We start from the raw sequence: 144179 nt of genomic DNA, 5'->3' as shown, positions 1-144179 counted from the left end.
GCTAAAATGTGTACAAGCTCTGAATTCTCACCGATAGTCTTCCTCTCACTGCTGAATCTCCTGCTGCCGACTGTACCTGCCAAGATGATGGTTGTCTTCAAATACTCTCAGAGCTAAATAAGAAAAAAAATGGTTTCAAGTTGTTCTTGTAAATATGGTATATTGGGAAACTGCTTCAGCCTCATTACAAACTTTGTTTTACACCTTCAATGGTTTGAACAAGATTTAAGATGGAGCACAGTTTCCCAAACCTTTTCCATCTTTGAAGCGGTGCACCTTGCTATCGGTGATCCAGCGGTAGATGGGAAAGCCGTAGATGTCTCCTTCAGGGGATTTCACTTCCACCTTGGCACAGAACCAACTGTCCTCCGGGAACAGTGGGAGAGACTTTGTCTAACTCTATCAGCACAAGATTTCCAAGGGAAGTGGAGCAGGACACCTTAAACTTTGATACCTAAAGAAATCTCATAGAAGTTTGTGCTGAGCTTACTTTGGTGCTTACATGCTGTTGCTGTAAGTCACAGATAGTGTTCCCTTTACTTCCCCCCAAATAAGTAAAGTTTATTTATATAGTGCTTTTAACAGACATAACAGTCACAAAGTGCTAGACAAAAATTAAGACACCATGTTAAAAACCACAGATAAACCCCCCCCCCCCAAAAAAAAACCCAAAAAACAAAACAGCAAGCCTAGGGGCCGCAGACTGAAAAGCTCTGTCCCCCCCATAGTCTTGATACTTGTACGGGAGTCAACAGCACTGTGTGTAACAGGAAGTTGTGACAAATAGTCTGGATGATTTTGAAAAAAGAATTTCATGTGTATATAATGTCATACAGGAAACCTGAGAAACGTTTAATCATGAAGATGCATATTTCAGACTTACGGCTCCTCTGACGAAGGATGAAGCCCCTTTCAAGCCCATGAGCCACTTGCGATCACTCTCCCCATCTGTGCCCACCAGCTTAATGAAGACATTGTTAAGAGTAGTGGAATTAAGGCAATCACCAGTGAGCACGGTCACTTCATACTGCACCATTTTTCCTCTTGAATGTGGTCAAATCCTGGTGGGAAGAAGTTATGATCATACTTAGTACTGATTTGGAAATGTAAACATTTACAATTGTGGCATCACAATGAAAAGGACAACGGAAAAGAAATTTAAGAGATTATGTTGAACTTCTTTTTTTTTTTTTCACCCATAGTTTCTGACTGAAATCCAGTGAAAAGATCGCTTACCTTTATTAATGACAAGAAGAAGTTCATCAGAATAACTGCTCTGTATCGCCTCCACAACTTCTCTTTTTATTTATTTAGTGGGATAGCCCCCTGGGTCAACACACCTGAATCAAATGATTAGTTCATTACCAGGCCTCTGGAGAACTTCAAGAAATGTTGAGGAGGTAATTTAGCCATTTAAATCAGCTGTGATGGATCAAGGACACATTTAAAACCTGCAGGTCATTGGCTCTTAAGGCCTGGAGTTGGCCACCCCTGGTGTGTAATAAAAAATATTTTCTATTATTAAGTTATAACTAGAATACATATAATTAGGGATGGGAATAGAATAGTTCAGTTTGCTTAAATCAGTTGATTTGTGCAGGAGAACAAAAATAGTGGCACAGTCTGATATAGGATAAGATCAGTGTTGGGAAGGTTACTTTTAAAATGTATTCCACTACAGATTACAGAATACATGCCCCAAAATGTATTCTGTAACGTATTCCGTTACGTTACTCAATGAGAGTAACGTATTCTGAATACTTTGGATTACTTAATATATTATCATGCTGTTTACAACTACATGAATGTACTATTGCTGTGATTTATTACTGTTACTGAAGGTCCGCGGCTCCGAACCGTAGTAAAGGGACCTCTGGCTAATACGGTGGGTTCTGTGTCGGGCTCGTAGCTGAAAACTAGCTTTACTTTGTTGTCTGGGTCAACTTTGCTAGCGAGAGACAGAGAGAGGCGTTGAAAGGCTGTCCAACGGAACTTATTGTTTCGGAGGAAAACACGAACACGGTGTACAGTCGAGTCTTAATAGCTTACTTACAACTGGGCTCGTCAGGCTCTCTTCTTGGCTGCAGTGGTTATTATTATATTTACATGCTTCCAGCTCCCGTTTTTGCTCGATGACAGCTCGTACTTTTCCTTTTTCTCCCTCCCTCGCTCACAGACACATAACGTGTATGGCAGTCCATTCTCTCTGCAGCACGAACTACACTGCCTATGATGCTACATTCTTTAGAGCTATACCTGTAGCATTCTGCCTGTTAGCTTAGCACAACAACAACAAAAAGGCCTCTCTCACCCAGGAAACACGCAGAGAGAGCGTCACCCTGTAACCATGGCAACCGTAACGCTGCCGCCTGGAACAACAGAACGTAGCTGTCAAACAAAACCCAAACAGTCCTGACCCGCCACAATATGAAACAGGGAAGTACCGCCGTGTAATCCATTTATTTCAACAAAGTAACTGTATTCTAAATACCACCTTTTTAAACGGTAACTGTAACTGAATACAGTTACTCATATTTTGTATTTTAAATACGTAACGGCGGTACATGTATTCCGTTACTCCCCAACACTGGATAAGATATAAGATATAGACTTTTGTTTGTATTTATTTTTATGCTGCTAATGTCACGGCGAGTGAGATGAGCCGTGTGGAAAATAAAGGAGGATCCAAACGCAGGCACTTGTACAGGTGTGAGGGTGGTTTATTAAACACAAAAAAAGGAAATGGACAAACGGAGCAAAGCCTAAACTAAACTGGGAACAAACTGACTATAGAACACGAACCTAGACATGAACTAGAAAAATTTGCATTTCCTGCGAAAATGCTGTGTGGATGCCTTAACGCCGAAGATGTCTGCTGAAAAAAGCTGAAAAAGTTGAAAAGGCTGAAAATTTTGCTCAAAAGAGTTGAATGAGCAGAATTTCTACAGAAAAGATGGAAAGAAGCAGAAAATTGCGCTGATAAGAGGTGAATGAGCAGAATTTCTGCTGACAACAGGTGAAAAGGCTGAATATTTTGCAGAAGAGGTGAATAAGCAGAATTTGTGCTGAAAAGAGGTCTTTGCTGAAAACAGCTGAAAAAGCTGGGATTTGTGCAGAAAAGTGGTGAAAAAATTTAAAATTCTGCTGAAAAGAGATGAATCAGCAGAATTTGTGCTCAAATGAGTTTTTTCTGAAAACAGTTGAGATTTGTGCTGATAAGAGGTGAAAAGGCTGAAAATTTTGCTGAAAAGAGTTGACTGAGCAGAATTTCTGCTGAAAAGAGGTGAAAAGGCTGAATATTTTGCAGAAGAGGTGAATAAGCAGAATTTGGGCTGAAAAGAGGTGAAAATTCTGCTGAAAAGAGTTCAATACGCAGAATTTCTGCTGAAAAGAGTTCAATCAGCAGAATTTCTGCTGAAAAGAGGTAAAGAAGCAGAAAGTTGCGCTGAAAAGAGTTCAATCAGCAGAATTTCTGCTGAAAAGAGTTCAATCAGCAGAATTCTGCTGAAAAGAGGTTTTTGCTGAAAAGAGCTGAAAAAGCTGGGAATTGTGCTCAAAAGTGGTGAAAAAAATGTAAAATTCTGCTGAAAAGAGTTGAATGAGCAGAATTTCTGCTGAAAAGAGGTAAAGAAGCAGAAAGTTGCGCTGAAAACAGATGAATCAGCAGAATTTCTGCTGAAAAGAGTTTATTCTGAAAACAGCTGAGATTTGTGCTGATAAGAGGTAAAAAGGCTGAAAATTTTGCTGAAAAGAGTTCAATCAGCAGAATTTCTGCTGAAAAGAGTTCAATCAGCAGAATTTCTGCTGAAAAGAGTTCAATCAGCAGAATTCTGCTGAAAAGAGGTTTTTGCTGAAAACAGCTGAAAAAGCTGGGATTTGTGCTGAAAAGTGGTGAAAAAATTTAAAATTCTGCTGAAAAGAGTTCAATCAGCAGAAAGTTGCGCTGAAAAGAGATGAATCAGCAGAATTTCTGCTCAAAAGAGTTTTTTCTGAAAACAGCTGAGATTCGTGCTGATAGGAGGTAAAAATGCTGAACCAATCAGAGGTACTTCTTCTGTCTGCTTTATCAGGCTGTGTACTTGTATGTATTTCTGCCATGGAGCGTTAACAAGAATCTGAGGTCCATATTAGGAAAGCTGCCAAAATCATAAAACTTTGCAGAATTGTAATAAATGATCAATATGAATTACTGGTCTGTGACAGTGTATTAATTTGTAGTGAAAAAAACATGTGGATTAGGTGGAATTGAACACACGACCTTTGGGCTTCAAACCCGTGTCATTACCAACTGCGCCACTGGCAAAGAGAGCGGGCGCCTGGAAAACAGGCTGATGAGCAGTCAGAATTAGATCGCGGTAAGAGGCGAAAAACGCCGTTTTTTGGAGTTACAAAACGTCGTGTAACTCAAAAACTAGGTGGACTAGAAACATAATTCTTACACTGGGTGAATCAGCGGACTTTGGTGAACTTTGACTGCGATTTACATAGCTCTTTGTACTTCCGTCGCGGAGATATGACGAGAGAAGAAACGGCTTCATTTTCGGAGTTTGAAAACTGAGAGGAGGACAGATTTCTACCCCTCAAACAAACGTAATTTATGGCTCAACGGTAAGATGACTGTAAAAACTGCTTCGACCGTGAGTGTCAGCAGTGTCTGAAGATGAATTGGCACAAGCCTCATGTCTTAACTTTGCTTCGTTAAGGAGATATGACGATTTGAAAATGCCTTCAGTTTCAGTATTTCAGCTCTGAGTTTCACAACCTCCCCATAGACTTTGAATGGGGAGTTTTTAGACTTCGTGTCACTTCGAGGCAAATTGTGAAAAAACCATAACTCGCACGATAATTATAGTGACACTGTCTTAAAGCCAGCAAAAATATCTACGTTTTGATGTATAATTTGTGGGGGATGAGTGGAAATTGAGCGAGTAGCAAGAAGTTGTTCAGACATGAAGAGAAAATTCAGAACGCACCAGTGCTCATTCTGAGTTAATTGCATAGCAACCATAGCAACGCATGTATTTTCTGAAAAATCACAAATCTGCAACTGAAAACTTAAAGAGGCATTAAATGAAAACGGTAACAGATATGAAAAAGCTGAATCACACAGGAATAGCCCAATCATTTGAGAACGTTTTAAAGTTTGAATGGAGTTTCTACGTGAAAGTATGAGCATGTAGTTAAGTTTCAAAAACAAGCAAGTTTTAGCAGAATTGTGGAAGTTTCCCATTCATTTCAATGGGACAAATTAAAGGAAAAAAGCTTAATATTTTAAAAAGTATAATAGTAATAAACAGCAAAAGTCATAGCCGGAAAGAGCAGAAAGAGCAGAACAGTTTAGAGTTTCAACTGAGAAAATCGGCTGAAAACTGAGGGAGTAGTTAAGGGCCAAAAAACGTACGGAAGCAACTAGAATAATAAAGAATAAAGAGAAACAGGAACTCAATAGTGTGGATGCCCTATGAGGGCATCCACACAATGAGAGCGGGCGGAAACAGATGATGGTAGACTGCAGGGAAACACACAGATGAAGCACGGTGGAAACACAGACGGACCAGCAACTACAATGACAGAGGACACGACTTAAATACACACAGAGAAACACGGGAATTACACACAGGTGGTGGACACAGCTGGGAATAATCAACAAGACGAGACAGAGGGAAAACTGAACACACTCACATGAGACTCAAACCTTCACAATAAAACAGGAAATGAGAACACTACAGGAAGACGCAGACCTGACACTGAGAGACAGACGGAGAATGACACATGGAACCTGAACTAAACTAAACGTGAGATACAACCGAGAACAAATCCTTAACATGAATAAACAGAAACAGAATTCTAATAATAATAATAAACCTCATAGTGCCCAAAACCACGACAATTATCCAAAAATAAACTACCAATCCAAAACTCAAAATACTGGGTCGAAACTGACCCAGAACCGTGACAGCTAATACAAGTTCGGCTCTTTGTAACCATCCACACAGACAGCATGCTAATGTTAAGCTAGCCAGGAACCCAACGTGATGTTAAAGCTGAGAGAGGGATGACCCACAGCCCAGCGGCCAGACCCTGAACTTTAAGGGGTAACTCACTGATTGGTAGTCAGGCTGCAGCCTCTGTTTCTATCTGTTCATGTTTCCACAGTAGAATCACTGTGAACACAGCTTCGTAGTCTCTTTGTGCTGGTTTTCATCTTTGCTTTGTCCTGTTAGCTTTGCGTTCATACCAAAATACTAAGGCATACGTCCTCATTAGGATAGGGATTCATGCTAGTGTGTGAGACTGTAGCCTTTATTATGTTATATGGTTTATTATGTTTAATGGTAATTACGACACAATGCATTTCAGGTCATTTCATTTATGTCAACAAGAAAAAGGCTGTAACATTTTAGGAGTTATATAATAATCAGTTGAAAACACAAAGTTTACATATATATATATATATATATATATATATATATATATATATATATATATATATTCAAAGCATTTGACATTTGATTTGACCAGTCTGATGAGTCTTTCTGCTGTGGGTAAACATGAAAGCATGGACCCATCCTGCTTTGAATCAACAATTTCAGCTGCTGGTTGTGTAACAGTATGGGATATATTTATGGAGAGAAATAAGCCTCAAAGTCATTGCAAATGCATATGATATGATCCACAAGGATAAACCAAGATTTATAATTTTGGACAGTGATTTGTTTGTGACTTTTGAGGAATCACAAATGCGTGCTCCAATCCACACACAAATACGAAGCAATTTGGCCACACGTAAAACTATTCTACAAATGTGTATGAATGCCAGGCGTCATGTCTGGAGAAAACCAATGACCCTAAACACTCAGCCAAGATGACAAAGGAGTGGCTTCAAAACCACTCTGTTAATGTTCTTGATTGGCCCAGACAGAGGCCAGACTTGAACCTGATTGGACATCTCTGGGGAGATCTGAAAATGAACGTGCACTGACACTCACAGCGTGGGCGGTTCTGCAAAGAAGAATGGGAGAAACTGCCCACAAATAGGTGGGCAAACTTGGGGCATAATACTCAAAAAGAGATGAGTCACTAAAGCAGTGTTTCCCAACCACCGTGTCTTGGCACATAGGTTTCACCTGATTGGTACTCTAAGCAACCAGCCTGAGTAATGGGCAGAACAATTACGTTCTCTTCCACTAGAAGGCATTACAACTTCTTGCTCCAATTAAATGTGTTGCCAACTGCCAGTAAAACAGAAGAAGAAAATACATAGTGATGCCACAATGAAGCACGTAATAGCAATAGATTAATATTTGAAAACAGAAAGTAGTCAATCTGACCTGGGACCTGGAGAAAATTCTGATCCATATTAAGGCCCTAGCATGAATAGTGGTCAGAAGAAAGCAAAAATGTTATATTAGGGATAAACTGAGCCAATTCCACTATATCTGGTGCATAGGGGAAAATTGTCAATATGCTTTTTGTGACAATTTTGTTTAGTGGTGTGCCGCGTGATTTCTCTAATGTGAAATATGTGCAGTGGCTCCAAAAGGTTGGGAAACACTGCACTAAAGCATAGAAAAAAAATGTTTCCATGAATGGGTGTGAATGGGTGAATGAGACGTGTTGTTTAAAGCGCTTTGAGGGTTCAGGCAGAGCAGAAAAGCACTATATAAAAACTAGTCCATCTACCATTTAGATGGAGTGTATATTATAAATTACAGCTAATTTATAGCAATTTGAATTAACTATATACAACAAAACTAGAATTTAATGATTCTACAAAGAAATGTAGAAAGCGCACGTTAGCTAAAATACAGCAGCAGCTTCAGATAGAGTTTACGATGTTAGTATTATACCAGACACCAAATAGCTGTTCCAAAAAAATAAATCAACAAAAAAAACCTTTATTGTGTTAAGGCATAAAAGCATAAAACAGTGCTTATTTTTGGTGATTAAAACAAAGGTCAAGGACTAATTCAATAATAGAATTACAATGCTTGTTGATTTGGGAGTAAAGCAATACATTTTTAACGAATAAAACAGATCTGTGTGGGAGAAACACAACAAAACATTAAAATAATGAAAATATAAGCAATGAAATTTGGTAAAGTTTTAGTAAGACTGGCTCAGAGCAGACACTCTCATAGAGTGATGAAAATGTTACCCAGACATATTTCAACAGGTAAGTAAAAATCGCAAATCAGCATAAAATGATCAGAAGCAGTAAGTTCATTGCGCCATTTCATCAGTAAAACTCAGAACTTACATTTCTTTCCCTGCTTTCGCTAGAAAAGCTAAATTTGTCTTCTTATCTTCTAATATTCAAATGGCCACACTGTTTTCTACCACTGCTGGATCCATGTAGGTGTATGGCACGTTTAAGTTCTTGTTTCTGGCTTTGATGACTCCACTCAAAATTTCAAGCTCCGTCTGAAAATCCTTTATTATCTTGTGAGGAATCTCCTCAGTGAAATGGTCCTCTGGGTACTGGCCAAGAGGGACCTAATGAGAACAGTGATACATTTAGTTTTTCTTCAACAACATTCAAATTCTTGTCAAAATAAGTCAATATTCTTGCATGCATATGTAATTTTTTTCACAAAAATTTACTGTAAACATAATTTCTGACATTCTTAATGAAATCTTTGCTCCTTACAAAGTCACTGGACTGCTTGCTGAGGAGCCACACGGTGGCCATGCCCTGAACTGTTACGTTGACATCAGGGAAGGTCGCCAACATCGTGGCCTCGCTTGTTGTCCCCTTTGTGGTCGGTGGTGGGAGTTGCAGGGAGATGGGAGTGTTGGGCATCCAGCCAGCATAGTCAAACTGTATTTAATGAATAAGTAAAGGATAACTGATTTACTAAGATTAAAAAGCATAGTTTTTAATTCTGTCTTTGTTTTTTAATATTGTTGTTACCTTCCTGCTGTTGTATGGTATTATTCATACAATTATTTACACTTTCCCTTTGCATGACATTTTATTGTGGGAGAAATGTTTCATCAGCTACAACTTGTCAGTAACATGACTGACTATAAAAAGAGCGTCTTAGGGAGGCATGTGACGTTTTTTATGTTCTATTGTCAGTGTTGGGGAGTAACGGAATACATGTACCGCCGTTACGTATTTAAAATACAAAATATGAGTAACTGTATTCCGTTACAGGTACCGTTTAAAAAGGTGGTATTTAGAATACAGTTACTTTGTTGAAATAAATGGATTACACGGCGGTACTTTACTGTTTCATATTGTGGCGGTCAGGACTGTTTGGGTTTTGTTTGACAGCTACGTTCTGTTGTTCCAGGCGACAGCGTTACGGTTGCCATGGTTACAGGGTGACGCTCTCTCTCTGCGTGTTTCCTGGGTGAGAGAGGCCTTGTTGTTGTTGTTGTGCTAAGCTAATAGGCAGAATGCTACAGGTATAGCTCTAAAGAATGTAGCATCATAGGCAGTGTAGTCCGTGCTGCAGGGAGAATGGACTGCCATACACGTTATGTGTCTGTGAGCGAGGGAGGGAGAAAAAGGAAAAGTACGAGCTGTCATCGAGCAGAAACGGGAGCTGGAAGCATGTAAATATAATAATAACCACTGCAGCCAAGAAGAGTGCCTGACGAGCCCAGCTGTAAGTAAGCTATTAAGACTCGACTGTACACCGTGTTCGTGTTTTCCTCCAAAAACAATAAGTTCTGTTGGAGCAGCCTTTCAACGTCTCTCTCTGTCTCTGCTAGCAAAGTTGACCCAGACAACAAAGTAAAGCTAGTTTTCAGCTACGAGCCGACACAGAACCCACCGTATTAGCCAGAGGTCCCTTTACTACGGTTCGGAGCCGCGGACCTTCAGTAACAGTAATAAATCACAGCAATAGTACATTCATGTAGTTGTAAACAGCATGATAATATATTAAGTAATCCAAAGTATTCAGAATACGTTACTCTCATTGAGTAACGTAACGGAATACGTTACAGAATACATTTTGGGGCATGTATTCTGTATTCTGTAATGGAATACATTTTAAAAGTAACCTTCCCAACACTGTCTATTGTGAATAAAATTAGGGTTTTTGAGATTTGCAGATCATTACATTGATCGTGTTTTTATTGACATTGTAAACTGTGCCATTTTTTCAGAATTGGGATAATATAAGGACTCACCTGTCCACAGTTCACAGCTGCATGCTGGGCTGAGCAGGTGTAGATCACCATGGTGACAAACTTGATCAACTCAGTCACACTGGTAAATTTCTGAGGAATTCCTGAAATAACAGCATCACTTAAATTCATTTAGGTTTAGGTCAGGTTAGGTTTAGGTTGCAATATATAGTATGGAGAAATCACCACTATCATCATAATAATTGAAGATAGTTATTGAAACCCACCTGTTTCTGCTTGAGAAAGGAACCCGTGTTCAAAAATGTCCAAAATCCACTTCTGAAGTTCAGAGTCCTCCTGGACCTCACGGTCACTCTTGTAGTAGTAGCCAAGCATTGCCTGCACAAACCTTTGAGAAATGGGAATACACTGTGTAAAACATGATTTTATTATTTGTACACAAACTGCTCCAGGATTATTTAAATAATAAAAATTGTATTTGCCCTAATTCTTTTGTTTCAAAAACTACATAAAAATAAATGGCACAAAGTACCTTGTCCTGATTAAAAATAGGGAGGTTACAGGTTCACGATCAACACACCAAGTGTTTATAATTTAACTTAGTGAAGGTAGGCTTCTGTAAGTAGCAGACACATCTCTTAGTTTAGAGGCGATACTAACGCATTTTAGTTTCAACAGAAATCTAAATGTTGTTTAATAAGATCATTGTTGGCCAATGAAGGTTAAAAAACAGACTAACCGAAGAAACTGATGCAAGGAAAATGTTGGCAAAGACTAGAAGAAGAGGTGTTATGCAAGCCACACTCAGATGTGACGTCCACAAAAGAAAGCTTTTGCAATAAAACAAAGAAATCTAGTTAAGAAAGGTACATAGAAAAGGTGTAACATATCTCTGTCTTTTTCTGTCCACATTGGAGATTTGAAATAATATTAATGACAATGATAACAAATAGGTTAGCCAGCTCAAAGACATCTCTTAATTCAATTCCTTCACCAATGAAGACCATAAATACAAAAAACAAAAAGCAAACAGACAATGAGACCACCATGTGGTTTACATGCTGTGCAAAGAAATTGTCATTGTTGTCTTTTGCAAAGGAAAGTTTGTTATTACTGTGTGCTCAAATATATGACTTTACAGGAGGCTTTTATTTATTGATTTTCATATTTTAACCAGCCAATACTGTGGAGAAAGACCAGTTCAGTTTTTTATGTTGATTTAAGATAGGATGACCCATTATTTACAAACTCTGAATTGTTGCAGCTTGATGGCATCATTTGGAGAAAATCAAAATCAAAAGAAAAGAAAGTGTGGTACCTGTGGATGATATCCCAAACCTTTAGTCCATCATCCCTGTAGTAGAAGTTTGGCACAGCCTCCACGCCACGTTCAGCAATGTCATCAGGTATGCAGAGGGAGCTGTAGGTTAATGAGGACACTGACCTCTGCAGGATGGTAAACATGCCCTCTCCACCTGATGATGCAAACTAGAGAATGGGTAGCTCACAGTTAGAGACAAATGTTGTACATGACACTGAAAACAAATCAATTGTTAAGGTAAAGGTCTAGTGAGTGAGTATGGTGTTATTTTTGTGCCTCTACTCTGAGCGCACGTTACAAAAAGAGAAAAAAAAATCAAGTGTTGTTGCATTTTGAGAAGAAAAATATTTTGATTGCAGAAAAGTTTAATTTGAGTGAACAAAATAATTGCTGCGTGCAAGAAATGTATTTCAGTGTTTGCTATTATCCATTTACACACACAATAACAGCCACTCTCGCTTGGTTGTTGGCATTTGCTCTTGCTCAGATCTCTGCTCTGTGTGCTGACGGACATCTGTAGACCTGCTCTCAGTGCAGAGATGTTGAGAGCACGCTCAACTCTCTGTACACTGTTATAAATGTGCCACAAAACCAACCAATCACAGACTTGGATGCAAAAATTCTGATTGGCTGTTTTGGTCTCCAATCAGCTCGCTAGCTACAGCATTCCGAAAACACTGTCCAAAGTGTAGCTAAATCCAATAGAGTGGTTTGGTTTAAACTAGATTAAAACCAACAATGGACTTAAATTTTTTTTTTTTTTTTATATTTATATTTTAAAATAAAATAACATACTTATCACACGTACTGCATGCAGCAGTTAATTTTGTTTGGGCAAATTAAACTTTTCTTCGCTCAAAGTAATTTTCTCCTTAAAATGCAACATTTGCTCTTGCGGAAACAGTTTTTACGTCATAAGTGTGCTGGTCTTACTGCATACCTGAGTGAAATTGCCAGTGTCAGAAATGAGAAGACGCCGAGCTAAGAAGTTGATCTGCAGAGTGTAGCGCGTGTGAGGATTGAGGAGCTGCGGGAAAGAGGGAACTGTGTTAGTGACATGATTGGGGCAACACTTCATTTTATTGTCCACAACCAGCCGTTATGGACGAATGCTTTCCACACCACTGAAATAATGGCATAAAACAAACTGAAGTTTCAGCAAACGTCAGTTACCTTGTACAGAGGATGCACCATGGGCACGTTGCGCAGCAGTGACACTGCAAAAACCTCAGCCAGCAAGTGCGTGCGCAGAAGGTGAACATTGAGCTGATGCTCATTGAAATCTGCACTTCTTACAAAAATCTTGGCGATCAACCAGTCGTACTCAGAATCAGTAGGAAGAAAGATTGGATTGTCATCTGATGGAGTCTGCTTCAGCTACAGAAGGACAGGGCAGAGCAGTCATTTGATACAGATGATCAAGTATACTCCTATAATCAATTAATAGTTTGATACTCTGCTGATCTCCTTATGGGGAATTTCCACTGAATCCCTTCTAACAGAGCATTTCTTCTGAACAGATTTACATGATGCTTTTAATTAGTTTTTACTGATGCTATCTCTCTCTGCTCAGTAAATATGTGGCATATGTTGCATCTGTGTGAGTGTATTGTACAGAATTAACTGTGAAGGCTGTTTGTTATTTTGGCGCCATAAAAGAAACTGACTTGATTTATGTACGTGTCAGACTCTGCATTCAGCAACCTGGATACTGCTATGGGATGAACTTTCACAAGGCTAAGGCTCAGCAAAAACACTTCACAGCTGGTGTTCAGATATGGTACTAGCTATGGTTGCAAATAGAATATCCTTTTATTTTGATTTTACAATGACGTTGTACATGAACAATTGCTTTACACATTAACAGGTGTGCTATCTCTACTGATAAGCTGATGAATACACAAACTTAAACCTTAGTGTCTGAATTACCTGAATGGCAATCGGCATTAGCTTATCATGAGGATCTTTGTGGAGCAGGACGAGAGGTGCCATCAAGTACTGCTTCTTCCCATTGATGGTGTTTGCTTTCACGCCATCCAGACGCTTGTAGTCACACAGGAATATGTTCCCTTTCTGTTTGAAAGTTCAGGATATTGCAACAGTGTGGATATAACATTTAGTCAGTGACTGTGCAAGTACAATTATTTGACAAAAAAAATCAATTTATTATAAAGAATTCAGATGATCACCTTCATTTCATCTGCCAGGCTGCAACGGCCATGGGGAAAGACCATGTCATCAGTGACAGGGAAGTTACTGGGCAGGGCTGTACAAAGCTGAATCAACATGGGGTTGACACCATTTAGAAACTGGTAGCCAAAGAAAGCATCCTCTTTCCAGTGTTCCTGAACATATTCTGTGAGAAAGAAACATTTAACTTATTATTTTTGAAACTGTGAGCTACTAAATTCTGCTAAATTTCTGAATTAATGCCAGAAGTTCAGGGTCTGAGAGTCTTCATTACGTGAACTGTAAAAGAAAAGTCAGATTTCTCTTGTAAGAATATATATGGTTTACAGAACAGGCTGCCCAATATTCAGCTTATTATTGCATAGAGTGCATACTGTATAAGGACTCCAATATGCTATGATGTTAGTACAGCACCTGATATTTCAGTCTTTTTGCAGCAAAACACTCGATTGATGCTGTCAATATTATCCCACTTCTCCTTACGGTTATCCAGTCCCTTCAGCTTTAGCTCAGTCAGTCTGAAACAGAAGAGCACATTTATTTAACTTCATTGTGATACTTAATATACTTTTGATAAGTAAAGAGAAAAATATGGTAAATGGTAAATGGCCTGTACTTGTTTAGCACTTTACTAGTCCCTAAGGACCCCAAAGCGCTTTTGACTATACACAATCATCCACCCATTCACACACTGGTGATGGCAAGCTACTGTGTAGCCACAACCGCCCTGGGGCGCAGTGACAGAGGCGTAAAGAGTAAAGAGAAAAATATGTATAACAGAACTTCACCCTGTGGAAGCAGTGTAGAGAAACTCTTTAGTTTTGGTGAAGGAGAACTGAACCTCATACGGGAGTGAAAATGGGCTTTCTGCCTTCATGGAGTGAGGTATTTTCTCTGCATATGCATCCCAGCTGATGAAACAAAGAAACAGCGATGATGAGGAAGTTAATTACAGTATGACATGATATACTTTTTATCTGCAACATATGCAATAGTTTAATTTCTTTTAATTAATCCCAGCAGACAAAGAATATGCTGCAATGCTTAATTTTAAGGTTAAATATCATTAGTATTAGGATATTCAGCTATAAGTGGACAGCATTTGTATTCCAGTTTCAGGGGCCGTAAAGCTAAAATGTGTATAAGCTCTGAATTCTCACCGATAGTCTTCCTCTCGCTGATGAATCTCCTGCTGCCGACTGTACCTGCCAAGATGATGGTTGTCTTCAAATACTCTCAGCGCTATAAAAAAAAAGAAAAGAAAGAAAGAAAGAAAGAAAGAAAGAAAGAAAGAAAGAAAAATGGTTTCTTGTGAATGTGGTATATTGGAAAACTGCTTTAGTCTAATTACAAGATTTTTGTTGTCCTCACTGGTTTGTAACTACAGAACAAGATTTAAGATGAGCACAGTTTCCCAAACCTTTTCCATCTCTGAAGCGGTGCACCTTGCTATCAGCAATCCAGCGGTAGATGGGAAAGATGTAGATGTCTCCTTCAGGGGATTTCACTTCCACCTTGGCACAAAACCAAGCGTCCTCCGGGAACAGTGGGAGAGACTGTTTGTCTATCTCTATCAGCACAAGATTTCCAAGGGAAGTGGGGCAGGACACCTTAAACTTTGATACCTAAAGAATGACATAGCAGTTTGTGCTGAGCTGTAATACTCCAGCATACAATTCCTCTTATAATTTACTGTGCTCCATGAAGTGAACCGTTTGCTTTGACCATCTTCATGGTGATTATTTCCCCCCAAAATTATTTCATTTGTGTATCATCTCATACAAGAAAAAGAAACATTTAATCATGAAGATGCATATTTCAGACTTACGGCTCCTATAACGAAGGATGAAGCCCCTTTCAAGCCCATGAGCCACGTGCGATCACTCTCCCCATCTGTGCCCACCAGCTTAATGTAGACATTGTTAAGAGTAGTGGAATTAAGGCGATCGCCAGTGAATACGGTCACTATATACTGCACCATTTTTCCTCTTGAATGTGGTCAGATCTTAGTGGAGAAGTTCATTGGAATAACTACTCTGTCAGAAGTTGCCCCCACAATCGTCTCTTTTTATTAACACATTTTAGTGGGAGTGTCCAGGCAATTGCATCAGGTAGGTGTTGTGTTGAAATGTTGGACATGTGTGATCAACTGCTGTAACCTGAGAAACCACAGGAATTTGAGCTGATGATGAAATAACGAGGCTTTATTTTATTCAAGAGAAATTGCAGCCACTGTGAAATGTAGAAGTACGCAACTATTTGCTAAATACACATACCAAAAAAGTTTTGTAAAATTTTAAGTCAATATTTGGTATGACCCTTCTCTTAGATAGGCTTCCTTGTAATTTTTTTCAAGTAGCCTTCAGGGATAATCAAAATATAACAGAGCCCCCATTGTGTTTTACAGATGGCTGTAACACTCACTGCTGTACCTCTCCTGACCTTCCTAAATACATTGATGATTTGAACCATCATTTTTTTAAATTGAATTTTCAATTTGGATTCATCTCTATATGTGACCTGTTTTCACTGATGTTCTTTCCCATTCTTGTGTAATTTGGCCTACCTCAGCCTTTTCTCCCTGTTTTGCTTCCTTAAGAATGACTTGACAGTCACACTTTCACTGAGACTGTTATGGTTCAACGTGGGGACTCAAGCGCAGGACTCCAGAATCAGCTGTACACAAGAATTTATTTACAGAATCCACCAGGTGTTTATACAGGAAGTGCAGGGCAGTGCTATATACAACAAAGTGAGGGATGGGGCTCCAGGGAAATCCAAAGGGGTAGTCACTCGTTCTCCAATTCTTCACACTCACGACCGCAGTTCCACTCTCCACACTCAACACAATAATTCACACAGGGAAGGTATTCAGGAGGTCTGTAGACGAGGAAACGAGAATTAATTACAACGTTCATGCTGCTGACGTCGACTGAGAAAATTGTCAGGCGGTGGAAGGAATACTTTGAGGACCTCCTTAATCCCACTGACACGTCTTCCGAGGAGGAAGCAGAGTCTGGGGATGAGGGGAATGACCCGCCAATTTCCGGGGGCGAGGTCACTGAGGCAGTTAAACAACTCCTTGGTGGCAGAGCCCCTGGTGTTGATGAGGTCCGCCCCGAGTTCCTGAAGGCTCTGGACGTTGTAGGGCTGTCCTGGTTGACACGCCTCTACAATGTTGCGTGGAGATCAGGGGCAGTACCCCTGGACTGGCAGACCGGGGTGGTGGTCCCCATCTTTAAGAAGGGAGACCGGAGGGTGTGTTCCAACTACAGGGGGATCACACTCCTCAGTCTCCCTGGGAAAGTCTATGCCAGGGTGCTGGAAAGGAGAGTTCATCTGCTAATCGAACCTCAGATACAGGAGGAACTATGCGGTTTTTGTCCTGGTTGCAGAACACTGGACCAGGTCTTTATCCTCTCAAGGATACTTGAGGGTGCATGTATGGGAATATGTGGACTTGGAGAAGGCATTCGACTGTGTCCCTCGGGGTGTCCTGTGGGAGGTTTTGCGGGAGTATGGGGTGTCTGACCTATTGCTACGGGCCATTCGATCCCTATACAACCGTTGCAAGAGCTTGGTTCGCATTGCCGGCAATAAGTCGGACTCGTTCCCGGTGGGTGATGGGCTCCACCAGGGCTGCCCTTTGTCACCGATTCTGTTCATAATTTTTATGGACAGGATTTCTAGGCGCAGCCAAGTGGCAGAGGGCTTTCGCTTTGGTGGCCTCAGAATCTCATCTCTGCTTTTTGCGGATGATGTGGTTCTGTTGGCTTCATCGGGTGAGGGCCTCCAGCTCGCACTGGAACGGTTCGCAGCCGAGTGTGAAGCAGCGGGAATGAGGATCAGCAACTCCAAATCTGAGGCCATGGTTCTCAAGGGTGGAGTGCCCACTCTGGGTCGGGGATGAGTTCCTGCCCCAAGTGGAGGAGTTCAAGTATCTCGGGGTCTTGTTTGCGAGTGATGGGAGAAGGGAGCCGGAGATCGACAGATGGATTGGGGTTGCGGCTGCAGTAATGCGGACGCTGCACCGGTCCGTCATGGTGAAGAAGGAGCTGAGTGTAAAAGTGAAGCTCTCAATTTACCGGTCGATCTACATCCCTACCCTCACCTATGGCCACGAGCTGTGGGTAGTGACCGAAAGAACGAGATTGGGGCTCAGAGTAGAGCCGCTGCTGCTCCACATTGAAAGGAGCCAGCTGAGGTGGTTCGGGCATCTGACAAGGATGCCTCCTGGGCGCCTCCTGGGTGAGGTGTTCCAGGCATGTCCCACCAGGAGGAGGCCCCGGGGCAGACCCAGGACACGCTGGAGAGATTATATCTCTCGGCTGGCCTGGGAACGCCTTGGTGTTCCCCCAGATAAGCTGGAGGAGGTGGCTGGGGAGAGGGAGGTCTGGGCCTCTCTGCTTAGGCTGCTGCCCCCGCGACCCGGCCCCGGATAAAGCGGATGAAGATGGATGGACGTTCATAATAGACTCTTGACTTAACTGAGCTGTAGCTTTGACTCTCTCTGACGCATGGTAGACAACGATCCAAAGAAGACCAGCAGACTCCTGCTGGCTCAAATGCCAATCGCCTTGATGGGCATCACGCCCTTCCGTGGGTGTGGGACGAAGGCGTGAAGCCACAACGAGTTCCGTCCCGGCGACAGAGAGGAGGAGAGAGAGAGAGCAAGAGAGAGAAAAAGGTAGAAATAGCCAATCAGCATCCTGCTGATCCCCCAGGCCGTGAGAGAGACCATTTATGATGAAGTTTTGATAAGCTGGATCAGCTGAAGGGCCAGATGCATGTTTCAGGTCCAGTGTCAGGTCTTTGTTGAATTTATTTATATATGTTATACATATATGTTAAAGGATGACTTTCAGATGTTGATCTGCTGTAGATAGTTTCTTAGGCCTGCTACATTCTTTTGTCTTCCACTTGTTCAATTACCTCAATTTTTTGGAGGATACACTGCATCCTATATGCCAGGTTTTTGGCTAAGAGCTAAGGCATTTTCTATAAATTCAGTGAAAGATATTGGAATAAATTATATTTTAAAGGAGGCTACCAGTCATAAAATGTAAAGACAAAGTTAAAAGTTAAAATACCCTCTTTGCTAAGCGGTGTGTATTTAAATGACCACGGCTGACCCAACGACATGAAGATGCTTTCAAGTATCTTTATTCTTTTATTTACCGATTGCTGTCACGTTACATACACAGCTTGCAGCTGAACTTTAATACAACAACAACAAACAGCAGGCAGAGCAGATTTTAAGCTGGCGAGGCGTGACTGTGATGCAGCGCAGGTGCGTCCGCCTTCCCTGCTGCGGCACCACCGACCACGCCCGCTACAGTGTAGATACAACACTGGTTCATCCTTTGAGTTAGGTGACTTTTTATGCTTGAATGATTCTCAGGTCACTGTTCACAGGCACCTACATGTTCAGTGAGGTGCCTAGATCCTCCACTTTTAAATGTCTCACAGCGCAATGCTTAGCATATTTTGGTTCCTGCAACTGGTCCGTCAGTTATTGTCTCCCCCGAAACACTTCTCTTGTGCTTTTGGAAATCAGTTTTTTCCATTTCTATTTTATGTTTTTCCCATCTCCGTTGTGTTTTGTGTGCTTTTGCAGCGGTTTTCTTATTGCTGGTGTTTTCTTTAGTTGCAGTCCGTTTGGCCTCTCAGGGCCACCGTAACCACCAGTGTAATGTGCCTCTACATAGAATTGTATCCTTGTTGGACTGTTTATAGGAAAATAAAAATCTGTTATTTTTGTTAATGAGCCAGAATAATAACTAAACAATGGCTCTTCTGTGAGCATGGTCATGAAATCAAAGTGGGTAGTGGTAAATACAGTTAAGTTGTTTTGCCTCCGTTAATAATTATATTAGAAAAAAAAAAAGTTTAAATGGTGTGGTGATGTTTGTTCACTGATTTCAGAAGTTTGGTGGGCTTCAAGTTGTTGGTCAATCTATGGGGGATACAAAAGTGGAAAACGTATTCATGTGCAGCAAACTGGAATGAAGGGCGGAGTTTCCTTACACGAGAAAAAATATGTTTGCACAATCATCAGTCATCACTCACTTTGCTGTAATGTGTGCAGCACAATAGTTTTTGTGTTAAATATCAGTAGAGTTAAAGAGAAAAGGATTTTAAATGTGTCTGCAAGTGCATAATCCTCTGGTAAAACCAAAACGTTCCTACTAATACTTATCACTCTAGTTTTCTGTAGTAACTATTGGCACATACTCAGTTAAAAGGCACTTCAGTGCAGTAACAGCACTAAATTGGTTCATCAACCACCCTGAGACAACCTAAACATTAGACCAAAGGATTAAAAATACACTGATTCGGGTACCACTTCCTGCTACAGTGTAAGGTTACAGTGAAAAGGTGTTTGTTTGATTGTGGCTTTCACTGAATTTGTGTTTTAGAAGGTGAAACTAAGTGTGAGAATAGGATTACAAAAACTGCCTCTGCTAGTCATGCAGAACAGGTATGAAGTGAATCGTATTCACGAAATTGTTATTCTGTCAATTCCAGTAAAATGTTATAAATTAGGATCAAATCAATAGCAAGAGCAGACTCGTTTTAAAGTATGAAGTATAAAGTAATTTCATGACCTGCATGATTCAACGGTCTTAGAGATTTCTGATGTGTAGAACTGGTTAGAGTGTTACGTCTCTGACATTAAATCCACAAATCTAAACAGCTCATTTTAAAATCGCCTAATTAATTTTTTTCATTGATTTTGTCTCATGTTTAATTGCCAGCAAACTTATATGATAACAATAACAAAAAATCATTATGCTTTAATATTTGCCTTAAGATTAAAGCACACAATGATTATAATGCAAAGCACAAGAGTCACGAAGCCACCGTTTTTTCAAACTATAACAATGTGGTGATTATGTCGACCATTAAAGGGTTTAATGTATATTTATATAGATACACTACACTCTGAATCCTTCCAACATCATAACAGAATTCTGATGCCCCCTTTAAAAAAAGGAAGAAAAAAAGGCAGGATTGTCTCCTTAGTTAACAAGAAATATTATATTTCACTTTCCAACATTTGGAAGGGGGGCATCTTTTCTAAATTGGGATTTTGCCTGAAGTGCTATCCCTGCTGAGTTTATAAATGCCAGCTTGGCTAATTTATTCCAAGACGAGCACAAAAAACAGTTTATAATGATCAGTGTAGTTCTCTGTTGTGCTTTGCTAAAGTGAGCAAAGTTACTTTTGTACACTAAAATATAAGATGCTCATTTATATAAAATATAATCTTCTAATATTCTAAATGTGCCAATGAAGTGTTTATTACACTGTGCAACAGAATAACAACTTAAAATAGCTTCCATTAGTTGCAGAAAAAAAAAACTAAACTAGTTTACCTAAACTTTAGTTTACCTAAAATAAAGTTTCCCTAAACTTTAGGTAAACTAAACTATGGATCAGAATGTCAGGAATGTAGTAGGTTGACTGTAGCTCAGGAGCCAGAGCAGCCAGTATTGTTGGGTAGGATACTGAACAATAAGTTGCTTTTTAATGCATTCATCAGAGTGTGAAGGTGTGAGAATGCTAGCTAGAAACCACTTATGGTGGCTGTAGCTCAGGAGGTAGAGCAGGTTCTGGCTCCCCCAGTCTGCATGTTGGGCAAGATACTAACCCTAAGTTGCTCTCTGATACATCCAGGAGTATGAATGAGTAGTAGTTAGTTAGTGAGAACTTAAAAGCACAGAAGAAAGTGTTTGTGTGATTGGGTGAATGCTGTGTAAAGCGCTCTGAGTGCTTTGAGTACAAAAGCGCTATATAAGAATCAATCCATTTACCACTTACCATTTACTTAGGCGAAGAAAGAAAGTGCTTGTATGAATCTGAGTGACTAGATGAATGAGGTATGCTCTAAAGTGCTATGAGTGCTCAAATTGAGTAACAAAGTGCCATGTAAGAACCAGTCCATTAGTCATTTACCAATGTGTGAAGGGCAGAAAGTAACAAATTTTGTCACTCGTTAGCTGGATTGCAAAAACAAATGAGAATTAAAATCCACTTAGAAGTTGAGGAGGCCTGCAAGCAGTCAAGGACAAATTAAGTTCATTCAGCACTAAATGTGTGATTAGGTGAGTTCAGGAGTATTATGACTACATGGTCAGCAGCAACCTCGAATAAAATCAATAAAATTGGTATCATAAAAATATCTCTCTTTTTTGCAAGAGCAACACCACTACCGGGCTGTGCCCAACATAGACAGCAAAATCTATAATAGTGACAGCCATTGAAATGTTATGCTTCTGAGTTATTCAGATTCTACATACTGCGCATAGTGAGGTGCTGAACAAACAGTACAATACACGGTAATAGTCACGTTCAAGTACACAAACCCGCTGTCCTGTTTGGAATCTGAACACTGTGCGACATGGGGAAGTTCCAGATGTCTCCTGCAGGGACCGCACATTTCAGGGAAATTTCTGCTTTCCAGAAGAGATATGGCAGCGTAAAATGTTGCATCCTACAAACAGACAGAGGAAGTGAGAGTCTCCACATACTGTTGAAACTTCAGCACAGTTACAAATTGCAAATACTCTTCTGTTAGAATGAAGACAATTTCCTTCCCCCCAAAGTGGTGCTTCAGGTTTAGATTTTTCTGCACGTATCACAGACCACAAGTGAACAGAGCAATTTTAGTCTCTTATTTAGCAAAACAGATCTTGCATATATTACACAGAACTCAGAGGGCATCTATTCATTTATGCATTGATTAATGAATACCTTTATTCATTATTAAATGAATAAAGGTATTAATTTAATAATAAATATCATTCAAAAACCTTATTCTGAGAAAAGATATAACAGATTTTAAGAACAAAACAAGAAATTAAGAATTTAGTCCCAAGATTCTTATTTTTTTTTAAACATTTTATTATTATAACTGCTTCTCCCCCCTATATCCTTTATAAGGATAGCATAACACAAGTAGGTAAACTACTGTATACACTGACCAGCCACTTTGTTGTGTGCAACTGTTCAGCTTCTCTTTAACATAAATATTTAAAAAAACAAAACAACAACATTTGGCAACAACTCAAAAGCAACCTGCAACCTGAAGTTCAAACCAAGCATTAGAAAGGGGAAGAAAGCTGATTTAAACTTTAGACTTGGTCTAAAGGTTGTTGGTTGTTGGTGCCAGGCAGAGTATTAGAAATCAGAGGGAAAATGCCATCAGAAGTCAGCCAGCAGTGCTGGTTTGACACCAGATCCCGGCCAGACCTGTCTGCTATGTGGGCAGTAGGATAATGTTTCATATCACAAAACTCACTTCATCTCAAACAGGTTTTTTGAGATGACAATGAGCTGTACTTAAATGGTCACAGTCATCAGATCTCAACCCAGTAGATAAGCTTTGATTCACATCATGGATGTGTAGCTGACAAATCTGCAGCAACTGAAGAATATTTCTAACACCTTGTTCTAGCTTTGTACTAGCAAGGTGTACCTAATAATGTGCCCAGTGAGTGTAAAGTAAATTGATATTATCACATTCTGAATTGAGATGACTGTTGTTGGGATTTGGTGCTATATAAATTGAACTGAATTGAATATAATCACATTTTTGCCACTGAGATGGTATCTACACAAAATACAGTGGCCTATGTAAACATCACTCTATTTTGCAGTGTTAAATAAATATGCTACACATGTCAACAGTATAAGCAGGCTAATGTGGATAATGCAGACCCATCTTGTTAATTTCTGTGAGCCATGTGTGTTTAATCTGTGCCATGCATTAAATGATGGTTTAGAGAACTGATAATTTAGAATATGATGATAAACTACAATCGCAAAAGATTTCTGCAAAGAAACCAAGTGCACATTGGTGGCCGAGATGAAATAGCAGTCTCAGACGAAGTTTAGGGTGTTCATGTTGTCTAACTCACCAAAAAGCTGTTTGTGTTTAGCTCAAGAAAATTGAAACATTAAAATAATGAAAATATAAACAATGAAATGCAGTAAATGTTTTCTAAAAAAAAAATACATCATGATCAGGAGATCAACTGTTTCAGAACAGACACCCCAAAAATCAAACATTTTTCATTTCAAATCAGAAGATGATTCAAGATTGTAACGCAAAAAAAAAAAAATCACATTTTAACACAGATGAAAAAAATTTACAGTTTAGTATATAGTGATTATAAGTAGTGAGTTCTTTGTTCTATTTCATCAGTAAAAGTCAGAACGTAGAGGTCTTTCCTTGCTGTTGTTTGAAGAGGGAACTGAATTTTGTCTCACAGCTGAGTCTTCTAATATTCAAATGGCCACACTGTTTTCTAACTCTGCCGGATCCATGTAGGTGTATGGCACTTCTAAACGCTTGTTTCTGGCTTTAATAACTAAACTTAAATCTTCAAGCTCCATCTGAAAATCCTTTAGTATTTTGCGAGGAATTTCCTCAATGAAGTGCTCCTCCGGGTACTGGCCAAGAGGGACCTGATGAGAACAATGATACATTTAAGTTTTCTTCAACAAAATTCAATTTAAAAAAATCTTTGCTTTTAATCAAAATAGGCTCTTGGAATTATTGTATACAGTTGTAATGTGTTTACAAAAATTAAATTCAGACATAATTCCTGTCATTTTTAATGAAATCTTTGCTGCTTACAAAGTCACTGGACTGCTTGCTGAGCAGCCACACGGTGGCCATGCCCTGAACTGTTACATTGACGTCAGGGAAGGTGGCCAGCATCGTGGCCTCGCTTGTCGTCCCCTTTGTGGTCGGTGGCGGGAGTTGCAGGGAGATGGGAGTGTTGGGCATCCAGCCACCATAGTCATACTGCATTTGATCAAGAAGGTAAAAGATAACTGATTAAAAAGTAAAATGATGGTGTAATAATGGCGTTTAATGTATAATTCCTTCTTTGTTTTTTTTTATATTGGTGATGCTTCCCTGTAGTTTTATGGTACTATTTATATAATTATTCACATTTTCTCTTTGCATGACCAGTTTAGTTTAACTTCACTGATTTTGGGAGAAATGCCTCAACAACTGCAGCTTGTCAGTACCATGACTGGGTATAAACAGAGTGTGTTAGAGAGCCAGAGTTTCTCAGATGTAAATATACATAAATACAGGTTTGGTTTTAGAGCAACACATGCTCCCATCCAGATGACATCTTTTTCAGAGAAGGACTTACATATTTCAGCAAGACAGTGCTGAATCCCATATTGCATCTATCACATCATAGCTTCATTATGGAAGAGTCCGGATGCTGAACTTGCCTTGTTGCAGACTAGACCATTCACCAGTTGAAAACATTTGATACATCATGAAATGAAGAACAGGATAAAGACCCAGGACTGTAGAGCAGCTAGAATCCTAAATGAGATGGATCATCATTGCTCTCCCAAAGGTCTCCTAGGTTCTCAGATGTTCATGCACTGTTAGCAAAACTGTGTTTATACAAGGACTCACCTGTCCAGAGTTCACAGCTGCATGCTGGGCTGAGCAAGTGAAGATCACCATGGTGACAAACTTGACCAACTCAGTCACACAAGTAAATGTCTGAGGAATTCCTGTTGAGCAGAAACCCCCCCAGCATCAATTGCATTGAGGTGAACAAACAAAGATTGGATTTATGTTTGGATTATAATCATATATACTAAGGATCAATCAACTTTATCATAATAAGAACTGAACATTTCTTTGAAGCCAACCTGTTTCTCCTTGAGAAAAGAAACCATGTTCAAAAATGTCCAAAATCCACTTCTGAAGTTCAGAGTCCTGCTGGACCTCACTGTCACTCTTGTAGTAGTAGCCGAGCATTCCCTGCACAAACCTTTAAGAAATTGGATGAAATATGCTTTCATTATTTATTTCATTCATTTTACTTAGGGATGGTAGATATCTGTAAGTATTAGACACACATTTCATTTTAAGAGAAGTACTAACACCTTCTGAGAAACTTTAATTAAAAAAATTGAACAATGTTTAACATTAGTCTATACTTAATATACTAATCTCTCATCTGAATGTTTACGGGAACCACAGAACTTCTGTGGTACTTGCTTAGCTTGATCACTCAACCATCCTAGGCGGCGCCTCCTATTTTGACCTCGGGACTTCCAGGCCATACTCCGCACCGGCCACTTGATTATGGCGCTCCATGCCCCTGCCTGCTAGCATCTTGCAGTCTGCTCTTATGTGCTGGATTGTCTCAGGGGCATTTTTACATAGCATGCAACTGGGGTCTTGCATGATGTGATAGACTCCAGCCTCTATGGAGCTTGTTCCTGTGCTGCCAAGATTAGTGTCTCTTTGTTGTCTTTCACTCCAGCTTTGTCCAGTCACTGATAGGATTTCTGGATGTCAGCCACTTCCTCTATCTGCCGGTGGTACATTCCACCGGCAAATAGAGGAATGCCCCACAGGAAGTGGTGGGGCATTCCTCAGCCAGCTTCTTCAGCCAGTAGGCTCCTCTTCATACTGGAGACCCTTTCTTGAATGGCTCTGTTCACGGAGGTTGCTGTGGTCTGCTCTTAGATCCACTAGCCACTGAGCATTGATGCTATGGGTTGGGTCCTTCTCCCATATGCTCTTCCACTATTGCTCTGTTTCCAGCCTTGGTGCTGCTGTTCTCATATTGTTCCCCTGCCATTAAGAGTACACCATGGCTGGTTCTGTGGAGAACAGCTGGTTTATTCTCCTGCTTTCTATCTCTTTGGTGTACCTCTTCAAGTTTGCCAAGGCTGTGAGTCTTTGCTTGGCCGTAGCACCTTTTTCATTGCACCTTTCTGCAGCTCCGATAGTTGGCTAACCTCCCTACGTGCTACCCTTATCTTGGCCACTGCTCCTTGTGGCTGTTGAACTTCTCACTGATCACCGTTGCCGTGGTGTAGATCAGCTGGTTAGTCTCAGTCTTGTCCATAGTGCAGCATTCACATCATCTAGTATAGGGGTGTCAAACTCCAGGCCTCGAGGGCAGGTGTCCTACAGGTTTTAGATATCATGCATGTGAATTGAATGATTAGTTCATAACCAGACCTCTGGAGAACTTCAACACATTTTGAGGAGGTAATTTATCCATTTAAATCAGCTGTGATGGATCAAGGACACATATAAAACCTGCAGGGGCTTGGAGTTCGACACCCCTGATCTAGTAGATCTTCTGAGGGTACTTCACATAGTCTTAGTAACCTGCCATGAAGGATCCAGGTTTCCAGCTTTGCCATGATCTTATCTCTCAGGTCAGTTCCTCTCGCGCTCAAGGATCCTTCTTCCATCGTATCTGGGGCCCCCACCCAATCTCAGGTGGAGGTGATGATATCTCCCCCTTGACTTGTCATCCTGGCTTCCCCTTGCCGTAGCATTTGTGTTGTACCTCGTCAATCTCTAGCTGTCTGAGCAGTTCCATCTTCTGAATGTTGGAAAACATTCCCCAAGTTGTTTCGCCATCAATCTGGATGCTGGGTATCGAAGATTCCATAGGTCCCTCATCCTAGTCACGTAACCTTTCCACTGGGGTTACTTGCTTAGTAGCATTCCAACAGCGCCTGTTTTCATCTCTTTCTTGTGTGTTAATTTTGTGTTCATTTTTTCAATTAACTTTTATTGGGAAACCAAATTGAAAAAAGAATTTCCCGGTCTTGGGCCAACTCCCAGAATCCAGGAGGAGGCCCAGGGGCAGACCCAGGACACGCTGGAGAGATTATATCTCTTGGCTGGCCTGGGAACACCTTGGTGTTCCCCCAGACAAGCTGGAGGAGGTAGCTGGGGAGAGGGAGGTCTGGGCTTCTCTGCTTAGGTTGCTGCCCCCGCGACCCGGCCCCCGATAAGCGGAAGAAGATGGATGGATGGATGGAAAACAGAATTGTAAAATGACATAAATAAAATAAAAATAATAAACTAACAAATAATAAAATATTATTGTTATAACAGAACTGCAGCAGCTTGGTGGCGTCATTAAGAGGGCAAAACTACCATACCTGTGGATGATATCCCAAACCTTTAGTCCATCATCCCTGTAGTAGAAGTTTGGCACAGCCTCCACGCCACGTTCAGCAATGTCATCTGTTATACAGAGGGAGCTGTAGGTCATTGAGGACACTGACCTCTTCAGGATTGTAAACATGCCCTCTCCACCTGATGAAGCAAACTAGAGAATGGGTAGCTCACAGTTAGAGACAAATGTTGTACATGACACTGAAAAAGAAACAGTTATTTAGGTAAAGATCTGGTGAGTGTGCTGTTCTTTGCGTACCTGAGTGAAATTGCCAGTGTCAGAAATGAGAAGGCGTCGAGCTAAGAAGTTGATCTGCAGAGTGTAGCGTGTGTGAGGTTTGAGGAGCTGAGGGAAAGAGGGAACTCTGTTAGTGCTAGATTGGGGCAAAACTTTGGCATTTATTATGCTGAGGTACGCTGTTGCACAATCAAATGTCCTTTGTGGACACATTGATAAACTCAAATGTTTTCAATGTTATTTAAAATTATTTACAAACCAAAACACTGAGTTTCAGCAAACATCAGTTACCTTGTACAGAGGATGCACCATGGGCACGTTGCGCAGCAGTGACACTGCAAAAACCTCGGCCAGCAAATGTGTGCGCAGCAGGTGAGCATTGAGCTGATGGTGATTGAAATCTGCACTTCTTACAAAAATCTTGGCTATCAACCAGTCGTACTCAGAATCAGTAGGAAGAAAGATTGGATTGTCATCTGATGGAGTCTGCTTCAGCTATACAAGGACAGGGACAAGTGATAAGTCAAATTATTAGTTATTTTTAATATCTGTCTTTCTCCTACAGCATGTCTTTTGTCCTTCTCCCTCTCCCCTCACTCCCAACTGGTCGTGGCAGGTGGCTTCTGACAGAGGTTTCTTCCAGTTAAAAAGGGAGTTTTTCCTTTCCAATGTTGCCAAAGTGCTTGCTCACAAAGAATTGCCTGATTGTTGGGATTTTCCTCTCATATTTACCCTAGAAAATATATATATTTTGCTATGTAAATAAAGCTAATCTGAACTAAATTACCTGAATAGCAATCGGCATTAGTTTATTGTCAGGAGCTTTGTGGAGCAGGACGAGAGGAGCCATCAAGTACTGCTTCTTCCCATTGATGGTGTTTGCTTTTACTCCATCCAGAAGCTTGTAGTCACACAGGAATATGTTCCCTTTCTGTTTGAAAGTTCAGGTTATTTCAGCAGTGTGTATATTCAGTGAATGTGTAAGTGCATTTATTGCAATGACCAAGTAGCTGATTTAAGAAACATTTCTTTCTCCTTTTTTTGTGTCTTTCTACAGTCACCTTCATTTCATCTGCAAGGTTGCAACGACTGCGGGGAAAGACCATGTCATCAGTGACAGGGAAGTTACTGGGCAGGGTTGTACAACACTGGATCAAAATGGGGTTGACACCATTTAGAAACTGGTAGCCAAAGAAAGCATCCTCTTTCCAGTGTTCCTGAACATATTCTGCAAAAGAAAAAGAAAAAGAAAAAAAGCATTTAACAACATGTTCCTTTTTTAAACTAGCCTACAAATTTTGCTCCATTTCTAACTTTGTGTGAAATGTATAAAAAGTCATAAGCTCTCTCTGGTGAGCTTTATTAGATATTGAAACCATATTCTATTTGTTAGATCACCTGTCATAAGATAAAATGAGACTTTATATTCTCAGTTTTAAACATCAATCAATAGCTATAAACATATATAATATTTATGTTTTTCCAGAACAGGCTGTCTAATGTTCTTATTATTCAGGAAAATCGACCCTGTATACTTATATAGTAACACTTCAAAGGTAACAGTTAAGTACATATTATTATACATATTATTATGCACACAGTATAAGTACTCGATACTCCAACTATGATGTTAATTACCTGATATGTCAGTCTTTTTGCAGCAAAACACTCGATTGATGCTGTCAATATTATCCCACTTCTCCTTACGGTTATCCAGTCCCTTCAGCTTCAGCTCAGTCAGTCTGAAACAGAAGAGCACATTCATCTTATTTCTTTATTATATTTAACATAGTTATAGTTTTGATAGGTAAAGAGAGAAAAAAGAACTTCACCCTGTGGAAGCAGTGTAGACAAACTCTGTAGTTTTGGTGAAGGAGAACTGAACCTCAGATGGCAGAAAAATTGGGTTTTGTGCCTTCATGGAGTGAGGTATTCCCTCTGCAGATGCATCCCAGCTGAGAAAAAAAATTGCAGTTTCAATTCACAAAACATGATATATGGATAATATAGTTTGCAATGCATTTTTAAATTAATCTCAGCAGACAAACTATATATTGTAATGCTTCATTTTAAGGATAAATATCATTAGTATTAGGATATTCAGCTATAACTGGAGAGCATTTGTATTCCAGTTTCAGGGGCTGTAAAGCTAAAATGTGTATAAGCTCTGAATTCTCACCGATAGTCTTCCTCTCGCTGCTGAATCTCCTGCTGCCGACTGTACCTGCCAAGATGATGGTTGTCTTCAAAGACTCTCAGAGCTAAATAAGAAAAAAATGGTTTCAAGTTGTTCTTGTAAATATGGTATATTGGGAAACTGCTTCAGCCTCATTACAAACTTTGTTTTAAACCTTCAATGGTTTGAACAAGATTTAAGATGAGCACAGTTTCCCAAACCTTTTCCATCTTTGAAGCGGTGCACCTTGCTATCAGCAATCCAGCGGTAGACAGGAAAGATGTAGATGTCTCCTTCAGGGGATTTCACTTCCACCTTGGCACAAAACCAATCATCTTCTGGGAACAGTGGGAGAGACTGTTTGTCTAACTCTATCAGCACAAGCTTTCCAAGGGAAGTGGAGCAGGACACCTTAAACTTTGATACCTAAAGAAATGACATAGCAATTTCCGCTGAGCTTCGACACTCAAGCATACAATTCCTCTTATAATTTACTGTGGTCTATGAAGTGAACTGTTTGCTTTGACCATCTTCATGGTGATAGATTTCAACTTTACATAAACCACAGTTAATAATTCCCTTATTTCCCTAAAAGTTTGCATGTACAATATCATATAGGGAACTGTTGGGTTCAATATTGAGGAGGGGTAAAGGAGGTAATCAACTTTCAAAATAACAACACTGATCTGGCCGGCATCTCCACGGCAGATGCTTCTTGTCAACCTTCTGACTTTCACTTCTCGTCTGGAACACCAGACCCACATCCTGCAAGAAACTGTTCCTCTTTTTGCAGAGACAATTTTGCAGTTGCAAGCAAACATGACTAACCTCTCACCTATAAATTAGTCTATCTACTGTGTGTGTGTGAGTGGGTGTCAGCATGAAATGCACTCAGTTTCACCTCACCAGCTGAACCTTGTAACCTTTTCCACCAGACAGAAGGCCAGCACGTACACATTTAAGATTATAACAAGCATTCAAAAGCATTTAAGATTATTGATTTAACTCAACAGTTTAACGTGGTTATAACTGCACCTGTAATAAAGGCTAATTGGGTACCAATATGTTTAAACATCTGAATACAATATCAATACTGCAGATTGTATTATTAATGCAATGGTAATGATGATGATTATTAACAATAGCAGCAAAATATTTCTCTAATCCCCACAGAACCTGAAAAAATCATGGAGATGGTCATCCCAGACTTACAGCTCCTATGACGAAGGATGAAGTCCCTTTCAAGCCCATGAGCCACTTGCGATCACTCTCCCCATCTGTGCCCACCAGCTTAATGTAGACATTGTTAAGAGTAGTGGAATTAAGGCGATCGCCAGTGAATACGGTCACTTTATACTGCACCATTTTTCAAATCCTGGTAGGGGGAGAATTATAATCACTCTTAGCACTAATTTGGAAATGTAAGCAGTTAAAATTGTGACATCACAATTAAAAGAATTTAAAGACATTATCTAAATGCCTTTTTTGACCCACAATTTCTGACTGAAATCCTGTGAAAACCTCTCTTACCTTTGTCAATGAGACGAGGAAGTTTCTTAGAATAACTGTTCTGTCAGAACTTGCCCCTACAATTTCTCTTTTTATTTACTCGGTTTAGTGGGAGTGTCCAGTCAGTTGCATCAATCAGGTATTGTGATGAAATGCCAAATAAGGTTACCCAAATAATAAAATCTGAAAGAAGTGTTATCTTATTCATGTTAATTATTAGCTCTGCCAGTGTTGACTATAAACTGCACCACTCTTTTTATTGAGCTGTCAAAGCCCTTGACACTGCTGATTTGTCATTTTCCTAGAAGTTATTGGAACTAGGCCTTTCAGATGAAGGCTGGTTTACTAATTACCTTCCTGACTACAAGCAGTGTGCAGTTTAACGGTCTCTCTTTGAGTTTTTAAAATGTCACTAATGGAGTGATCTGTCTTACATTATTTGATATTAATGTTAAGGGTGTGGGACAAAAGCTAAATATATTTTATAATTTATATGTAGATGACACAATTATTTTTGTGCTCCTACCACCAACATGGTTTTCCAACAATTACAATTAGCTTTTGATGAGCTCGGGCTCATTTTAAATGGAAAAAGGTTATGGTGTTTCAAGTACACAGAGTATGGGCAGTATTTCCCTCTATTGTACCTTTTCAAGGTTTTTCTATTGAAACTCATAAAAATACTCTTTACTCCTCCTTGACAATGGTGATATAGTTTGCATGAATAACCCTGCTCCTTCTCTCTATCTCTTGGACTCTCTTTATCATGGGGCATTTAGGATCTAGAAGTGGCTGTAAACCTTTAAGACACCGCTGTACTTTACAATCTCTAGCTGATTTGTCTTCATTGGAATCACAAAGGATGTTCCCTCACTCTATATGACTATTCACTGGGATTGTATCTATAAATATATGGCTGACTTATACCATTTTATCTTTAAATCTATTTCTGGTTTATACAGTTCTTGTCAGATTACATATTCAGTTATAGTCTGTGGTCTCAAGATTTTTTTACACTCACAATTCCATCAGTTCATACAGAAGGATTCGCAGCTCTTTCACTTGATTTTGTTTGCAGAGTTTAAAAGATGTGTAAGTGATTTTGTGAATTCCTCAATGGGAACTTGTTCTTGATTTTAATATAATTCTTAAACGGACAGTTTTCGCTATTTGATTCTGTTGTTCTGATTCTGATGTTTCTTTTTTATTGCTTCTACTTTATTGCTTGAATTTTATTATGCCTATGTGAAAAAGGTTTCACTAGTAAACAAACAATGAGTGTTAATAGGATTACCTGTTTGAATACAGGTTAAAAATATATTTAGGTCAGTGGTGATTTCTTGCACATGACGATGAGTATGAAAATTATCATAGTTATCAGATTCAGCTATGCGAGGTAAAGACTGAGGACCCAAGTGCAGGATGGGGTAATTGAAGGTTGAACTTAAAATCCTGCAAATATTCCATGAAAAAAAAAAAAACAGCACAACTAGTGGGATGAGTTAACCAAGGGTAATACACAAGGTAATGAGTCAAGAGGATTCATGCTGGAAACCCACTGGAGACTGGTCTGTGTAAGTTCTCAGTCATCTGGGTCATGATAGTCTAAGGAGCTTGGAAAGAAAGTAACTTTAAGTTTCTCGAATGAAGGATAAAAGTCTCAGCTACCTCCTCCAGTGCAAGAATTTCTGTGTCTGACCTCATAATACACGAAAAGAAGGCTGTCAATCCCCTGAGCAAAGACCAAAACATCACCATATTACCAACAGATAAGGCAAGGTGCACTTTTGTTCTTATTATACCAAGATTACTACACTCCTCAGTGACAATAATACCCATGAAGCCTTAAGGAGAGATCCCACAAGCAACTACAAAAAGAAAGTCGTCAGTTGGGTCAGTTGTCCACTCTACATATCACCGTCTGTACCCTGGGGATACTATACCCTGTATATTTTGACTTCCATCATATCAAAAACTTTACTGTGTTCACCAAAAAGGTCCCAAAACGTACACTGGATTCAAATAAAATCATAGTGTTCTTTGACGTGGCTTCCCTTTTCACTTGTATCCCTAGAACTGAGGTATTGTCAGAAAAGCAGCACAGCTCCTTAAAAAACAGAAACAGCTTTACCCCCGATCAGATTTGCACGCTGTTAGATTTCTGCCTTACCACCATCTATTTTTAATTAAACAAGTTTTTCCAAAGACAAAAATATGGAAGCGCAGTGGGCTACACAATGTCACCCTTTACATCGAAGAAGTGGAAAGTAAAGCTCTTGGCTCTTTCAAATGGACAGCACCTTGCCACTGGGTCAGATACTTGGATGACATCTTATCTTTGGCCTTTGAACTTCTGCAGAGATCCACCATATTATCGACACTAACTCTTTCGCAATTTCAAATACCTTGTTTTTGAAAACATTTTTGAAAGTTATATCTAACTTTACATAAAAATGCCTCAGCCAATGCCTCAGGTATTGGTTTTTTTTGTACAACTATTTAAAACTTTTTACAGAATAATCAGCTATCATGCATTCAATACAATTCAATTCTACTTATTTAGAACCACATCACAACAGCAGTTGCATCGAGGCACTTTATATTGTAAGGAAAAGACCCCAAAATAATACAGATAATACATTTGCCTTATCATTGTCTCTTCTCTGCAGAGGAATCCTGTGTGCTCTGAATGAGTTACAAACTGTTTTCCCCTGGAGCTCAGGATCTGTAGCTCACAATTCCCATTGTTGGCATTATTGAATTTTGCTTCAGTCTATATAAATGCAGTGTCAGTGCACCAGTGCTGCATATTGAGTCCACCCAAAAAAACTATGACAGACTGATTGTTGTGATGAGTTCCGGTGTATTTGGTTTCACTTAATTCATTTAGCTTACTCATCAGTTGAAAGAAATAAGTACAGCATGGAAAAGTCTTCGAAACATTCAGTGTCATTATTCACAACTCTGTGTTGAGGTCTTTTAGTAAAGCTAAAATAAAAAGTAGACATGAAATATTTGAATGTCTTGAAGTAAAATGACACTTATAATAAATGCACTTAGGTTTGGCCTTTTTGTTCAGGTTTGATCTATAAATGAGTTTGAAGCTTTGGTACATATGTCTGAGGCTGGGATGTCTACATGACTGATTCAACTGACTGAACTTCAACTGACAATGACTGAACTAAAACTAGTTTTTCAATAAAAAAAAAACTTAAAGAAGAAATCTGGAAACTAACTGAATCCAATACAATTTTATTTATAAAGCACTTTAAAATACCCAGCACAGGACCAAAGTGCCGTACAGAAAATAAGTTAAAAACAATAGGATAACAGAAAACAGCAAAAATAAATAAATAAAACACATAATACATAAAACTTAAAATAGCCCTATTACAAAACAAAACAAGATAAAACAGCATAGAATGAACTAAAAACAACTAAAATAAAACTAAAAAATAAAAACCAACATCTCACATGGTGTCAAAGGGTAAAGAAGTGGGTTTTCAGGAGTGACTTAAAAACAGGTAAAGAACTGGCCTGTCTAATCTCTAAAGCACAGGTGTCGGACTCCAGGCCTCGAGGGCTGGTGTCCTGCAGGTTTTAGATGTGTCCTTGATCCAACACAGCTGATTTAAATGGCTAAATTACCTCCTCAACATGTCTTGAAGTTCTCCAGAGGCCTGGTAATGAACTGATCACTTGATTCAGGTGTGTTGACCCAGGGTGAGATCTAAAACCTGCAGGACACCGGCCCTCAAGGCCTGGAGTTTGACACCCCTGCTCTAAAGGAAGCTCATTCCACAGTTTGGGAGCTGCCACAGCAAAAGCACGATCTCCTCTAAGTTTACGCCCAGTCCTGGGTATCTTCAGGAGCAGCTGATTAGCTGACCTGAGAGAGCGGGTGGGTGTATAACGCTGTAGCAGCTCAGAGAGGTAAGATGGGGCTAGGCCATTGAGGGCTTTAAAAGCAAATAAAAGAATTTTAAAATGAATCCTAAAAGAAATGGGCAGCCAGTGAAGTGAAGCTAAAATAAGGGAAATGTGCTCAAACTTTAGAGTGCCAGTTAAAAGACGAGCTGCGGCATTTTGCACCCTCTGTAGATGGGTAATATATGATGTGCTGAACCCTATATAAAGTGCATTAAAGTAATCCAGCCGAGTGGTTAGGTTTATCTGAAGCTAAACCAAAGTGATTTTTTTTAATAAAAATTAATAAACTGAACTAATAATAAACTTATGACCCAGTATTGTAGGCCTCTTGTTGTTAAAAGGGAGTTTTTCCTTCCTATCATCACCAAGTGCTTACTCACAGGGGATCTTTTCAATATTGTAGGTCTTTACAACTGCTGTGAATTTGTGCTATATAAATAAAGCTCAGGTGAACTGAATTAGGTAAACAGCAATCAGCATTAGTTTATCATCAGGAGCTCTGTGGTGTACTATTTGTGGAACAAATACTGCTTCTTGTAATTGGTGGTTTGCTTTAGTCACACAGGAATGTGCTCCCTTTCTGTCTGGAAGTTCAGAATATTGCAACAGTGTAGATACAACATTGGCTCAGTGAATGTGTACGTTATTGCTAAGATCAAGTACTTGATACAAGAAAATGTTCTTTCTACTTTTTTACAAGTGTGAGACGATCGCTTTCATTTAATTTGCCAGGCTGCAGAATTTAAAACATTATATATACATAATATACTCTGCAATGTCTTGAATTATAATTAGTTAACCCTAATCCAGCCAACAATTATTGTAATGTTTCATTTAAACCTTAAGTATACATAATATTAGCAGATTCAGCTGTAGCTGGTGGGCATTTGCATGTTAGTTTCAGGGGCCATAAAGCTAAAATGTGTGCGTGCTCTGAGCTCTCTTCCTGTTGCTGCTTAAGCTCCTGCTGTACCTGACTGAACCTGCCTAGATGACGGATGTCTTCAAAGAGTCTCAGAGCAAAAAAGAAAATAAGGTTCTTGCAAATACGGTATACTTGGAACTTGCATTAACCTCCTTTTTACAATGCTCCAGGAGGGGTAAAAAGGAGGCCACATGATTGATTGAATGAATGAATTGCATGTATGACCCTATTCATTCTCTCTATCAGTTGGACTCTGCTCATCACAGAGCTTTAAAATTTATAACTCACAGTAAACCTTTAAGACACTGCTGTACTTTATATTCTCTAGCTGACTTGTCTTCACTAGAACTACACAGGATGGTTCACTGGTATTTTATCTATAAAAATATGGTTTACTCACCTCTTATCAGATTACATGTTTAGTCATGCCGTGGCCTCAAGACTTCATGACATTCATTGTAAACAGTTCGTACAGAGTTTAGAAAGAGGTCTTTCCCCTTACCCTGCAGAAGGATTTACAGCTCTTTTAACTGATTTTTGTAAATATTATGCAATTTTCATTATTTTACCCTTTCTATTTTATTGCTGTAGTTATGCTAAAACATCTCTCCTGTAAATGAAACATTGAGTCTTAAGTCTCATGGCTGCCGTGGCAGTTGTGTGGCATTGAAGGGAAAAGGACCCAAAAGCAGGCACTGACGTAGATGCGATGAGTGAGCTTTATTTATATGATGTGATAATACAGACAGAAACAGAGGTGGCGAGGATAGAAACTAAGATAAATCTAAACTAGGAAAACTACACAAACTTGAAACCATGACTCGCAGAATGATATGCAGGATGACACACAGAGGTAAAGCAGAGTGGAACATGGGAAGATGCATGGAGGTAATACAGAGTGACTCAGGGAGTCAAACACAAAACACTGGGTCACTCCCAGGACCTTGACAGAAACCCGGGTGGGCGGTGGGGGGCCCAAGACTTAAAACAAAATCAGAGCTCACAAAAACAGTTCAAACACAGTTCAGGGGGTCGGCCTGGGGGCCGATGACTAAATAGCTCATAACAGAGCAGGTCTGGAGGCCAGCTGTGCGGAAGGCAGCGGCAACCTGTATAAATACTTTTTTTTTAATTCAGCAATTTAGCCTGGTGGTGGTGTAACATTTTGGGCCCAACTTAGTACCAACTGAGCCTTGTAGCCACAAGTTACTTGAATATTGTTTCTGGCTATGTCGTTTCCTTTACAACTGCAGTGCACCTATCTTTTGATGGCTGCCTTCAGCAGATACAACAAAGAGGGTTTTTTTTGTTTTTTTATATGACAATGACTTCACAGTATGAAAATGGTCACAGTTATCAGATTCAGCTATGATGAAAATGGTGAAAGATTGAGAACCCAAATGTAGGACAGGGTAGATGAAGGTTGAGCATTTTTTCCAGGAAAAGAGCTGACGGTCCAGACACTGGTTGCCAAAATAAAACAGGAAGGAGAAAATCACTGGTGGAGACTTGACCCATAAATCTAGGAAAAAAATATAATATACAAGACTAAGGACTGAGAACATAACTAACGCACTAAGTTAGCACTAAGGGAACGTGAATATAAAAACAAGAAAAACCAAGAATTAGAGATTTACTAGATATTTACTAAAAAAAGTCCAAACTCAACATCGCTGAATAACATAACAAGAAGCATAACTATTGTCACCAGTGAATGTGGGAGTGAATGTGAGTGCGAATGGTTGTCTGTCTCTGTGTGTTAGCCCTGCGACAGACTGGCAACCCATGCAGGGTGTACCCCGCCTCTCGCCCTTTGACAGCTGGGATAGGCTCCAGCGCCCCCCGCGACCCTAAAAAAAAGGATAAGCGGAAGCGAATGGATGGATGGTGTTAAATGATGCTCTGTATAATGCAAAGTCATATTATAGTAATGAGAGCTGACAAGATACCATACAAACCCCCCCCCCCCCCCCCCCCCCCCCAAAAAAAAAAAAAACCAGAAAATAATTTCTACAACGGAAACCAGAAGTGTAGGATGGCCAACATTAAACAACAGCCACTGTAGAGCAGGAAAAGATTAACATAGGATTTACAGGATGTGAGAAATGAGTAAGAAAAAACTGTGTCTGTAATGCTATGAATTCCATCTGTGGTCATACACCCACACTGTCACAAAAACCCGAAGGAAATCCAAATACAGTGAGAGGTCTTCACAGAAACAGAGCTTAGCTCCAAAAAATAAACTAACAACTAGAGGGCAGAGCACAATCTAATGATGGCTGAGTATTTACTTTAGCCTTAAGAAGCCAGCTTGATGACCAGATGAGCTCACCCTAACAGGTGAGTTAATTAGTAGAGCTTTGGCAGGTGAGCATTTTACAGGGAGACAGACAAACACAGATTGATCAACTCTGAGGTAAACAGAACATGCCCTCAAACATACACATGCATTTAAGACAAAAGAGAGACATATTTCTTAAATTAAATAAATGTCTGTATGGGAGAAATGCAGTGGTTCTCTCAAATTTTTTTAAGCTAAAAAAAAATTAAAAATAAAAACAATAAAATTTGGTAAATGTTTTCAAACACTGGCTCAGAGGCTGAGACTTCTTTAAGACAGACTTTAGCAAAAATAAATCACTAAAAAGGGTCATGATTTGTTCACAATAATATCGGTTTTCTTTGACATGTTTTTGAAAGGATGGGACAGTTTATTGAAAATCAGAAGAGGTTTTAAGTTTCTAATCTACAGCACATCACAGCAGATGGATAAAATTCACAAAGCAGCATACAATAATTAGAAGCGTTAAGTTCTATTTCTGCTATTTCATCAGTAAAAGTCAGAACTTTCTTTGGCTGCTTTTATTTGAAGAGGGAACTGAATTTTATCTCACAGCTGAGTCTTCTAATATTCAAATGGCCACACTGTTTTCTACCTCTGCTGGATCCATGTAGGTGTATGGCACTTCTAAACGCTTGTTTCTGGCTTTAATGAATAAACTCAAATCTTCAAGCTCCGTCTGAAAATTCTTTAATATCTTGCAGGGAATCTCCTCAGTGAAATGGTCCTCTGGGTACTGGCCAAGGGGAACCTGATGAGAACAATGATACATTCAGTTTTTCTTCAACAGCATTCAAATTATTTATAAAATTTGCCCCTAAAAATTATTGCATACATATGTATTTTTTTTCACAAAACTTGAATTTAAACATAATTTCTGTCATTCTTAATGAAATCTTTGCTCCTTACAAAGTCACTGGACTAAGAAGGTGGAAGGTGGAAGGTGGCCAACATCGTGGCCTCGCTTGTCATCCCCTTTGTGGTCGGTGGTGGGAGTTGCAGGGAGATGGGAGTGTTGGGCATCTAGCCACCATAGTCATACTGCATTTAATCAAGAAGTAAAGGATAACTGATTAATAAGAGCAATAATCATGGTGTTTCATCTATCCGAAGATCATGGCTTCATAATGCAGGCCTTTCAACAGTTGAAAACACATTTGATGCATCATGAAATGAAACACTAACACAGTAGACCCAGGACTGTTTAGCAGCTAGAATCATATATCAGACAAGAATGGGACACTCCTCTCTCAGATCTCCTCAGTTCCCAGATGTTTATGGACTGTTGGTAAAAGAAGAGCGGATGCTACAGTGTGTCAGAGTTGTGCACAAAGCCCTGTCCTAGCTTTTTAAAATATATTTTTCTGCCATCAAATACAAAATGAGACATTATTTTTCTTGTAAGGTTACACTTTCTCAGTTTAAACATTTCATATGTTTACTATGTTCTATTGTAAATACATGAAGATTCTGATTTTATTTACATTTTAAATAATTAGGTTGAATTAGGTTTATATACCTGTCCACTGTTCACAGCTGCATGCTGGGCTGAGCAGGTGAAGATCACCATGGTGACAAACTTGACCAACGCAGTCACACAGGTAAATCTCTGAGGAATTCCTGTTAAACACAGAAAAATAACTGTGTCACTTAAATATATTTAGGCGAACAAACAAAAGTTACTTATTTTTGCAGTATAATCATAAATGGATAAATTTGCCATTATCATCATCATCGTAAATATTGAAATATTGTTTAAAGCCCACCTGTTTCTGCTTGAGAAAGGAATCCGTGTTCAAAAATGTCCAAAATCCACTTCTGAAGTTCAGAGTCCTCCTGGACCTCACGGTCACTCTTGTAGTAGTAGCCGAGCATTCCCTGCACAAACCTTTGAGAAATGGGAATACACTGAGTAAAATATATTTTCGATTCTTCAATACCCAACATCCACAATGACGGCGAAACAACTAGCAGCTCAGTGTTCCAACATTTGAAAGAAGGGACTGCTCTCACAGCTAGAGATTGACGAGGTACAACATAAACGCTACGGCAAGGAGGAGTCAGGATGCCAGGTCAGGGGGGAGATATCATTACTCCCACCCGAGATTGGGTACCAAGCCCCAAGTGCGATAGGAGAAGGATCGTTGAGTGCGAGAGGAACTGACCTGAAAGATAGGATCATGGCCAAGCTTGAAACCTGGATCCCCCGTAGCCGGTTACCAAGATTACGTGAAGTACCCTCAGAAGGTCTGCTCGATGCAGCACTATGGATGATACCTACAGCCACGCTTACAGAGACTAACAAGCTGATCTACAATACGGCAGCAGTGATCAGTGAGATGCTTGTCTATAAGTTGAACAGCCAAAAGGAGCAGTACCCTCCATGGAGAAGGAGGCTAGAGGGCAAGATCAAAGTAGCACGGAGGGAGGTTAGCCAACTAACGGAGTTGCAGAAAGGTGCGACAAAGAAGGTGCATAAAAAATACAGCAAGCTGTCCATACCTGAGGCCTTGGAAACTGCCAAGCAAAGACTCACAGCCTTGGCCAGCCGCTTGAGGAGGTACACCAGAGAGATAGAAGGCAGGAAAATAAACCAGCCACAGAACCAGCAAAGGTGTACTCTCAGTGGCAAGGGAACAATAAGAGAACAGCACCACCAAGGCTGGACACGGAGCAATACTGGAAGAGCATATGGGAGAAGGACGCAACCCATAACGGCAATGCTCAGTGGCTAGTGGATCTGAGGGCAGACCATAGCAACCTCCGTGAACAGGGTCCAGTAACCATCACGGTGGCAGACATCCAAGCAAGGGTCTCTAGTATGAAGAGTTGGACAGCACCAGGTCCTGACATGGTTCACACCTACTGGCTGAAGAAGCTGACTGCACTCCACGAGCGTCTGGCAGCACAAATGAACCAGCTGCTAGTTGACGAGAGACACCCGGAATGGCTAACCAAAGGTCGGACATTCCTGATCCCCAAGGACCCCAAGTAGGGACCGGTCCCCTCCAACTACCGACTAATAACCTGCCTCAGTACTACATGGAAGCTCCTATCAGGCATCATATCGGCTAAGATGAGCAAGCACATGGGTCAATACATGAGCGGGGCACAGAAAGGGATTGGCAAGAATACCAGAGGCGCAAAACACCAGCTACTGGTAGACCAACATGAGAACAGTCAGCCGAGACTGCAAGACCAGACTGACCAACCTGTGCACTGCCTGGATTGATTACAAGAAGGCCTATGACTCAATGCCCCACACCTGGATCCTGGAATGCCTAGAATTGTACAAGATCAACAGGACCCTAAGAGCCTTCATCAGGAACTCAATGGGGATGTGGCGTACAACACTAGAGGCCAACTCCAAGCCCATAGCACAAATCACCATCAAGTGCGGGATCTACCAAGGAGATGCTCTGTCCCCACTACTATTCTGCATAGGCCTGAACCCCCTCAGTGAGATCATTAACAAGACTGGGTACGGATACCGACTATGGAACAGAGCAGTTGTCAGCCACCTCCTGTACATGGATGACATCTAGCTGTATGCCAAGAGTGATTGAGACATCGATTCACTGATCCACACTACCAGGATATACAGCAATGACATCGGGATGTCATTCGGGCTGGAGAAGTGTAGTCGGATGATAACAAAGAGAGGGAAGGTAGTCAGAACTGAGGGGATCGAGCTACCAGAAGGAAACATTGCAGACATAGAGGACAGTTACAAGTACCTGGGGATCCCGCAGGCGAATGGGAACCACGAAGAGGCAGCTAGGAAAGCTGCAACCACCAAGTACCTGCAGAGGGTCAGGCAAGTCCTGAGGAGTCAGCTCAACGGTAAGAACAAGATCTGGGCTATCAACACCTACGCCCTGCTTGTGATCAGGTACCCAGCTGGTATAATAAGTTGGCCAAAGGAGGAGATAGAAGCCACTGACATAAAGACAAGAAAGCTCCTTACTATGCATGGAGGGTTTCACCCCAAGTCCAGCACCCTGAGGCTGTACGCTAAGCGGAAGGAAGGGGCCGGGGACTGGTGAGTGTCAGCACCACAGTCCAGGATGAGACAACGAACATCCAAGAATACATCACGAAGATGGTCCCAACTGACTGAGTGCTCAGTGACTACCTCAGGCAGCAGAAACCCAAGAAAGAGGAGGGAGATGAGGAACCATCATAGAAGGACAGGCCCCTGCACGGTATGTACCACCGGCAGATAGAGGAGGTGGCTGATATCCGGAAATCCTACCAGTGGCTGGACAAAGCTGGACTGAAAGATAGCACAGAGGCACTAATCATGGCAGCACAAGAACAAGCTCTGAGTACAAGATCCATAGAGGCTGAGGTCTATCACACCAGGCAAGACCCCAGGTGCAGGCTGTGTAAAGATGCCCCAGAGACAATCCAGCACATAACAGCAGGGTGCAAGATGCTAGCAGGCAGGGCATACATGGAACGCCATAACCAAGTGGCCGGCATAGTATACAGGAACATCTGTGACGAATATGGCCTGGAAGTTCCGAGGTCAAAATGGGAGACGCACCCAAGAGTGGTGGAGAATGACCGAGCTAAGATCCTGTGGGACTTCCAGATACAGACGGACAAAATGGTGGTGGCTAACAAACCGGACATAGTGGTGGTAGACAAACAGAAGAAGACGGCCGTAGTGATCGATGTAGCGGTTCCGAATGACAGGAACATCAGAAAGAAGGAACACGAGAAGCTGGAGAAATACCAAGGGCTCAGAGAAGAGCTCGAGAGGATGTGGAGGGTGAAGGTAACGGTGGTCCCTGTGGTAATCGGAGCACTAGGTGCGGTGACTCCCAAGCTAGGCGAGTGGCTCCAGCAGATCCTGGGAACAACATCGAAAATCTCTGTCCAGAAGAGCGCAGTCCTGGGAACAGCTAAGATACTGCGCAGGACCCTCAAGCTCCCAGGCCTCTGGTAGAGGACCCGAGCTAAAACTAAACCAAAAAATAGGCATGCAAAACATTTTGATGAACTCACATAGAATAAACATGAAAGAAAAAATCTATTTAGGCTTAGTATTTTTCTTTTATTGATCTGATTTGATGAATACAATAGTTTGAGAAGGCACTGGTGCATTTTGGTGCATTGATGCTGGGATGCTTACATTACTGCGATTCAGCTGCTTTCAATACTGAAATAAAAATCTAAAACTAGTTCCTGAACAAAAAAAACTGAAAGGAGCAATTTGGAAACAAAAAGAAGTTACACCAAACTGAAAAGAAATTTTTAGATTAAAGTAACTAAAATAAAAGTAACATGTAAAATTTTGACCCAGTATCATAGGTAAAGTAACAGATGCATTTGCATTATTTACAAACTTTGAATTGCAGCAGCTTGATGGAAAAAAAAGAAAAATATATTAATGATACCTGTGGATGATATCCCAAACCTTTAGGCCATCATCCCTGTAGAAGAAGTTTGGCACATCCTCTAGGCCACGTTCAGCAATGTCATCTGGCATACAGACGGAGCTGTAGGTTAATGAGCACACTGACCTCTGCAGGATCGTAAACATGCCCTCTCCACCTGACCCTGCAAACTACACAATAAGCAGCTCCTGGTTAGAGACAAATGTTAAACATGAAATAAAAAAACAAAAAGCAAAACATTCTTTAAGTAAAGGTCTAGTGAATGTGCTGTTCTTTGCGTACCTGAGTGAAAGCGCCAGTGTCAGAAATGAGAAGGCGTCGAGCTAAGAAGTTGATCTGCAGAGTGTAGCGTGTGTGAGGTTTGAGGAGCTGAGGGAAAGAGGGAACTCTGTTAATGACATGATTGGGGCAAAACTTTAGTATTTATTATGCTGAGGTACGCTGTTGAACAATCAGTGGTCCTCTGTGGACACATTGATAAGAGACTCATATGCTTTCAACATTATTTAAATTCAAATTTAAATTCAAATTTTATTCATCACACACATAATCATACAAATTACAACATGTAGTGAAATACTTATTGCTGTGCAATGCCCAACCATTAAAGTACAATAAAGAAATTTACAAATTTTACAGATTTTAAATTCTAAAATTTACAGTTAAAAAAAAAAGAATGTTTAAATAACAATTTAATAATGAAATTATAGGAAGAGTTCAAGTAAACAGTGCGAGCGGTGACATGATTTATGAGAGAAAACTGAGTTTCAGCAAACGTCAGTTACCTTGTACAGAGGATGCACCATGGGCACGTTGCGCAGCAGTGACACTGCAAAAACCTCGGCCAGAAAATGTGTGCGCAGCAGGTGGGCGTGGAGCTGATGGTGATTGAAATCTGCACTTCTCACAAAAGTCTTGGCGATCAACCAGTCGTACTCAGAATCAGTAGGAAGAAAGATTGGATTGTCATCTGATGGAGTCTGCTTCAGCTACAGAAGGACAGGGCAGAGTAGGCCATATTAGCGTGTTTTGAGTTGTATTATCTCTGTCTGCTACGTAAATATGACACCTACTGCTTGGCTGTTGTGACTTTTGGGGTTTATAAAATAAACCTATTTGATATATTCATATGTCAGACTCTGGTCTCAGCAATGTGGGTTAAACTTTTCCACAAGGTTATGACTCAGGAAGGGGAAAAAATTAGGTTGCACAGTAACCTACACAGTAGTGTAATCATCAATTAATAATCAATTATGTAATTATTTGAATTACAAAAGTTAAGGTTGAAAGAACAAAAACATCAAATGAACATGTGTCTTTAATTCTCCCTGCACTCATGCTACAATTTCCCTCCCTGTGTGGGAGGAGTAAAATGTTGGAGCGGTACAGCGACACAGCTTTTGAGGAGTGGCGATATGGATCAGGGGCGTAATTTCCAGGGGGGTTATGATCCCCCCAGTAATCAGACCAAACCAATATAAACCCCCCCCCCCCTCAGTAATATTATGAATTATCTTGCATAAATAGGCTGTTGATTTTCTTTATTCATTTCAGGTATTACCAGCAAAATAGTTGCATGTCTATCCAGGACAGAAACAACCGTGTTAATTATTATGAATTACCTGAATAGCAATCGGCATTAGCTTATCATGAGGATCTTTGTGGAGCAGGACGAGAGGAGCCATCAAGTACTGCTTCTTCCCATTGATGGTGTTTGTTTTCACCCCTTCCAGATGCTTGTAGTCACACAGGAATATATTCCCTTTCTGTTTGAAAGTTCAGGTTATTGCATCAGTGTGGATATAACATTTAGTCAGTGACTGTACAAGTACAATTATTTGACAAAACATCAAGTCAATCTAAGTGCAGTGGTAGAGTACACAGTAAAACGAGATAACGTTCTTTCAAGACCACAGTGCTACATAAAACATACAACAGACAATCAACACAGGACCACATAAAGTACAAGTTAGCAAAAATTGCCAACCCCCCCCAAAAAAAACAAAACAAAACAAAGAAAGAGCAGGCACAAGACAGTGCAGACACAACAGTGCAGTAAAAAGTGCAACAATGACAGTGGGTTGTGGAAAAACGTGCATTTATTATAAAGAATTCAGATGATCACCTTCATTTCATCTCTTAGGCTGCACTGGCCATGGGGAAAGACCATGTCATCAGTGACAGGGAAGTTACTGGGCAGGGTTGTACAACACTGGATCAAAATGGGGTTGACACCATTTAGAAACTGGTAGCCAAAGAAAGCATCCTCTTTCCAGTGTTCCTGAACATATTCTGTTTAAAAGAAACATTATTTATCTTCACGATTTACAGTTAATCATTCAGTAAAATCTACCTGTCTCAGGAGGGGAAAGCGGTGCTCTACCTGCACTGTGTATAGTGCTGGCGGAGCGCTGCTGACGTCGACTGAGAAAATTGTCAGGCGGTGGAAGGAATACTTCGAGGACCTCCTTAATCCCACTGACGCGTCTTCCAAGGAGGAAGCAGAGTCTGGGGATGAGGGGAATGACCCGCCAATTTCTGGGGGCGAGGTCACTGAGGCAGTTAAACAACTCCTTGGTGGCAGAGCCCCTGGTGTTGATGAGGTCCGCCCCGAGTTCCTGAAGGCTCTGGACGTTGTAGGGCTGTCCTGGCTGACACGCCTCTGCAATGTTGCGTGGAGATCAGGGGCAGTACCCGTGGATTGGCAGACCGGGGTGGTGGTCCCCATCTTTAAGAAGGGGGACCGGAGGGTGTGTTCCAACTACAGGGGGATCACACTCCTCAGCCTCCCTGGGAAAGTCTATGCCAGGGTGCTGGAAAGGAGAGTTCGTCTGCTAGTTGAACCTCAGATACAGGAGGAACTATGCGGTTTTTGTCCTGGTTGCAGAACACTGGACCAGCTCTTTATCCTCTCAAGGATACTTGAGGGTGCATGGGAGTTTGCCCAACCAGTCTACATGTGTTTTGTGGACTTGGAGAAGGCATTCGACCGTGTCCCTCGGGGTGTCCTGTGGGAGGTGTTGCGGGAGTATGGGGTGTCTGGCCCATTGCTACGGGCCATTCGATCCCTATACAACCGTTGCAAGAGCTTGGTTTGCATTGCCGGCAATAAGTCGGACTCGTTTCCGGTGGGTGATGGGCTCCGCCAGGGCTGCCCTTTGTCACCGGTTCTGTTCATAATTTTTATGGACAGGATTTCTAGGCGCAGCCAAGTGGCGGAGGGCTTTCGCTTTGGTGGCCTCAGGATCTCATCTCTGATCTTTGCGGATGATGTGGTTCTGTTGGCTTCATCGGGTGAGGGCCTCCAGCTCGCACTGGAGCGGTTCGCAGCCGAGTGTGACGCAGCGGGAATGAGGATCAGCACCTCCAAATCTGAGGCCATGGTTCTCAGCCGGAAAAGGGTGGAGTGCCCACTCCGGGTCGGGGATGAGGTCCTGCCCCAAGTGGAGGAGTTCAAGTATCTCGGGGTCTTGTTCGCGAGTGATGGGAGAAGGGAGCCGGAGATCGACAGATGGATTGGTGCTGCAGTTGCAGTGATGCAGACGCTGCACCGGTCCGTCGTGGTGAAGAGGGAGCTGAGTGTAAAAGCGAAGCTCTCAATTTACCGGTCGATCTACGTCCCTACCCTCACCTATGGCCACGAGCTGTGGGTAGTGACCGAAAGGACGAGATCGCGGATACAAGCGGCGGAAATGAGCTTCCTCCGAAGGGTGGCTGGCATCTCCCTTAGAGATAGGGTGAGAAGTTCGGCCATCCGGGAGGGGCTCAGAGTAGAGCCGCTGCTGCTCCACATCGAAAGGAGCCAGTTGAGGTGGTTTGGGCATCTGGTAAGGATGCCCCCTGGGCGCCTCCTGGGTGAGGTGTTCCAGGCATGTCCCACCGGGAGGAGGCCCCGGGGCAGACCCAGGACACGCTGGAGAGATTATATCTCTCGGCTGGCCTGGGAACGCCTTGGTGTTCCCCCGGATGAGCTGGAGGAGGTGGCTGGGGAGAGGGAGGTCTGGGCCTCTTTGCTTAGGCTGCTGCCCCCGCGACCCGGCCCCGGATAAAGCGGATGAAGATGGATGGATGGATAAAATCTACCTGGTATAGTGGTATAGGGAAAATTTTAGGGTAAGAGTTAATTACACATTACTATGCTATGATGTTAGTACAGCACCTGATATTTCAGTCTTTTTGCAGCAAAACACTCGATTGATGCTGTCAATATTATCCCACTTCTTCTTACAGTTATCCAGTCCCTTCAGCTTCAGCTCAGTCAGTCTGAAACACATTCATCTTACTTCATTATGATACTTAATATACTTTTGATAAGTAAAGAGAAAAATATGTATAACAGAACTTCACCCTGTGGAAGCAGTGTAGACAAACTCTATAGTTTTGGTGAAGGAGAACTGAACCTCATACGGGAGTGAAAATGGGCTTTCTGCCTTCATGGAGTGAGGTATTTTCTCTGCATATGCATCCCAGCTGATGAAACAAAGAAACAGCAGAGTGACGAGGAAGTTAATTACAGTATGACATGATATACTTTTTATCTGCAACATATGTAATAGATTAATTTATTTTCATTAATGCCAGCAGAAAAAGAAGATGCTGCAATGCTTAATTTAATGCTTAAATATATTTAAGCTTTAGGTTTAGTATTAGGATTTTCAGCTATAACTGGAGAGCACTTGTATTCCAGTTTCAGGGGCCGTAAAGCTAAAATGTGTATAAGCTCTGAATTCTCACTGATAGTCTTCCTCTCGCTGATGAATCTCCTGCTGCCGACTGTACCTGCCAAGATGATGGTTGTCTTCAAATACTCTCAGAGCTAAATAAGAAAAAATGGTTTCAAGTTGTTCTTGTAAATATGGTATATTGGGAAACTGCTTCAGCCTCATTACAAACTTTGTTTTACATCTTCAATGGTTTGAACAAGATTTAAGATGAGCACAGTTTCCCAAACCTTTTCCATCTCTGAAGCGGTGCACCTTGCTATCGGTGATCCAGCGGTAGACGGGAAAGATGTAGATGTCTCCTTCAGGGGATTTCACTTCCACCTTGGCACAAAACCAAGCGTCCCCTGGGAACAGTGGGAGCGACTGTTTGTCTAACTCTATCAGCACAAGCTTTCCAAGGGAAGTGGAGCAGGACACCTTAAACTTTGATACCTAAAGAATGACATAGCAATTTGCGCTGAGCTGTAATACTCCAGCATACAATTCCTCTTATAATTTATTGTGGTCCATGAAGTGAACTGTTTGCTTTGACCATCTTCATGGTGATAGATTCCCCTTATTTCCACAAAAATTATTTCATTTGTGTATCATCTTATATAGAAAACCTGAAAAACATAATCATGAAGATGCATATATCAGACTTACAGCTCCTCTGACGAAGGATGAAGCCCCTTTCCAGCCCATGAGCCACGTGCGATCACTCTCCCCATCTGTGCCCACCAGCTTAATGAAGACATTGTTAAGAGTAGTGGAATTAAGACAATTTCCAGTGAATACAGTCACTTTATACTGCACCATTTTCCCTCTTGAATGTGGTCAAATCCTGGTAGGGGGAGAATTATAATTATTCTTAGCACTGATTTGGAAATGTAAACATTTAAAATTATTGCATTACAGTGAAAAGGACAATGCAAACAATTATTTTAACTCATTATGCTAAATGACCCATAATTTCTGATTGAAATCCTGTAAAAACATGTCTTACCTTGAGATGAAGAATTTAGGTTAGAGAAACTACTCTGTCAGAAGTTGCCCCCAAAATTTTTATTTTTACTCACACAAATCAGTGGGAGTGTCCAGTCAGTTGCATCAATCATGTGTTGAGATGGAATTCTAGATAAAGTTGCGCAAATAATGACGTCTATCCTATTCAGGATAAATCAGACACTGATAACTGTTGTGTGTTTTTTGGCCAGTCACTTCGGTTTTTGTCCTCCAGTTTCCTGAAGGGCTTTTGGAAACACCTCACACCATGCTGATATCTGCCAAATGTTTTGCTAATTTGAAAATACATTTGTTGGTATTAAATACTATTTTCTGTCTGTAAAACTTTGAGTTAGGTGCCTTTTTCAGTTTTAAATGGCTTAACAAACAAAAAACATTCTTCTGAAATTTATCAGGTACAAGAATTGCACTGAAAATGAGTGAAAAACCAGCCAATGGCCAAAGAAAAAACTTTAAAATAACCTTCAGAAAGCACAGAGAACTATTGCTCATCACTTAAAAACATTAGAAGTCTTGCTGTTTGGTTGCAAAATACAAATAAATAAGGGGTGGCTCAAGGCTTTTGCACAGCACGGGTCAAATGAACGTAGAAAAATATGATGAAAATTCATTAATAAGTAACTGCAAAACTGTTGTGTGTGTCTTTTTATTGTTTCTCACACAAACACAGTGATCACAGGGAGCTGAATTATTAGTGTAAACTACTACACTACATACAGTAGCAGCTGCTCTAAAAAAGCACATTTTGATAAAGGCTGGTTTAGGGCGCCAGCACATTTATAAGCACATTTTTTCAGTCTGTGTAATGCACTACTACATGGGATCATTACCTTGTTAGTCAGTTATTCTTGTTTAATAAGCCAGAACAATAACCACATAATGGCTCTGTGAGCATGATCATGAAACCAAAATGAATAAAAAAAGCAGATCATTTCAATGCAGTTAGTCATTTTGCAACAATTAACAATTAGATTATATAAAAAAGTCCAAATGCAATGGTAATGCTTGTTCACAGATTTCCTTTTTTACTTCAGTGTCAGCTCAAAGTACTATTTACAATCTTTTCATTTTCCCTTTATTTTAAAGTCAAGCTAAGGCAGAGGCTCAGATCTGCGGTGAAGGGACCGTCAGGAGCCCGGTGGGCTTCAGCTTGTTGATCCCTCCGTCCAGGATACAAACACGTGGAAAACTCATCTTCACTAGATGTGCAGCAAACTGCAGAAAAAAGGAGAAAGTTCCCATCAAAAACTGTGAATACTAAACACTTCAGATTTATTGGTTTTGTTCAGCTTTTTCTGTCTGCTGTATTACTAATAGGACTTAAGTAGTTCTAGTTTCTCTGTAGTTATAAAAGGCTGTACTGTAAGATACTCCAATGTAAAATTTGTTTAACAATCTCTCTGAGACAAGCTCAGCATAAATTTACACATCAAACTGCGGGATTACGCCTTAACATACAAATGCACTAATTCGGTACATTTTTAAGTTTAAGAATTAAACATTTTTTATTTCTCTGTGACTTCTCATTGAACCTTTGTTGTGTCAGTTACATGGTGAAACCAAGGAGGGGAATATGATTGCAAAACCTCTTCCTCTGCTACTCATGCAATTATATAAAAAAAAAACCTGATACCCGCTGAACTGGGGTTGATCTTATTCTAACCAAATTATTAACCACAGTAAAATAGTAAAGAAATTAAATTTTGATAATTTCATTTCATGACTTAGGTGATTCAAAGGCCTTATGGATTTCTTATGTCTAGGATTGACTGGAGTAGCGTGTCTCTGACATTAAATCCACAAATTCTTCAAAAACAGCTTCTTAAAACCCCTTAATTAAAACTTCCAGGTGATCCTGTCACATGAATAATTGTCAAATTATATATATGATGATAATGACAAAAAAAATCATTATGTTTGATACTTGGCTTGAAATGAAAGAACATGATTATCACCATGCAAAACACGACAGGGATAAAGCCACAGCCACATGACTGTATACTGATTATGTGGACCATTAAAAGGTTAAACGCAGCAAAGTTCTGATGCTTCCCTTTAATAAAGAAAATGCAGGATTGTCTTCTCAGTTAATAAGAACTATTTCTTTTTCACTTTCTAACATATGGAAGGGGGACATCTTTTCTAAATTGGGATTTTGCCTGAAGCACTATCCCTGCAGAGTTTATAAATGCCAGCTTGGCTAATTTATTCCAAGAAGAGCACGAAAGGAGAATGTACGATGATCAGTGTAGTTCTCTCTCGTGTTATGCTGAAGTGAGCAAATTTATTTTTGTTCACTGAAATATCAGATGGTGATTTATGTAAAATATAATCTGCTAATGTTCAAAATGTTCCAATGAACTATTTATTACATTGTATGCCAGACCGATAATTTCAGTGTGGCTTTATATAACAGATGGCTGAATTTTACAAGACAGAGGCCTGGATTTAAAGATTATTGCCATCACAAAATATTTAATATCGACAAGACTAAGTATAAATTTTTAGTAGTCATGAAACAGAAGATTGATTGTTTTATCTTATTAAATATATGCTCAAATAAATGCTCCTATGAACAAAAACAAGTTGTCAAAATGCTCGCTTCAGTTCCAGAAAGCAGTTTTTAAAAAACTAAAAACTGGACCATAATGTTAGCGATGTAGCTCATCTCAGTTCCGATCCATCACAATTCACAGGTTATTGCAATGTGTGAAGGACAGGAAGAAATTGATAAATGCTGTAATTGGTTACCTTTATTGCACAAACTAATGAGAAATTAGATCCACTTAGAAGTCAAGGAGGGTCAAAAACAGTTAAGGACAAATTAATTTCATTCACCACTAAATTAAAGTTTAAGTTCAGGACTTTTTCTGACTCCTGGTGATCGACATTTTCATGGCCATGAAAACCATGAATATACAGCGGGGAAAATAAGTATTTGACACATCAGCATTTCCAGCAGTAAGGGGATTTCCAAGTGGACTATTGACACAACATTCCCACCAGATGTTGCCATCAAGCCAAACATTGAAGTCATACACACAAATCAGAACATTTAAGTATACAAGTTAAACCATAATAAATAAAGTGAAATGACACAGGGAATAAGTATTGAACACACTTTATTTAATACTTTGTAGAAAAGCCTTTGTTGGTGATTACAGCTTCTAGACGCCTCTTGTATGGATAGACCAGTCGCCTGCATTGCTCAGGAGTGATTCTGGCCCATTCCTCCACACAAACGGTCTTTAAATCGTGGAGGTTCCTTGGGCCTCTTCTATGAACCTTAATCTTCAGTTCTCTCCATAGATTCTCTATGGGATTTAGGTCAGGTGATTGACTGGGCCATTCAAGCAACTTGATTTTCTTTCTTTGGAACCACTTCATTGTTTCCTTGGCCTTGTGTTTGGGATCATTGTCTTGCTGGAATGTCCACCCTCTTTTCATTTTTAGCTTCCTGGTAGATGGCAGCAGATTCTTATCCAGAATGTCCCGGTACATCGCTCCATTCATCCTGCCTTCAATGATATGAAGTCTGCCAGTACCCCTTGCTGAAAAGCAGCCCCAAACCATGATGCTTCCACCCCCAAACTTAACTGTTGGTATGGTGTTCTTGGGGTGGTGAGCAGTGCCATTTCTCCTCCAAACATGGTGTGTAGAATGACTGCCAAAAAGTTCTATTTTGCTTTCATCTGACCATACTATAGTCTCCCAATAATCCACAGGCTTCTCCAAATGCTGTTGCGCAAATTTTAACCGAGCCTTGACATGCTTTTTGTTCAGCAATGGAGTCTTGCGTGGTGAGCGTGCATGGATGCCATGGCGGGTCAGTGCATTGCTTATAGTTTTCTTTGACACAACAGTACCTGCTGATGCAAGGTCTTCCTGAAGTTCTGTCCGAGTGGTTCTTGGCTCTTGGAGTACTCTCCTGATTATTCTGTGGACTCCTCGGACAGGGATCTTGCGTGGAGCACCTGATCGTGGCTGGTTTATGGTGAACTGATGCTCTTTCCATTTCCGGATAATGGCCCCCACAGTGCTCACAGGAACATTCAGCATTCTGGAAATGCGCCTATAACCATTCCCATCACAATGCTTTTCAACGATGAGATTACGCAGATCTTGTGAGAGTTCTTTGCCTTTACCCATCATGAAGTCTTTCCTGTGTGCCTTCTGGGTAATGAGGGGCCTTTATGGGCCATCAATTAGGACTACAGCAGCTGATTCCAGTTAGTACTGATAGGGGACTGGGTTTCTCCATCAATACTGACAGATTTCAGGTGATCTCCTGGCTTTCTATGTCATTTTGCCCCTTGTTATCTTCATGTATTCAATACTTATTCCCTGTGTCATTTCACTTTATTTATTATGGTTTAACTTGTATACTTAAATGTTCTGATTTGTGTGTATGACTTCAATGTTTGGCTTGATGGCAACATCTGGTGGGAATGTTGTGTCAATAGTCCACTTGGAAATCCCCTTACTGCTGGAAATGCTGATGTGTCAAATACTTAGTGCTGTAGTTAGTTACTTTTTTTGTTTGTTTGTTTATTTGTTTGTTTTTGTTGCAAGGACAAGACCGTTATTAGTCTATCCCCATTATAACCTAACAGTTATACATAAGGACCTATACACTTTTACCTCAAAATGTCTTAAATGAGTAGTTAGAAAACCGCTAACTGATCATCTGCAGAGGAACGATTTATTTGAAGAGTTTCAGTCGGGATCCAGAGCTCATCACAGTATAGAAACAGCTTTAGTGAAAGTTACAAATGATTATCTTATAGTCTCTGACAGTGGACTCATCTCTGTGGTTTTTCTACTAGACCTCAGTGCAGCATTCGATACTGTTGACTGTAATATTTTATTACAGCAATTAGAGCACGCTGTAGATATCAAAGGTACTGTGCTGCAGTGGTTTGAATCCATCTATCCATTCTCTTTTGTTTATCCTTATCTGGGTCACGGAGGGCTGGAGCCTATCCCAGCTAGGTTAGGGTGAGACGTGGAGTGCACCTTGGACAGGTTCTGAGTCTGTCACAAGGGCTAATACACAGGGACAGACCAACCATTTGCAGTCACATTTACACCTGCAGTTGTTTGCATATTTGTCACACTTACATGACATTGAAATAAAATTGAAATATTATTGAAAATACTCTCTGGACCAACGAGACAAAAGTTAAACTTTTTGGATGTTTTTTTGGATGGACCAGTTCTGTTTACATTTTACCTGCTTCCCCTAGGCCAGGGGTCAGCAACATGCGGCTCTTTAGTCTTTATTTTGTGGCTCCGGGTGGTTTGGGAAATTTAGAAGTATTTAGCTGAAGTGTATTTTATTTGTGTTTAGTTCTTTTTTTAACTTGTAGTTCTAAATTGGAAGATTATTGTGATTTTGAAATATAAAAATAAAATTAAAACTTATAATTTTTTCATCGCTCAAAATAAGCGTCACACTCGCGGAAGCCGGTGTACCCGCCGAAACGCTGTGCATTTATCGAGACTTTCGACCCCAGGTAGGCCAATTATGGATCTTTGGATCCACATTATGTCGGCAGCTGTTCTCCACCGTGAACTATGTTAAAAACAAACACCGCTCACGCCTCACAGATGACAGCTTACAGTCCTGCGTGAAGATGAAAGCCCCGTTTTGCAGATGCTGTGCGCAGAGGTTCGGGACCATAAGTCTTATTGTAAACATATCACGACAGACCCGACGATGTTTGCATGAACATGCTTTTCAGCATCTTGTTGCTGTACGCATACAGCCGGCTGTAGCTTTTCAGCTCACAGCCCGACAACACAACAGCAGAGAGAGCACAGACTTTAAGGCGGCGAGGCGTGATTGCGGGTGCCGCTCAGGTGCGTCCGACTCCCCTGCAGCGGTGCTGCAGACCAGGCCCCGCCACACACATTAACCAGGTAAAATACATATTTAGGCAGAATTTTGCAAATATCTTTTTCTTTTTTTAGCAGCATAGTGCTTTTTTTCCAATTACTTTTTAAAAGTCAGGTCAAGGCTCCAAAAGGCCAAAGGCGATATAAGGGTGGCGACACAACAGTTTTTGTTTGCTACATGGATCATTTTAGTTCAGCTTTCCTTTTGTTATATTTCTTTAAGAGTTCAAAATGTGTTAATTACATAAATAAAATGTAATTTTCTCTGTAGCACTTCATGAATTTCATAAGCAACACACCTTAGTTGCTCTGTGGATTCTTTTAAAAAGCAGTTAAAAACTTTTCTGTTCAAACAAGCCTTTTGTTGATCTACGTATTTTATATTCTTTACATTATTTACATTTGATCTTTTACATTGTGTATAATGTCTATTGATTGTATTGTTTATTTTAATATTTGTGTACAGCGCTTTGTGACTGCCTATCTGTGAAAAGTGCTTAATAAATAAACTTTACTTACTTTAGTTGTTCACACAAAGCATAAAGGTAAAAAAACAATATATGCAGTGTTATCTTCATTTTAGATTTCAAAAAGTATTTGCGGCTCCCAATGTTTTCTTTTGCGTGGAAACCGGGTCCAAGTGGCTCTTTGGGTGTTAAAGGTTGCAGACCCTTGCCCTAGGCGGTACCATTAGAAGGCATAGCATACATGTTCACTGCTATGCAGATCATACCCAGTGTTATCTTTCTATAAAGCCAGACACACACACACACAGATAAAGACCTGGATGACCTCTAATTTTCTGCTTCTAAATTGAGATAAAACAGACATGATTGTACTCAGCCCCCAAAATCTTAGATATATGGTGTTTAACCAAATACTTACTCTGGATGATATTACCTTGGCCACTGTGAGGAATCTTAGAGGTGTTTTTGACCAAGATCAGACTCCATCTTATCTTAAAGAACTCATAATAACATATCATACCAATAGAGCTCTTCGTAGTATGAGAGGCAGAGCCTACAGCTTTCAGGCCCATCTTCTGTGGAACCAGCTCCCAACTTGGATTCGGGAGTCAGATGTCCTCTCTAGGACTCTCTCTATAGTTAGGGCTGGATCAGATGACCTTCCTTAGTTACACTGCATTAGGCTTAGGCTGCTGGGGCTTCCCATGATGCAATCTTTCTCTCATCCCTTTTCACTTGCCATGTGTTATTCACCACTCTGCATTTAATTATGAGTTATTATTTATCTCTGGCTCTCTTCCACAGCATGTCTTCTGTCTTGTCTCCCTCCCCTCACCTCAAACCAGTCACGGTAGATGGCTGCCCCTCCCTGAGCCTGGTTTTGCTGGAGGTTTCTTTCTGTTAAAAGTATTATTGTAGGCTCTTTACCTTACAATATTAAGCGCTTTGAGGTGACTGTTGTTGTGATTTGGCACTGTACAAATAAAATTGAATTGAATAACCAGAAAAGTCAATAGTGATTTCAGCCCTTGAAACATTATGCTTCTGTGTTAATTCATATTTTCTTCATGTAAAAATACTGCACATACTGAGGTGCTGCACACATATGACTGCTTTCTCACCATAGCTGCACTCTTCATGTTGTGGCTGATCACAACAATGACACGCCCTCTATAGCTCTGGAGGCCTCCTGCAGCGGGACACTGCACCACCTCATTTTCCGGACCAAAAGTCGTGTTGAAGGGAATGTTGATGCTTCCAGAAATGTGGCCTCTGTTGAAGCTGGAGGCAGAGGAGTTAAGAAATAATGGCGAAGAAGCAAGGCCAAAAATGTGTTTGTGTGTAGTGTGTGTGCTTGTGTGTCATTTCATGGGAGTCGTTGTATTACTGAAAAACAGCAGATACACCAGTACATAACAATATTGTGTAAGTTCAGTGAGTGGTGCTTGTTATAATTCTGATCAGGCTGACTTTTAGTACAAATCATATGTAAGACAAACTTTAATGCAGAGGTGTGGAAAAGCGAAGAGGATGTGAAGAATAGAAAGGGCGAAAAATGAGAGAAATCAAAAAAGAAACGTAATAATAAGGATATAAAAAGAAGAAGAAAAAACAGAGGAAAGGTCCCTCAGTGAGAGTCTTTGGCAAAGTGATATTGAACAACCCCAGATTGATATACTGAATAACTTCTTGAAAACTAGAGAACGACCTATTTCTGAGTGCATTAGCTTTGTTGCAATACGTTACTACGTTTACCAATACCAGGACTGTCTAATGCTTAACACACTTCTTTTTGCAACTACAAAAACACACAAAAAGGGTTTGCCAAAGACCATAACAGAGGTGAAAAAGGTTTGCCAAATCCTGTAAAGTGGCCTAATCCCTTTTGACCATGTGAGCTGGGCTGTGGAGCCTATCAGTATGCTCCAGAGAAGATATTTTGTCACAGAAACTGCCATTTCAAAATCTCTAATCTTGCTACTAATCCTTATTGATTAATGGCTCTTTAACCCCTTAGCCAATCAGCCATTCCACTGATGAGCTGAACTTTTGAGCCTCACTCTTTCTGGTGCTTTGAATTTTCTGTGTTTAAGGATTTCTGTGTCTATTGTACTGCATCCTGTAATAGCAAAATGAATGCCTTTATGCAATTCTGTAATTATATTCAGAGCAAAAAAAACCAAAACAAAAACCAAAACAAAAAATAGAAAAGAGGGTACTGATTGTGACAAGCTTCATTTTTAATCTGCTGGGGATGTTTTATATAGACAACTGCGTGCATTTATGCACATCAAGGCCATGGATACGGCTGTTGTTCTGGGAAAAGGCTGCATCTCTAAAACGTCAACTTTTCATAAAAGAAACAACCCAGGTTTCAGCTTTCTCTTTCCTTTAGCCCAGTGGGTCTGTAAAATGATTATAGCTTAAGAAGGAAGAGAATTTTACAACATTAACCAGGGTAAACAATCTACTGTGCAAAATACCTAAAATATCTTCTGCTGCTCCCCTTAGGGCACAGCAGATCATCTGCCTCCATTGTACCCTATCCCTTCTAAAATTTTTTGTCAGACTTCTCTGTGGTCTTCCTCTTTCCGTGTTGCCTGACAGCTCAAAATTCCACATCCTTTGTCCACTGTATTCACTACCCTCCTCCGTGTAAACCATTCTTCACCCTCTTCATACCTAGCCTCACTCCCTCCTTACTAATCCCTCTGCACTTCCTGTGCTTCATCTGTCCTCCTCTCTCTGTAATGTTCTTTATTCATGAGCTCCCTAAAGTACTCCTTCAATCTTATCAATACACCTACTTCACTTGATAACAAATTTCCATCTCTATCCTTAATCATTCTAGCTGCTGCACATCCTTTCAAGAAAAAAAAAAATCAAATCTACTACTTAAGTAAGAATTTCAGGGAACATGAATGTCAGTAGGTCATCCAGCTCACAATCCATCATAGTTCCGAGGTTATTGCTCCTCAAGGCTGCTAACAAGGCTTTGACTACAATTCAGGCGAAGACTTAACGGGTGATCACTGCATGTGAGTTTAACTTAATTATGATCAACAGTATAGGAGGAGTAGTGATTGTCGTGAAATGGTAATAATTGAGAGAGGCCTTGCCATGGCATAAACCCATCAGTCCTTAGGCCAGATGAGCTAATAAAGTGGAAATGATCATGTAGCCAAAAGGCCAGATGAATGCATTTTACTTAAACTAAACACTGCTGCTTTAATAGCTCGTCACTTCTGGATATGGTGGGGCAGTTTGGAGGAATTTCAGGGGGCCAGCTGAATGTTGCAGAGCCTGGATGAACTGCAACTGATTGGGACCAAGCTGTTTTAATCTCTTTGCCTGTGGTTTCATTAAAAAAAAGGAAAAGCAAAGCACTGCCGCCACATAAATAGGTAACCAAAATATCCAAGGCACTGAACAGAGAAACACAAAATGTTTCTTTATGTCACAAATTCAAAGTCTTTTGCATATCACTCACATAGGAAGTGAATCTTACATTTATCAACATGGCACAGAAAGCAGGTCACTGTTCGAGGTATTAAATAATTTGAAATTACACCCTGTGTAAATTCAAAGATGCTGTCACACTGGGCTCTGCCAAACCCTCCGCCTCCCCCTCAACATCACATTCTGGGTCAGGCTGAACTATCATGACTCCTGGATTTGCACTTGCTTTCTTTTCTTCCCCTGTGTATTGTGCTGAGTGTCTTCATCATTGTAGAGAAGCACAGACAGGTGTGATGAAAACCGCCCTTACCAGCTGCACCTTATGTCATCATGCCTTTGAAAATACCTGGCATCTCTGGCACTCTACCAGATCGCAGACCCTGCTAACTCTCAGTGTTTTTACATTTCCAAGACAACCCCATCTCCAGTCACCCAAGCTTCCTGCACACCCTCTCCCACGGCTCTTCAGCTGCCAGCGGGAAACATTCTCCAATCACCTTGCCACTCTCCGTTGCCAATAAACCAACTTTTGCTTTTAATTTCCATCAGCTTATTTGTGGTTTCTTTTGAGTTTATTTATTCAGTGTGTGGTGTTAAACAGACGCATGAATCAGAGCTTTTGCAGGAGTCAGCCATGAACTAAAGTACTTGAAATCTGCCTTTACTAGAACCAGTGTGGTATACGTTTGACACTGAAAAACAGCAGTGGAATATTTACATGTTAAAACTGTTGAGAGACAGCACCGACTGATTTCCCAGCTGCACAAAAATGGTAAGGATACTCTTCCGCAGTGCGGATATCGACTGCAACAATTTTGGGCTTGCCAGTTTTGTTCCTTTTGGAGGACCCGGACAATGACAACTCACAAAGGTCAATTAAGTCCTCCGCTGAGATTCTGGGAGATACTTCTGCTTTCAGGTCAACCAGTGACAGAGGCTCCCGAGACTATAAGAAGAGATGAGATAAAGAGAGAGAAAACAGCAGTATATGCGGTCAGAGAATTTATGGAATAACGATTTTGCAAAAGTTATTGTAATGAAATAACACAAGAGAAAGAAAAACAATTGTGTCAAGTTGGATATTTATTTAAATCGCACCAACAAGCTTTCATTAAATAAATCCCCTCTCGATTAGTGCTTAATGTCTTCCTATAAAATGAGCCCAAACTACCATTATGAATTTCCATATAAACTATATTACAGCGCCACAGATGAGCAGCAGTAGTGGCCAGAACCTGGTCCTTTGCCAGTTTCTACCTGAACTGCCAAATAGGTTCATTAAAGCACCCAGCCTGAGGCATGACTGCAGGAGGCTGAACTCTGCTCTGCAACAGTGACCAAATGTTATACAATTCCCAGAATCCCTGAAATACATTTTAAGTATAAAGTGGGGAAAACCGAGGGTGCCAAGAGTTTTGACCAACTCCTTTAAAAAGACTAACAAACAAAAATATTGTCTTGATGATGAGAGTTCATTTGTAGTCTGCTACTTCTGTTCACTGATATGCAAATTAAACTGAGGACAAATACTAACCGCATTATCTAGGAATTTCAGCACACTGTGCAGGATAAAAAGAGCCGACTGCAGGACCAGTAGGTTAAATGCCAAAGTGCTGCCAACCATGAAATAAAATGCTTGAAAGCAGCTCACTAAAACTGGTCAGAAGAACAATCTATGGCCCACCCCAGAGTAATAACTCAGGGCTGCAGACCACGGGTGTTCTGTTAGCTCAGAAGCGATTTAAAAGATTTTGTTATTCTCCTGTTTTTTTCTTTGTAAAAGGACTATGCAAAGATTTTTGCGGTTTACTTACTGCTGTTAAATTACAGCGTTATTATTTAAACAGTGAATATTAACTAATTGTTTCTGCTTAACATCCTAAGAACTTGCAATTTAAAAGTATGTGTGCTACAGTTGAATAATTTCTATTTTATGCTCATTTACATAGTAATCATTACCACTTTTACTTCACAGAGACAAAGAAATGGTCCACCACAGATTGTAGAATTAAATATGAGATTTACCCCCCCCCCCCCCCCCCCCCTTGAAAGTTTCTGTCAAACATTTCCCCAAGTGCTTTTTTAACGAGGAAGGAATTTTTAACATAGCAATTATAAACATACAAGTTTTCTTTAGAAAGCATAAATGATTTCTATACGCACATAATAACAGATTTATTTCAGAAAAAAAAATCCCTTGGTCAATTTTAGCCCCCTGAAAAACTGACCACTGACCAAAGCATAAACCACTGTTGTTCAATAATGGGCTAACTTTGAAATGGTCAAAAACTTATAAAATTAAGTGAAAACTGAGTGTTATCTTTGAATTTGCACACAGTATAAAAACCTCAACAGAAGAAATCAGTTTAGATTTGAGAAAAATAATTGTTGATGCTCACAAAGCAGGAGATGGATATGCATAGTTATCACAGCGCTTTCAAGTGTCAAGAACTGGAGTCAGAGCTGTCATCAAGAAATTCAAAGAAAGCCACACAGTACAGAACACGCCTGGCAGAGGTAGGAAGTGAAAGATTTCAAATACTTTGGAAAAAGGAAACTAGTGAGAGATGTGTCTAAAGACCCTAGAACAACTGCCAAGACAGCAGTGAGTGACTCAGCCAAGTATTGTAGTCTTAAAGACGACAATCACTAGAATACAGCATAGGATTGGACTGCCAGGTTGCAGACCAAAAAAACCCATCCATATCTGGAAAGCTTCAGAAAGAGAAAGCTTCAGGTCAGAATGGTCAAGTAAGCTAAAGACAGCCTGAAAAAAGATACTGGAAGTGCGCCCTTTGGTCAGATGAGAGGAAACTAGAGGAAACTCTTAGGCCGCAGAGATGTTGCTTATATTTGGAGAAAGAAGGGAGAGGCATACAACCCAAACAACACCGTCCCCACAGTGAAACATGGTGGTGGGAGTATTATGCCGTGGGAATGTGTCAATACGTTTGGAACTGGGATTCTCATCAAGGTGGAAGGAATCATGGATAAAGGAGGTTATGTGAAGATTTGGAAAGAAAATGTTAAGGAGTCAGCAGCAAAACCGGGTCTGGGATTCCCCTTTGCCTTCTAAAATGATGGCGACCCAAAACAAATGTCCCTCCTGGTAAAGAACTACCTCCAGATAACAAAAGTGACTAACATGTCTGTACAAAGCCTGACTTGAATCCCCCTGAAAATATGTGGGGTCAAAGCCATAAAACCATCACATTTTGTTTATTTCTTTACTTTCCTAGGCTATTTTGGATTTTAGCTAATTTTGCTTTGATTTTAGCTTCTAACTTTTGATGGAACGACATCAGTTTATTAATTTAGTATTTCTGCTTCTATTTCAGCAAATGATTTGGATTCAGGAATATGCAAAACAAACAAAAAATGTATCTGTTCTAGCATCTGTCAGTTGATATGTATGTATATCAATCAGTCAGACAGGAATATGGACGACTGCCTGACAACTACTGGTTGCTAGGGAAAAACAAGTATTCCTTCTGTTGAATCAACCTGCTGTGAGTGGTCGTTCGAAGGTACTGGGAGTCACTGTGAAATCAATTGTTAGGCCACAGCAACCAACTGGTTTCTAGACCTATGTGACTGAGTCTTTGAGACAAAACAGTGAGCTGCCACAAAGTAAATAATTTATTATATAAAGCAAATTAGTAATCAGTAAAACATCCTCAGAAATTCTGCCCAGTGAATTATAACAAGGTGTAAACATTTTGGCTCTACAGTCTCATTGTGGGGTGTAACAGGAGACATTCAAAGCTTTTCTACTTCAACTTTTTAATATTTCTGATACAAGTGGACTGTTTTTGTTCTTAATAAATATCCATAGTTTGATTATTTCAATAAGGTACCTGATTTCAAATATAATAAAGGCTAGTGTAACAATACCTATTTGTTTGGAGTTTTCAAAAGGTGCATACTCACTGTGTTGCATCAACACATGATGAGGACTGGGAAAGTGGGAGAGGCTTGGGGAGATGTGCATTGTTTTCAAGAAATAACTTTGTTCTGCTCTTTTAAATTATCTAACAAGAGCCTGACAGCTGCAATTCGAAGAAACATACAATAAGAGAGTCTCAGCAGGTAGGAATCTACATACTAATGAAATCTCGCACCATTTTGATTTGCTGCAACGAAAACATGACTAACACTCTGGATTAAAAAACAAAAAAACTTTCAATCTTATATCCACCAACAAAAAATAATGTACAGACAAAAAATGCCATGGCAGTGAATGCTATAGTAATAGGTAAATATTTTTACCAAATAAATAATGCATTCTGTGTGAATTGCTGTATTGAAATGTATACAAAAGTACTGTGGCAGACAACCTCAAGAATTTTACCTTCAAAGGGTTGTTGTGACCTAACAAGCCATCCAAATTCTGATCCATGTTATTGCAGTTATAGTTATTGCAGTATAGTAACATGTTATAGAAACTCTATTATTAGATGCACAGCTTCAACAACGGCCACACTGATTGAATATATATATTCATATTTTCCCCTGATAATTTAATTACCAAATACCCCCAAGCCAGGTACATTTTCCATGCCTACCACAAAACACAGTCAATCTTAGTCAATACGATGCAAGGAAATGATATACAAACAGCCACACAATGGGACTCGATCAAAATCTCTAAGTGATAGTGACAGCATGTCCCAACTAAGCAGAGTTCACCCAGTACCTGAATTTGAGGTTTTAGCTCGGCAGAGATGAGATCTGCAATGACTCATGGTGGTAGTGCTACGATCAAGTTTAAAAGTCCTCTTGGCTGGCAGCAAAATGATCGTAAGGATGTGGAAGGTTGGAGTCAAGTATGCTACTCTTGACAGTAAACAATGACTGAACACACCTGCTCAGTATAACAACCTGTGCAGACTGAGCTTACAGAAATAATAATTTCAGCACAAATCTTATACATCTTTGACTTTACTGGTTTATATCGTTGTAAAGAAAATAGAGCAGTGCGGTGACCAAAGAAAATACTGAATTATTCTAATTAAACTAAAAAAAGAATGAAGAAAGCAAAAGTAAGATTAGTCTAATCTGTGTAAACCACTGTAAACAATAACTGAAGTAACTATCGATTGCTACATTTACCACCCCCCCCCAAAAAAAAGTGTAAAGTGAACATTGTATGTACAGGGTGGGCCATTTATATGGATACACCGTAATAAAATGGGAATGGTTGGTGATATTAAAGTCCTGTTTGTAGCACATTAGTATATGTGAGGGGGCAAACTCCTCAAGATGTAGCCATTTAGAAGTCGGCCATCTTGGATACAACTTTTGTTTTTTTCAATAGGAAGAGGGCCATGTGACACATCAAATTTATTGGTAATGTCACAAGAAAAACAATGGTGTGCTTGGTTTCAACGTAACTTTATTCTTTCATGAGTTATTTACAAGTTTCTCTTCGTTCACAGCCATTGACATCTCGAAGAGGTTAACACGTGAGTAGCAGATCGAAATTGTGTTGATATCTGGTGAATGCAGTAACCGGGTCATTGCAGCAGATTTCAATGCAAGACACCCTACGAGACCACCCATTTCTCATGCTACAGTTAGCAAACTGCTTGCTAAGTTTCATGAAACTGGTTGAGTGTTGGATTTGCCAAAATGTGGACGCAAGAAAACTGTCACTAAAGAAGAAACGTCAGTGGCTGTCCTAGCTTCATTCAGCAAGAGCCCACAAGATAGCACTCGCCACATGTCACTGGAGAGTGGCGTTAGTCGAACATCCCTTCGGCGGATATTAGCTACTCACAAATGGCACCCTTACAAACTCCAGCTACTGCAGCATCTCAATGAGGATGACCCAGATCGGCACACAGAATTTGCAGAATGGGCAAAACAAAAATTGGAACAGGACCCTCAGTTCACGCAGAAGATTTTGTTCAGTGATAAGGCAAACTTTTATGTGAATGGTGAAGTTAACAAACAAAACCACCGCTATTGGTCTTACACTAACCCACATTGGATGGATCCCTCGAACACTGTTGGAACAACAAAAGTGATGGTTTGGTGTGGTATATGGGGTACAATGATAGTGGGTCCTTTCTTCATCAATGGAAACCTCAAGGCCACTGGATATGTGAAATTGCTACATGATGATGTGTTTCCCTCTTTATGCACTGAAGCTGGCACGTTCCCTGAGTTTTTCCAGCAAGATGGTGCACCACCACCAGGTGCGCCAGGTCCAAGCATTCCTAGATGAGCAGTTTCCTGGAAAGTGAATTGGTCGTCGTGGGCCAGTTGAATGGCCCCCAAGGTCTCCCGATCTGACCCCCTTAGACTTTTATCTTTGGGGTCATCTGAAGGCAATTGTCTATGGTGTGAAGATATGAGATGTGCAGCACCTGAAACTACGGATACTGGATGCCTGTGCTGGCATTTCTCCTGCCATGTTGCTATCAGTGTGTGAAGAGTGGGAGAAGAGGGTTGCATTGACAATCTAACACAATGGGCAGCACATTGAACACATTTTATAAGTGGTCAGAAACTTGCAAATAACTCATGAAAGAATAAAGCTACGTTGAAACCAAGCACACCATTGTTTTTCTTGTGACATTACCAATAAGTTTGATGTGTCACATGGCCCTCTTCCTATTGAAAAAACAAAGTTGTATCCAAGATGGCCGACTTCTAAATGGCCACCATGGTCACCACCCATCTTGAGGAGTTTTCCCCCTCACATATACTAATGTGCCACAAACAGGACTTTAATATCACCAACCATTCCCATTTTATTATGGTGTATCCATATAAATGGCCCACCCTGTGTGTATATATATCTATATCTATATATAAATATATATACATACACATACACACACGTGCAATGCATATGAACTAATGACTCACAAAATATAGTGTTGTTCTTTATCATAGTGTATCAATAAGTGCAATATTCATAGTGTAGGCTGCAAAAGTATGTGCATTTTGCTATTCACAAAAAGCGTCTGCTCATGTAAATCAGATCTCAGGACAAAAAACTGGTGAATTTGCATAAAGCTGGAAATTTTTTTGACAGTCACCTCAAAGAGGTCAGGTATTTGTCAGTGTAGAGTTTAACAAATTCTCCTAATGGAAATGATTGAGTGCTGTGCCAGGCAGCCAATGCCCACCTAAGGTGACCCAAAGGCACCGGCAGAATGCTAAATCAGAGGGGGAAAGGAAGAAAAATGAAAATGCGAGAAACAAAAACAAAAAAAAACCCCAACAAAAATCAGAACAAAACAAAACCAGAGAGTAACAGCTAAAGGCTAAAATGAATGAATCTTTGGAGCTGGTTAAAATCTCTGTTCATGAAGTTATTGAACTGGCATGTTGCCCATGACTTTAGAAAGACTGGCACACTCTAAAAACAAACAACACTGCATGCCTAAGGTTACCAAAGAGCACCTTGGCAGCTCACACACACAGCAGGACTGAGAAAATATTTTGTAGATAAGGTTGAAAGTTGAAAACACAGCACCACATAAATGATGTAAACGTGTCAATGTATACCAAAATGATAACATCATCCCAGAGGTAAGGGAGAAAGGACTTTGGGTTGTTTTTGCTACCTCTGGTTATGGAGGGGTTGCCAATAGATGGCAGGAGGGAATAAACTGTGCCTTTTGGAGATGTTGTGGAATGACCTTAAGTCAGCCATTCACACCAGAGAGTGTGGCTGAGCTGAGGCAGTTTGGCAAGGAAAAGTGGTCCAAAATTCCCCCTGAATGTTGGACATGTCTGATCTGCTTTTGCCTGTTTGAGGTTACTGCTGCCTGGCCAGTTTCAGTTGCAAGTCGTCACCTATACTCCCCACAAGCACTGTGAATGTTTGATAAGGAGCTTAAGCAGACTGTGTTTGTCTCTACTTCTAAGGTCAAAATCTGATGACACTGTATGAGCAGGTCCTGCAGGAAATCAGGTGTAATGGTCATGCATATATCATTTACAAAGTGCAGTAGATGCACATATGTTGATATGCACACACACACACACACGCACACACACACACACACACACACACACACACACACACACACACACACACACACACACACACACACACACACACACACACACACACACACACACACACACACACACACACACACAGACAGTTTGCTTCTTTTCCAATGTAGACACTAACTACACTGCCTACGTTTTTGGATAATGAAACACTTTTGTAGTATTCCCTCTGCACACCACCATCAAATCAAACAATCAAGATGTGATTCAAGTGGATACTTTTGAGGATTTTAACTGTTTATGAATTACAGTCAGAACTATAATTGGACAAAGTAATATTATTTTAAGTATTACATTTTTTATTATTTAGACAGAAATCCTTTTCAGGCTACAATCTCCCTGCTTCTGTGTTTCCTCCCTTGAGATTCTCTGCTAGGTCTTTACTGTGGCTACCTTCAGTTTCTCAGTAACTGAAAAGGATGCTCTGCTAGGCTGAGATCAGATGACTGACTTGGGTATTTCTTTGCTTTGAGAAAGTTTCTTTTGTAGTTTCCTCTGCAGTATTCTTTCGGTGTAGCATTTGTCCAAATCTGAGCAATACAGCTTCAGAATTTATCCTGATTTATACATTTATAAACTATCCCTTAATACTGCCTACTCCATGTCTGACAGATTTCTTCATTTGTTTTTCTCCTTCATACTTTTCCTATCATTCTGCTGATGTTGATCTTGGTTTCATCTGTTAAAATATATTTTTCTTTTCAGGCTATTTTGTTCAGCAAAGTTTAATCTGACCTTCTTATTCTTGACTGTAACCAGTGGTTTGCAACTTGATGTCAACCCTCTGTATATTCAATCAAATTTTATACAGCGCCAAATCACATATTGTAAGGTGGACCCTACAATAGTACATATAGAGAAAAACCCAACAATCATATGACCCCCTATGAGCAAGCACCTTGGCGACAGTAGGAAGGAAAAACTCCCTTTTAACAGGAAGAAACCTCCGGCAGAACCAGGCTCAGGGAGGGGCGGCCATCTGATGTAACTGGTTCGGGGGAGAGAAGGAAGACGGGACAATATAGAGTGCAGATGTTAGTGTTATGTTTAACTCCTCAACTGTTTTCTTAACTTAGATGTTGGGAAGTTGTTATTCTTAATCATGGAAATAATTCTGCCATCATGCACTTTAGTGATGTTTTGTGGTCTTTCAGTGGTTTTGATGTCTCTCTCTAGTGTATTCATTTTTTTTAATAATGGCCCACATTTTTCATTTGATCACTCTTAAAGTTTTTGCTATCTCTCTGATAGGTCTATTTGAGGTTTTCAGCCTAATAATGGTTTTCTTTACTTTTATCAACATCTCTTTGGATCTCAGATTATAAGTTCCAGTGAAAAGGAATCAAATGCAAGGTCAGCATGTGGAATCAACAATCTTTAATCTGCTTAATTTGTAATGAAATGCTAAGGGAAGATGCCTCACCTGCTATGACCATGAAACTGCTTGCCAGTCAACTTTCCAATAATATTTGAGCATCTACAATCAATCAATCAATCAATCAATCAATCAATCAATCAATCAAGGCTTTATTCGCCACCTGCAGGTTGCCCCTAAATGGGGTCTATGCACAAAAATGACTGTAATCCCTAAACAGTTAATCCAGAACGTTTGTTAAATCCCTTAAATTCAAGCTGAAAGTCTTGCTGACAGCTGAAAATTCACTGCCCTGGTGTACAGAGGCAAGATTACAAAAGAGCAAAACTGTCTAAAAACATAATAAACAAAAAGTACAGAAAAAGAGTAGTGAAAGGACAGGGTCTGCTTTTAAGGAATGATTTTTAAAGATTAGTCACTGGATTAAAATGCCCTTTAAGCATAGGCTTTATAATTCAGAGAAGATTGCAGACCTGTAGCTATGACAACCCAACAATGCCAAATTCTCCTGTGCACGTCACAATGAGCGCCCAAATTGCTGTGTATCGTAACAAGACATTTTCTGTTCTTCAAAGAGGGTTGGAGTTTACTTTAGAAAATGTGGTTTGGTCTTCGATAATAATCCCCCCCCCAAAAAAAAAATTAAAAATGGAAGCGACTGAATGAAACCTCAGCCTGACAATACTGATGTATATCCAGACATACAGACATACAATACAGTGGCAGAAATAGAAATTAATATGGAGCCCGTCTTTGGTTTGGGCTGATGAACAACCACACTGTGAGTTAAATGTCACAGTGAGCAATGTGAGGCATCCAAGAATGGCTTAATGACACTGGCATTTCACTGGCCTGGCAGTGATGAGCCTAAACCTGAGCCACAGGAAAGCAGACACAAATCTTTAGCACTGGATTTTCATGCTCATCTATCCTCTAACAGTTATGGTACAAGGCTAGAGAAAACAAACAAACAAGGAAACGCCCACGCTCACCCGACCCTCGCACCGCCGCTTAATACTCACTTCAGAACAGCAGCGTTGTACATCTTGGAGAAAGCTTGATGACAAGGTCAGTGAGTGCCTTGACTGAACATGATTATTACTGTGCGGAGATGCTCACATATCAACCGACAGTCTGTGGTGTTTGAGCATAATTTCTAAAAGAGAATGTCATTTCATCTGCAAAGTCTGCACTCAGACAAAGAAAAGACAGGCATAATTGAGGTCATGATCTGAGAAAAACGCTGACAACAAATACCCAACAGAGCAGACACACATATACACAGAAGATTTTAAAACGGAAACTTTCCAGCTCCTCACGTAATTCCTGTGTGAATTTTGGCGACACAGCAGTTCCCATCATTACTATTGCGCTATTTGTGCTGACACATCTAGACGTGCACTTTAACAACTGACCCAACCAGGCATAATGCATTATGACCACCTGCCTAACAACTACCAACTTAGTTTATGTGCTAATGCTGCAGCACTGAAGGTCAAAATTTAGACATAACATAATTTGTCAACAACTGATTGCAACATTCACATTTCTAATTGTTTCATAATCTAAACTTTAAAAAAATCCTTAAAGTTGTTAAGTGCACAGCAAATTTTTCCCATGACAGAGGTTGGACTTTTGTGTCTGCAGTGACATTCACTGTATTAATGAAACTTATGCATAAGTCCAATAATAATAACAACAACAATAATAATAATAATAATAATAATAATAATAATAATAATAATAATAATAATAATAATAATAATAATAATAATAATAATAATAATAGAAATGTAATTTTTCTCAGCTTGAGAAGTTGAAAAGTATGTGTCAACAGTGGCCCAGTTAGAAAGTAACCTCAGGAAACTGTGTGAGAAGAGAAGTAGAGCTTGTATTCCCCTATTCAGTCACTCAGACCAAGCTGACTGGACAGCAGCTGTCGAGTGAGATGGATGTCTGTTCACTATGAGGGCTGAGAAACTGCTGACAGAGCCTCCTGCTGTCTTACTAAAAAAAAAAAGGAGGGCAAAAGAGAAAATCATATTTGGAACTGCAGGTTACAACCAGGAAACCGCCGAACTGACTGCATGCATCATTTTTATTACATTTTAAGAGTTTTACTTTGGATTTGGAACATTAAAAGAGATTTGGGCTTGAATTTCCCTCCATTTAGACTGTAAACTTGGTTTGGCATGTACTCAAAGTGTTAGCAGTCCCTTCATTTATGAGAGTGACATTTCAACACAATGCACTCACGCCTGAATGTTTTTAGAGCAAGAGGTGGGGTACGAGTAGATGCGGTCACAGATCAATGCCACCACCCATACAAATGAGCCTGGAGCTGAATGAGAAAGATTAGAGCAATCACTTGGGCACATAGCAGATAGGGCTGACAAGAGTGTTTGTGAGCTTTCTGGACATGATGCATTCAGGTGTGAAAGGCAAACAGGATTGCTCCACAAATACTAAACAAAGACAAAAGACCCACGTGAAACACAGGATCACATCAATAAACACTCGTCAGAAAAGCATCAACACTTTTTACGGTGAATTGTTTGAATACATGACTGGTATACGCTCACTGGCCACTTTGTTAGGAACACGGTACTAGTACCAAGTTGGATTCTCTTTTGCCTTCAGAACATGATGGAGCCATCCTTGGATGTTGTTTACACCATATTCTGACCCTACCACCCTAATGTGGCAGCAGAAATTGGCAAAATGTTGCCTAATCCGCTGAGTCAATTTTTTAATTTATCATTTATTTATTTTGGTGAACATGTGTGAATTTTAGCCTTAGCTTCCTGTTCTGACAGGAATTGCACTCGATGTGGTCTTCTGCTACTGTAACCCATCTGTTTCAAGGTTTGATGTGATTTGTTGTATTTTCAGAGATGCTCTTCTGGTTGTAACAAGTGCTTATTTGCATTATCAGCTGGAAGTAGTCTGCCTATTTTCCTCTGGCCTCTAGCTGATAGTAGGCAAGGCATTTTTGCCCAGAGAACTGCTGCTAGCTGGATATTTTTCTCTTTCTCAGAACAGCCTGTCTGGCTTCAACAACTATGCCATGCTTAAAATCACTTAAGCCACTTTTCTTCCCCATTCTGATCTTCATTTTGAACTCCAGCAGGTTGACCTTGTCTGCATGTCTAAATGCACTGTTGCTGTCATGTGATTGACTAATTAGAAACTTCTATTAACAAGCAATCAGACAACTGTAATAAAATATTAAAGTGCATATGTTTCATGTTAATTATCCATACCTGTGTTTTCCTATATCCAAGAAGAAAAATAACATATAGCACATGCTCCTGGGTAAAGTGAAAGAGTTTAGTTTAAGCCTAATATTGTGTTGGTCTCCCCTTTGCTTCCCAAACAACCTTGGTTCATCGAGGGATGGACTACATTAGACCCCTGAAGGTGTGTAGTGGTATCTGGCACTAAGATGTTAGCAACAGAACTTTTAAGTCGTGTTGCGAGTCGGGACCTCCATGGATCAGAGTTGTTTGTCCAGCACATTTCTCAGATTCTAGATTGCGGTTTCACCACTGTTCCTTCCTTGGAACACTTTTGATAGACCACTGCAAACTGGTAAGACCCCAAAACAGCCACAGTTTTGAAGATGCACCAGTAGTCTAACCATCCCAGTTTGGCCCTTTTCCAGTTTGGTCGAATCCTTCCGTTTGCCTTTTTTCCTGCTTCTAACACATCAATTTTTGACAAAATCTTTACCTACTACCTAATATATTCCACTCACAAAGAGGTGCCATAATGCAGAGATAATCAGTGTTGTTCACTTCACCCATCAATGGTCATGTTTTGCCCAATAAGTGAATACTGCAAGACAGTTTGTAACAACATTTTAAAAGGAATCCTATAAATAAGCTGTTGTGAATCATGCATCAAAATGTATTCATAACTTTGGGAGAATCTGGATATCAAAGATTGGGTTGTCATGAACTCTTTCTGATCTTAAAATAATTCCAGAGGGCCTTCCAGTTGATATGAATAATCCCACCAAAGGCAAGAGCTCCAACTTCATGTCCAAGGTGTAGAGGCAAAAAAGCATGGACATGACTGAGAGGTTCAGGCTCAGTGTCAAACTGCTCTACTGCCATTTGAGTCACTGTAGCCAAAATGTTACTATTTGTCAGTGCTGGTAAGATAAGTTCATGTCGGGAACCAAGTTGCTTAAAATGATGTGCAAAAGAAAACCTGCATCCTATGATTGTCTCACAATAAAGCAAAACGAAAGAACAACAAAATAAAGAAAAAAAAACAACAGCTGAAAAGAATAAAGAAATATACCAATTATTTAATCATAGTCTGGGAAATAGAAAAATTTAAACATTATTATAATGTTTTTTATATTTCACAGGATAACCTTTACATTAATGTCACAGAGTGGACAGTAATGATTAAAAAAGGATGGTGCTCTGGTCTGCAACTTAAACACAACATGGGCTACAAAGTATGCCAGTGTGTGGGTGAGTGTGGGGGGACCAATTTCCCCAACTCTTGTTAAAAGGTCAGCTGGAGTCATTTTGCTTCTCTATTATCACATCCTGATTAGTTAAGACAACTGATGTTGAGTAAGTGAGTCAGTTTAGTTTCTCATGCAATGTGGAAGTAGCAAGAATCATAGAAACATAGAAAAGTCACACAACTCACAGCCTAATTACACTGCAGATAAAAGTACAAGTCATACACTGATTTTGACCTATTACTACAAAAATAATATTACTCAATATATTACTGAAGCAGATTGTTAGTCTGTATTTTCTTATATAATTACATTTACATAATTTTTACCATGAGACATTTTCTGTATTATTAGTATTTTATTACAAAATTAACTTAACAAGGCAGCAAATGAGCAGACACAGGGGATGTGATTAATTTAATTAATTAGTACATGCCCTTTGTTTTGCCTGTTCATGCTGTTGGCAGACTGGTGTACTTTATCACACTGAAAACAGTATAAAAATAGGAGCATGAGATGTTTTTTGTATGCTAAAAATTTAGCATTTTAGCCCATTGCTGGGTCGTTGCTGGGTATGCATAATACAACTTTTGTGTATATAAATGAAATGTTACTATATCATGGCTGGATGATTCCTTGAGGCAGCGGTTCCCAAACTTTTTTTGCGAAGCCCCCCTTTGTTTTACAAGAAAAATGTTTGCGCCCCCCGGGCACGCGTGCGCCCGCGTGCACGCACAAACACATCCTCCAACCACACACACCCATATTTTGCTCCATTGTGGTTTATTTCCCACGTCAAACATTTAGTAAACAATTAAGCAAATACAAGTAATCAGCAATAAATTAGAGGTAGTAATAAAATAAACTAGGCCTACTAACTAATTTGCGCTACTTCCATAACTACACGGGTATTTTTGAAAACGCAGCTGTTTTGTCCACACGTAAACGGCGTTTGGACTCACCGAAAATGGAGATTTTTTGCGTTTACGTGTGGACAAGGAATACAGAGTTTGTCACGCAACGTCAAAGGTATGTGCCTTTTCTCACGTCACGCTGTGCGCCACATTATTGTTTACATGAGATGAATTGCAGAATGGCAGATAGAGACAAAATACTGTTAATCTGACTATCCTCAGTTTTTACACGCTTACATATACACACGCAGTTACTCTCCCTATATTTAGAAAGGCAGAGGCATCACGGTGTTATTATTTTATGTGCAGTTGTTTTTTTCCTGTGTAATAATATTCAACATTGCTATCAATACACTTTTCAAAAAAAGCCTCTCTGTGCAAAATGGGTTTAAAAACATAAACAACTGTGGGATACTGTTTGTCTGTGATTTAGACAGGGGGAACAAATCGTGGCAGAAACGGCCTGATGTCATTTGTATCCCACTGTAACTTTACTGTATAAAGAGCTAACATCTCCAAAATGTCAGGAGTAGTTAGTCGTTACAACACACACTTTGGGAAGCTCTGCCTTAAGGTATTGTAGGTACATCAAGGCTAAAAACATTTAAGTTAGTCAATTGCTAGGCAGTTGCTAGGAAGCTTTAAATTTAGACCTTTTTTTCCCCTTGCAATTTATGTGTATGAGAGTAAAACTCACCAGGTCTGTTTTGGGCATGTCCTGGTAGTCAGACGAGAAGTATGTTGACGTTTTCACAAAGCCATTGTCGCCCACAACCTTTGGAGGCTGAGCATGTTGTCGGTATGTTGCGCTCTTTGGGGTCCAGCAGAACAGGCCGATGGACTCACGGACACAGCGCTCAATGTCAATTTCTGCACACCACAAATAACAGGAGACAAACAATATTTAAAAAAATGTATGTGCATGAGGCCCTCCCAGTCAAAGAGTAATATACTTTTGAACAACAGAGTACTCTTCATATATTTTCTGATGGATTTTGTATAAGAAAAATCATATATTCTTTATGCTCACCCAGCTAGCCAAAAAATTGCTGATGTATACATGCAGCCTAATCATGATCAATGCATTTTTTCTTTTTTACAGTATTTAGCTACTAAGCTGCTCTGTCAGGCTCTAGGACACACTCAACATGGTGTCGCGATGCTAACATAAATAACACGTATCATAGTAAATTATTCATTATTTTACTCTAATGTTGTCCTGCCCTTCGGAAAAAGGTTCAGATCCATCAGGTGCAAAACCAATAAACTAAAGAACAGCTTCTACCTAATGCCTGTCAGAACCATTAATGCAAATTAAGAGCGTGAACAGACTTTATTCTGTTGTTGCTATTGACTCTGTTGCTGCCATTCCCTGTGAAATATTTTGGTCCTTCCTTTTTCTGTGCAATATTTATTATTATAGAATCAGTATATTTGACACTATTGGAAATTCTGTGTAGTTCTGCAGGTCTTAAACTGGGTAACTGGCAAAAAACTTTTAGAATATAAAATAGCACTGCTAAATAAAAGCTTTACTATACTCAGCCTGAGAAAACATGAATGTTTGTAGTACTTGCCTTATTAATAGTAGTAATTTAAGCATTACATGTAAAACAAATCAAAGAACTGCTAATTTCTGCATTCTAAGTTAACACCAACATCTTATTTAAGCAAACTGTTTAACTCCTTTGTAAGAATATGAATGAATTATTTAAAAAAAATAGGTGGTTCTTTCTCTCAACTCACATATAAAGCCTGAGAGATTATGTAAATGTAGTGTGGGAGGTTTGGTCAAAGAAGTGAGCAGTTTGACCTTGGCATTTTGCTGCCATTAATAGTCTTAAGTAGTCATCCAGCAGCGCCAGTGGCTCCTTCAGATAATAACTGCCCATCGTTTAGCAGCCGCCTCTCATCTGAGCTCTTGTCTAGCAAAATTTCTACTCTTCCTCCCGATGCCTCTGTACTATTATAAACCCTTTCTGCTTCTTGTGGTGAAAATAGAGAGGATTAGGGAACAGGGAGTCACTGGATTAGCCAAGGATTTGGATAAATTAGGAATTCTTTCCCTTGCAATCTCTTACACTGACAGCCTCTCTTTTTCACCCCGCTTTTCTGTGGCTAATAAGCAAGACTGGCTAATGAGCACTCCTTGGTATGACCTGCACCTGGCCAAGGCTCAAGTGAAACTATATACAAGATATATCTTTTCCCCTCATCTGTCCCGCCGCAGTGTCAAGGTTAGGGGGTTGTTAGCTCTCATGGGCTAGCACCTCAGAAACTCAGTTACAAGGTCCATTCTGGTGAAAAAAAAATGCTCGAGGTCTGAGATTCCTCACCGACAGGCTTGCAGGCAGTTCTGGGAAATGCATTTTCCCTCCCTAGAGCTATGAATGCTGCATGCAATCACTCCTGCTACTAAAAGAGGCAGAAATGAAGAAGAGGAGATTGATAGCTGCTTTAACAAGCCCTGGGCTCAGCTGGGGCATTTTCACACAGCCAATTTTGTTAAGAAGTCAATTTTTCTTTTTTGTCAGATGAAATTACATTTACGTAATTATGTATAGGTGTTGATTGTGGCTGTGACTTGTTGCCACAAATGGAAGAGTAGCATGATTAGTTAAGAGCAACTCAACGGCCTTTTGGAATTGGACGATAGCTAATGTAAGATGGAACTTACAAGCATGAAGATGAGAGACCAGTCATTTCAAATAAGTATAGAGCATTTGTTTCAACCCATTATGTTGTAATGAACACACTATGAAATTTAAAAAAAAATTATCCTTCAGTGACCTGTACATAATAAAATCAAATAGAAAGGCTTGTGACAAACCCTTTTTGAGTAGTGCACTACTTTAACTGTAATCCATGATGACATTGCAGTTATTCTAGCTACTGTGGGTCATCTGTGGGAAGCTGCAACTTACTGAGGACGTTGTTTACATTTTAGTTTAAGCACACTCCTTTAATCACAACACACTCCCCCATGGCAGTGGTCTCCTAAAAAAAGAATAGCATTCTCCAACACTCCTCGTGAATGAAGGTAAAAAAAAACAGCCCAAGGTGTTGACCTGGTCTTTACAATCTCCAGATCCAGATACCATGAAGGATCAAGGTGACATTCAAATGGATGACAGGACCCAAGGTTTCCCAGCAAAACATTCCCCAAAGCATCACACTGCTTCTGATGCGTTGCCTTCTTGCCATGATGAATCCCAGTGCATCCCAGGTAGTCCCCAAGTAAGCAATGCACACACACTCAGCCGTCCAACTTGATGCCTTCGCTCTCCACGTTCACCAATGATTCATAGCCACCTATGACCCTGTCGCTAGTTCACCACTGTTCCTTTCTCGGATCACTTTTGATAGATGGTGACCCAGTCAACTAGCCATCACAATTAGGCCCTTGCAAAACTCGCTCAAATCCTTGTACTTGCCCATTTCTCCTGTTTCTAACACATCAAAATGTTCACTTGCTCGTTAATATCAGTAACCAATATCTCAGTATATAATTTAAACTGAGATATTGGTTGACTGTATCTGTGAATCCTGCATCAAAACTTATTCATAATGTTTGCAGAATACAGTGGGGCGATCGTGGCTCAAGAGTTGGCAGTTTGTCTTCTAACCTTCTAATCGGAAGGTTGCCGGTTCGAGCCCCGTTGTGTCCTTGGGCCCCCTGACCACTGGTGGTGGTCAGAGGGCCTGGTGGTGCCAGTGTCCGGCAGCCTTGCCTCTGTCAGTCAAGTCAGGCTACACTTGACACACAGAAATATTGACACAAAAGAAAAGCAGTGAAAGACAGTGGCTCAGATATTGCTGATTGGTCACTTCATTAGGTACATTCAACTGTTTATTAATGCAACTATCAAATTAGCCAATTACAGTGCACCAACTCAATTTCATCATGTAGACATGGTCGAGCTGACCTGCAGAAGTTCAAAGTGAGCATCAGAATAGGGAACAAAGGTGGTTTAAGTCACTTCAAATGTAGCATTGTTGTTGTTCCTAGACGTGCTGGTCTGAGTATTTCAGAAACTGCCGGTCTGCTGCATTTTCCCACACAATCATCTCTAGTGTTTACAGAACATAGTCCAAAAAATAAAAAAGATATCCAGTGAGCAGCAGTTCTCTGGCTTTATGGTACCAGAGGTCAGATGAAAATGGGCAGACAACTTCCATCTGGGAAGGCAAAAATAACTCTACCTGCCACCTGAGTGGTGTTGATGATCATGTTCATCCCTTAAAGACCACAGTCTAACCAACTTCTGATGGCTGCTCCCAGAAGGATACTATGCCATGTCACAAAGCCCAAATCATCTCAAACTGGTTTCTTGATCATGACAATGAGTTCACTGTACTCAAATGACCTCCACTGTCACCAGATCTCAGTCCAATAGAGCACCTTTGGGATGTGGTGGAACGGGAGGTTCACGTTATGGATGTGCAGCTGATAAATCTGCAGCAACTGTGTGATCCTTTCACGTCAATATGCACCAAAATCTACAAGGAATGTTTACAACTGCTTGTTGAATCTATGTCATGAAGATTTAGGGCAGTTTTGAATTTGAAAAATGGAGTCCAACTACCAAAGTGTACCGATAAATATAGCCAATGCATGTTCACATGAACTACAATGCAGCATATTCTTTAATGTTTTTTTGTTTATGTTTTAAATATACTATAATCTATGTTTTCTGAGAAGTCACAGCCTTCAAAATGATCCAGCTAGTTAATTATATAAGTGGGGCAATTCTTTTATTTTTATTTTAAATCTGACTTATTTTTACAGCATGAAGTTTTTATACAAACCGACTAGCTGCCCACAGCCTGTCAGTCTGTGGCCTGCTAATTGCATACTGGTACCAGTTGGAACAAAATTATATAACAGCATTATTTTTTTTATTTTTGGTTCTAAAATTAAATAAGTAGCATTGGTAACTCACATAGAAACTTATCCATGCTGAAAGTACGTCTAGGAAACTTAATTTTCAGCAGGATTCCTCATCCATAAATACAGATGTACATCCATTAACATACTTTACTTACTATCCAGTACCACCTTTTCATTTTTTTTATACTATTTTAAATAGCTCCACATCAGGCGATTGGCCTCATCCTAAAATGAAAATGAAAATGTAATTTGTAACATGGCAAATTTGTCCTAGAGACATTGTTTTTTCCATCCTCTACATCTCCTTCTACTAACGTTCAAGGTGTCTGTCTGTGCTGTGTTTCCATAAGCAGTTTCAGTAAGTCATGGTTGTTTTTCTCAGAGCTAAACATCTATAAGTAGAGCTCATCAGTTCTGTGCCCATCTCGGCGCATTGAAGCAAATGCTAATGTCCCGTGAAGGCAAATGCCTCTGCATCATCAGTAGACACACGGTTCCCCCTTCAGCTGGGGAGCCTCTCTGGTCCATTGTGAATCAATGATGTCTCCAAACAGGACAGAGTTTTATAGATTACCCGAGGATACGAGACTAATAAAATGGGAATCACAGAATCCGATTAATTGCAAACAAATGGGAAGCTGAGATGAATGTCTCGCTCCTAGTCTAAATGTTGCACAGCAGGTCACCTACTTCACATGTTATGTTATACTCTGATATATACCGACTCAGTTAAATCATTCACAACACTTAAAAGAAAACTATTCAGGGTCCTTTATCCCTTTGTCTTTTTTTAATCTGGAGACTCAAACAGGCGTTTTGTGGAGATAAGTCTGTATTTGCATGTATGAAGATGACTTACAATACACACCACATGATTTAACTGACATCATGAATACTTGAAAACATGACAGATTTTTCTTTGAATCTAGACCTCCCTTCTTTGTTGGAAAATTTGCAACTACAGACTTCCTGTGTCATGCGTAATAGGCTTGTCACTGAGAATTAATGTCTCTACTCCTATTTACTACCAAGAAAGAGGAAAAGAGAGGAGTGTGTCTGAACCATTTAAGGGCTACTGTCTTGCAATATTATCTTGACTGTTAATTTTTATTCTGGTAGCTGCGTATTTGAACAGAAAGGCAGAAGACTTTTTTTTTTAAATTTCACAACTAAATGTCAAGTCTGCTTATAAATCTCTCCAATGTTCATCCAACTCACTGAAACTCAGAATAAGTCATATGTGTAATGTAAGCTCTCTGGATTCACAGTCATAGTCACGACCACTAAGTACAGGCTTCCATCATGCACAAGCTAAAATTAACAAAATGAACAGAAATCAGCGAAGTGGAGATTACACGAATGCTGCAAAGTAGCTTTCAGTAAACTGCATGATGGTTCAGCCTGAAGTTATTTAAATTAATCTAATATCTAAGAGAGTTTAAACATATGCAGTAAAATGTGTAATATTCCATATTGCATCCAAACGGTTCTGTAATTTATCTTTCCGTGTGTGCTGCAGAAGCTGGACAGACTATTTGTCTTCTCTTATAATGTCCAGCCAGCAGCATGGTATATATTTTCTGCCTCCATACATGCAGCTCCTGTAGTTACAAAAATGTGACGCATGTGGACTCTGCTCTGAAACAAATGAATGTGAGCTTCAGTTGTATGAGGACATCAATTCTGCACGCCTGATGGCAGAATGGAGCAGGTGCGGTACACAAATCACAGGATGTCTACCATAACTCACTATGTGTGCGTGTGCGTGCGTGTGTGTGCGTGTGCGCTTTCATGAACATGAACATGGTGAGGGAAAGCACACACTGACCTTCAAAACCATATTTTTTTCATCAATTGCTGAGAAGCAGTATTAAAAAGAACTTCAAACATAACACTAAGTCTTTGTTTCTTCTCATGTTCTCTGCATTTCCCTCTATGTCATTTACTATATTTTACACGTTCATAAAATGTTTGATTTAAATGCTCACATCTATAAATCACTTGTTATTGTATTTCTGAAGTAAAAACTAAAACCTTCTTTGATGTTGTGATGATTTATCATAACAATTATTTAGCTGCAGTTTTCATTCTTACAAAATAGGAAGCTCAATGTGTCCTGCGCTGTGTCATCACTTGCTGTCAGAGCTGATAGCAGTCAACTTTTCAACCTGCTAACACACTCTAAACCAGGGAATAGACCTTCACATATTCTGCACTATGATTCATAAATGTTAAGAATTCAGCTTTTGTTGCTCAAGAGACTAAATTTTGAATTTTTGTAGCTTCCTCTGAAATGATACTGCAGTCTTTGTACAAATACTTAGCTTGCAGGAGCCTAAAATGCTGGACTTGCTTTGAATTAAATGCTAACATGCTAAGGCATTTTGGTACACTACTGTGGCTATTTAGGCCTGACACTTCTGCTTTTAAAGACACACTGTACACAGGTCAGCAGACCAGATGCTTTTACTTGTTCCAAAGATGCACAGCAAATTAAGAGGTAAAAGAGTTTTTGCAGCTGTGAAACGACTTGCTTTTGCACATCAGGCAAGCTCCTTCACTTCTGTCTTTAAATCTCGCTTACAAACACCCTTCTATTTCTTGCCTTTCGACTCACTGTGAGATGCTGACTGTGACTTTATTTCACTTTTTATGTACGCCTTTATTGTTAACGTCTACAGTTCTTATATGTCCCCGTGTCTTTTTACTGTCTGGTCTGTATTTGTCTTTTATGTTGTGTTTTGGGTTTTGTTTTTTTTAGTCAGTCCTGCTGTTGTTTACTTTGAGTGCTTTTTAAATAAGGTGGTGTGGTATGGTAAAATATAAAGATGTGATTGCTGGCTTTTGCACTGGACTGCACTAACATTTGATAACCTCCCCCTAAAAGCACAGACAAGTTTAATGGGGATTTTTCACAAATGAGAGGTTTGAAGCTTTAAAGCAGTGAAATTTTAACCTGATAGTGGGGTTAGTAGAGACGAAGCACCAAAGTCAGAAGGATTCATCATGTTGAAATATCACAGTCTTGACCATTACGGTGGACTGACAGACCCACAATGGCATCTCAAAAGCCACACTACTGTGGGGCTAAAGAAAGAACAATAAATCCCTTGAAGATAGACCCATGCTGTCTTAGAGGTGATAAATATTGTGCTGAAGTGTGCAGAACTTAGGAGTCTGTCTTTGTAAGGTATATAAAACTATTGTGAGTAGGGACCAGATTGTGGCTCGAAGCTTAAGTAAACAAGTCCTGTTTGAGGTCATGCAGCAGCCTAGATTTCAGTCCTAATATAGTTTAGAGTGAGTGCCAGATACTACACTGTAACTACCTAGGTATACACAGGCTGCGCTAATGGGGCTGGCAGTGATATACAGAAACAAGCTGGCAGGAGAAACAACTCCAAGGAAATCTTGCCAGAGAAGCTGACTGCAGCTCTAGGCCAACATATTTTACCTTTATAAGGAGAACTGGATCTCCTTTTGCCTTCTGCCTCAATCACATGAATCTCCTGGACTCGGGCAGTAAAACAATGACGTATTGCAACCACTAAAGTTTGTAGAAGATGGGGCTCAGTTTACAGTCAGCTCCAGTGTCCCTTTTGGACAAATTGTTCCTGTCTCTATTGTTTGCTTTTTTTTTAAATCCCAAAGTCATTTTGCCTTTCAGCAAGAAAAAAAGGGGGCTAAGCACCATTTGGAAATATAGTTTTAAAGGAAATTGTTTGAGCTATCCCCCAGGTGAAACCTATATTCTGAAGACATGCATTAAGAATGCCGCTTGCTGACTTTATGTCACCGATACTTTGCTAAGTAATCGCTTTGTGAAAGTGAAAAGGAGCAGTAAAGTAGATGCATAATCAGAGACACTGTTAGGACTCGTCACTGTACGGCAACATGCAGTCAACGGAAACAGCAAAATCCCAAATGCACTCTGTCACTGTCTGCCCATAACACATTTATAACTCTGACCTGGAGTGAGTCTGTGAAAAGAATTTAATGAATACATTTAACCAACACGGTTAATAAGTATGCATATCCATTAAGCCTGTATGAACAGAACAAACCCGCTGAATTCCTCCCTGATTTGTTGGCCCTCCTCCTGTTTCGTACAAGACAGGAGTCGGAATTGCTTCTTTTGTCTGTAAAACACTGAAATCTGCAGGGATTAACAATGATACTGCAAAGTTAAAAGACTAAGTATTTGCCATCCCAACTTTTCAATATTTCCTCCTACTACGTCTCATTCTTGCTGCTGCACTGACAATGGTGCTTAGGTGGTGTAATGAGGTATTAACCAATTTGAAATGTCTGTCCACGTGCAGGTGTATGCATTCATTTTATAATTCTTTTGCCTTTTGTTCTTTTTTTTGCATTTCAGTAAATATGTCTGTCTCTTTGCATTCTCAAAGAAGGAAGGGGCCTCAGGCAACATGCTACTCTCACATCGCTATCGCTGACTTTATTTGTTTGTATCTACCTGGAATTTTGCAAGTGCTCATTTAATGATATCATACAAGAGATGCTAAGACAGAAAGAGTTTAAACTCTGAATGAAGACGATGTGAATGATGAAGAAGCAAACAGGCTGCGAGCAGACTAATTCCAGGGCGCAGCGATTGACTGTTCAGTAGATGCAGAGCAGAGCGCGGCAGCGCCAGGAGCACATCAAGCAGCGAGTATGTGTGTATAAGAGTGCAGAGCTGTCTGCTTTGAGGATATCATTAACTCAGACACATGAGCGCACATAAGTACTCTGAGAAACGGAACACTGCCTCCTAGAAATGCACGCTGCTTTAAGATGTAAACACTTCGAGTGAGATTTTAAAAAAGGCAGAAAAAAAGTATTTTTGTTTGACTTTTCTTTGCTTACATGAGAGATTTTAAAGCTTTTAGGAAACTCTCATATATACTGTTTGGCTGTAGGTAATTAAGTAACACTTGTATGGAACATAATTGTAAAGAGGGAATAGGGAAAGTCTGTGTAAATACACTGATGTACATACCAGATGACATTCTTACCTGGCAGGTCAGAGAAGAGCAGGATGCATTCATTGAAGCCATTAGCCAATAGGCGGTCCCTGAGTTGCTGCAATATAGCTACGCCAATACAGAATGGGAATGAGGAGTTACCCAGGAGCAACGTGTCCCACAAGTGGAAGATCTTGTGCAGTGGAAAAACATCTGTATTGTGGGTACATAAAAAAAAAAAAAAAAACACAACAAAGACAAGATTTTACAAAGTAAGTGAATATGAGAGTGCCCGAAGAGAAACATGCCTCTAAAGATGCTCAATGGGATCCTGCAAATGGGACAATGCCATGCAGCATGCACACAGTGAGAAATAGATAATCAGTTTGTGTATAATGAGGATAATTTGCATGTGCACAGTGCGTTTACTTAACATGGCTTTATGGGTTTAAAACGGGGAGCTCACTAAACAAAACTGTGCACTGTCAATGCTGCCTGGAGGGATATTTGATGTGGGGGAGGCAGCTGGGAAAATGTTTCGAGGTGGGTGTTGTTGTGGAAAAATGACAGGAAGAACATCAGGGGGCTGAGGAGCTTTAGAGCAAGAAACCTGCACAGGTTATTCCAAGCCAAATAAAACCACATCCTGATAATACGTCTCAGAGCAGTTATTATTTCAGTCACATTACTCTCAGTGTTTTAAAATTTAAGGTTTCCCTTCTGTATAGTGTAGCCCGGATGGGAATTTGGGAGTAGATACTCATAATTCCCATGGACTTAAACGCCACAGTAACATAAGGTGTTCACAGTTAAGTTTATGTGATGTAATTGTACTCTGAATGTAATTTGCCCTGTAATATGTCACAAGGTAAATACAGGTAATTAGAACAATGAAACTGTTATGTTAATCATAAAGTATTATTTTATGGTATGTAATTCTGAAGAGAGTTAAAGTATTGTTCAGAATTCTAATTTTCTGGAGGCCCGTGAAGGTAGCAGAGAACGGGACCTGTGATCGGGTACAATGGAGGAGGAGAGGAGAACGGCATGGAGAGATGCACGAGGTTAGCTGAACAGATGTGAGAGACTCGGCTAGTTTACTGAGGTTAACTAGCACAAGAGAGTGCGTGTTGCAACAGAGTGCGGGCGAAGTGACTTTTTGTTTCAACGGTCGCACCGCCGTGAAAAGAACTGTGTTTCTAGCTACGTACAGCCGAGGCTAAAGGCTAGCCCGGACTGCTTGGCTGCGCCACGGAGGCAGCCGCTATGGACTGTCGGAGAGCTGGACAGTGACTGGCTAACGCGCTGTAGCAGAGACTGCATCGGGTCCGCAGGGAGAGCGGACAGTGGATTTATTTTGGACTGGTGAACAGCAACCTACCGAGCAACTGAACTGTAAGTTGGACTTTTGTGCTCTTACTGGGGAGAAGAGGATTTTTCTCCATCGTCCGCTGTGAGCAGCGAACAGGCCTGCAACAAGTGTGAATGTGAGTGCGTGTGGGGCCCATGTGTGAATATTGTGTATCTAGTGGAGTTATATAGCATATTTTTGAGTGTATATTAGTGAGTCACTTACCAAGAGGTGATAACATAATTTGTGTTGTTTAACATAATGTCAAATGTTTCATTTGTTTATGAAGCTGGATATCATTTGAATTGAGTTAAGAAAAGGGTGTGTTGTACATTACTTTTGCCAGCCCTTACATTCAGTAAATGTTTGGTTTGTGTTAAAGAGTTGTCTGGGGTTGATTCTTTTACTACTGGTTAAGTCTAACTTGCAGGCAAAGGTTTACTGATAGTTTCCCTGATTCCTGTCTATACCAGAACCATTTGTGGTATCTAGGCTGTAACGAACCTAACACCCCGCCTAGGGGGTCCAAACTGAGGTAAGTGGATTTAGACTCAGTATCACGGGTGGGGTGCTACATAAAATGGAGGCACCGCTGGGATAAAGACTGGTAGTAATTAGTATTAACTTGTGACCCAGACAACCCTTAAAGAGAGAGTGATTTGAAGTTATAGTAAATTACAGCAGAGCAAAATCAGTTTGTGTTTGGTATTGTGTTACACTATACACATACAGTAAGATTCACACACACCCAGCACCAAGAAATGGCTCAGTTACGGCACTGGTGTAAAGGAGAAGGCCTTAACCCTTCGCATGCCATACTACTTAGAGATGTTCCCGAGGACACAGAGATTGAAGTCATAGAAAGAACTCTGCAATCCATTAAAGTTCTTGGACGTGTGAAGGTTAGAGGACGTATGTATGATCCTCAGAGCAAGTGTTTGACCGTACTGTGTGAATGCAGAGAAAAGGTAAACACTAAAGCCATTCCTCTGGACATTCTAGCTGATGGCAGCAATTCACCCTGGAGAATCATCGGCCACTTAGAGGAGGAGGATGGTTCAGATGACCAGCTGGGTGCAGATGACTGGCAGGCATCTCAAACTGATTTGGGACCTGCCGCCACACTGCAGGCCTCCACTCCTGAAGCAATCATCAGAGCTGTTGGAGACCTTCTGCAAAACACCTCTAAGCCTGCCAGTGACAATAGCAGCTACAGGAGGTTGCGCACCTTCTCAGGGGTTGTTCCCACACCCCCAGGAGAGGAGCAGTTGGAGAACTGGATACTACAGGCTCGACTGATGATAGAGGAATATGATCGGCCTGACAGAGAGAAGAAAATCAGGATAATGGAAGGTGTAAAGGGTCCTGCGTTGGAGATTTTACAGGCTGTACGATTTAATAACCCTGAAGCAACACCTCAAGAATACATTGATGTGATTGAGAATACTTTTGACACACCAGAAACAGGAGAGGAACTCTATTTTGCCTTCCGAATGCTATGTCAACACAGAGGGGAGAAACTTTCTGAGTTTCTGAGAAGAATGGAGAGATCTCTGAGCAAGGTGGTCAAAAAGGGAGGTCTGTCTCCTGCCCTCATTGACAAAGCACGTCTTGATCAGCTCATTAAAGGTGCAACAGGGTCTGACCTGATGCTGTTAAGTTTGCGTTTAAGGGAACGAAAAGATAATCCCCCTACCTTTCTGCAGCTGTTAAATGAGGTCCGCATTGAGGAGGAGCATGAAGCTTCTCGGCGCAGACTTAACCTCAACAAAGTCGTGCATGTCAAAAGCGCTACTGTACCCACAGGGGCACACGTGGAAAATCTTAGACTTGAGATACAAGGTCTGAAAACCCAAGTCAATGAGCTCACCACTGCTGCAGGGGTGCCAGGTGTCCATTCACCTGGGGCAGCATCCACAAAGTATGCTGAAGCAGACGGCTTGGGAGAAGACAAAAACCTCCAAGCGTTAAAGAAAGAAGTGGTGAAGCTACGAAAACAGATCTCTGTCATGTCAGTCAACCCCAGCACAGGGGTTGCGGTGCCCTCGCCCAGGCACCATGGTTCTCCCACGCACCTTCAGCGGGGAGCAAGAACACTCAGAGATCCCAGTCACTTTTTCTGTTATCGCTGCGGGGAGGATGGGCACATCTCTACCAAGTGTAAGGCTCCAGAAAACTACCCTAAAGTGATACAGAAATTCATTCAGGCTCAACGGAAGCAGGGAGAAAGTAATAAAACTCCCAGTTCTGCAAAAGAACCGAACACCACCAATGTAGGTGTTAACCGGAGTGTTGTCAATGTCAGGACGCCTAGTTTCCCTGAAGGTCTGGTAGGGCCACCCTCCACAGCCGGTGTGAAGGTAGATGGTGTACCTTGCACTGCTCTCTTAGACAGTGGCTCTCAGGTGACCATCATTTTTGACAGCTGGTATTCAAAACACTTGTCTCATGTGCCTTTACGCTCTGTTACGGGCCTAGATATTTGGGGCCTAAGTGAATCAGAGACCAGCTATCCTTACAGGGGGTACATTCAAATTGAATTGGAATTCCCTGAAGAAACACGAGAGAAAGTTGAGACTATCCCAGTCCTCGCTTTGGTGTGCCCAGACCCTCGGTGCTCAGATACCATACCTGTCTTGGTGGGCACCAATGTTCATAAAATCAGACCCATTTCTGCAACTGGAAAGAAAGTGAGAGTGGAGAGTGTTTGCTCTGCCAAAGTGAATGTTCAGCAGCCTCAGAACCTACCTACCATTATGTCTGAGTCTGCCAAGGATGATGACAGTCCAGTAGCTAACGTTAAGTGGACTGGTCCTGGACCACTGGTCATTCCAGCTGGGAAAGAACATATAGCTGTCTGTAAAGTCAAAGACATCCACACTATTGGAGACAGCATCCTCATCACAGAACGGGCAGCTTCACATGCCCTTCCCCCAAGTGTGCTTGTGCAGCCAACCGTATTGTTCTCAAAGATGCTTGATAGAGACAAGTTTCTGGTGCTCATGCGCAACCAGTCACTAAAAGACACTGCCATTCCCATGGGCACTGTGGTTGCACACCTGCATGTAGCTGATATAGTGACTGATGTCCCAGGCCCAAACACAAAAGCTTCTACTAAGCTTGACCCATCTCTGTTTAATTTTGGGGACTCTCCTATACCAGCTGAATGGAAACAGAGGCTTAGTCAGAAACTTGCAGAGAGAGGCAAAGTTTTCTCGACAGAGGAATGGGATGTGGGTTTGGCTAAAGGAGTGCAACATCACATCCGTCTAGCTGACCATACCCCCTTCCGAGAGCGGTCCCGCCGTGTTGCCCCAGCTGATCTGGATGATTTACGCCGCCACCTGCAAGGACTTTTGGCAGCGGGGATAATAAAAGAATCAAGGAGTCCCTATGCTTCCCCCATTGTCTTGGCACGAAAGAAAACAGGGCGGTTGCGCATGTGTGTGGACTATCGGACCCTGAATCGCAGAACTGTCCCTGACCAATACACAGTTCCTCGCATTGACGAGGCGTTGGACTGTTTGTCTGGCAGCAGGTGGTTCTCTGTCTTGGATTTGCGTAGTGGATACTACCAAATTCCCATGGCAGAAGAGGACAAGGAGAAGACCGCTTTCATATGTCCTTTGGGATTCTTTCAATTTGAGAGGATGCCCCAGGGGATAACAGGAGCTCCCGCGACCTTTCAAAGAGTAATGGAGAAAGCAGTGGGAGACATGCACATGATTGAGGTCATAGTGTACCTTGACGATTTGATCGTTTTCGGAAGAACTTTGGAAGAACATGAGCAGAGACTAATCAAAGTTCTTGACAGACTGGAAGAGACTGGCCTTAAATTGTCCATTGACAAATGTCAGTTCTGCAGGCCACAGGTGACATATGTTGGACACATAGTGTCGGAGAAAGGGATTGCCACTGACCCAAGCAAAGTTGAGGCGGTAGCTCGCTGGAAGCAACCCACCGATCTCCCATCACTGCAGTCTTTCCTAGGGTTCTGTGGGTATTACCGTCGCTTCATAAAGGACTACTCCATCATTGTCAAGCCGTTAACCGAACTATGTAAAGGTTACCCACCAACTCAGAAAGGAAAGAGAGCTGTCAGAGTCCCAGAAAAGACCTACCATCGGGTAAATGAACCGTTTGGGGACAGGTGGGATGCTGCATGTACAGAGGCTTTCCAGAACATTATACATTCTCTTACAAATGCACCTGTTCTGGCATTCGCAGACCCAACCAAGCCTTATGTGTTGCACATTGATGCTAGCCTTCAGGGGTTGGGTGCTGTGCTCAACCAAGAACACCCAGAAGGGCTGCGACCTGTTGCATTTGCTAGCCGAAAGCTTAGCTCATCAGAGAAAAACTACCCCGTGCACCAGCTTGAGTTTTTGGCGTTGAAGTGGGCTGTAGTTGACAAGTTTCACGACTACCTGTACGGAGCACAGTTCACGGTGAGGACGGATAACAATCCCCTCACATATATCCTCACCACTGCCAAGCTCAATGCCACTGGGCATCGGTGGTTAGCTGCTCTTGCCACTTACGATTTCACTCTCCAGTACCGACCTGGAAGCAGCAACATTGATGCTGACGCGTTATCGCGCAACCCCTTACCAACAGACGACACTGATTGGCAAACTCTGCCCTTGGACAGTGTCAAAGCTCTGTGTAAGCAGATCTCCTGTAGAAAGTCAGCAGGAGGAGGGACAGTCAGCTTTGCTGAATCTTTAGGGGTTTCCCCTGAGGCACTCCCAGAGTGTTTTGTTTTCCCCACTCATCTTGACTACGGGTGTTTGACCCAGATAAGCAGAGCCGAGCTTATCAAAGCACAAGACAATGATCCAGTGATCGCTCCTGTAAAGAAATCCATGAATGGAGCGATTCCCTTTACTTTCAATAAGGACTCCAATGCAGAAGCCATGTTGCTTCAAAGAGAGGCAAACAAGTTGGCAATCACTGATGGAGTACTCTACCGGAAAGTACAGAGACAACCTGGAAAGGAAATACATCAGCTTGTACTACCCCGAGAGCATGTTGCCATGGTGCTTAGATCACTTCATGATGAGTCAGGTCACCTGGGGGTGGACAAGACTGTGGAGCTCATACGAGACCGATTCTACTGGCCTAGGATGAGTGCAGAAGTTGAGCAATACATAAGGAACTGTGGGAGATGTGTTGCACGTAAAGCACCTACACAACGAGCTGCACCATTGAACCAGATCACCAGTAGTGGGCCACTAGATCTCGTGTGTATTGATTTTCTATCCCTAGAGCCAGACTCTCAGGGATATGCTAACGTTCTGGTAGTGACTGATCACTTTACCAGATATGCACAAGCTTTTCCAGCTAAAGACCAAAAAGCCTCCACAGTAGCCAAGATTCTCTGTGAGCGGTACTTTGTACATTATGGACTTCCAGCCCGGATACATTCTGACCAGGGACGTGATTTCGAGAGTAAGCTGATCCACGACCTTCTGAGAGTGTTGGGAATCCGGAAATCCCGGACAACGCCTTATCATCCCCAGGGAGATCCACAGCCAGAGAGATTTAACCGGACGTTACTTTCCATGCTGGGAACCTTGGATCTCAAGAAGAAACAGGCGTGGAATCAGTCCATTAGTCATTTGGTACACGCGTACAATTGTACGCAGAACGAAGCAACTGGGTACTCACCCTACCTGCTTATGTTTGGCAGGGAGGCCCGGCTGCCTGTGGACATCTGTTTCGGAACCAACAACCAGACACACAGCAGTCTGACACATCACCAGTACATAGCTAAGCTGAAAGCTGATTTGCAACAAGCTTACCGCCTAGCGACAGAGGCTGCTGACAAAAGTCATCGGAGAAACAAGAAAGCACATGACAAGCATGTGAAAGAACAGACCTTGGCACCAGGAGACCGGGTGTTGCTAAAGAATTTTGGTGTCACTGGAAAGCACAAGTTGAAGAATAAGTGGAGAACTGCACCCTATGTTGTGCTTGACAAAATGCCCCGCCTACCAGTATACAGAGTGAAACCTGAGAAGGGACTGGGGGTGGAGAAAACGGTGCATCGTAACCACTTACTACCCATAGGGTATCTAGTGAGACTTCCAAATGATAGTGAACCAGAGGTGTTTGATAGACCTGTCACTCGATCCCAAAGGGGACTCGCCAAGGCTAAACCAGTTGACAATCAGGGAGATGCAATATCTTCGTCAGAGTCTGAATCCGAAGATGCATGCCTGACACAATTCCCATGCATGGATTGTGAAAACCTTCCGTCACTGTCAGAACAGCTTCTGAGGGGCCGAGGTCAAAAGCCAAATGTGTTGTATCTTGAGAGTTCAACCACTGATTTGGCAGATATTGGAAGAAATTCAGATGATCATAACCCTCCAGATCTCCATCTAGACCCTGAGGCAGTTACAGTGACTGGCCCTGAGGAGGGAACCGAAGAAAGTGGGATGTCACTGGAAGGAGAGGAGCATCCAATGGGCCGCCCACAGAGACTAAAGAGGCCTGTGGTGAGACTGAGTTACGATGAACTCGGGCAATCATCAGATCACCCTGTAGTGGTTTTGAGCCATGGGGTTTTGGTGGGGAGTGGCACTTATAGACATTCACGAGATCACACTTGCCAGACATCATGGTGTCACCCACTAGCCCTATGCCCTTCCTGTGTTAAATTACAGCTGGACTAACAAAGCACAGATTTTTGTGTTTATAAATCTGTGGGGTTTGATAGGGGCATCAAACACATTTAGAAGGGGGAGGGTGTAGCCCGGATGGGAATTTGGGAGTAGATACTCATAATTCCCATGGACTTAAACGCCACAGTAACATAAGGTGTTCACAGTTAAGTTTATGTGATGTAATTGTACTCTGAATGTAATTTGCCCTGTAATATGTCACAAGGTAAATACAGGTAATTAGAACAATGAAACTGTTATGTTAATCATAAAGTATTATTTTATGGTATGTAATTCTGAAGAGAGTTAAAGTATTGTTCAGAATTCTAATTTTCTGGAGGCCCGTGAAGGTAGCAGAGAACGGGACCTGTGATCGGGTACAATGGAGGAGGAGAGGAGAACGGCATGGAGAGATGCACGAGGTTAGCTGAACAGATGTGAGAGACTCGGCTAGTTTACTGAGGTTAACTAGCACAAGAGAGTGCGTGTTGCAACAGAGTGCGGGCGAAGTGACTTTTTGTTTCAACGGTCGCACCGCCGTGAAAAGAACTGTGTTTCTAGCTACGTACAGCCGAGGCTAAAGGCTAGCCCGGACTGCTTGGCTGCGCCACGGAGGCAGCCGCTATGGACTGTCGGAGAGCTGGACAGTGACTGGCTAACGCGCTGTAGCAGAGACTGCATCGGGTCCGCAGGGAGAGCGGACAGTGGATTTATTTTGGACTGGTGAACAGCAACCTACCGAGCAACTGAACTGTAAGTTGGACTTTTGTGCTCTTACTGGGGAGAAGAGGATTTTTCTCCATCGTCCGCTGTGAGCAGCGAACAGGCCTGCAACAAGTGTGAATGTGAGTGCGTGTGGGGCCCATGTGTGAATATTGTGTATCTAGTGGAGTTATATAGCATATTTTTGAGTGTATATTAGTGAGTCACTTACCAAGAGGTGATAACATAATTTGTGTTGTTTAACATAATGTCAAATGTTTCATTTGTTTATGAAGCTGGATATCATTTGAATTGAGTTAAGAAAAGGGTGTGTTGTACATTACTTTTGCCAGCCCTTACATTCAGTAAATGTTTGGTTTGTGTTAAAGAGTTGTCTGGGGTTGATTCTTTTACTACTGGTTAAGTCTAACTTGCAGGCAAAGGTTTACTGATAGTTTCCCTGATTCCTGTCTATACCAGAACCATTTGTGGTATCTAGGCTGTAACGAACCTAACACCCCGCCTAGGGGGTCCAAACTGAGGTAAGTGGATTTAGACTCAGTATCACGGGTGGGGTGCTACAATAGATTTATGCAAGCGAACCAGCATTGTCCACCTGTTTATATCATCTCGGGGGTTTGTTAATGTGGATACTAGGCAAGCTGACATGTGTGTGTGTGTGTGTGTGGGCAAAATGTGACTGTGGTGAGAGCTGTGAAAATGCCTCGGAGGATCTGCACCGCATTAGCAGTCAGCCGAGTTGGCCGGTGCATGTGAGTGACAGTCAGTGTGTCTGTGTGTGAATGGAAGATGACCCTCCAACCTTGTCTCATATTGGATCGGGGACATTAGCAGTCAGAAGGGCACACCTCGTGAATACTGGACTCACACACAGCCTCAGGGGGAGGATAAGGGTTAAAAGGGTCACAACTCACACTTCCCACACCAGAACTGGTCTCTGTGTGTGTGGGTTTAACTAAAGATGTATCACCGAGCAAGGTGAAGGGTTCAAAAACATCAGTGGATAGTGCACATGCAGACTAATCTGGCTTCAATTAGTGTAAATTACAAGTTGTGTAATGTCTTTAACAGTCTGCACACTACCACAGCTCTAGTGTAACGATCAAAATTTATATAGACAAGGTAGCAAGTTATCAAAACAGTTGCTGTAAATGACGGTTTGCCTAGAGGGAAACAGGTTAATTGCATATCATTTAATTTTGGGCCCCTGTTAATATGATCTTTTTTTTCTGCGCTATACCTGCACTCAGTGAAAGGATCAAAGTGTAATGCTGCCATCCGCTGACAAACCTCATGCTGGGAGCATGCCAAATCCCCACCCCCCACAAAAATGTTTGAAAAAATGTCCCTTTAATAATAACGATGATAATAATATATATGTTTGATGCTACACCGGTAAAGGAAGCATACATATCACAACTTTTTAAATTCACTAAAACACAAAGATACCTGCCAACCTGCATCACTGTGAAGACTGCAACCTGCTAATTTTACACTAAAAATTATTTTTATGAACATTTTCTTTTCCTTTTAATCTAATGCTTAATATTGCTGATCTAAATATCTACATCTAGATCATCCCAAAAGGCTAATAAGACTCCAATCATTTGGCAGTAGTTCACTGATTGATAAGTTATGCATTTCTTTTGAAGAACATCAGAAAGTGAGTTTTCACCTTCTCTGTACTTGCTGAAGTTTTACAAAGCCCCCTTTATCATGAGGCCAACTTCAAAAACATCCAGATCAGCACTATCAAAAATTTTAAGACTATAATAACTTTCCAACCCTCTCAAAGTACAAGTTTATAAGGCCACATCTGCAGTAATATGACTTTCATATTAATTTTAAACGATCTCGATCCAAATTAGCACTTGAGGACCCTTTTCTGAAATAATGCCCATACATACTAATGCATACAGTATCACACATCTTCGGGCATGTGTGAGCTGGTCTGAACAGGAAGTGGACGATTAGTTGCTTTCTTTTTCAGGGAAGCGCGTGTAGTGACTTACAAGGGTTTGACCTTAAAGAAAGTGACTTAATCTTGTGTTTCTGTGTACAGAAGGGCCAGATGTATTAAAAGCATTAGCAAACTATTAGCAAATAACTTTTCTTAGGTGGTGTCCTTTGCATATTTATCCATGCTTGCAGTGTATGCACAGTAAGTACACACCCTTGTCATAGTGACCAGAGGAGAGACAGTAGATGCCCCCAAGCTCCTCAGACATTGTTTCTGATGTTTTTGATTCTTTAGGGAGTAGGGCTGTGCGATATGACCAAAATCTCATATCCCTATATAAGACATCTATCGTCCTGATAACGATATAAATCACAAAAATGTAACATTTTCTGTAAATTCTGTGAATCTCGACTTGCGGGAAGTGTTTCCAGCTGCGCGTCATGTAGCTGGAGTCGAGTGTTTTAACAGATGCATGAAACAATACATTTTTAGACATAAGTTGTAACGGGCGCCGTTTTCTTTGTATTTATTACACGGCGTGCTGCAGGGAAAAGCCTGTTCTAACGTTTGAGTCTAAGGTTTATTTTTTAGCACCTGGCAGCTCTTTTTTACTTCTCATCCGTAATTAATCTGCTCTTTCACGTGATTCAGTTTATTTTGAAAAGTCTAACGAGGATCTTGAGCTTTATTGTGAAAGGTTTATGTGGAACATAAACAAGCGGACACGCGATGGTGTTACCGTCGTTGTTGCTAACGACAATGCATAAAAACAGGCTCTTGTCCGTCTGTAGTGTGGTTATATTAAATATAAGAGAAAGAGACAAGTTTAAGAAATTAATATAGCCACTACAGTGACCATCAGAACGATGAAAAAATATTGCTGTAAACAGTTCATTTTGTGACACCACGAAACAAACGATAGCGTAAAATGAAACATAGACATTTTTATATCGTCATCCGATATATATCGTTATATCGAACAGCCCTATTAGGGAGGTTGGATTCTTGTTTTTTTTTACTCTACCACCTGCATTCTCGGTGCCCTTAAAACTGGAAGAAGCCAGAACAAAACAACGTAGAGATACCATTAATAAATATAGAAGAGTTTAAAAAAAAAAAAAAAAAAAGCATCACGCTCTCCTCAAGGTTCTCTTGAGGGAGGCAAGCTTGCCGATAATTGTTAATGCCTTTTTTATCATTTTTCAAATCCATATTCATTAAAGGCTTTTTATTTTTATCATCCTGGAGTCGAGCGCCTGGGATTGATTTTGTTTGCCACATCCTACCCGTGTTCTACCACGTACTGTATTCTTTCCTCTGTTTCATATCACCTCTAAAATATTTTCAAGGCCTTCATGTACAAATGTATTATTGATCGCTTTAGATTCATGCACTCTAATCAATACTTTTCCAAACAGTCGTCACTCTAACTGGCTATTTTATCTTTATTTCATGAAATACTTCAAGCAAAGCTGGATGTTTATTTAGCAAGTTTGTATTCTTTACACAAACAGGCAGAATTGCAGTTGTAACTTCAGATCGTTAGTATGGATTTTATACATTCTGGACAATTACTTTATTATTTATTCCAACGTTAAATGACTTTACTCTGTGCAGGCTGAAAAAATGTACTCAAGTAAATCAGGTCCTTTCTCTGGCAGATTTTATAGATTCACTGCAAACCCAGCTCAGCAAAACAACTGCACCTGAACTGTGAGCTGTCATATTTCATGTTATAAATTACTAAGTAATAACTGAGCTCCCCTCATGTGAGATGAAATTGAAAGTTCTGAATAAAGCCAGCAGTGGTTGATAGTTTTCATCAGAATATGTGTTTTTTGTTCTTTTCTCGCATTGAATACAACACACATTTGAGCAGCTGATTTATCTTGTTGGTCACAAGTTGGATTTTTTACTATTTATCCGGATAAATACAAAATGAAAAAAAAAGAAGCTGTGCCAGTCAACATCTCAGTTGATGCCGGACTGAGCGACTCCTTTCCCTTCAGGACTGGAATTAATTAGCAGCGATAGTAAAGGTCACCATAATAAATTTAAAAAAACCTACAGAACTCGAAATTTGAGCCAATGACCTTTTCAGTCCTTTTTATTTGCACTCAGACTAAAACCTGACTTCAAATATCCTGTGAAAGTTTTTGATTACACTCAGTGCCACATCAAGCCAGGGCATTGTGGGTGAAAAAAAAAAAGAGTACTTACGTGTAAACATTGTTAGGAACCAGGGAATAGCATAAAGCTGTGTGGAAAAAGAAAAGAGAAAAAAGATGATGACATAAGACTATAAGCATAACTTATAAATTGGGGAAAATAATGATATGATCCCCTCCTGAATTTTTAAGTTTGCTCACACACACATGGTAATAAACAGTCTTTAAATTTTATGGTAGTTTCATTTGAATGGAGAGAGACAGAATGTCAACTAAAAATCCAGAAATAACACATAACAGCATGAATTTTGGCTGCCACAGGTTGTGTGGCCATATTGCACACAGATTACAATCGATTGATCGATTATTCAATTACAGATAAGTTGTTATATGTAAGTACACCTGTCCAAACAATTAATTTCATCCATTCCAACATCTCCACCACCGTGGGTAAGACCAATGAACTGTCAAAGGACGTCAGGGACAAGACTGTGAACCTGCACAAAGACTATCAGCAAGAAGCTTGGAGAGAAGCTGACAAATGCTGGTCCAATTATTCAGAAATGGAAGAAATTTAAATGATTTACAGAAGACTTGGGAGAATAGGGCTGGGACCAGATGAAACCAAAATCGAGCTCTTTTGTATCAACTCATCCTGCCTTGCTGGGAGGAAGAAAAATGCTGAGTATGAACCAAAAAACACAATCCCCACGGTCAAACACAGAGGTGGAAACATTACTCTTGGATTTTTTTCTGCTAAGGTTACAGGATGACATCACCACACTGAGGGGCCAAAGGACAGGGCCATCTACTGTACCATAAAAAGAAAAGGCAAAAAAGAAAAGCTGAAGCTGTGAGCTGCCAAGCAGCAAGTAAGAAAAGGATTTAGAGAGTCTCTGTAAAGAGGGGTGGGCTAGAATCCCTCCTGAGATGTGTGCAAACCTGGTGACCAGCTAAAAGAAACGTCTGACCACTGAGCTTGCCAACAAGGGATTCTCCACCAGTTGCTATGTTCTGCTTGGGGATAAAAGACTTATTTGACTCTCATTCCATTAAAATGAAACTAGCACAAAAATTAAAGACTGTTCATTTCTTTGGAAGAGAGCAAACTTACCCATTCAGCAGGGGCTCACATAAATTCCCCCACTGTACAGCATTCATGTGTGCGTAGTATTCAACACATCAACTCAAAATAACACGCTAAGACTCAAATTAAATGAATCAATCGCTGAGAAAAGCAGCACACATGGCTGTGTATCTCCACAGCTAAGAAACCGCAACAGCAATAAAGAGCAAACTGCTGACTTTGGTTATAAGTCGACGGGAAAAACGCTAACAATGAAAATGAATCTCAATATACTGATCTTGTCATTTGTCATTCGTCCTTTCTTTCTCTCTTATTTACTCTCTGCACTTCCCCGGGAGGAAAAGCATAAAATTGAAATGAAATAAGGCACACAGACAGATACAGACCTAGACACACACACACACACTCACACACACACACACACATTACGCCATTAACCAACTGTTCTAGCAACTGCCAATTGCTGGCCACTGTCACCAAGGCTTTGTAAATTTCAGCGGCAAAAGCTCTGGAGCAGCAACAGCGGAGTTATCTCAGCCAGTTTACTGATTGCTAATTGCGAGGGAGCTGGTGACTGTTCAGTGGACCTCTTGTGTGCCTAAGTGTGACGAGACAGCCACTGCACTCAGAGTCTCCTCCTCAGCCGCAACAGCCCAGCAGCAGGACTGCGAGTGCAGCCAGATTGGATTAGCGTAGGTGTAAATGGCAGACTCAGGAGAGGCGATGTAGCCAAAATTGAAAGTGGCCCTGAATTAAACCACTGGCAACATGCAATTTGACTCTGCTGGAGCGGAGTCCAGGACCTCTGCAGCATTTCCAAAGATTACTTGTGGTTTCTGCATGTTTGCACAACATTTTTTTTTTTCTTTCTGAAAGACAAAGTGTGTTGAACTAGCCATGTTCCGGTTCGCATGTATGAGAAATCCATTCATACTGCAGTGACATTCGGCCTTTTAGTGCAGATGGATTTACTGCCTGAGTAAAACAAGAGCTCAGAGTGTGCTCTGCAGTTCACAAAGGGAAAAGGGGTTTATTATATATAAAGTCTGATTACTGGGACTGAAATCAAGCATGACAGCTGTATCAACAAAGAGTGTTCCAGTATTGCCCTGGCCTAACAACAAAAGCAAGCATACGAAGTCCCCTTTGAAATGGTAGTACTGTACATGCTCTAAATGACAACCCAGAATGATAAGCAGTTTTTGGAAGGCCCAAGTCTGAACAATAAAGGCGCAAAAGACTAAAAGAATTACAACAGGGTATCTGTTCAGCATAAAACCATGTTTAAAAAGACAAAATCACCTGCAGGCTTCATTTTTTTCCCCATACACTTTCATATTCTGACAATCAACAAGCACAGTTTGGTGCTTCACTTGCTCCATTTTACAGCTGCAATATCAGACACTGAGGAAATAGAGACTTAAATCCCTGACTCCTCTGTGATAAAGACCCCACTTTTCATCGGGTAACGTCTCAGAGGCCGGGCTGTGGATGACACACATTCATCAGCACACAAACTGAAACCCTGGAGAGACGGTGGAGACTTTAACCTTGTCACTGTCTGAGCAGAGCCGTAAGAAGGAAAGCAAAGGGCGAGGAGAGGTGGCGCAAAGTAAGAGAAATAAGGTAAGCCTGACAGAGGACAATCATTAAGTGTGCCTTGCAGACATTAGCCGCTGTATAAATCATTACCAGCTGACTATGGGGAAAACTTGACCCTGGCCACAAATTCTGGAAATGGGGATGTGGAACCAAAAATGTCATTGACTATGAAAAGATATACGTAACAATCTATGGATGGTCATTTTCTTTGTCCCCTGGCAATGAGACACTAAGAATATTTTTGTACTATTTTTGACTTGCCATTAAATATAAATTTGCAATAACAAAAAGAATGTTAATAACCAGGCATGTCCTACACTGCTGACTTTTATTTTCATCACTCTGCCAGAACACTTGCACTCTTGGTAACTTACATCTGGGATGAAGCCAATCTCATTTAGATGGTTGCTTAGCTCTGGGTCATGGAAGGCAATCATTTGAGAGAAGACAGTCAAGTACTCTGAAAAAGAGGCAAAAGGTCCATAAAGAGTGTACTGAGTAGTTTGAGTGTTCAGGCGTGAAGAACAGTAGGTCTGACCAAACAAAGCTCTATAGTAACCAGTAGAAAATACAACCAACAGTGTTGAGCCACCTCTCGTTTCTTTATATTTTGCAAGAAAAATTAAACATAGGTGCAGCAATTTATTGAAACATATGCAAACATAAATGAAATAAAGTATATAAGGCGATTTTTTACAATTTTAATGAGCTTGAAAGTCAATATTCCCCTCAATAGCCAAGGCAAGGCAAGTTTATTTATATAGCACAATTCAACAACAAGGTGATTCAAAGTGCTTTACAGAGACATTAAAAAACAAAAACAATAAAAAGCATGATTTAAAATTGATTTAAAAAAACAGTAGATAAAATCAGAACAGTAGATAAAAATCAGTAGTTAAAATATAAGTTTTGAAATTTAAGCTTAAAAGTGTGGATTTGGTGCTTTATTCAAATGCAGCTGAGAATAGGTGAGTCTTCAACCTGGATTTAAATAAACTGAGTGTTTCAGCTGATCTGAGGCTTTCTGGGAGTTTGTTCCAGATATATGGAGCATAAAAGCTGAATGCAGCTTCTCCGTGTCTGGTTCTGACTCTGGGAACTGATAAAAAACCGGATCCAGATGACCTGAGGGATCTGGAAGGTTCATACTGGGTCAGGAGGTCACTGATGTATTTTGGTCCTAAACCATTCAGAGCTTTATAGACCAGCATCAGAACTTTAAAGTCTATCCTCTGACAGACAGGCAGCCAGTGTAAAGACCTCAGAGCTGGAATGATGTGGTCCACTAATTTTGGTCTTAGTGAGGACTCGAGCAGCAGAGTTCTGAATGAGCTGTTTTTCCAGGTCCTGTTGAGACATCAGATCTTTTATCCTTGATATATTCTTAAGGTGATAGTAAGCTGATTTTGTTATTGTCTTAATGTGTTTTTCTAAGTTTAGGTCTGCATCCATCACTACACCCAAATTTCTCGCCTGGTTGGTGGTTTTTAGGTGTATAGATTGAAGTTCGCTGGTGACCTGTAATCGTTTTTCCTTTGGCACCAAAGACTATTACTTCAGTTTTGTTTTTGTTTATCTGGGGAAAATTGTGGCACAACCAGTCACTAATTTCCTCAATGCATTTACCAAGAGCCTGTACAGGGCCTCGGACTCTTGGTGACATTGTAATATATTTGTGTGTCATCTGCATAGCTGTGATAGTTTATTTTGTTGTTCTTTATAATCTGTGCCAGTGGGAGCATGTAAATGTTAAACAGAAGGGGTCCCAAGATGGAACCTTGGGGAACTCCACATGTGATACTTGTCTGCTCAGATGTGAAGTTAACTATTGATACAAAGTATTTCCTGTTTTCTAAGTATGTTTTGAACCAGTTTAGTACAGTTCCTGAGAGAACTGCCCAGTTCTCCAGTCGTTTGAGTAATATGTTGTGGTCAACTGTATCAAATGCTGCACTGAGATCCAGCAAAACTAAGACTGACATTTTTCCACTGTCTGTATTCTGTCTGTATTCAGACATATGTCATTAAACACTTTGGTCAGACCGGTTTCAGTGCTATTTCATTGCTGTGGTTCTGTCTAAAACCTGACTGGAAGGCATCATAGCAGTTATTAGGTAATAGCCTCCCCACAGTCAAAACCTCAACATTACTGAAGCAGTGTGGGCTCATCTTGACAAAGAAGGGAAAGAAAAGGCAGCCAACATCCAAAGAAGAGCTTTGAATGTCCTTCAAGAAGACTGGAGAACTATTCCCGACGACTACTTACATCATGGAGAAGCTCACGGCTCTCCAACGGGAGATTGAGAGACCAGTGTTGGACTGTTAGAACTGCTTTAAAATTCATATGAGCTGTTCACACTAAAGTAAAAAGCACCATCACTTCATGCGGATACCCTTTTCGGTGCCAGCTGCGGTCGCAAGGCTGCAGCCAAACAAAAACACCCTGATAACGACTATGTTTAGTCTGTTCCTTCCCATTCCATGCAAGGCCACCTGGGTTGGCTGGAAGACTGTTTACTTAGCCTAGCAGGGCGAAGGACGCCGTCTCAGCTGAACTCTGGACACGCACACACATATATATACACTGATATGCACACACTCATCCCCCCTCCCTTTCCAAACGCCTTTGATGCTTGTTCCCTCCTGGGGAACACGGCGGGTCTGAGCCCGCGCTGAAATGGTAGCGCTGGGCAGGATGGCTGCTGTGTTTGCTTCGGATTACTCCTCACCCCCCCACCCGACCCTGTGGCTTGTCATGTGTTCCATAATGTTGTGCTGTGGACATTTATTTACTTTTTTTCCTCTTGTACTTTCCCATTGTAGTGTATATTTCAGTGGTTTTTTTCTGTAACGCTACCGATCTTCGACCTGTATCCCCATGTGATGTCTGTGTTGTGTGTGTAAGGTCGGGGGGTCCTATTTCATTGCAGGGCAACCTGCACGTGGCGAATAAAGCCTTGATTGATTGATTGAAATGTAAAGCAATCAGACTAAGAGAGTTCAGGCTGTGCTGAAGAATAAAGGTGGTCATACCAAATGTTGACTATTGGCTCAGTTTTTTCCTTATATACTGCATTGCTATGTATATTTGTACACGTTTCAATAAACTGCTGAACCTATTTCTCTTTTTTCAAGCAAAATATAAAGAAATGAGGGGTGGTGCAGTATTGTTCATCAAAGAAAAACATACACAAACGTGACTCCGAAAAGCTTGAGTGTAGTAATTCCATCAAGTGAATCAGTTTTATTGAAATTTAGTCAACTCTTATGTGTTACCCACATGTTGCTCGTACTCTCCTGATCCACTTTTCAGCCCTTCTCAACCTCAGTACATAGTGAATGTAAACTCATACTGCACAAAGCTGTGCAAGCCCCATTTCTTCACACAGTTCATCTACAAAGGAGCTCTGACCAGAAAGATAAACATTAGACAGCTCTCTCCAGGGCATCTAGCAGGGGAAGAAATGATAATAGTCACATTTCCCATGGAGTTCAAGAGGTGTATGGTGCAGCTGTTTATCAGTCACGTACGAATTGCCTGTGACATTTCTCTGCAGGCACTTGCAGTTTCATTTGTTTCCCTATCTCTAAATGATGTGACTCAGCTGCAAACTCCATTAAGAAAGACTGAAATTAGTTTTCAGAGCTTAGAAGCAACATGGAGCCAAAATTTAATCAACATTGAGCTGACGGGCTGATGCTCAGTGCCAGCCGATGATAATTTGCTTTTGAACTTAACTGAATGCTCAGACCACGTTTAATGCGTATTACTTAACTTGCAGTTGACTACATATGATAACTAGTAGAAATGGCAACAAGTAATAAAATAATATGGAACAGCGTCTGCTCGAAGAACGAAAACTGAATATTTTATTAGTGCGTAAGTAACTCTCTGAGTTGTGCAAAGATTACTCAAGTATAGCTTACCTTGGATCACGTGAGAGTTGTCCTTCAGAAAAAAGTTGTACAAGTACTTGGGGATGAAGGCAGACATGCAGGCATATGCCAAAGCTGGGAAGAGAATCGGATAAAAATGAAAGTATGAAAAGTATGAAAATAAAATGGAGATAAAATACTAGTTAGCTACTTGAGTTCACATTAAAAGTCTTGCCTTCATTGTTGAAATTCAGATATAGGAAGGGGGCACAAAGTGAATCCAAACCTGAAGTGAAAATCAAATCAGAACAGCTTATGATCTTCACACAAATTCAACTGTAGGGTCAAGAAATTTAACAAGGAATTTGAAAAGTGTGGCATGACCACCACCTAGTGTCTATTTATGTACAGTACAATAATAAATAGTGCAAGTTACAAGAGAAGTAAATCCAAGTGACTGACCCTGCCAGTAGACCAGGTCAGGGTGAGACACCACCCACGCTTTCAACACACGTCTGAACTTGATGTGGCCCTGGGGAGATGACAGCAGCTCATCATATTGGTGGCACCGTGGGATGTCCACTTCAATCTGTAAGCATGTGCACGAAAAGACAAAAGAGACTGAATGAAGCAAGATTAAATCCACTTGTATACACGGCGTAACATGCATTTTTAAACAGCTGTGTACCTGTCTGTCAGTTGGTATGGGAGTATCCTTGTCTATACCTTCATATTTAGCTTGAATGTCACCCTGTGCAAAAGAAGGAGAGTAAGCGGTACCACAAACAAATATAAAAATGCAACTTTTCATGATTTTTTTTGTACCTCAATGCCCAGCAGGCCAGCCCACGCCAGCCCTCGTACAAGCGGGGGAATGTCCACTCTGGCTTCTTTCCACACTAGGGTCTTCTTGTACGGGTAGGCCTAAAGTCGAAGCAATACATTATTGAGTCCCAGTCTAACAATAACACGTTTAAACAACAAGTACTACAAATACAGGACAGAAACTGAGGAAATGCTTTTGCATGCCGAGCGCTGCATATGAATTTGTATGGAGCCCAGACCTTGAGCAATCTGTCAAAGAGGATGATGCGGATGAGCTGGTACTCGGTGTCTCTTTCACGGATGATGAGTGGCAGCGTGACGGCGGCCGACAGTTCATTGCTGCTGTTGGACTGGGGCAAACTCGACTGTCTGGAGGAGGGAGAAATAAGCAGAGGGGGGGTATGACATTTCTCAAGCTAAAATATGATGATGAAGTAAGGTGTAAAATACTAAAGGGGAGGAGAGGATGACAAGAGCAACTTCAGGATTGAGAGCACTTACTCGTCTTCGAGGAGAGGGTAATAGGCTTCTCTGGCTACATCTTTCAACCTCTGGGGGGAAAAAAAGACCACTTATGGTAAAAACAGTAACAGAGGTTTATAGTTTCTATAAATATCTAGTCTCTATAGTAATTTATAGTTTCTATTGCAAGTGCAATTTGACTGCAGTTGCAATACAACAAGGCAACATTAAAAGATTTTGTCAACTAATAAAAACACACTTATTAATACAAAAGTAAGAGTGGCATAATGACTGCAGTTGTTTTCAGTATATCAAAGAAGGCTGCAGATAGTGCAGGAGTATTCATAAAGAAATGTACACATTTTAGGGTTTTACATTTCTGAGTTGGCACAGAGACAGCGTCACTGTCGTGTCATCGAGCAAGAAACTCCGATCCCTGCCCTGGCCAAACGTCTCCCCATCCTCCAAGACGAAACTGAAAAGGAGATGCAATCAAGATGCAGACAGGCTCAAAATTTAAATGAAAACTGCCAACCGCTCAGTCTTTTGTGTTTGTGCATATGTTGTTTTATACTTGGGCAGTGTGGAGATCGGTGGTTTGGACTGAATGATTTCCTGGTTGGTGAGCTCCTTTTCTAGGTCTCCACCTGCCAGACACCACAGATGATAAACCTCATCTATGGCCCGCTCCGACAGGTAATCCTCATCGTCGTCTAATAGCAGACACACAAACATACACACACACACACAAAAAGAGTAAAAACCCAACCGGCACAGGTGGCTCTACAACATATGAAAATAAATGGTGAAAGTAGTGACTGTTTGAAAAGGAAATGACACTAATAAAGTCTTTTTTAAAATTATTTCATCTGGCCTGCAACAAATAAAATAAACAGCGTAAATCTAAGGAAATCGCTTCCAGAACTAGAAAGCAGGAAAAAACAAAACTTTCTCATTTCTACTGTCAAGATGTTCTCAACAGTGGAAAGCTGTTGGCGTGGTGAAGAGAAAAGAGATTTTGGAATTAAATACAGGACTGTATGGTATGTGAAAAGGAGGATAAAACAATGCTACGACTTTATTAGTAAAGGAACACTTAATTAAAGCAATTTCTCAATAATCTGTTCTGCTTTAAGAGTGTTTTTAAGGTTTTTAATCAAAGGAAAGTAGTTCGACATATGGTTTGTGTCTGTCCGACATTGTTGTGTGTTTCAGTGTCTGTGTAAGTCTGCATATTTGTTTGTGTGTAAGTGGGTAAGACCTTTGCAAAGGTCACTGATGTCGTCTGGGAGCACCAGATGTGCACAGCGCAGGGATGAGGAGAACAGGCTGACAGGCTTCTGGAAGGGTGTGTAGTGGCAGGAGATGCCATTAAAAACAGGGTCTTGCAGTAGTTCTGCAGGGGTTGGCCTATATTATGTATAAAAGTCAAAAGACATGATTATCATGACACCAAAAAAGATTTTCTTTTTAACTTAATGTCTAATGACCTGCAATAGGATATGAAATCCAACAGAAACTGGATTTACCTTTTAGATGGAAGAAAGGTCAAGCACTTCCTTAATAACTCAAGAACACTGTCAGGCAGCTCCTGTAAATATTATACAAATATGATTAACTCTGTCATAAATGGAACAGACACACCGCATTGATGCTTCCAAATAAGAGTCAAGAAATATTAGTGAGCATTTGCACAGTTGTTTAATTATACACATCAAAAATTTAAATTGTTTCTTTCTTTTTTTTTGCTTTTCAAGAGTGTCCATAGCCAAGACAACCTGGTTAACCTAGCAGTGTTTTCCATGGTGGAAGAAACCAGAACTCCAGGATAATGACGTGTACAAGCACTGAGAGAACATGCAAACTTCACACAAAAGGGCCCTGGCCATATTGAAACTGGTGCCCAACTTACATTATGTCACATTTTCAAATATAATAATGCATGAAATCTCTTTCTGTTTGTTTGTTTCTTTGTCCATAAACTCCTCCTCTATCATCAGGAACTATGTAACCACAATTTCCACAACGCCTTATCTGTGGACCATGAAGGTCTTAGCTACACTAGATTTTATGATGTTATCAAGTTGCCTAGCAAGCACTTATTTTTAGCATATTTGTAACACCTTACAATAGAATCAGACTGTTGTAATTTTATGAAAATAACATCCCATTTACAGTCACTCAAGCTGAGTTATGTATATATCTTGACACCACCACATTGCTTAGCTTTGAATGCTAAAAATGACCCATTTTTGAGATAAAAAAAATCTACTACCCTTTCAAAAAAAATTTTTGTGACATTAAGTACAAGCCAAACAAAACCGTAGCATGAGCATGTACTAGTTACAAAACTTCAAGGGATTTGCATGTAACAGACAGTGCTTAAATAAGCCACAGAGTGTGCAGAAGAAGTCAATAATGACATCTGCAGAAAAGACCATTGCTGCTAACTTGCCCTCAATTCAGGATTTGTACAAATCCAGAATCAGGAAACGAACAGGCAATATCACTGCAGACCCATAACACCCCACACAGAACCTGTTCTAACTCCCCTCCTCTGGTAGGCGCTGCAGAGCACTGTACGACTAAACAAGCAGACATTTGTACAGTATCTTTCCACAGTCCGTCACTCTGATGTCACGTAGTGTCCGTACATAAACATCCACCATACCTGCTGCTGGATGAAAGCATACTGTATATACTGTTTTTGTTTGTCTTTTATATCCATTCATCATCATACATACCTATATAAGATATTTTTGTTTGAATCACAAACTCCACTATTTATGTAAAAATATTCAATAATTATTTGAGTGAAATCAACCACCCAAATAACTAAAATAATTAGGTGAGTAAACAACAATATTTTTAGACTGAATATATGTACAATCTGGTTCATGCTGTTTTGATTTCAGAACCTACATTTAGGTATCCAATTAGCATGAAGATCAAAGACATCAAAACACAGTCAACCTAGAGATAAATGTAGGTTTTACACGTGACTATAATACTGTGAAGATAAATCCAACTTTAATGACTGTATGTATTTTTATCAGAAAACAAAAACCTAACTGCCTATCGTGACAACATTTGTCAGCATGACTCATAAGTAGGCTTATTCACGTCGTACTCAGATCACACCTATATTTAAACTTCTCTTTGATTTCATCTGCAAACACTGAAAGTATATCTTGAATAGTTGTGACTTTAATGTGTTGACAAAATCTGGCCATAGACAGACAGAAAGCATTCAAAATGTCTTTTATGGAATTTATGTTATAGTAGGTTTCACACACACACACACATACAGACAACACCAGCTATGACATTGCTGCCGGTCAAACAGACATTAGGTTTACCTTAATGGTATCCAAGCAACCATGTTCCTCAGCAAGGACAGTGACAATGTCATCCATGCAACCTGAGGAGGACAAACAACATTGCCACTTAAACGAGACTAGAGGCACAATTTTTTCTGTACTCTGAATAACCTGGACGACCTTTGTACTCACCCAGGGTCAAAATGAATTTCAGCCTCTCGCTTATATCAATATTCTGCAGGAGTCTTCTGCCCTGCAATTGATTCGATTTTAAGGTGGAATTTCTAAACAAAAATCCAAAATCTTGCATGAATGTTTATTAAGAATTCTTACCGCACACAATTCAAAGAGCAAAATGCCAAGCGACCAGACATCAGACTTTGGGCCCGAGGGCAGAGGAGCTTCATCACGGGAAGGGTCACTGGGGTGGAAGGAGCCCTGAGCGATCACCTCTGGAGCAAGGTATGATGGGTACCTGAGGCAAAAATGACAGAGCAGATACGTATTGCACTTTTATAAGCCTCAGAATAAGACAAATTATAAACAGCAAGTTAATTAAGGCTTTAAACGCCACAGGGCGTTTGCTGAATTTCTGTTTTATATCTAATATGACATCTTCATTATTACTCTATGTAAAGTGTTGTTATTGTTCTTGTTAATAAATGATGTCCAAACAGCTGTTCCTCAAAGCGAAAGCTGTTTGTCAGTTACATTTATTGAACTTTCAACGCCAAATGTTTCATGAAAGGAATGAGCCATCATTTCTCTTCTCAGTCTGCAAAAGGATATTACACAGATACTTGGTAGAACATGAAGACCTTTGGATTGGGATCAAAGCCCAAAGATCTGTTACAGTTCCTTAATCAGGATGCCCTAAAAGCTGGTTTCTGTGAAAAAGGATATGAGCCAATTATGCATCATTTTTACGGTCAATTGCCTGTTTTTTGTTGACTAACAGAAACCAGATATGCGTGAAGAATTGACCCTTTACACTGAGCTAACTGAAGGAAAAAAAGAGAAGAAAAGGACATACCCAATGGGAAAATCCACATCTGCCCCGTGATCAGTCATGTGATAAAGGCCGAACTTTGCCAGCTTGACGTTCCCCTGCAAAGACAAGCTCGACATTAGAGTGCAAGACCTTTTTTTTCAATTTCTTTAAAACTAGACAGTAACTCAGGCTAGCATAAACCTGATGACTTTGATAGAAACGGTACCTTGCAGTCCATGAGCACATTGTTTGGGCCGAGGGCTCGGTGCACCAAACCATTTTTGTTCATAAACTCCAGGCCTTCAAGAACCTCATAGGCTATTTGCAGCACCTTTTCTGCACTAGCACAAACAGAAACCTTTTTTATTGTTAATGCGCTGAAAAGTGTACATCACATAAAAAACCTTATGAACAATAAGGTTTAAAGCAGGGGTGTCAAACTCAAATACACAGTGGGCCAAAATTCAAAACTGGAACAAAGTCGCGGGCTAACATTAATATTTATTGAAAAAAAAATCTTCCTCCAGATATAAGAATGAATCTTTTCTTATGGACTCAAATAAGTTTTGCTGGAAAACTGAATATGGAACAAGCAAAGCTTAATACTAAACAATATATATATTAGCTGTATAATACCAGTAGGCCAGCTCTAATAGTAATTTGGTATGGCTTCGCGGGCCAAATGTAATTAGGCTGCGGGCCAAATTTGGCCCACGGGCCAGAGTTTGACACCTATGGTTTAAAGGGAACTGTTCAAAAGTGAAAGTAAAGAAAGGCAAAATAACAATGAATCATTCACATTTTTTATGTATTGTTGTCTGGTTAATTTTGGTCGTTTTACCTGGGTGCGTTTTCTGGTTTTTGGAAAATGCTTAAACAGTTCTCATAGTGTTCAGCAACAACGATCAGCCGTTCTGAAGAGCAAGAAAAAAAAGATAATGATTATTAAAACAAGCAATAGGGTCACTATTGATAATACACCTGGACTAATTCGAAATCTAGCAAGAAGGATAAAAGGTTGAGATACAAATACATTTAATACTTTTGCTGTCGGAAAGGCAAATTTCAGAAAGAAAAACAAAAAACTTCTGGATTAGCATTTTCCAAATGTTCACAACCATTATGTAAGGATGGTGTTTGGAGGACTCCTTAATGACATACTATGTAGTACATGTCATGTTTCCCACTTGTAAATACATAGATATACATTCAGTGGCCACTTTGTTAGGTACAACTAATTAGAAAAATCACATAGCAGCAAATCAACACATTTAAGCATGTAGACATGGTCAAGCCCATCTGCTGAAGTTCAAAGTGAGCGTCAGAATGGGGTAGAAAGGTGACCTCAGTGACTTTGAACATGACAATGGTTGTTGGTGCCAGATGGGCTGGTTTGAGTGAGTGGCTATTCTCTGGGAGAAAATTCTTTGTTGATGTCAGAAGTCAGAGAAGAAAACTCTAATAACAACTTGGAGCATTGCTGAATATGCAACATGTTGAACCTTGAAGCAGATGGGCTTACAGCAGCAGAAAACACCAGGTGCCAATCCTGTCAGCAAAGAACAGGAAACAGGCTACAGTTCGCACAGGATAAGCAAAACTAGAAACAAGAAAACTGGAAAAACGCAGCCTGATCTGATGAGTTTCAACCTTCAGATGGCAGGCTCAAAATCTGACATAAACACAACATGAAAGCATGGATACATCCTGCCTTGTATCAATAGTTCTGCCTGGCGGGTGTATTGGTGGTGGTGTGGGTGATATTTCCTTGGCACACTTTGAACCCCTTTGCTCACAGCAGAGGCATGTGCTTTATAGGTATTCCCAAAATCCATAAATCATAGCAAACATGTATCCAACACAAGTGTGCCATTAAACATGTTATGTGTCACCACTTTAGTAAGTTCTGTACTGAAAGTCCAAATTAATAGCTTCAATTTAGATAAGTTGATTAAGTGCTTAATATGAAATGTGATGACAGGTTACACATTTTTATTTTAGCACTACAAGAGACAAGACAGACAGCCATACCGTGCTTCCCTCTGGAAATGTCCACATACTGGCAGAGTCTGGGGTGAGTGATGGTTTTGAGAATTTGGAAACGTCCCAGGATTTTGATGGAGTTGGGAGTCAGAGGGAGTCCATTGCTTCCACAGACATCATGTGGAAGAGCTGAGGCAAAGAAGGTAAAGGCTCCTAGCTGGGCGTCTTTAAGGGAGCGCATTGTGCCACTGGCTTGAAAAACAGATAAAGGGAAACAGCAAGGGGAAAATATGCGTAAAACATGAATGAAAGAAACATTAATCAATACGGTGGTGTGGTATATTATTCAACTTCACCCTTAATGTAATTCAACACAAAATTGAGGTAAAGCCCATGATTGGAGCAAAAGGGTTAACACTGACTTTGTTATTACAACACACTTACACCAGTTAGTTAACAGAAATATCGTTTCGGAAGCAAAAGACAGAGTGCGAGAGGGCAACGATGCTACTGAATGTATGAAGTTATGAAAATAGCTGTCATGTCAGATGTGGAGCCGTCGTTTAGTATGCATTACCTCAAAAAAAATGCGTCCTCTCTAAAGACGAAGCTGCATAACCATGTAAACGAGTAACCTGAAATTATTATTGAAATGAATTACTTTTCCTGTTTCTGCGACGCGATGAAAACAGCTGAGCGAACGTGATCGACGACGCTTATTTCTTGCGACGAGGGGGGGTGCACAGAAAATACTTTGCACGAGCGAGACAACGGTGTTAAAATGTCATCAATGAAAAAAAAGACAAAAAAGTCACTGAAGAGTAGTTTTATATGTACTTTTCCTGTTTGTGGTCTATTTTTTTTATCTGTTAATTATACACAGGCAATTACCGAGACAACTTTAAGGCTTCCCTAATGTCCGAGCCGTAGAACATATGGCTAGCGAAAGCAAACGGCTAACTGCACCTGCTTCCTATCCGTATGCTGCTGCGATCTACACAGTGGGACCTGAACTGGCGAATCTGCGGCTGCCTGTTTGCTAGCTCCGTTAGCAAGGAGTGATAGCAGCTGTCAAGCTCCCCAGTTGAAAACGTGCTGGGTTTGCTGCCGCTCAGAGTTCATGTAAGTTTAAAAAGGCTCTGTGCTATATTTTCTGTTTCAACCCACCATTGTTGTGTCTTTATTGTCAATGATGTCTAACCCGCGCTTATACTAAGTAGCTTAACTACACAAGAGCTAGCCTAAAGTGGAGTTTATTCCCAAGTTGGTCGAGAAAACTGGAGCTGAACCGGCTAATATTGTAGCTTACCTCTAACTGATGCAACGTTAGCTCATGTTAAGCGCACAATAGTGAGCTGTCGCGAATACACAGTTAATCCAAATATAGGAATAAACACACCAAAGTGTTTTAACATTTTCATTTTGTTGTGATACTGGTGAACTTTACTGTTCTAACACAGCAGCCATGGTTTTATTTTCATTATTCATTTAACCTTTTTCTTAAATCTGTAAAGTGAATTTAACTTTATATATATACACACACACACATACACACACACATATACATACATACGTGTGTGTGTGTGTGTGTGTGTACACACACATACATACATACAGTGGGATTAAAAAATCTTCACAATAAGAAAAATAATTTTTGAGTTATCATATTAAACCCTTAAATGTATGGGACATTTGAGATATATGGGACTTTTGAAATTCAGATCATTGCTTGTATTATATCGTTATTTTCTGTAGCATATTAATAGTAACAGAACCAAAGCAATACAGGATTAGTTTATGATCATGTTACAATGTTATGGTCTTGATTTTGATTGGTTTTGTAATTCTTGAATATTAATGTGAGCTAAATTTACTCTTAGCCTATCACTATTACCCATGCTTAGACAACTGCTGCAGGATAACTGTCATTGTTCACATACTTTCTTGCATACTTTTTTGTATATGAAAGGCTTAAAATGTGCATCTGTGAATGTTCTCGAGGGCAAATTTAACATTGTTGTAGTCATGAAACCAGGGTATTACAACTAATACATTTATCACCTGATGTACGCTGGCCCAAAGACACATTTTCCCCAGAATTTAAGTCATTTAGTCAATTAAGAATAGGAAAGTCTAGAACCCCCATATGTTTTCTGTTATTATTCATATTCATTTGTCTCTGGGTCTAGCCACTGGGAATTAAGCTGGCAGAAATCTTTGTTACGTGCTCAGCTCAGTGGGACCCCAATGCGCATGCTCTATGAGCCAAAATTGCAGAAATGTGGAGAACATCTGGGTACCTCATGGAGGAAGCTTGGATGCCTTTTTGGATAACTGAGCAACTTTTATTCAAATTTAAGAACTGTTAACTGTGTTGTCTCTGGTATCCAGTTCTCATTTAGGCCTGTATGATACAGAAAAAATATCTTGTAACTATTGTTTTTTTCATATCAGTTGTATATTAATGTGTAAATATGTAAAATTTAACAAACTTTTAAATATAAACAAAAGAAAACATAACAAAAGACATTCACTCTGTTGTAGTCCACTTTGTCTCCCACAAAGAAATGCAGTAGTGTCCCACTGAAGTGGGAAGTGAGGCTCATGCATGGATCAGATATGTGACTTGACTACAAATTTGATGTGGTAGTGAAGTATGACACCGTTGTCTCTCTACACTCTATGTACAGCTGGGAAAGTGTCGCTTGAGAGAGATGTTATGTCCATGAATTTGGATGTTGGACGGGTCAGTTAGCTGCTTAAATCTGATGTTTTTAAATATTCTTACTGACATCATGTCTTGTCATGGTGTTATCTGCCTTTGTGGGAGCATGGTTTTGACACAGTTTGCAGTGCACCCAGTTCTGCTTCTTTGTCAGACTTTTAATGGCCAAAATATCTCCACACTATCAAGTTACTTTGACATTTTAGCCATGTCGTCTTGCTTTAAACCTCTGGCTGTGTCCATTGGGTTGTCACTCGAGTTTTCCTTAACGTTATCTCCCTCATGCTTAATTTATGGTGCTGCGATTATGTCCGTTTGTGTACATATTTTCCTACGGAAAGCCAGTAGAGAAGGGCTTTCAACCAATGCAAATGTGCTCCAGTGCCGTCAATTGAATGCTGAGTGGTTGACAAATCTGCAGGAACAGGCGAGGGAGTGACACTGTCTAAGACGGCACGAAAACTAAAGACAGTGGCTGGAATGGACACTTTTCATTGTCCTTAACACTTTGTTTGTCTTCAGCTCTGGTTCAAGGACCAACAACACGAACAAGAGTAGGCTATAGACTAGTTGTACCACATATTTGCGACACTGCACCATTTGACAACAGATGTTCTCTGCAGGTAAATGAACAGCCCGTAGCTGCATACGGACTGCCAACGTAGTAACACTGCTGGACCATAATTTCTTTTTCACACTCCTAACATACTGGTGTGCACGACTCCAGTAGCCTAAACATTAGTACATGTGCTGCTGCGAGGAGCTTCTCCTAATATGACATCGCTCTAACTCTATTCCAGCCAGACGATTGCTGTTCTCACTGGCATTGGCTTTTTGTGTTGTCTGTCAAATTATAGAATGAGTTCTGTTGACTATTTATTGACCATGTCCCATCTTGCTATTGAGAAAAGTTATTTCACAATTTTCTATTTTTATCCTTTTATCGCCCAGGCCTGTTCAACTTAATACATCCATGGTGGAAATACAGCCTAATCAGATGACACCAGGGAACATGACGCACTCACAATATATAGACAAGCTCCATTATATCTTTTCTAACAATGTGATTTTCAGTGTCCAGAGAAGCAGTTCTGTGCCTGAATGTTTCTAGTGGTGCAAAAGTTTATCTTTAAACTTTTCTGCGAATGTTGCTCCAACTTGTGATGCACTGATGCATCGAGAAATGCAGTGTTAGGGCATTTGCAATGTCAGAAGAGCAGTTTTGGGTGACTCTGGTTTCTAAGTTAGAGTTTTAAAAAAGTCGCTTAAAGTAGCTTAAAGTTGGAGCGCTTTTGTGTTACTTCTGCCAGCCTAGATTGGTATGGCATACTTCTTTTTCAAGATAACTTTGACCGTTTCCACACATAAACAGCAACTCGTAAATTTATTATTACAGCACACTTGGTGTACTCCTAGTGCCAGTCCCAAGCCCAGATAATTGGAAAGGGTTGAGTCAGGAAGGAGTGATAAAGGGCACCATTAGAAATGAGCGTATATATTTCTAATCATGTCCTTTATTATTATAATAATAATAATAATAATAATGTATATAAACTATACATTATTATTATTTTTATAAAGGAAAGGATTAGAAATGAGTATATCTGAGGGACAACTCAACATCACCCACTGTCTCAGATATTATTTTTAAAGGGACATTTTCATAAAATCATCCAATATAAAAGAAAATGCTGTTCTGGAATAAACCATCAAATTTGTGCATATTTTAGTAAATGAGACTCATTCTAAACTGACAGGTTTGTGCAATCTGCATATCATCTGCATAATGCTACACCTCGATTACTCTATATAAGGAAAGTTGTTTGCCTCCAGGTATAGTGGAGAAACCGGTCATGATATTGCAAGATAGAAACCTGCACCTATAAGGCAGGAAAAAGTCAGATTTAAGAAACTCAGGCTGAAATAATGGAGCTTCTGAATATTGCAACACTCAGTGTGGCTTAAGTGAGAAAAAGTTTGGGCATCAAATATGATATAAAAAAAAGACTAGCACACTACAAGAACACAATATCATATTTGGCATAATACCAAGAAAGTAAACATAGTACACGTATTGTCTGATTGATGTTGTACCCAAATAGATTCATATCACATACGCAGGGGAATGATGAAATTAACATAAACACATAAACACTACAAAACTCGTATGAATGATTTATGTACAGATTTTTGAGTACCCATTGTTAGTAAATGGGGACCAATGGATCTGCATTGATTAAAAACCAATAGTGAGAGAATACACAGAATTTTAATTTTCTTTATGTAATCAGTTAATCAGTCAGTCTTTTTTAATTATCTCATAAGATGTAAAGCTTTTGACAAAATTTATATTTGAAAATGCATAATCTGATATAGGGCTGCGCGATTTTGCATAAAATGAGAATCACAATTTTTTTGCTTAGAATTGAGATCATGATTCTCTCACAATTTTCTTTTCCAATATAAATCTTTATTGCACTTATTAACTGCACATCAACTTTGTAACAGTTGAGACTGAACATAAAAACAATAAATGTCTCACATTTTGTCGTTGCCGCAAAATGTTGTACTGCTTGTAATTCCGTCTCCACCGTTGCTCGACACTGCGTGTACAGAGCAGGTAGTGCAACATTTTTAAAATAGTTGCGGGACGGCACTGTGTAGCGTTTGTCTAGGGTGTTGATCATTTTCCTAAATCCCTCGTTTTGAACAGTGTTGATGGGAGCCATATTTTTGGTCAGGTGATAAGTGATAGCCTCCGTAATTTCTTTGTGCCTGCAGGAGTTCGACGGGTATAGGGAAGCGCTGTATAAGGTTCCCGTTATTGATGTTTGGGTGGTTGACCGGGACGGATTTTCTCCTGTCACTTTCTTGGCCTTTACAGCTTCCTCATCTCTCAGGTGCTCTCCGTTGTTTTTTCCCTGCCAGCTGACTTCTGTATCACGTGGTATAAGGCTCCGCCTTTGTCATTTGTTGAGCAGGAAGAGTGAGCCCTTGTTTTCATGCAGCTTATATCCCGGATCAAAATGCGGTACAATCGTCATCTTTTTCTTTTTCTTTTTTTAAATCGTTGTCACTTGGAAATGAGATCGCACATAAGTATGAATTGAGATCGTGATTTTCTAACGATTAATTGTGCAGCCCTAATCTGATAATAATATACAATGATTGAAGCATTGATAATAGTGGAAAGCCTCTGTATTGCCATGCTTTCAGTTGATCTCTTCTTCTGGGCAACATTCATTTCAAACTTTCTCACAATACAATTATTGCTGAGATTTTTTTTTGTAAAAAAAAAAAAAATAGAAATCACTATTTAGGGCAAATATGAGGAAGATGATTGCATTTGTCTTCATAACCAGTAGCTGCATCTGGTGCTAAAGAGTTTTACATCTTCATGGTGTCTTTTAATCTAAAATCTGTAGGCCCTTCCAGTTCCTTCAGATGGTGCTGCCACACTGCACTCTTCTTTTAATCACAATGTTCAGGTTGGCAGACAGGTAAGGAAATATCCTCCCACAGTCAATTTCAACTGTGGGAATGAACCATGAAAAGAGGAAACGTTTGTATCCAGACTGGTGTGCTCGCACACCAACACCATACCACAGAAAAATGGTGGTTAAAAGATAGATTTACATATGTGATTCAAACCACCTGTGCTGCCTGTGTCTGTGCAGTAATAGCTTTGATATTTTCATTTAAGAGTGGAGAACCCATGGGGTCAAATTTGACCCCATGATTATCCTAGAAAACCAATGGGGTTGGCTCTGACCCCATGGGTTCTCCAGGGTTAAGAGTGGGTGTACAAGCAATATGTGCATCTTTAATAGGATACAAGTGCACATAGCTGGAAGTGCTTGTAACTTGTTAAATACATGCATTTGCGAAACAGAAGGAGAATTGAAGCTTTTGTAATTAGGTCAGGTGGATAAGTGAGACTGCGTTGCAGCTAATAGCTCACTTCACTCTTTTTTCCTTTTTGTTTTTTTTTCTAAATCGATAACGCATTTCAGTGTAATATCCGTCGCTCCAGCGGCTTGATGCTGCATGCGGTACCTCGGCCTCAGGATACATTTTCAGAGGTTATCCAAATGAGATCTGCCTTTTTGTGGCTCTTGTTATTACTCTACCACTGGTCCTGTTTAAATCAATTCAGTTTCTCAAAAAAACAATGCTTTGATCCTTGATTTTATCAACTCCAGCTTTTTAGTGTTTCTAATTTCCTCATCCCCCAACATTTTGTTTTCATCCTGGGCCAGCTGTTGTTTTCCAGTGCCTCCCTGTAATATGTGTAAGACGTTTTCTTCTTCATGCCTCAGCCTTGTAAAAATCCTTCTTTTCCTCTTTCTTCAAGAAGTAATTTGCCAAGCGCAACATTATAAAGGAACATTAGGATAAACAAGCTTAGTATCATTTTATCCAGTCTGGCTTGGAACGTGTCAAGTATTTATTACTTGTTCCTCTCTCTCGGTCAGCATACCTTGTGGATAGAGCTCAAAGACTGTCACTCTAGACAACAGAGTAAAAAGCCCATCAAAATCACATTAGGACTTGGTTTATACTCACTGACGCTGTACTTTATAGAAAACATGTGAAAGTGATTGTTCTTTTTGACATATTGCTATCAGGCAATCAGCACATTATATAAGATGTATGCATTATTTATAATTATTAATAAACATGTTCTAGCTCTGCCACAGCATTATATTATGATACATTACACAGAAAGTACAATGGAGTGCCCTTTTGTCCTGCGCAGAAGATCTGCGGCACAAACCACCTTTGAAATTGCAATGTTCTGTTTTTGTTGAGACTGTCTGAGACCTGTTGACTCAACTCTGTGGTCGTTTTGGAAGCTGTAGTTTGCGGTAAAGTTGTACTGGAAAGCAAACCAGTAATTCAAACAGGTCTTTGTTGATGTTTAGCATGGTGCTACTACTACTCACACTAGACACTTTTGATTTGCTCCCTGCCTAAGCATCAATGTCCCCTTGTACCACTCCAATACTGGCTTGTGCTATCTTTGCCATTAATCTGTGCCTGATTGCACTTCAGTTTATCTTCGTTTGTTTTCATACTCATCCTGTTCAATACCTTTAAATCGAGCTCTGGTTTGTTTTTCTCCTTTGTGCAGTTCATTTTTTCTAAGGTGCACTCTATATTTGCAATCAGACCAAAGCAATATCCCCAGACTTTTTGGGCGAAGTGGTCTTAGCTCAGTTCCAAACAAACTCCAGAGTGGTTCATTTATGATGAGATTGTGATTCAAACCAACTACCAGGTGTATGTTACAGACTTGAGCTAAACGCCTTTCCATAGGCATGTATGCTTTGTATTTGGGGTGGCTGTGACTCAGGAGTTGGAGCAGGTCATTTACTTATTGCAAGATTGATGGTTCAATCTCTGGCTGCTCTAGTTTGCCCAGAGTTTTCTTGCACGGTGCATTCACTGGCGTTTAAATGTGTGTGAATGTGTTCCTGAATGGGTAAATGAGACATGTCGTGTAAAGCACTTGGAGTGTGGGTGCTATGTAAGAATCAGTCCATTAACCATTGGGAGATGCAGCAAAGTACCATAAACCACTTATTTGTTTTGAAAAGTGCTATACAAGTAAAGTTTTTTGCCCTGTCCCAGTGTTGTCAATAAGTGGGCTGAACATTCTTATGTGGTTTGTAGAAATGCAGGAAAATTGGTTTTCTTTGAGTTTACTTGCAGTTTATTCTGTGTGAAAAGAAACCAGTTAAAACAGTTAAGTTTACAAATATATCAACTGATTGAGAGCAAAGTAAACGAACTATAGGTGTGCAAACTCTTCCCTCTTTCATACATTTATGCTTTTGAGAATTGCACTTGCACAACACAATGAGATCCATTACTTTATGACATTTTGCAGCCTAATTAAAGCAGTTTTTGGAATAGTGGCACGCTGTCCTGTCCTGTCCTGTCCTGTCCTTATGGGTATGGCTAGCAGGACACTACATGCGTCTCAGGGCCAAGTTACACTTGTCAAACAAACTGGAATTTAGGAGTCAAATGTGCTCAGTCACAGTGTTGTGAGTACACCGTGATATACCTGTATTCTTACTTTGGTCACACTATAAAAGTTAGTGGGTCAATGTTGGAGTGGTTAACACATTTGCCTAACATGCAAAAGACCCCTGATTTTAGACCAGAAGGGGGCAGAAACCCAGCCTCGGGGTGTCACAAGCTAGTGTACTCACAGAGTTGGTTCCAAGCCTGGATAAAAGGGAGGGTTGACTCAGGAAGGGCACCTAACATAAAATCTGGCCCACGTCAAATTTGCGGATCCAGCTGCTGTAGCAACCCCTTAAAAAATAAAGGAGTAATGTGTAGTAGCCAAAAGGTTGAGGTACTTGACCCTAAGTTACTCAGCAGTGCGTCCATGCAGTCTGAACCACAAGTGAAAACACTTGGGTAGAAAAAGCACAGAAAAAAATGCTTGTATGAATTGGTGTGAATGGGTGAATAAGGTAAGTTTTATAAAGCCCTTTGAGTGCTCAGAGTAGAAAAGAGCAATATAAGAACCGTTTATTGATCACTTCCTGTAGAGCTAACATGTATAATATTTGAATTACAGCAATCTCAGGATGCTGGCTGCCCTCAGTATTCACCAGAAGTTGTCATATTGCATTTGTGTTTTTGACTGTATGCTTGTTGTTTTGTTTTTGTTTTAGGTTTTTAGTCCGCTCATTGATCAAAATGAGTCACAACCCTTTGTTGAGGCTGGAGCAGCGGGCAGCTGAGGCCGATCAGCTCATTGAGTACCTCAAACAGCAAGTCCAGCTACTGAAGGAGAAAGCCAGTAAGACACGCTCATACACTTTTGTATAAAGAAATTTGTCAGCTACTTTACGTATGTAGGGATTTATTTTTATGTTTGTTTTACATTCAGTTTTTCCGTTATTTATTACACGTACTTGCAATAAAAAAATAAAAATAAAAAAAGCTTTTAAATAGTTTCAGCTTTTTAGGGAAATATATTTCCACATTTAGCCTCTCCAACAATGATGTTCTGGGCAAACAAAAACATTGGACACTGCCATGCCTAAATGCTAATACCAGTATTTGGGGTGGTAAATTATTGCATACCGGTTTATAATGAAGTTTGTTTGATTTTCTAATTTGTTTAGATTGGCTACATGCAAAAAGTCCCTGCACATGCCACTCCAGTGCCATTAACCTGTAATAAATAATAAAATGTTGCATTTCTTTTTTGTATTTCTCCTTTGTTATTCTCATGAAATAAACAACGTTTTGGGTGGAAAAGCAGATGTTTACAAGAAACGTCGAATGAGCATTACATTTTTTCTCTTCTCTGCATTTATTTATAAGGTTTGCCATAAATGTACAGTCTCAAAACTGTGAAACTCTATGTTAATTTTGTGAGGATTTTACATTCAATTGTGTGCTGACTAGTAACAAGAATTTGCCTTACTGCAGTTCTCCAGGCCAGCGTCAGAGAGGAGAAGAAACTGATGGTGGAAAATGCCAAATTAAAGAACGACATAGAGGAACTTAAAAAGCAGCTGCTGGAGAAAGAAAAGAGAAGAGGAGGTATGTTGACTTTTTGTTCCCGGCAAGGCTTCCATCACAGATTAAATGTTTGTCTTCAAAAAGACCTTGATGTTGTTATCCTTTATATCTAGTTTTTGAAGCAATTGTGAGCACCCGCCTGAGGACCATTTGATGTTAGTTGTTGCTCATTAGAGCGTTTGTTTGGTTTATGCTATCAATGATAACATCTTGTGCATTCTCGCCTTAGCCTATTATAGGGGGGGGGGAGTATAAAACAACCATACTGCTTCAAAAATTCCCCATTATATTGTGGGAATAACATGTGTGTCGGCCATTGCACTTATGACATATATTGACATTGAGAGGTAAACAGATGAGGCCATTTAATGCTTTCCAGAAAAAAGATGCAGGAATAAAAGAGGGCTGGAAGAAATAAGTAATTTATCGTTGCTCAAAAAGCTGGATATGTTTTGGAGAGTCGAAGGAATGTGTTCCAATAAACTCAAGACAATGTTTTTCCACACGGTATATATGATTGTGATGTTTAGCTTTGGGGTTTCTTGTCGATGGCTTTAAGGTGACTCAGAATGGCTCAATCAAAACGTAGATAAATATAAAGTTTTTTGAAAGTCAAAGAAATTCCTCCGCTTTGGATATCTGCCTGCAGCGGAGTTATGTTTTCAGTGCCTTTTGTCTGTTTGTTTTGTTCTGTCAATGAGATTACACAAAATCTACCCAGCTAACTTTAATGAAGCTCGGTGAAGAGGTTAGGAATGACCAAAGGAAGAACGTGTTCAATCCTGATGAAGATCCAGATCGTTCTTTTAGAAAACTGGGCATTGGCATTGATTGAAAATGCTCATGTGAAGAAGGATTGAGAAACTCTGCATATTGCAGAAAAATAAATGTCAGCCTATTTATTTTAATATTAATTTATCATGAAATGTGAATGATATGCAGATAATTACCAAGGCGTCGAGAAAGGTTACATTTCAGGTAATCGCGCACACATTTTTTCTTGGTATTGATATTTCACTCAGGGATTGTATCTTATGTAATATTTTGATAGAGAAAGGAAAAGTTGGTTTAAGTGTGGAAAAAACCTCGAGAGGAAACTTAATGGGAATGTTAAGAGTTTTAGAGGTTGTTGCCTGTAATTCCAAGGTAAACCGGAAAGGTCCTGATCTCAGGTCCCAACATAGAATTAAGGTAATTAAAAGCATTATGGTGACGGTGGTGTGCCTGCAGACCGATGTTTGTCAGACATAGACACTGGATTTTGTAGGAATTCAAACATCAGGCGCCTGAAATGAGGGGTTACTTGTTCCTACAGAGTTATTGTCGGACATTGTTCCCTGCTTTATGGTTCCTTTTCCTTGTTTCCATCAACTTGGACACTGTGATTTTCCCATCAAAACAGTTTGCATCAGGAGAGCAATCCTCCCACTGGGTGTGTAAATAAAGCACCCCCCTATATCATTTCATCATATTATGTTGATGCAACCAGCTCTGTGCATGAAAAGGGTCAACCAAGAAGTTGTGTATGTGAAATTTGAATATTCTCTGTTTTGTTCCAGTGCAGCTTTGTGTTCGTTCGTTCATTCACATCGGGTTTGGGAAACATGGAGTACGTTCAGATGATATCAGCCACAGAAAAATCATGTACATTTTACTAATATTTTGCATCTGTTCTTTCTGTAGTGCTTGATGTTCCCATGCCATCAAGTGCCACCACTGTCGAGTGCAATTCAAAGCCCACTCCTCCTAAACCCTCTGGTCCAGCGCCTTCTAGTTCAGCACCATCTGTTGCTGCCGTCAAGGACATCTCTCCTAAAGATGAGGCTAAAAAGAAGAAGCCTGAGAAAAAAGGTAAAAGGAAACAGAACACGTTACGTAATGAGGTGTTCCTATGAATCCACTGATGTTTTCATATGTTCTAAAATCATAAAAGAAACTGCTCAGCTTTTTCAGATCTTCCACATGGTGTTATTTATTTCTTGTATCCAGTTTCATTTTGGTCATTTGTTGACATACAGTTCAGGCAGAACATGAAGCCAAGCTCAACCGCAATCCTGGCAGATCAGCAGATGTCAAGCTGGCTCAACTATTTAAGTTGCTTTAGCTCATCTGCGGTTGCTGGACATCTGCAAGCTGCTTTGCAGCCCACCTCCACCCTAGCATCTCCATTCATACTGACTTAATCAGTGCTGCCTTTGCTGTCACTGATAACTGCTTAGTACTCTATAGGGGGTCTTGCACCTGTTCACCATCCATCCATTTTCTTTCATGTGTCTAATTCAGGGGCTGGAACCTATACCAGCTGTTATTGGGTGAAAAGCCAGGTACACCTGCACAGATCACTAGTCTATCCCAGGGCTAACATAGAAAGACTGATCATATAAAAGACCCTCATATTGTTCACCCTCATATTCAAATCTATGGCCAATTTGTAATCACCAATTAACCTTACCCCATGCATAAGTTTTTGGACCGTGGGAGGAAGCTGGAGTACTTGGCGAGAACGAACACAAGCACAGGTAGAACATAAAAACACCACATAGAAAGGCCTCAGGTTTGAACCTAGGACCTTGTGGCTGCGAGGCACTGGTAACTAACAAACATCTTTTTCTATGTAAATGTCTAATATCAAGTGAAAATGAGAATTATCTGCACATGTGGTCTGTTTTTATTCTTTAATGGTTCCACAAAGCACTTTACAGTATGTTCCTTACTGGCCCGTTCACGCACACTGGATGCAAACCAACTTGTCAAAGGACTTTTATTACATAGCTGGGTCTGGGATCACTCCCATTAGCGGACAACCCACTCTACCACCTGTTCCATGGCTGCCTCATAGCCACAGCCTGTTAATGGATCCAAGATTTCAGGCTCCGCAGGACAATATCCAATGACGTTTGATTTGTTTGGAATTTGTAAACCACATATATGACAAGACGTCTTTGTGCAATGTCACAGCTAATTGGATCTAATTTGAGCTTAATTTAATGTTAATGTTTCATGGATGTGCGTCATTTGTGTACTTTATTATGAAGTTAAACTCTTTTACGTTTATGACAAGTTTACAGTACAAAACAAGAAAATCCGTGCCATAAACCTGGATTAATTAGCAGTAAAACAAATATTTATTATTGTTACAGGAAATCTTGTTTGACCTAATTGCGAGGGCTGCAGCATGCACACAGGCAAGAGTCAGCTCTGGGTTTGTTTATGAGGTTACTATTTAAAAAGACACTGACAAATTCATTGGAGCTTCTGGCTTTTCTCACATCCAGAACTGTTCATAAAAATGGTGACTTGGTCTTTACTTCATTTAAACACTTATCACTAGCTAAACTATATAAGCTCATGTGCAGCTTCGGAGGAGTTTAAGTAATGTTACATGACTGTCCTGTCATCACAGTAGAAAAACAATAACATGGTGTAAAAGCGATGAATTAAAATTAAATGCAGGTTGCAATTTCTATGCTTTAGAGCTAGTTTGGCCTTTGAGGAATGATAGAAGACTGAGATGATTTCATCACAGCACGGTGAAGGAAAGCTGCTTGACCTCTAGAGAGTAGCATTCAGTGGCACTTTTCTTAAACCAAACTTGGGTATTGATATTGTCAGTAGGTCAAAATATGTCCTCTGTAATCCTGCGAGTATGTGAAAAATATCCCCTCACCAAAATTATTTCCGAAGTAAAGGAATTTGCAACACAGCTTTTCCAAACATCTTAGTTTTATTTTGGATGCTTACATTATTTTACTTTGCACATGGAAGCAAAATGATTTCAGCCTACAGTTGTCTGTTGTAGTTTTAAACTAGTGTCACACACATCTCCTGAGCAATGCCAGCCCATTCTTCTTTGGCGAATCTCTTAAACTCCAGATTTGATGTTCCTTTGGCATGGACCTTGATCTCAAGTTCACCCCACAGCTTTTCAATGAGATTCAAGCCAGGGCTTTGTGCAGGCCTGTCAGTACCATTCAGTTTGGTCTTCTGGAGGTAGTTCTTCACCAGGAACCACATTTGTTTTGGGTTGTTGTCATGTTGGAAGACCAATTACAACCCAGACATAGTTTTTCTACTGACTGCTCAAGGTTTTCTTTGAAAATCTTCACATATCCTTCTTTCTTAATGATTCCTTCCAGTTTGACAAGATTCCCAGATCCAGACATGTGAAGTGTCACCACGGCATAATATTCCCACCGTCACAGTGTGGCGGCAGTGTTTTTTCTATGCCTTTTCCTTTTTCTCTATATAAACCTAAACTGATTCCTTTTGTTTTTGGCTTGATGTTTCATCAAATGACAGCTTGAACCCTTGAAGTTTTTTATACTGTATGTTATTGGAGGATAACCCTAAGTTTTAACTTGATTTTTAAGGCTTTAAGTATCACAAAGTTAAAGTTCATCGCTACAGTTGGCTGAAAATATTCTCAATGCTTTTAAATAAATATTTCCTGTCATATTATTCACATTTATTATAATACCATGAAAACTGTGACAGATGTGTTTCTTCGGCAAATGTTTCTTTTAATACATGATGAGTAGCTACTGACTGACTTTCCTTTTAAAAGCGTTTTTGGCACTGAAATGTGCAATTTTAAATTAAACCATTTTCCTGTACACTCTTAGCGTGAATTTATTTATTTTTTATTTCTGCAGGAGAGAAAGCTGAGAAGAAACAGGCTGCCCCCAGCCAAGAGGATGCCAAGGTGGATGTGTCTCGTCTGGACCTGCGTATCGGCCGTATAATCACTGCAGAGAAGCACCCGGACGCTGACAGTCTGTATGTGGAGCAGGTTGATGTGGGAGAGGTTGCCCCCAGAACAGTGGTCAGCGGACTGGTCAAGCACATACCTCTGGACCAGGTACACTATTACTCCTTCAGACAAGATAAAAGTTTTGCTGTTATAAATAAGATTAGAGAAAATACGCATTTACGTTAAAGTTTAAGGGGTTTTATTTGCTTACAAATTATTTAATTTGTTTCATTATAGATCCTAAAGTAAAATGTTTATTAGAATTTTATTAGATAAACAAAGGTACAACAAACAACAAAACCCAACATGTCGAAATACCTTATTACTCTAGAAGTAGAACATGATGGAAATTTTTCATAATGTGTGGTGTTAGTTACACTAAAATAAAAACAAGTATTAAAAAACGGAGCGCTCGCTGAAACAGACTGACGGGCTCATCGGCTGCATTTTAAATTGAACTCACAGCTGGCTGCAGCAAAATAATGTATTAAAATCTCTTTTTTATTATTGCAAAAGTACAACAGTGAAAGTTTCTGTGTGCACTTCACTGGACCTGCAGCCTCTCGTCCACACTGCTCCACCTCAGTTTGCAGCCATTCACTAAACTACTAAACTTTGCTTGATTCAGCCTCTGTGCTCCAGATTTGACTCCTTGTTTGCTCGGATTAGCTCTCCTCACTCTGGATTGTCAGCTCAGCTATCTGTTTTATAATGTTTTATAACATTTCTGTACTTTCTCCAGCTTTCTAAAACTCCAGAGACATGAATCAAAAAACGAAATGCAACAGCACAATGAGTTATTTTTACATTGGTATAGCAGACCTTATTATTGTAGGATCTTTACCTTATAATGTAAAGCGGATTGAGGCAACTGCTGCTATGATAAATTAAGTTGAACTGAATTTACTAAAAGGTGTCCTACATTTTTTAGAAAAAGGCCTTATTTTCTTAGATCTGGGATGCATCATCTCATCAAAATCCTTTTTTTTTTTTTTTTCTTCTTAGCTTTTAGGGAAACTGTCTTCTTTTAAATCGTGGTAAACCTCAGAGGTCTCCTGGGTTTTTGCTTCCTTTGGTTATTGAAATGAGGCAAAGAGACCATAAAGCCTTGGATGCAGTCATTTCGAATTAGAGCATTGGAATTAGCATTATTGTTTCTGATGTTTTATGAAATTCTCAGTCCTGTCCTCAAACAAATCAAATTCTTTTCAACCAAAGGAATTGGATATAATTTGTTTTTCCTCTTTCTCTTTGTATGCAGATGCAGAACCGCATGGCAGTGCTGCTGTGCAACCTGAAGCCAGCCAAGATGAGAGGAGTAGTGTCCCAGGCTATGGTCATGTGCGCCAGCTCGCCAGATAAGGTTGAAATTCTTGATCCTCCTAGCGGAGCAGTGCCGGGTGACAGAGTTACTTTCCAGGGCTTTCCAGGTACGGTTACTGTCGTCACTTTAATTTACCTGCACAAAAGAATATGCCGACCCATCAGAATTGAGGATTTTATCTTAAAACTATTTCCAGACAAGCAAGCACTAGGGATCACTCGCTGACTACCGGTGATAGTCACTGACTTTTAGTTTGGAAAAATTTCCCAGACTCGTATCTACAAAATGACTCTGTGTTTGGGAATTGAAGGGTGTCGCTGAACCCTTTCACTGCCAGAAACAACATGGCGGTTAGAGCATTCATTCCTATGAAGACACCAATCACAATTTGTTTTCAGGCCCCACTGAAAGCTCTCATTAGCTGACCCCTCGTTTCTGTTTGGTGGTGGCTAAATGGCCTGTGACTGCTGCTTCGGCAGGCTAATCAACACTCCCTGCTAGCAGCGTAACGTGATCTTTTTTATTGTCAGTTGAAAAGGTAATTACCTTGTTAAGCCCAAAGGATATAAATGAGTTTAGAGAAAAGAACACACGACCCCCAGTTCCTATCTATTAACTAATCAGCAAGACCATGTAGGAGTCAGGTTCCTTTCCTCTGAAGTTTCCCAAACACTTTCCAGGATATATGACCTGAAACGGCAAAAAGAAAAAAGCCATCACAAAACACATTTGCAAAGCTGAATATGATGAAGGGGTTCACAATAACAATATTGGGAGTTCACTTTTTTTGAAATGAGATATAATCAGCCTCAGTCTATGGTCCAAGAAAGGGTATTAGGCTACGTTCACACTGCAGGTCTTAATGCTCAATTCCGATTTTTTGATCAAATCCGATTTTTTTTGTCTGCTTGTTCACACTACAAATAAAATGTGACAGCAAACGCGCTCTAGTGTGAACCCTCAAAGCGGCCCGCATGCGCAAAAGAAGACGTCACACACAACGCGCTCAGTTTAGACCCAGACCAAACAGTATTGTTTGACTGATGGCCCTTAATATAAAGACTTGTTTCGGACTTTACGTTTCCCAATTTTGCTTTATTTTGTTATTTACATATGGCCTAATAATTATCCTTATTGCTGTTTTAGAGAGGAGCGGTGCTTCAAAGGATAGTTGCAGATTTCTGTCAGAATCTGCAGATTATACAGTACAAATAAAATGTTCACGTTTCTCCAACGTTGTCTTCCCACATCTAACACTACACGGGATGGCCAGGAAGCATTCGCGATGTTTTCTCGGGCGCTGATAATTGGCGTCTGTCTTGTGTCAGTGACGTAAAAGACGGATTTAATGCGACATGACCATTCAAACAGCTAAAACATCAGATATGTATCGGATTCAGTACCACATACGAAAGTGATCCAGATCGGTCAATAAAGTCAGCTTTGATGTGCTTTCGCCTGCAGTGTGAACGTAGCCTTAGAGGTAACAGACACTAAATACTGCAATATGCATGGGATGTGAACATGAATGGGTGTCTTTCTCTAGCGCTGTAACTGGCGTCCTGAAGGGAGAGGCAGAACCTCAAATGAGCGCTGACAAAAATTATTAAAAAGGAAATTTATATACAGGAAACATCTTTAGTTTTTCATCTTTGGTGAGTTTAAAATCGCAAAGTGCATATTCACAACTCACTTGCCTGCTTGACTAGTGCAAACGGGTTTGTGTTGTTTAGAACTTCTTTAATTGACACTAAACTGAAACATGCAAACACTCTCCGGAAATAAAATTACACAAAATTGAAAAGAAGAAATATTTTTTAAAAATCTGAGACTTTAAAAAAAAAAAAAAAAAAAAGAAAGAAAATTAAGAAAAAAGAAAATATAAAGAACTATAATAACTCTTGCCTCAAGTGCAGCACACCACATGCATCCGCACAGGCTTTCAGCTGTGCCACTTGAAAAGCGTTCTTATTCATCGTGTCCTCTTTTTAACCAGAACATTTTTATGGATGCTACATTAAAAGAGTCCTGTTCTAACCATCCTCTAAAATGTGGTTAATGAGAAAACAAAAGGAGTGGAGAACGGGAAAAGATGGGATTGGGATTTTTTTTTTATTTGATTTTTTTTTTTTTTTTTTTTGTAATAAAGTTTTGTTAAAAAAGTCAGGGAAGTTTTTAAATTACAGTGAAACAAAGGTGAAAAATAAAGCTGTCCTTTATTTTCCTCCTATCAAAACTCTTATAGCAGAGTTTCAGTTGAAGACAAACAACTGCTGGTGTTGGTAGATGGTTGGCAATTGTTCACATTTCCCCCAACTAATGGGGCCCAGTACTTCTGCTTGAACTTAAGAATGTACACAAGTGGCTCATCAAAACCTCTTTCACACTTCTGATCAAAAACTGATTGTTGCCACTCTTGGGTTGTAAACCAACAGAAATTACTGCTCTGAGAAATGAAACACATTTGTGTCCTCATAGCCCAAAATGGTTGTGTAGAGTGGAAAAAGTCAACACCAGACACAAGTCAGCCAGTACCGGCTATAAATTTTCCTCAAATGCCAAGCAACATCAAAAACAAGGGCATCATAAAATGAGAACCTCACCTAATTGTTTCCCTTGGATTCATATTTTGATTCTGAGAAATTTGGTTTAGATGTTTTCAATTACAAGACCAAATGGCCTTTTTCAAAAAGCGGATGCTCTAATAGCACATGACATAAAGTCAAACCATTCACAATTCATGTGGTAGACATAAAATAAGGATTAGCTGGATAAATCATGAAATTACATATTGTTGGTCAGTTGCTCACACTTTCATGGTTTCAAGGTCTCCAGGGCCCGTTTTTATATTCATAAACGAACCCTCATAATCTCAGAGAAATGTGCTTGCTTATTATTTGTATATGCAACCACAGAAACCCTGTATTTTGTATTAGCAAAAGTAGACTTACTTTAATAACAGAACCCTCTGTATGTTTCAGTAAAAGTGTCAGCTGAATGATAATAGCTTTTGAAAAAAACAACATTGTAATTATGAACTTCTTTGTTTTGTTTTCGTGTCATCGTTGCCGTCTTCAGAGCCAATCTGGCATCTTTTGAGTAACAGCTGGTGTGTTATGCCACATAGGAGACAGTATAAAAGATGGATTATACCACAGCAACTTGGTGAAGTCCCATTTAAAGGCCTAAAGCTGAGCGTTTTTGCTGTAGCTTTCTTGATGTTTTGAGACGTGATGAAAGAGGGGTGGATCCGACTGTTAAACCACAGATTCATTTGGTAACTTCTGACTTCTAATGGCTTGTGATTGACAAGCCACTCAGCATATCCGCTTCTTTTTCTCTGGCTTTAATAATAACCAAACTTAAGACTCAGTCACTTTTATTCATTATTTATTATTCATATTGAGTGAGCTTGGAGTGAGCTTCTCACTCCAAGCTCTGCACAAGATTCTCGATGTACTCAGACATAGTGTATGCATACGAATGGAAAAATAAAAGATTTGATCTTTATCCATCTTTATTTAGCTTTCTGGAGGTCACAAGGATTTCAGAGTGTTACATGCTTTCTTGCCAGACCTATATTCCTGGATGACTGGGGCTTGAAAAAATGGAAATACCAGTTTAGCCCATAATGTTTTCTGAGTTCTCAGAATGTGGGAATCAAGTGCCCTTTTTCCATGGACTCCTGTAGGCAGTTTTTTGCAATCAGAGAGGGTTGCTTCGGGCTCGCCTTTACAAAAGATGCAGATTCAAGCCAATTCTGATTTGTCTTCATCATTCCTCAAGCTAAATTCATGTTTTATACTTTATATGTGCTCATTAAGCAGTGCAGAGGCCAACATGTTCTTACTTGGATACAATAAAGCTCCTGGATAATGGGCTCTGACAGAAAGTGTGGGTCTTCACACATTTTTCTCCCGTTTTGGATCAACCTTTAAAGCTGACATGAGCAATCAAGTTTAGAAATTATTAGATAGGTCACAGTTTGCAACAGCTTTAACCCATCTGGTTATAAGGGATACCTAAAATGCAAAGACATGGAACATCACAATAAAAACATAAACTCGTAGTCTTTGAGAATGTCCTTCACATGAGCAGAGGATAAAAGATGAAGTCTAATATTTTCTTTTGATTGCAGGTGAACCTGATAAAGAGCTAAACCCCAAGAAGAAGGTGTGGGAGCAGGTTCAGCCAGACCTGCGCACTGACGACCAGTGCGTCGCAACCTACAAGGGAGCTGCGTTTGAAGTCGCTGGTAAAGGAGTGTGCAAAGCTCAAACAATGAGCAACAGTGGAATCAAGTAAACTAACAGAACTGCTAGAGAAAAAAACCCTCAGTGTGTACTTTGCAATCATCTTCAGTGATGGATGGTGGAAATGGAAGTAAATGCTTTGAAGATGTTCAATAAAGGGGATTTGAAAAGTCCTACGAGTCTGTCCTTTGACTTTCAGGTCTTTTCTTTTTTAATGTCTGAACTAGACACAGTCATGGTCTATAAAGTGTAATCAATATTGTTGTGTTTATGGTTTAATTCTCCAGGTTTTGTCTTCCCCCAGGCACATTAGCTTGATTGTGCTTTGATTTTGCGGATGTAACTCTATCAAACTGGACTCCAACTAGTTTTGAGCATTTTAATGAGCTGGAAAGGAAATGGGGATGTTATACTGCAAAACCTCAACATATATCAGCTGCTTAAGTGTCTTTCAGAGGTTACCTAAATGGATCTCAGCCCTGGCATTTTAATCTAATGGTCCACTATTATTAGCTCCACCGTTGCCGGTGCCCTGTGCTTTGTTTATTGCCGTCTTGAAAGTCTACCTTCCACCAGAAATTTCCATCTTCCCAAAAGAAACAGAGCTCTGCATCAGAGCCTTTAATGTTACATCAACAGTAATTAAGGCCATCCACACTACAGAAACATCTGTCATGTTTTTAATGCAGGCCATCACAGTCTGAGTCCTATTATCAAGCACTCCAGAAAGTATGTGCTCAATTTCAGGCACAATTTTCCGAGGTTTGTTTTGCTGTATGGTTAGTGAGTTGTGATGAAGTCAAGAATTAAAAATCAACAACAACTGGATACCAGTGGTTATTTTCTTTTTTTCATAACAGTGAATCAAACAGAGACGGCATGATTCACACTGAAACTACGGCAAGATATTACATAAATCTGGAGCTTAGCTCTAGCTAACAAACTCATTCTGTGGAGGGATGTTTCTAGTTCAGTTAGTTTATCTGCTGATTGTAAAAGGATAATTTTCATCTGTTGCCAGTGGCCAAAAAAGTCACCTAAACTTAAAATAAAATGACATTTAATTATAACAAGGAAAGCGACTGGGATCAACAGCAACTCAGCCATGAAGTGCACAGAGGTTGAGGACTTATCCAGAGTCAGTTGCTACAGACCTTCAAAATTCTCGTGCCGTCAGATTACCTCAAGAACAGTGGCGGAGCAGCTGCACTCAAGCCCTAGATCACCAAGCGCAATGGTGATGTAGTGCTATAAAGCATGCTGCCACTGGACTCTCGACCAGTGGTCCTGGTGATCTTATCAGAAATGATGAATGCAGAAAAGTACCATCAGATTTTGACCCACCATGCAATGTCACCCGAAAATATCTGAGTAGCAGCGGCTTAATTTTTCAACATAACAATGATCCCACTGCCAATGCAGTAAAGGCATCCTGCATAGAAAAACACAGTGGAACACCGCCAGACATGGATTGTCCTCCACAGAGCACGCACCTCAACGTTAATGAAGCAGTGTGGGATCGTAATGACAGAGAGCAGAACAAAAGGCAGCCAAGATCCAAAGAAAAGCTTTGAATGTCCTTTAAGAAGACTGAAGAATATACCCTATTTTCCTGGGAAATGAAATAAGCAGGATTCTTGCACAGGATTTTAGAGCGTGTAATCTGCCCAGCAGGTAAATCTGCAAATTTTACCACAGTATGAGTGGTACCTCACAGCATATGGACTTTAATGGCTGGACCTCGATGCTTCACATTTTCTTTTTTGAGATCCAGAACATATATTTTTGTTGAAGCAAACATCTCAGCTATTAGACAGTGTGGCATGGCGGTCATATGCTTATAAATGGCTTTGCTTGTCATATTCAGAACCCTTGTATGCCTCAAGTAAAATAACTGTTTGGAAATCCTCAAGGAGAAAAACCTGTCATTTGGGTTTAGGTGACATAGACAGCTCTACAAAGTGACCCCTGCTAAAATGTACACTCACTTAAACCACAGTGTTCTATTTGGGTTTTGTGCAGCCGCAAGGAGTGTTGCAATATGAAGGAAAACTCTCTCCGTGTTTGTTTTCAGGCACATGTTTGCACATTTCCTGACAAAATCTTCACCTTCTTCATGAAACAGTTTATTTATTCCAACAGATTATCATGTGTCTCTCATATCTTAATATTAGAGTTTACCAGATTGTTCTGTGTTGAGTGCATATGGTTAACCAAAGCCTGGATTAGCAGGAATAAGAGGGGAGCGCTGTGTAGTTATAACTGTTGATATCAGAAATAGTTGGCTCACCAACTGAAAATACTTTGTGATACCTTAGCAGTAGATGTTGATGTTTTATTCTTTATCTTCCAATGTCCTCAACCTGACCTGAGCAAAGAAAAATAATTCTTCTGGCACCTTCAGAAATTACTGAATATGGATAAACACACACAAATAACTTACTGATGTGGTTATGTTGAACTCATTTATGTGAACAGACAGATAACAATAACTATTCGTGCCAATCTGATGTAATTTTTCTCTAAACCTTGTGATTCTAAGCTTCACAATGAGGTTCTCTACATCATAAGACAACAGGGCCATGAGGAAGATATTTCTAATTTCTGTGGTCAAGTATTTATTATTTCACCAAAGTGTCAAATTGTTACAGGTCTTTACAGAGGAATGCAAACCTTTTGGGATAAAAATCATGATTTGCTTTTGACGTGTGATTTGTATTTATATATGATTCAATCGAAAAGGCTCTGTGTGTTTCTTGATTACTTCAAGACCCTTTGGGTGTGTATGGTGTTCTGTCAAGTTGATAAATGTGAGTGTGAGAGTGTGTGTGTATTTTAACAGCACTTTTTACGAGCCTTACCAAAAATGATGTGTTCACTGATGATCCAATTTATTGTTTGTGTGGCAAAAAACTTTTTCCCATGCATTCTTGAACTGCTTGATCAACAGTTGCCTCGTGTCTGCAGCATAGAGCAAGTCTATAACAGGAATCAACTTAGTAAGAAAAAAAATCACTATCGTACAGTAGCTGCTTACTGTAGCCTTGCTTGATCTTACCCACATAATATATTTAGAACAAACTGCTTATGCTTATGTAACTGTCTAGACTCTAGATGATGGCACTGGGGCAACAGGCACAGTTTGCCATGAAGAAGGTGGCCAGACTTTTAGAGAGGGAGGGAGGCTGTAGTTCCATCCCTGGCTACTCCAGTCTGCATGCTGCATGCTAGCTGCTTTCCAATGTGTAAGTAAATTGGAAAGCAATTTGTAAGCATGTAAGCATAGAACAGAAAACAACCTGCTGGCTGAATGAGGCATGCTGTATAAAGTGCAGCATGCGTCATTCAGGCAGTAGAAAGGGGCTATTTAAGAATTAGTCCAGATTTCTGGCCCTGCTCACTTCTACACCTACAGAGAAAAAGAAAGTACAAGTACGCCCTGACTGCTTCCACAGGAAATAACAGGCTAACTAGTGACCTATTGTTGATAATTATATCCACTCAATCAACTGATCATCAGCAAGTCTGAGCACCTCTATAAAAGCAGAGCTTTTGGCATTTTGCAGGTCTTGGACAATAATCCCACAATAATGAAACAATGTCCCCAAGGTCAGACAATGCAGTGCTCAGAAAAATAACCCAAGAGTTACTGCTCAGACTCTACATCTCTCCATTAGCATGCTGAATATTAAATTTCATGACAGTACAATTATAAAAAGAGTGTGTTTCCAGGTGTTTCCTTCTTCCGACTGAAAAAGAACATGGCAGCACAGCTTAGGTTTGCAAAGATGCATCTGAAAGAAAACCACAAGACTTCTGGAACAATGTCCTTTGGAAAGACGAGATGAAACTAGACGTTTCAAAAATCAGCATATAATCACAAAACACCTCATAGCAGGTGCTAAACATGGTGTTGGAGAGGTTGTTCTGAAACCAAGGGAGCTGAGTATAAAAAGTATTCTAGAGTCAAATGTCAGGCCTTATGTCTGCTAGCTAAAGCTTGGCTTAAATTGGGTCATCCAGCAGGACAGTGGTCGTAAGCACAGCTGCATATCTTTAAAAGAAAAGAATCAATGATCCAGTCACGGTCTAGGTGTCATAATTGAAATGTGGAGGGACTTTAAAAGAGCTGTGCATAAACGAATGCCCACAACACTTACATTGTGTCTCACTAACCATTGTTGATGACATTAACAATGGCCATCAATATTTCCAAACAGCTGATTTATGTATTACCTCCAGGGGTTGTAAAAGTAAAAATTTTAAGTGAACTAAAGTAAAAAAATGTAGATTTGGGTAAAAAGGAAAGTACAAGGGCAGTTATATTTTCTCGCTGATTTAACCTGTGCTTCTTTTATGCCTTTCTTTTTTTGTTGTTGTTGTTATTGTTTTGTGGAAATTGTTTGAAACCAGGTTTGTATGTGAAAGAAGTTCATGTATATCTATATCTTATATAGAAGTAGCAAGTGTGATCGAGGAGACACATGTGAAGCCAACGTTCAGTTCACATTCATTCATTCTCCTGCATGATAATCACTGAATACAAGACATATATGTGGCAGGTCGTCCAAGGGAGAAAGGGTATGTACAACCACACAGCGTCTTTTTCCTTAACTAAGAAAAGAGGAGATCCTGAGTCATTACATTCTTCCTTTTAGGAGACCCATCATCAGAGTGACCCCTGACAACCCTGACTAAAGAAATGTTTCTCCAAACTGCTTAAGGAAGTTTTGAGCGATCGTATTTTGTCTATATTTGGAAGAATTTTGCTGATGGAGCCTTTGCTGTATGACTGTCACACTTAAGCCTCTGAATATTCATATCTTCTTTTCTTCTTCATCCTTCCGCACTACATCACAGTTTAAGTAGTATTTACATAATGGCAAGTAAAATGGGACCAGTCAGAATGTGGTTCAGATCAGGGATAAACAAACAACCTACAAATTAAAATAATCAACAGCTTTTTCTTCTTCTTCTTCTTTTTTCTCAATAATGACAATAGATGGGCAGAACTGTGTTTTGAGTGGAAAATACTTGTGAGTGTGCTGAGGGAAAGACAAACCTCCATGGACATATTTTGGCTGCAGTTGAAAGAGCAGCTTTTGCATGCTCCTCAGTGTGTGGTTTCATGCTTCACTAAGGTTCACAACGAACAAAGTTATCCAAGCTTCTCTTTCAACTGGAGGAAATCTATTATCCATATGATGGGCCCCGCTGGACATTTTAAAGTACTGATTACGTATATGAAAACATGTCTGCATCTGACATGAGCGAAGGGATTTTTTTGGTAGAGAGCCGGTGTTCCCAGACCATTTCGGTTGTCGTTTTTGCCCAAGCTCCTGCGCTCCCGTCTCTTCACTTGTCACACAAGTGCTGCGACTCTACTGTCATGAGACTTAAACTCATCAGTCAACACTAAAATCAATGCAGAAATCACAAAAGTAGCGCGCAGTAATTCAAAACGTGGATCCAAAGATAACAGCTGGAGGCTGTAGCATCAGCTTGGCTAACGCTGTCTGACAAGTCCGACTAAAAGGAAGAAAGTGATACCAGTTATTCTGTGGACACATGCAACTGATGAACACAACGCAGAAAATTCAAATGGTTAAAAAAATATATCGGTTATTGAAAAAACATGAATGCAAATGAGACATAAGAAACACTGCTGTGATTTAAGACTTCATTCTCTACCTTGGAAAAACCAGTTGACAAAATACAATCTCTACTGAATGGTCCATTTAGTAGCTGTTTTGGACCACTGAGTCATATCAGATGATCTTCAGCAAGCTAATCTGCTTGTTTTCATAAAGTGTAGATGTTGTGATAAAGATAGCATGTAACAAAATAGTCAAATCTCTGAGGTCCGCAGAGTTTTCAACTGGAGCTTGCAGTCTTCATCTCATGTGTGGAGCTGTTATTACCAAACGGAAGCCCCACGTTTAGAGTAGATCAAGCTTTTAGTCAAAAGCCAGTAAATTAATCTTCAGGACTGCTGCTAATGGTCAAATAATATAGGCCCATTCCTAAATAAACATGGCGACTGGAGAAAGATGAATCAAATGCAAGTAAACTGAGTATTTTATTTCTCATTTGTCATTTTACTTGATTAAAAGTACAAAAAGCATGAGCGTCAAAATGCATCAATTGGCAAAGGAACTAGTGTTCAGTTATAAACTGTAATCTCACCCTAACTTGCAAAGTAAAAGAAAATGAAGTTATGAGATAAAAGAAAAGGAGAGTTTTTAATATATTGGATAAATATCCATCTGTCCGTCGATTCTCTTGGGCTTTAGGGTTTAGGGTTGTGGTTGGGCTGAGGCCTATCCCGCTGTCACAGGACACGACTTGTAATTATAAGACTTATAAACAATAAATTGTAATACTTCTAATACTTGGTTGTGATATTTGGTTGTGATAAAAAGACGACAATAAAAGAGTGTATTCTGACGTCCAGACTTTGTCGCTGTCTGCGTCCATGTTAAATTGTTGCTCACGTGTCTTCTCAGGATGTTTATTGTGGCTTCTTCTATCGCCTACATATAAGACTACATAATTACACCTCTGCAAAATGCACTGTTACACCTGTTCTTTACCTGCTGCTACAATCCAATGACTCCTACATACAAGGTACATACTTGTGCTTAGACATCCGAAAACAAAGAGAAGACTTAAGGACATTATGTCATCGGACATATTAGTCACAGTATACAACAGTAACAGCAAAAATCACTGAACAAGTAAATGTATTGTACTTCCGAGATACCTTGAGAGTTGCTCTGCTGACCACAGGAGGGCAGAGCCCCACCACAAAAAATTGTCACCCTCACCGCACAAAGAATAGGCTTTGTGCGCTTCACTGAACAAATAAATGTGCCTGATTGAGCTGACCTTTTAGTATGGTAAATTGCCTTTTTTTTTTTTTTTTGCTCTGTTGACATTTAAGCCGATTTGAAGCGGTATAAGGAAAGTCCTGCTCATGTGGAATCATTCATTCCTGCTGCAAAGTGTAAGAGGATGCAGCGGAGGAGGAAGTATTATATGACTGTATAATTACCTTTCAGAACAAAATGCTTTGTTTGTGCTTATCTGATCCATTTGTGATACTGATCCATACAGGGCTGGTACATCTAGCCATCCATTTCTTATCAGCGAGCTAAGTGATGAAAAAATATTAGGAACAGAAATTTGAGTTAAAAAAAAATCGAAGTAAATAAGGATGTGGTTAGCTTTGCTAATTACTGGACCTGATGCCAAAGAATGAAAAAGGAAAAGGCTGCTGAGACATGTGTTTTGAGTTGCAACCTTCATGGCTATTCCCTCACTTGTCTTAGGAGATGGCTGAGAAACAACCCAACTGAAAACATTTTGTTAGGGCTATATGTGTTAGCGCTGACCTGTAACATCACACACAGAAGAGCACTCGCGGCAGCAACATCAAAACCGAGCTCGAGGTTTTGATGCCGTCTCGATGACCTCATTCGTCTTTCAGCAGTCAGCTGGCCCGCAGAGACACTACGACATGCCAGAGGAGATAAGACAATTGACAGAAAGCGTCTCCAGTGAGACTCCAGCGGAGCTTCACCTCCTTTTCAAACAGCTTGGGCTTGTCTTCATTTTCCTTTACACTTACTGAGTCAGTCTGAGTGTGTCTTTAGACCTCTTGGAGGAGCGAGAGGAGGGGAGTTCCCAGGGGGGAACTTTTGAGGTGAGGACCATAATTAGAATCAAACAAGGACACCACTGTCCCCCTGCATCCACAAGTGAAACCCAAGATAACAAGGAGGGGAAATGTGAATGGGAGCTTTTTTGGACAAATTAAGACTTGAAGTTGAGACCCTTACCTGTTTTGGTTTATGGCTTCTTGCCTGTTAAAGGCTGATTTGTATGCCAGTGTTCCTGAGCTTGACGGCAGATGACAGTCAGAAGTGTAGGGTAAGCGTAATTTGATACCTGGCAAATCAGTGAACACAGTTGTTTGATTTACAGAGTGAGAGTTGGACAAGGGGCTCTTGTTTCGCTGTGGTTGTTGTGTTATAAAGTATTATTATTCAGAGGATGAGATCGGTTTACCTTTCTAAGCGCTGTCAAGTCCAACTCACATGAAAGCAGATGGCACGTAGCTGCAGTCAATTACCATATGCGGACAAGTGATATTGCGATATTAATGAAAGGCACCGTGTAATCCCACGTTGTCTTGAATAACATGCGGTACGCTGAGCAGAGCAGCTGTTTTAGGTATAAACAATGAAGACAGGCATTGGCGGTGCCCAGAGTCCTTACTGCATTCGCCACATTGGATATAATGTTCTTGTTTCAATGCTTGTTGAGTTCGCTTATTTACCCATAGCATTTTGGGGAAAACCCCTCATTTACTGACGAGAGAGGAAGTGCTGATGCGGGCTTTTGACATCCTGGTGCTGAATCACTAAATAGCCACATATGCGCACAATCAAACTGCAAACTAAACTAAGAACAGGCTAAGCAGTTCCGCTGTAAATTTTTGACACTGGGAATATGACATTGATTCATAGTGCCAGGCAAAATTATCAGTTGAATAACCCATCTGGTTATTCAGAATCAACGTTATTGATGCTATCATGCCGTGGATCTATTCAGATGTGGAGCAGGTGACTGCATTTTGCACATCATTGCCTCTAACTCTGTGTAGTGTAGGAGCCAAATATAAATAAACTTGGAATGCCAGAGAATTTGTGTCACTCCAGTGACACAACATCAGATGGTGGAAAAAGTAAGAGGTATGACGTCAGCGTCTCCTATTAGTCAAACCAAAGTCTGAACTCCAGAGCCCTCCAAACACACCTGAAGCATGGAGTTGACTCATCCCTTTATGTGTGTGTGTCTGTCTGAGCAGCCTCAGCAGCCAAGAGGTGCATGGTGGGCTTTGATGACATCCCTGAATGGAAAATCAGCTATGACTGTGCCTGAATTGTGCTCAATTGAGAAGCAACACTCATTTTAAAAGAATTGCTGGCTGTTAAACAGTCATATAATCCCTAATATGGATTTTAATGCACTGTAGCAGGATTACAGATGTTTTTCTTAATGCTACTCCAATGGATGGTCCAGACATATCTTAACAAGCATTTAGTTAAAATTATGTGCCCGTATTTGGGATAAAGAATACAAACTTTGGTTTTTCCTGTAATATCACCATAAGTCTTACTTTTTGGGGGGTATTTAGTGCGATGTTTTGACTGGTGTTCTTGCCAGGGTATCTCCTGCCTTGAACCGTGTCAACTGTAATAGGCTTCAAACCTCTTATTTAAGAATAAATGCTTAAAAAAAATGATAAATATATGAAATGTTTTGTGTAAATACTCATGGTTTCTTGATATTGTGCCACAATCATGGCAGCAGTCGCCTCAAGGCACTAAAGTACAGCAGAGACACTACATTAATACAGAAAAATCCTCAGCAATCACATGACTGCCTTTACGACTGGCTGGGCATGAGGGGAGAAAGACAGGACAAAAGACACACATACCGTATATCTTACATATGGACAAATGTTGCACTGCACTGCATAATCTCTGAATTCAGATGTTTTTACTCCCATTCCTACAGGTAAATAAAATGGGTAATTCTCAAGGTCTGACTTAATTTGAGCATGGTGCTGTAATAGGACACCACTGCAACAGGTCAGTTCATGAAATTTCTTCCCTCTTAGATATTCCACAATTAGCTCTAAGTGGTATTATTGCAAAGTGGTACAGCAAACTACAGGAACTCAGACAAAAAGTAAAAGCCCACATAAATTATAGAGGAGGTCTCAGAGTGTTGAGGTGCACAGAATAAAAGTTGCAAACGGTCTGCTGATTCAGTAACTGCAGTTCCAAACCTTCTCTGCCGTTAACATCAGCACAAAAAGGAGCCAGGAGCTTCAAGTCATAGTTTTCCACAGCCAAGGAACGTGTAGGTGTAACATGTAGCTGGCTAGTTATTTCTGTCCATTTAGGGTCTTCATAAGTTATCATATGTTCTGGGCATTAAGCTCAGAGCACCATTGAGCCCAAGTTCATCTTTACAAAGCTGATAGCACTTTTTCTCCTCACAGAGAGGCCTGCCAAAGTGGCATACATTACTAGCACAGCACCTCAGCCACCTTCACAGCCCAAGTGCAATGATGTAATGTGAGTGTGTGATGTAATGATAAATCTTGAGGCCAGAATACAACACAGTGACCTTCAGTTTAAGACCTGTCGATCAATGATGCCTTATCACGCAGTAGTTGATTGAGAGATATGCTCGGTGTCACGTAGGAGTATAAAGCCTGTCTTTCCACTGATCTTATCAAATGGAAGGCCTCAGATTATGTTACAGGAGTAAACAACAAAAAAGTCACAGAGATAAACGGAGCTCTACGCTGGCTGATTCCTCCGTATAGTGATAAAGACATGAAAATCATTCCCCCCAGTAAACATGCTAGCAAGACCTTCTTCTTTCAGATGTAGATTAGTCATGCTTACAGAATAATTTCAGCATCAAATACACCACAAAGTTGTGGCTAATATGTCTGGAAGCTTTTTCTTTTAAACTTTAAAAAAAAATAAATAAATAAGAATAGGAAGACTTTGAGTTCACTTTAAGGGAAATTACTCACATATAATCTGACTTTTTCTTGTGTGAACAAATGTTTGGGATTATGTCACTTAAAAACTGAGCTGTCCAACGTGCTGAATTTCATGACAGAAGTATTACCAAACACAAAACCTAAAAAAAAATAATCACTCTTTTTGGGTTTTCAGAATTTTCATCTTTTTAAAATTTTTATATTTAGTATATTCAAACATTAGTACTAGCTCTATATTATTCACCTGTGAGGGGATGTGTTTGTGTGCATAGACCAGCTGTTGGTTGTCTAAGAAGAAAAGATTGCATGGGAATTCAACCTTTTTTTTTTCATAGTGGAACGCTGAAGGAAGAGTCACATCAAGCCCGTCCCATGGAGACGCTTAGATAAACACACAGCTAAAAGAGAGGGGGAGTCAGGTTTCACCATGAGGTACTCGTAAGAGAAAGGAGAAGCAAAAACCATTGTGAAAGTATTGTAGTTGCTCTATTTTCTATCCCCAGTAATCCCCCCACCCCATTGCAGACCGGACATCTACAATTTTCAGAAACAAACACGAGGCAGCTCAAGCCTCGAAACAATGGCCTGGAGACCCGATATAATAATGTGAGTTGGTCGTAGGACTCACTTCTGACTTGAAGAGACAGTTAACTGAAGAGACTTATGGAAGGGACATATGGCCAAGTGTATCATTAGATGGTCAGTGAGCCACCTCCAACCACTGTCATTACTTACCATCACCCATTTCACCTCAGACTTAGACAAATGGCTGAATCAGTGTTTGAATCACCAAGGAGCCTTGCTTTGCAACACTTTAACATCTGGGCTCTGATTTATTATCATTATTATTTTTTATGATGACAGCCAAGTAACTGCCTCAAAAATAAAACAAAAAAACTTGTATTTTTTCGAGAATCATCTCTAGTGTTGATAAATCATAAGTGGGAATCAAAAAGTTTAATGGTTTTGATTTGGCTCCACCTCACAGTTAATATGAAAGGCTTGTGAAAACACCAGGATCCAAAATAAAATCCCCCCCTCTGAATCACCAACTAATATTTGGAAACTACTAATAGCTGCAGTCAAATAATTTTGGTGGTCCTGACATGTACGCTTTATCCTTTTGAACCTCAAAACCATCCAGGTTGTCATTAAAGATTTATTTCTTTCATATCATACACCAGAGATGTTTGGATAGCAACTGTAATATTTCTGGAAAGCAAATAAGAGCCCAAAAAGAATCTAAGCACTTACTTCAAATGCAAATTTAAAGGGTGTAGTACCACAGTTTTAATGCAGATTTGGTTTAGTTTTGAGTGCAACTGCTGAGGGTCAGTACTTTAACATGCTAGTCTGATCTTCACTGATTTGATGAGCCTGATTTGCGACAATAGATGGGAATTGTTTCAGTTAAGATGTGTTAATTTGATCTTAAATGGAGATTTGGACATGGAAAGTGGAAAAATAAAGAATAAAAAGAGCAGCCAATGAAAAGAAAACAAACAAAAAGCTTTGATGACTGATGACTGCCAACGGTGACAAATGAGTGTGATTTACCAGAGTTGTTGTACACTGGAGTATTTTAACTTAAAACGAACAGAAATTCATTAAAAATGAAGGCTAATTATT

General features: G+C 40.2%; 4 protein-coding genes and 1 pseudogene across 8 annotated transcripts; 1 reads left to right on the top strand and 4 right to left on the bottom strand.

Moving 5' to 3' along the window:
- Positions 1–8235: 8235 nt before the first annotated feature.
- On the bottom strand, positions 8236–15634 carry LOC148102504 (polyunsaturated fatty acid lipoxygenase ALOX15B-like). The gene is made up of 14 exons (XM_087842511.1): positions 15444–15634; positions 15036–15240; positions 14776–14857; positions 14404–14526; positions 14030–14133; positions 13615–13781; positions 13355–13498; positions 12599–12802; positions 12366–12452; positions 11423–11592; positions 10371–10492; positions 10147–10247; positions 8651–8821; positions 8236–8496 (listed from the first exon to the last, which is right to left on the bottom strand). The coding sequence occupies exons 1-14, from the start codon at positions 15594–15596 to the stop codon at positions 8317–8319; spliced, it is 2013 nt and encodes a 670-aa protein (XP_087698637.1). The 5' UTR covers positions 15597–15634; the 3' UTR covers positions 8236–8316.
- Positions 15635–23908: 8274 nt separating this feature from the next.
- LOC102797228 (hydroperoxide isomerase ALOXE3-like) lies at positions 23909–31378 on the bottom strand. The gene is made up of 14 exons (XM_087842510.1): positions 31223–31378; positions 30232–30436; positions 30014–30095; positions 29667–29789; positions 29473–29576; positions 28896–29062; positions 28622–28765; positions 28126–28329; positions 27856–27942; positions 27581–27750; positions 25313–25434; positions 25071–25171; positions 24261–24431; positions 23909–24088 (listed from the first exon to the last, which is right to left on the bottom strand). The coding sequence occupies exons 1-14, from the start codon at positions 31373–31375 to the stop codon at positions 23909–23911; spliced, it is 2013 nt and encodes a 670-aa protein (XP_087698636.1). The 5' UTR covers positions 31376–31378.
- A 7739-nt stretch (positions 31379–39117) lies between these two features.
- Positions 39118–49642, bottom strand: LOC102786737 (polyunsaturated fatty acid lipoxygenase ALOX15B-like; annotated as a pseudogene). The gene is made up of 14 exons (XR_015719182.1): positions 49490–49642; positions 49072–49276; positions 48855–48936; positions 48468–48590; positions 48280–48383; positions 46246–46412; positions 45743–45886; positions 44906–45109; positions 44403–44489; positions 44121–44290; positions 40482–40603; positions 40235–40335; positions 39625–39756; positions 39118–39466 (listed from the first exon to the last, which is right to left on the bottom strand). The product of XR_015719182.1 is annotated as a polyunsaturated fatty acid lipoxygenase ALOX15B-like (transcript).
- Positions 49643–50488: 846 nt separating this feature from the next.
- tbck (TBC1 domain containing kinase) lies at positions 50489–112651 on the bottom strand. Of its 4 annotated transcripts, none has more exons than XM_035906307.2 (26): positions 112521–112651; positions 111402–111605; positions 110212–110284; positions 109597–109711; positions 109413–109486; positions 108713–108854; positions 108572–108632; positions 108419–108480; positions 106589–106650; positions 106321–106469; positions 105634–105772; positions 105435–105534; positions 105099–105148; positions 104837–104966; positions 104598–104696; positions 104461–104523; positions 104235–104361; positions 104008–104058; positions 103824–103907; positions 100271–100356; positions 97260–97296; positions 84389–84550; positions 75177–75349; positions 60456–60619; positions 57336–57495; positions 50489–51064 (listed from the first exon to the last, which is right to left on the bottom strand). In XM_035906307.2, the coding sequence occupies exons 2-26, from the start codon at positions 111592–111594 to the stop codon at positions 50954–50956; spliced, it is 2667 nt and encodes an 888-aa protein (XP_035762200.1). In that variant the 5' UTR covers positions 111595–111605; positions 112521–112651; the 3' UTR covers positions 50489–50953. The 4 variants fall into 4 exon arrangements, with proteins under 4 accessions (XP_035762200.1, XP_006787167.1, XP_006787166.1 ...); XM_006787104.3 differs by lacking the exon at positions 112521–112651 and adding an exon at positions 112015–112098; XM_006787103.3 differs by lacking the exon at positions 112521–112651 and adding an exon at positions 111931–112091.
- Positions 112319–132132, top strand: aimp1a (aminoacyl tRNA synthetase complex interacting multifunctional protein 1a). The gene is made up of 7 exons (XM_006787102.3): positions 112319–112475; positions 120774–120901; positions 121540–121653; positions 123316–123483; positions 126285–126490; positions 127644–127812; positions 131845–132132. Coding segments are annotated over exons 1-7 (954 nt in total). The 5' UTR covers positions 112319–112473; the 3' UTR covers positions 132012–132132.
- The last annotated feature ends 12047 nt before the right edge of the window (positions 132133–144179 follow it).

This window comes from Neolamprologus brichardi, chromosome 6 (assembly GCF_056152115.1).
Source record: "Neolamprologus brichardi isolate AB-2024 chromosome 6, ASM5615211v1, whole genome shotgun sequence".
Classification (NCBI taxonomy): domain Eukaryota; kingdom Metazoa; phylum Chordata; class Actinopteri; order Cichliformes; family Cichlidae; genus Neolamprologus; species Neolamprologus brichardi.
The sequence above is the reverse complement of the archived record's forward strand: the minus strand, read 5'-3'. Positions and strand labels throughout refer to the sequence as shown.

What these genes read in the sequence shown, in the direction of transcription:
- tbck (XM_035906307.2), bottom strand. Translation starts at nt 111,594, where the DNA reads ATGCGCTCCCTTAAAGACGCCCAGCTAGGAGCCTTTACCTTCTTTGCC. An exon ending in ATGTGCTCATGGACTGCAAG is followed by an intron (nt 109,487 to 109,596) that starts GTACCGTTTCTA and finishes TTGTCTTTGCAG; the next exon opens with GGGAACGTCAAGCTGGCAAA. An exon ending in CAACTCTCACGTGATCCAAG is followed by an intron (nt 100,357 to 103,823) that starts GTAAGCTATACT and finishes CCTCTTTTTCAG; the next exon opens with AGTACTTGACTGTCTTCTCT.
- LOC148102504 (XM_087842511.1), bottom strand. Translation starts at nt 15,596, where the DNA reads ATGGTGCAGTATATAGTGACCGTATTCACTGGCGATCGCCTTAATTCC. An exon ending in ACACTGGCAATTTCACTCAG is followed by an intron (nt 11,593 to 12,365) that starts GTATGCAGTAAG and finishes CCCATTCTCTAG; the next exon opens with TTTGCATCATCAGGTGGAGA. An exon ending in CCTTTCTCAAGCAGAAACAG is followed by an intron (nt 10,248 to 10,370) that starts GTGGGTTTCAAT and finishes CTGTTATTTCAG; the next exon opens with GAATTCCTCAGAAATTTACC.
- LOC102797228 (XM_087842510.1), bottom strand. Translation starts at nt 31,375, where the DNA reads ATGGTGCAGTATAAAGTGACCGTATTCACTGGCGATCGCCTTAATTCC. An exon ending in CAAAAAGACTGACATATCAG is followed by an intron (nt 29,063 to 29,472) that starts GTAATTAACATC and finishes TTTCTTTTGCAG; the next exon opens with AATATGTTCAGGAACACTGG. An exon ending in GCAAGCAGTCCAGTGACTTT is followed by an intron (nt 24,089 to 24,260) that starts GTAAGCAGCAAA and finishes TGTTCTCATCAG; the next exon opens with GTCCCTCTTGGCCAGTACCC.
- aimp1a (XM_006787102.3), top strand. An exon ending in GAAAGAAAAGAGAAGAGGAG is followed by an intron (nt 121,654 to 123,315) that starts GTATGTTGACTT and finishes TTCTTTCTGTAG; the next exon opens with TGCTTGATGTTCCCATGCCA. An exon ending in TACTTTCCAGGGCTTTCCAG is followed by an intron (nt 127,813 to 131,844) that starts GTACGGTTACTG and finishes TTTTGATTGCAG; the next exon opens with GTGAACCTGATAAAGAGCTA.